General features: G+C 33.0%; 8 protein-coding genes across 20 annotated transcripts; 6 read left to right on the top strand and 2 right to left on the bottom strand.

The window, feature by feature from the left end:
- Positions 1 to 2,776: 2,776 nt before the first annotated feature.
- On the top strand, positions 2,777 to 8,912 carry LOC128168182 (homeobox protein DBX1-like). The gene is made up of 4 exons (XM_052834339.1): positions 2,777 to 3,366; positions 3,658 to 3,843; positions 6,356 to 6,555; positions 8,085 to 8,912. Exons 1-4 carry the CDS (start codon positions 3,060 to 3,062, stop codon positions 8,415 to 8,417), a joined length of 1,026 nt encoding a protein of 341 aa, XP_052690299.1. The 5' UTR covers positions 2,777 to 3,059; the 3' UTR covers positions 8,418 to 8,912.
- A 10,331-nt stretch (positions 8,913 to 19,243) lies between these two features.
- Positions 19,244 to 26,186, top strand: LOC128168954 (uncharacterized). 3 transcript variants are annotated; one of them, XM_052835137.1, is made up of 4 exons: positions 19,244 to 19,368; positions 24,170 to 24,286; positions 24,924 to 25,065; positions 25,286 to 26,186. In XM_052835137.1, the coding sequence occupies exons 1-4, from the start codon at positions 19,340 to 19,342 to the stop codon at positions 25,799 to 25,801; spliced, it is 804 nt and encodes a 267-aa protein (XP_052691097.1). In that variant the 5' UTR covers positions 19,244 to 19,339; the 3' UTR covers positions 25,802 to 26,186. The 3 variants fall into 3 exon arrangements, with proteins under 3 accessions (XP_052691097.1, XP_052691083.1, XP_052691092.1); XM_052835123.1 differs by lacking the exon at positions 19,244 to 19,368 and adding an exon at positions 21,597 to 22,217; XM_052835132.1 differs by lacking the exon at positions 19,244 to 19,368 and adding an exon at positions 22,858 to 22,983.
- A 435-nt stretch (positions 26,187 to 26,621) lies between these two features.
- On the top strand, positions 26,622 to 30,384 carry LOC128168975 (uncharacterized). Its single transcript, XM_052835145.1, has 5 exons — positions 26,622 to 27,176; positions 28,133 to 28,304; positions 28,861 to 28,988; positions 29,354 to 29,431; positions 29,939 to 30,384. Exons 1-5 carry the CDS (start codon positions 27,125 to 27,127, stop codon positions 30,346 to 30,348), a joined length of 840 nt encoding a protein of 279 aa, XP_052691105.1. The 5' UTR covers positions 26,622 to 27,124; the 3' UTR covers positions 30,349 to 30,384.
- Positions 30,385 to 30,602: 218 nt separating this feature from the next.
- LOC128161106 (apoptosis regulator BAX-like) lies at positions 30,603 to 40,390 on the bottom strand. 3 transcript variants are annotated; one of them, XM_052824351.1, is made up of 6 exons: positions 40,330 to 40,390; positions 39,357 to 39,512; positions 39,013 to 39,097; positions 34,118 to 34,253; positions 33,826 to 33,924; positions 30,603 to 32,079 (listed from the first exon to the last, which is right to left on the bottom strand). In XM_052824351.1, exons 1-6 carry the CDS (start codon positions 40,361 to 40,363, stop codon positions 31,972 to 31,974), a joined length of 618 nt encoding a protein of 205 aa, XP_052680311.1. In that variant the 5' UTR covers positions 40,364 to 40,390; the 3' UTR covers positions 30,603 to 31,971. The 3 variants fall into 3 exon arrangements, with proteins under 3 accessions (XP_052680311.1, XP_052680308.1, XP_052680318.1); XM_052824348.1 differs by having other exon boundaries at positions 40,209 to 40,362; XM_052824358.1 differs by having other exon boundaries at positions 40,316 to 40,338.
- An 876-nt stretch (positions 40,391 to 41,266) lies between these two features.
- On the top strand, positions 41,267 to 46,444 carry LOC128156822 (cysteine-rich venom protein-like). The gene is made up of 9 exons (XM_052819129.1): positions 41,267 to 41,416; positions 42,937 to 43,023; positions 43,865 to 44,047; positions 44,334 to 44,482; positions 44,898 to 44,983; positions 45,108 to 45,193; positions 45,491 to 45,592; positions 45,706 to 45,822; positions 46,123 to 46,444. Exons 1-9 carry the CDS (start codon positions 41,368 to 41,370, stop codon positions 46,341 to 46,343), a joined length of 1,080 nt encoding a protein of 359 aa, XP_052675089.1. The 5' UTR covers positions 41,267 to 41,367; the 3' UTR covers positions 46,344 to 46,444.
- Positions 46,445 to 47,516: 1,072 nt separating this feature from the next.
- LOC128179261 (cell death-inducing p53-target protein 1-like) lies at positions 47,517 to 50,250 on the top strand. Its single transcript, XM_052846642.1, has 3 exons — positions 47,517 to 47,735; positions 48,797 to 48,974; positions 49,748 to 50,250. The coding sequence occupies exons 1-3, from the start codon at positions 47,648 to 47,650 to the stop codon at positions 49,854 to 49,856; spliced, it is 375 nt and encodes a 124-aa protein (XP_052702602.1). The 5' UTR covers positions 47,517 to 47,647; the 3' UTR covers positions 49,857 to 50,250.
- Positions 50,251 to 55,182: 4,932 nt separating this feature from the next.
- Positions 55,183 to 73,706, top strand: LOC128179276 (uncharacterized). The gene is made up of 15 exons (XM_052846664.1): positions 55,183 to 55,723; positions 58,382 to 58,559; positions 59,291 to 59,395; positions 63,454 to 63,479; positions 67,654 to 67,725; positions 69,581 to 69,798; positions 70,205 to 70,394; positions 70,518 to 70,649; positions 70,756 to 70,877; positions 70,968 to 71,141; positions 71,249 to 71,399; positions 71,589 to 71,740; positions 71,847 to 72,024; positions 72,115 to 72,334; positions 72,426 to 73,706. The coding sequence occupies exons 1-15, from the start codon at positions 55,633 to 55,635 to the stop codon at positions 73,651 to 73,653; spliced, it is 3,237 nt and encodes a 1,078-aa protein (XP_052702624.1). The 5' UTR covers positions 55,183 to 55,632; the 3' UTR covers positions 73,654 to 73,706.
- A 5,671-nt stretch (positions 73,707 to 79,377) lies between these two features.
- On the bottom strand, positions 79,378 to 100,450 carry LOC128180859 (ETS-related transcription factor Elf-3-like). Of its 9 annotated transcripts, none has more exons than XR_008243262.1 (8): positions 100,243 to 100,450; positions 86,065 to 86,110; positions 84,960 to 85,107; positions 82,552 to 82,755; positions 81,815 to 82,063; positions 81,146 to 81,344; positions 80,277 to 80,656; positions 79,378 to 80,246 (listed from the first exon to the last, which is right to left on the bottom strand). XR_008243262.1 is itself a non-coding variant. In XM_052849025.1 (7 exons), exons 1-7 carry the CDS (start codon positions 100,278 to 100,280, stop codon positions 80,542 to 80,544), a joined length of 999 nt encoding a protein of 332 aa, XP_052704985.1. In that variant the 5' UTR covers positions 100,281 to 100,450; the 3' UTR covers positions 79,378 to 80,541. The 9 variants fall into 9 exon arrangements, 5 of the variants coding, with proteins under 5 accessions (XP_052704985.1, XP_052705007.1, XP_052705015.1 ...); XR_008243263.1 differs by having other exon boundaries at positions 79,378 to 80,242; XR_008243264.1 differs by having other exon boundaries at positions 79,378 to 80,238.
- Positions 100,451 to 118,484: the final 18,034 nt, after the last annotated feature.

The raw sequence follows: 118,484 nt of genomic DNA, 5'->3' as shown, positions 1-118,484 counted from the left end.
TTGTAATGCACATAATTTATATGTAAATGTTGATCAGTTGATTTCATTCAACATCAAATATTTAAAGTCTTAAATACAGGTAGAGTAAAAATTAAATACATTTTGGTGGGATTATCTATCGAGTGACAACGGTTAGTTACCGAATCGAACAAGACTAAAACAATTTAAACCGGAAATCTAGCACGCTTCCAAATCTGAAATGCGATATGACATGACAATTGACACGTGATTCGGGCGCGGATTTCGTCATTTTGCATTTCAATGAGGCTTGTCGTGTGTTGCTAATTGCGAGAAATGGGATCATCTGAAATTAGCGTCAAAATAACCAGCCTGATGGAAAAACTGGAGCATTTATTCTTTATGATGAATGAAATGTTTTATTAAAACAAAGAATATTTTTAGAACTATTTTTAAGGTTGCCATTCCGTACAGACGGAACGCTCGTTAGTTTGCGCGATATGTTAAATAAAGGATTTAGTAAAATTTATTTCCAAAATATGCGCATGCTACACACATTTTTGTCTAATCCTTTTAAAGAAAAATAAACATAAAAGCCTTAAAATTTGTCCCTTTATTTAACAAAGTACTTGATTTAACAAGATCAGTCGTTCTTTACGATTGATCCACGTTATGATATTTAAATTTCAAATGCACTTATTTACCCGAGTCTTGCAGTCTCTCGCTATGTTGCTATTTAATTTATAAACTTAAAATATATGTGCATGTAATATTTCAAAATTTCTATACTTTCAACAACATTTATATATATTTAACTGTATTCTTTATACAGAGATGGTGCTAGATATTGTACTTCATTAATCAGAAATTTATATTGTGTAGTAAGTTAAAGTTTTTCGTGTTTTTTTTCTTTTCATTTTTGTAAATTCATTCCATTTATGATGACTTTAGCGCTGATAAACTTGTAAATCCCATTTATGTTTTTATTTCACGAATAAAAATATATTCAACGTTATTGGATATTTTTGTTAAAAAGGGGCATTATGTTTACCCATAACTATCGTTTTTTGATAAGGGAAAAACATTTCATTGGGTTTCAAAAAGGAATTTGCCAAGATGACACAGCTCAGAAATCACAAAACGATTAATAATTGATCACCCATCTGTCTCTGCAATGTAATTCCTCAAACTAACCGAAAGGAATAACCCCTTATGAGCACTGAAACTTTTCATTTTCATTTTTATTCCTGAAACACTTTTATCTTTTTTTTCGGGTCAAAAATCCGTATCTGTGCATCCAATATTGTACGGCGAGTTTGGTCTTTTCTGTTTGGCGTGTAACCGATTACCACCGCGCAATAGTCGGCGTGGCCGTCCAGCTGTGAGGAAACCCAATCTTAATTTCGTCAACCCATCCGTAATAAGAATCCCCCTATCTGAGGACAGTTTCCTTGGTCAGCGAGGGACCTACGTAACCTCCACGTTCCCCGCAAACGTTTGATGCATTATAAGTTTATTTATTAGTCTTCTGTAGAATGATTTGAACCGCATTTGTCATACGAGGGTCACATGCAATTAAACAGGTCAACGCCCATCCGTCTCGGGAGGGTCATTTCTTTCACCCCGCGAGCAGTTGGTCCATTCTGAGGGAAATGGTTCCCCTTCGATTTATGACCGATACAGCGAATTTTCAAATTACCCAAAAGACATTGTAGAGATCATTTCAGGGTGAAGAGAAGTCACTAAAATTAACGTGAAAATAATTGCAAATAATTATTTCATGCCCCACGAAGTGGACCAAATAATGATCAAGTTTCTAAGACTCTCTTTAAGTTTGTATTTACTATTCGGCACTTGACTCCCAATGAAGAGATTAAAAATCTTACAATGCGATTTAAGCGGACTGTCTCAAGTGACGCTATCTGAACCACAGAAATTTGAGAAACATTTATACCCCGAATTTAATTAAATATAATAAAAGTAAAGTCATGTCTAGGTAAAGTTAATCCACAAAACTGACAACATAAAGTGATGTTTGTAAATATCCATTTCTAGAATTGTATTATTTATCTCTCTCCCTGTTTATTTGTTATATAGTCTGATAGAAGTTTTTTCCCTTTAATTTGTTTTCTTTCATCTTTTTATGCATAGCGTGTGTATATCTTCTTGCCATGATGTGAAATTTACAATTTTGATTTCTTTTTATTAAAATTTTCCACTGTTAAATCAGTAGGAAGAAAAAAGTTTTTATTTTCAATTGCATTACAATATGCGAGATAATATTTCCAGCGTAACTTGCAAATTTCAATTAACTTTTCATATAACGCCAATCACTAACGTGATGGTCGGCAAGATGTCATGCATGTATTAGATATGGTACCGTCTGTTCACCAAATACGGCTGCAGACAGTGGTGTAATTTTGTATCACATGTTCTCTTTGATTGCCTATAAAAACAACGTATTGTTAATCGTTATCTATATCCCCTGTACAAACAAACCACGGGTCGGGGTCTTTGCGCCATTGATACTTTGGATTTGTGAGAATACTGGTAAACAGGATTTTTTTTTTATTTTACGTTGAATCCCTGTCTTCCGAATCTCTATCTTAACATTTAACTCGGTCATTAAAAAAACATTCTTAAATTCATACCCTAGAACCGTGAAATGCTTAACCATATTTAAATGCTTTCGATCCTATGTAAATTAGCGATATCATACTGTCCCTTAAATCGCTTCATTTGTTCGGTCCGAAGCCCCGCCCCTTTTGAACGAAGACGAGCAGAGAAAATATCAATAGTCTGGAAGCTGGGGACCGTTTACGCATTTGATTGGTTAGGGGCCACGTGTTTAGTATTTGTTGATATTATAATGTATAAAATAGCGCTTTTGCAAATTGTTTAGAATTAGAAGATAATCAAAGCGAATAAATTTTATCGTATCTGCTCATAAAAAAAATGACATAAAACAGGTTGTTCTCGAAAGTTACTTCATAAAGCTGCGACTGCTGAAAAGTGTGATTTTCTGAATGGTCCACAGATTATTTTGATATAATTTCCTTCTAACAAATTTTCCTGACAGAGGACTTTTTTATCTAGTGAAAATGTTTCCTAATGTGATATCGCCCTCGCAACTGTATCAGACTTACTTGCGCTCGGCAGCGAACTTGGACTGTACACAGGGGCTGGGTCAACCCGGACCCTCGCCCTCGTTCCTTGTGGAGAATTTACTGAGGGAGAGGAACCATTCATTGTTGTCCCGACAGTTCCCCCTCGGAAGACCAGTCTTACCACCTCAGCCAAAGTCCCCGGGGGAAGGGACACGACAGAATCCGTCAAACTCCCCCTTCCTCAAATTCGGAGTAAATGCAATTCTTGGATCTTCTGAAGAAGACGATGCACAAAAACAAGGTAAGTGTAATATTTTTTTTTCATATTTTGTAAATCGAAACAGCAAAATTAAAAAGATTCAAGTCTTCATGTACCTTCACGTTAACTCTTTGTCCATTTTTTAATAGTTCTCTGATTCAAAATAGGGTTACATTTCTAAAAGACGCTTGCATTTAGCTTATTTTATTTCGTTGGGTATTTTTTTTTCAAAATAAATCAAGTATACCTAAATGCAGATAAATTGTACATTCGAATATGACATTCTCTGTGATGCAGTAAATTTCAAAAAAGAATTTTTCTCGTTTTTTTCAGTGGAGGAACCGTGCACCTCTACCCTCACCACTCCTCCCTCGTCGCTCCCGGGACTCCCGGCCTCCTACCTGAAGGCCTGTGGGACAGGGCTAGGACAAGGATTGCCGCACCCTACTGCATTCCTCCCGCGGCATCCGTTCTACGACCCGCACCTGTCGGGAATGCTACGACACCCGTACTTCACAAGTAAGACTTCCCTGTTCATTTTCACTTTTTGATATCATTATGAAAGAAATGGGAACCATCTCGGTTGTATTATGTGGGGGAAATGGAATAACGTAAAAATTAACAGAAAATGTATCATACCAAAATGTCTACGTAATATAAATAACTGCGGGACATCACCTGTAATACTGAGGTACTACACTGTATATACTAGTACTTTTACTCCTGTTTCCGTGTTCATGTGATGAGTTCCCCATATTGATGTATCTATCAATTTAATGGCCGTGTTAACGAGTTTTTCTTTATCAATTGTTTATTTCACAAAAATGGATGTCACGGCGGCGCCAGCGACCGAGAGCCGAGTAGGCTCAGGGCGATATCTGGCTGTCCGGGGCCGTGAAACGAGATGGTCCGGGCGGTGTTTAATTGTTCCCTCAAAGATATTATCATGGGCAATAATTACATGATAAAAGCCAATTCACAATTAATATAATAAACTGCTGCAATCGAGTACTAATATTTGTGTGTGTGCTAATGGTCATCTTCGTTTTAAGAGTTCAATCAAAATATTTGCCATCCATACGCAAGATCGCGAAAATTCCCGGGGTGAACCTGGGCTAGGTACATTATCAAACACTAAATGTTATAAGCCTTGACGTTTAACATTTCCATTGCAATTCTATCTCTTGTCAAATGCCTCATTAAAGAGATTCCTCTGTTCATTAAAACGATTGGGTCCGTTTCTTCTTTTAAATCAAATCAAATGAATATTTGATGCTTGAAATGTATCACCCACTTACGAAACAAAAACGTTAGGACAAAAAGGACCTCTTCACTACAAACATTCTTCTAAATTGAGTTTCGAATAATTTTAATAGAAGCCTTTAATTTGCAAGGTACTTGACCTTAGAATAAAGATACATGAAAGACGCACACGTGTTTGCATGTTCTCCGGTGAGTCCCTTCAATACTTACGGGGTATGTAACGAGTCAGGGGGAAAGACAACCCGGAATTACCCGCGAGATTTACATGACGCGGTTAGCGGTGTCCCCCTTTGATTTGGGTGTTGTCTGACCTCGGGGAACCCTTTTTTCGTCATACCACCCACTGGTAACGTCGGATCCAGTATCAATTGCGCCTCTTACTGCGGGGGAAAATTAACAATAAATGCAAATGAGATTGTGATAACCATGGAAGAAAGAATAAATCTTGCCGGAACTTTAAAAATTAAAATAAATCTGGAATTTTCGAGTGACATTTATTTATTTGTTTCTATCATTGACAATTTATTTTAACATTCTGTTTAGAGTTTATAAATGTAAATATGTATTAAAACATGTATTAATAAACCACACTTGCTGCCAAAAAAGGTATAAATCCAACAACTGCTGCGCTAATAAAACTCGAAATTTATTTGCACACCATTTGCTGCAAATTTACAACTAAATGGTTATGAAATATTACACAAAGATAAATACTATTATACAAAGAAATAAAACATAAATTCAACGAAATCGCCTATCCAGATGTGAACATAACTCAATAAATCATTCAATAAATTTGCTTTTTATGCAAATACGACCCGAAATCTTTCTAATATCTTACGACCAATTCCCTTGATTATTTAATGCAAACTTAAGTAGAGGCGGATAACAGTGATAGAGAGAGATAGAGATGCAATGCTGGTTATCCTGTCCGGTATCTAGACGATAAGTAAAAATATACGTTATTTACACCTATATTGATCACAATTTGAGTGTGCAGCATATAATTATCGTCCATGAAATGAGTGCAACAGTTGGCGCTCTAAATCGCTCTTTTTCCCAATAAAACCCAATTGAAATTTATCGTGTAATATAATCACAATCGCCGGAGAGATCGTTTGACAAATGACTGCATCGCCCACAGATAAAACGTATATACAGTTAGGGTATAGCGAAAAGGAGGTGAAGATAGCCCGGATGTTGAGGGCCACCAGTGATAGTTGAATGATGGTAGAAATAATGAAGACACTCATCAATCAAGCCACGGTCCTTGGGTTTTATTTACGACTTGGTTTATTTGTGGGATCAATCGTTGTCAGTCTTTCAACTCCGTCGTATGATATACATATTTATTGTTAATTATAAAGAGCAAACAGTACACATTTATAGTTTTACCTTTGTTCAGTTGTATGGATTTCTTATCTTCTTAACAGGAGAATATATCCAAGATTGATTATACGTTCCTCAATCATTTGTTTAATTTGAATTACATTTTTAAAATTGTGTGTATCGATTTATTTTCTATTATTCATTTATTTATCTAAAAAATATAACTTGAACGAAAGTACACGAAACAAGATACCCAAAATACATGACATAAAATGCCCGCAAATTCAACTAACACTTTAGAAGTATAAGGAAAAGTTTAAAACAAAAAAAGAATAATAATAATAATAAAAACAACAACCCCCCCCCCCAAAAAAAAAAAATTGAAATTAAAAACTAAAAAATAACGACAACTGAATTTTCAAAATGCTTTTTGTTTCAGATTCCCCCTTACTTCCGGTTCCAAATGCGTTCACCTTCCTAAGCAGCATGCGGGGGAAGCCCCGGAGAGGAATGCTGAGACGGGCCGTGTTCTCAGACATGCAGAGAAAGGGTCTGGAGAAAATGTTCCAGAAACAAAAGTACATCAGTAAACCAGACAGGAAGAAATTAGCGGCAAAACTGGGCTTGAAAGATTCACAGGTATTAATTTCATACTGCATGCAAAATTTATTTCCTGAAACCCTTCCTTATATATATATACCAGGTAATTAACTTGTCTCCTACAATAATTTGTTTTCTTATAAAATCTAAATTCAATGTAAAATGTTAAATTTTTTTGGACATACAACTTTTAAAAAATCTTTTTAAAAAATATGATATTTCTGATGTTCGATTTTATCTGAAATAGAACATTGCAATTGAACTACATGTTAGTACGTGTATGAGGGAAATGCTTCGGGACTTTTCCCAACTGCGATTCATATGCATTTGATACATATCTTTATATGGATAAAATCTAATCATGCGATTATATACATAAATTGCTTTTGTAATTAGCAAAATGTGCGCGCATGAATAAGACTTCCCGTGGAGCAGCGACAATAACGAATAAAATTCGTGTCATCTCCAGACACTGTAGCGACTTTTATGAAATCTAAACGACTAATTAAGCACAAAATAGTCGCCCGCTTTTCCATTTATTTCTTATACAGTGTCCATTCCAGATGTTTCAATTACAATACAAAGTGCCTGCAACTTCTCCTGGGTTAGCCTTTTCTTTTGCAAATCGCCCCTAGAGCATGCGTGCTCGGGCGGATTCGGGCAATTGATACAAACCTTCTTAAGTTTGTCTTGCAGTACATCATATGCACGGGGAGATCTTCACAGTTAGCTAATAACGACAGAGTTTTTTTCTTTTCTCCTGACATCTAATCGATGTTGATGGAATCCGAGGGGCATTTTGAACAATTCCGAACAGCTGTTAGTGACGTACACAAATAAACAGTGGTTTAATGACCAATCACTGGTTTAATAATTTTTCCTCCTCTTGAACATCTTAGACGCGTGTTGCGCATGACGGAAGGACACCACCGCGAGTAATTTTAAGATGAACAATGCATCTCAAGTGTTTTCAAACATTTGCTATTCGAAATTTCGAATACACCCCCCTCCCTCCCCCTCCAATTTACCGGAAAAAGTAAACTGATTAATTTGAAGCGTAAAGGGAAATATTTGTCAGGCAGTTTTGCTAAAACATATTTACAAGTCGATGAATCACTAAACATTAAGTGAAAAAGTACATGTAACAGCAGGAGTGATTACATTAATACTCCACCATTATAAATGTCATATATTTCAGTTATTTATTACGGGATGAATTGTAAAGCAACATGTGTTTCAAAAAGCGTAGCAATAATTTTCATTTTGAAATGTGCCAAATTAATTCTCGTTTAACATATTGTGCATCTGAGATGTTACACTTTGTTTTCTTTATTCGAATGCCTTTTATATCCCCTGTAATAATGGGATGGTAAAAAATTGACATTTATTATAATGACATTATTGTTATGCGATAAACGTTCCCGAAATGTATTAAAAAAGTCTTCCGCCTTTAATTAAAATTGACATTCAATAAAAGGACGTAATTATTCTACGATAATCGTTCCAAAAATATCAATGCTTCAGCTTCAAATATACAGAATATCCCTATTTTTTCTTCAAATTTTCAGGTGAAGATATGGTTTCAGAACAGGAGAATGAAGTGGCGAAATTCAAAAGAAAGGGAGTTGCTTTCGGGAGGGGGGTCACGTGACGCGACATTGCCCAGCAAATCAAATCAGTGCGAGGACGAGGACGAGACTATCAGTAAACAAAGACATGAAGCTATCAACCTGTCCGAGTGTACACAGACTAAGCCAATGGACGATAATCTCAGTCCTTGTAAATCTAATTCCGTGCACCATTTACACGATCTTCCAGAAGTTGAATCTGATAACGAACATGTAATGGATGATGCAGAAACAACCAGCTCCGACAGCGAGGATGAAATTGACGTTTCATGATAGCGATGTCACTAATTATTTTTTTTTTGTACATATATTTCACGTGCAGTTGCTTTTTATTTACAAATATTTATACGCAAATGAACTGCAATATTATTATAAGACACAGTGACAATTCCTTTTGCTCTTACTATCTTTGTTTTAGCTGTAAAAATCAAATTTATTATAATTCTTTTGATTGTTCTTACACTAAATGAAATACATGTAATAAGAAATTAAAAATTAAAGCGAATGAACAAAGTTTGTATTGTAAAATGTGTGCTAAGATTTTATCGCATTAAGACTTTAATTTGTATCTTTTGAAAACAGAGAATTTAAGGATAACTAACAAATTAGATTATATTTTGAATTTGTACTTATCACTCTCAATAGAAATAGAAACTCAATATCTTACCAATTATTTATTTATACGTTTTTGTATCTATATGGGTGATTGCTAAGAACAGTTAATATTTAAGAAGGAAAATTCTCAAATAAAGTATCATTTAAAGTTTAGCTTTCTTTCTTTTTTTACAGGAAATAATGATAGCCTCGTAAATCTCTTTGACAAACATTTTCATCAGATGTTCAAGAAAAGGTATTCAGTCTTAAATAAATCTGCCCTAAAACGGCATTGTCCGAAACACGTGCGCCCTATAGAATGGTCAAAATGGGCAGCCCTTGGGTCCAGAGTGGGGGGATTAGTCTAAACCTGATAACATTGTGAAATTGGGCATAAAATAAACATTTGAGCCCGGAGTCGAACGAAGTGCGCCACTAGTTGCCTCTTGAGTAGGACCGCTGATCCCAATTGTCCTCTCAATATCTCATTAAATGACCAAGGTTCATTTATTTGATCTTTGTCAAACACTCCAAACCCCGGTAATGTTATTTGAACTTGAGTTTGCCTGCTCATTATTATTATTCTGAAAACTAGACTAAGTCTTACATGGGGCCACTGTTGTGGTGCTGAGTCAATACTACAACAATTACTACGTGTTTTACAACTACTTATACAAGTACTTGTAATAAAAATTAAAATTCTTCATTAAATTTCTATTGTTATGAGACCCCTCCACTTTTTTTGTCATTTATATTCAAAATCTTAAATAAAATATTTGAATTTCAAGCAAATTTAATTTCATTTACTAGGACGTAAATTAATTTATGAATTTATTACCTGCCAACCTGTTTGGATAATTTTTAAGTCAATGGATCAAATAAAAGTTTCAAAAAACTAGATAAGAGTTCAGCAGTATTTAAACAACTACAGAATGTACTAAGTATGTTAAGTCTCGGGTAAATAAAAATTGTAACTCTCGAGTAATGTTATTTTCATAAACTAAGTGTATTTATTAATTTTGAGCCTACCAGTTTCAATACTTTCTCAATGTTCTCAAACAAAACAACAAATTTGTCCCTAAAATCAGAATAGATTTTCACTTAAAGTATGTGTATTTTGATATTAAAGAGTATATAATTAACTGATTTATGCCCCCAGCGCGAAAAGGAGAGAGAGAGAGAGAGAGAGAGAGAGAGAGAGAGAGAGAGAGAGAGAGAGAGAGAGAGAGAGAGAGAGAGAGAGAGGAGTTACTACTAGTTATCAACAATACGATCGACCCATTTCCAATTTTCTTCTCAAACCCCCAAACTGCCCCCCACACCTCAGTCTAGCCCCTGAAAAAATGATAAAGTGAAATGAAAATTAGCCCCCCCCCCCAAAAAAAAAAAAAAAAAAAACGTAGAAAAAAAACAAATCTGCATGCGCAATAACCGACTACAATAGTATACTAACAATAACATCATTGTTCTCAGTATGCAGAAACCAGTCATTGTATCGCAGACATGCAAAGTAAAATCATATACATGCACATGAATTTATCGGACTAAAATTGGGAGTAATGTCAGTATAATTTTCATGCTGTCTGCCATGTTAATAAAGCTTATTGACTGAAAGGTGTTGTCCTGCAATTGAAAGTATCCTATCTGGCATATTCGGTAAAAAGAGAAAATCCAAATTAGTTTGGTACGGGGTAAAATAAATTGCTTGTAAAAAAGCCTGGTCGCAGTTGTAACATATATATGTACAATAGGAACAAACGTCTTCGTAAAGGCCAGTGGTATGCCAAACTACATACAGTGTATGTATATGTTTGAAACATGTAAACAAATGCACTCGAGGAAAACCATTTCTCAATGAAATTTTTAAAAAATGTTACAAATGCAAACCCATGTTTTCCTTTTCTTATAAAAAGAAACCCATACATGAGTTCAAACAAAATACTGGTATAACATTGCATCTAGTTAAACAAAAACAAAACAAAAACAAAAACAAAACCAAATTACTTTAGGTACGCTTTACATGTTTTATTTTCAAATATTATAAAAAGTAAATAGCATGCATAATAATCTACACAGTATGCCTTTACTAATGAATCCCATTTGTGAGTAAATACTTCAATAACACTATTTTTAACATTAAAAAATGTTTTTCTCTTTTTTACTGAGCGCAATGGTATTTGGTTACCATATGTATTTGAACGTTGGGATAATTTTGATCACGATAATTTCATATTATTCAATCAAACATTTCCATGTTTTCATACTGTTTTACGGAATCTCTACTTGGGGTCTACCAAAGACAGGGGACAAAATTACATTTTGTAATCTGGATATATAATATTGACAACATTGTCTTGAATACCCCTGGGAAAGTGGTCAATGTTGTTCTGAAATGACCAAAATCTCGAAAAAATCCCGTTCTTTCCCTTAATTTTTGCGTAACAATTGGTACTGTCCATTGTTGTATATTTGGTTAGATCCTTTAAAGTATGTAGGATCAATGGAAATAATGCTTTATTGGTGTAACTGGTTAATCGTGAAATGGAAACATCGTTTAAAAGTCAATCCCGTTCCAAAATCACTTACTAAAATAACTCTTTAAAAATCGTTTTAAATCCAATATACTTGTCTAGTCCCCGGGTGAAACTATTTATCTGTAATGATTGGGGTAAATTTACCAAAAGATGGATTATTTCGCACCACGTCCCTTTTATCGTCGGAAAACCCCAATCTCAAAGACGTGCATGTACAAACTGTCACGTATTCTTTGGCTCTATGAAATTATGCTTCATTTCATGCATACGAAATATTTTAAAGTTATTTCATAGATGATAACCTTTTTTGTTTTTAAATAAAAGCGAACTGAAACAACAAATTTTTTTTTCATTTTTACAAAGAGTCAACTCAAAATGCTTTTGTAAACGATCCAAGACGTACATTACAGTTATAGGTCTAGAATTCACTCATTCCAATATTGGGTTTTACAGTTAATTAAAATATTGAAGAAAAATTGATGACAGGAAATCTAAAAAAGTCGTAGGTAACAGCTTATACTCTATATATCTGCCAAATTAAGACAGAACGGTATTTTCGTTAGTCCAATAAAACTACAGGATTCGCGATCGGCCCCTGACGAAAAGCCAAGTCTCTATCATTTCAATCATTCTCAAAAATGCTTGTTTACAGTGTACTCTTATATGACAGTTATATAGGTTTTAAATTCAAAACGTGCATAAGGACAATTTTGAAAGATGATTTGAATTTCTTATGTTTTTAGTGAAAAGTTAAGACATTGGGGTATATTTTGACTACCATTTGCATGTATCCCAAGACCATAAACTGAAAATTAATAGACTGTAGAAAAATATATTCATTCAGTTCGTTTTATACAATTTATTTTATAACAATTTGTTTGACATTTGGACATGAAAATTCAGATTAGAAATGCAATTCAAGTACTGAAAAGTATATAAAAAAAAAACAAACAAACAAACAAAACAAAAAAAACCATGATATCAAATTTTTATAAAAGTACTAGTATATTCTCAGTTTTTAGTCTTGGGCCCTGAAATTTTTATCATGTTGCTTTTATTTCTTTGTTTTGCAGAGTGTGCATGGCAGTGAATAATGTTTGCTGTGTTTTTAACAAAAGTCAAAAGGGTCTCATATTTGCATCTAACAAAAATGTCATCATAGTGTAAAAAATTTCAACAAAATTTGAAACTTAATCTCACCAAAATAAGAGTTAATTCTCATTGTAAGGTACGTATACTTCTTTATGAACTTTGCATAGCAACAGCATTATGGCTCTTATGAATGAAAATAGCCCTTGAAATTAGCATTAATAATACAATTCAAATCTAACGAAACAACAATAATGGTAATATCAAACCGCAATAAGAAAGAAACGGCAACAGCAAATCTAATTTAATAGCAGCAAAATATAGCGGGGCTATTATCAATTGTAGCAAAATCTGAGTAATGTCATAATGGAAAAAGCAACAGTGTCAAAGTTTTACACAAAAATTATAACTTTTCATTATGAATATTTCCGCATTATCCTGATATTGATAATCTATTTTATTTTTAGTAATTTCTAGCAATGTTTTTAAAGTCACAATTTGTCCTACATTACGATGTGATCCTATCATATTGAATCTGTAGCTCGACCCCCAGAAAAAGCTTCTATTCAGATAAATTAAACACTTCATGTTCATAATGTCAACATTTGCATTTAGCCTTGAGAAGAAAGTTGTTAAAATTCCTCCATTTGATTAAAAATTTACGTTTTGAAAAGGTTTATGTACCTTATAAATAACTGGGCCCTTCACCGGATTCTCGACTTGAGGTAAAAACGTATCATTTGAATGCCTTCTTCTGTATTCAAATCAAACTTTTATACAAATATTTTATTTTTCTACGTTTTTAAAAGTCCTAATAAAAATCAGATGAGTAGCGGAGCGATTTGCAGGCATCTCTTTCGGCTGTTGACATAAAGTGAAAAACATTTCTCTTTAAAAAACAAACATTCAAAGTTTACGGAACTCCTACTTTTAAAAGAAAATGAACAAATTTATTGACAGGATTTAATCGCTATTATTTGTTTTTTGAAATTGATTGCAAAGTCTCATTCAAAAGCCTGAATCTGGTGAGTTTACATTAAGGATCCATAAAGTTTTAAAACCAATAGGAGACGGATAATTCCCTCATGATGTCTGTTTTATTAGTTACCCAAGAATAAAAGAGCGAAGCACTCGAAAACTCGAAGCTCTACCCCCATCTTTGTCTACCATTTGTTCGTTTATCTTCGACTCAATGGCGAAGGATAAACTATTAATTCCTAAAGTAACCGCCGAAGGCTATATTCAATGGCTACAAGTTACTTAAATAAAAATGCTGCTTAATTTAATGAGCAGAATAAACACTTAGAAAGGAGTCTTTTGAAAGCGCGTGTTGAAATCAGTCCGCGTCCTTGGTGCAAAGCACACACTTCAGAATAAATACATCTTAGTCAAATCAAATTAGACCATTCACACGTGCAAATCAGGTGCGGGATGTTTTCAATATTTTTGTTGAAGTCTTAAATAAAATGTTGCTTTTCTGTTAAAATAACTCTTTATTTTGAATTGCGTTAAAAACGTAACTTTCTTGTTTTTGAAATCGCCTTTCATGACAGGGCTTGCACGTTTCGAAGAATATATTCTTAAAATGATACTATATTCTGTACTAAAAGTGTTGTATTGAAATTTATTTTTTAAAAAATGATGTTTCCATTTTCTGTTCTGAAAAAAAAATGTTGAAATAAAAACGAATTTGTAGTCATATTTTATTTTAGCAGTATTACCAGATGTATGAAACACACGGAAGATGAACGTACACCGAAGTGTAACGAACATAAATCATTATTATTATAAAAAAAAAACCTCGAAACCAGCCATCAAATCGATCATCATATTTCATACAAAATGCATTGGTCGTGAATTTATTATTTTGCGTGTAGAAGATAATTGAATGCGCATTGGCGCATCGATAAAACATGTTACATTCGGCTTGAATTAATCTTTTCCTCCAGTATTGAATATGTATTGAATGTCGAGAAGCTTTAAGTAGGCAAATATATACATGATCGGTCTAATAATTATAATCAAATAATAGAGTTTTATAAGAATTCAATTGGACATATGAAGAGACCGAAGTTAGTGCTATTCAGCATGGTCAGCTGTCGTCAAGCTGATACTACTTTAAGAAACACATATGGTCCTCAATATCCCAAAAGTTACTTAATACCCGATCGTTCCCATTTATCAGTAATTGTAAAGAACTAACTTGGTTGCGTGGGCCTAAATGAAAAGCTCTTCATATACCCAAGTTTCATCAATAGAAAATTACACCATGCATTATGCATACATAATGAAAACAGTAACTAGCGTCGATATGACCGTCTCTGTTTCAAATTGGGTAAGATTATATCGGCAATCAGTCAACTTTAAAAGTATATGTATATATATTTGTCATATAGCGTGGGAGGGGTTCATTTGTTCACTGAGTAAGTTAAGTATCGTATATCAATATGCTACATGTAGAAACCTCCTAGTTTGTCCGTGTAGTATAGTTATGAGCTAAATCCTTTTTCACCGACAGTATCTTACATGTATCTGTTCAAATAAGGTGCGACCCAACAAAATGAGGAACTTCCCATTGTGTTATGTTCATTTGATGAAACTGACCATTTACAGTAAAAACTTCGAGAGAAAAATCCAGAAATTCTATTTCATACAAAATGATACATATAATCATCTCCCAGTGTCCCATACTATCGCATTACAATTCCTAATCGATGAATAAGTATGTTCATGGCTAATTGTTTCAAGTCAAGAAAAATGCTGATTTAAATCGAGTTTCTGGTGTATCGAATAACACGTCTTTATGCAGAAACGACACTTGAAACGTTGTCTTTCGAAAATCATAATGATTCAGTTACTGTACTGTATGTTACATATATTTGATCTTATATGTCGATTTGTTCTTGTTATTTTTCACAAAGTTCAATAAAGTGTATCAAAGAATTGTTAGGCACATTCCTGAATTGAGTAAAATATTATTGTAAAAATAAGAAAAGAATAGCGAGAAGCACATGGGAATATATATCCGTCGTTTTGCAGTATTCTTATTTAAAATTACTATGATAATGTGATAGATTCAAAAATAAATAAATAGATAAATAAATAAAATAAATAAATAAATAAATAAATATATGCATTTCTTGATAGATTTTAAAAATATTTGTTCATAATTTTCTGAGTTTAGTTTCCTCAAAAGAAAATCCAGCCATCGATTAAATCGGATCAATGTGACAGACATGACGATCAGAATGAACCACAACATTGATGAAGTAGTTTCTGTATGTCCTTTCTGACATATTTTATTTCTTAGATAAAATTTGCAACCTGACTACTTTTGTCATGTATAAATTATGATTCCCAATAATTTTAATTCTTGTAAAAGGACATATACCAAGAGTTCTACTCGTACATGTACATGAAATACACGATAACGTTGGTAGCGTGCGATGCCCCAGTCCCCAGGCCAATTGAAACTATGTCCAGCGGATAAAAATCGTCGACAAAATATCATACGTTCGTAACGACGACTGGTAGTTGTCCGGTTGTGACACAGAAATCTTCTCAAAAGTTTTGCCGACTCACGGAAAGGTCCGAGAAGTTGCGATTTTGGCTCCGGACCATAGGACATCAAAGAAAATCAACGGAATCAGATCGGTCAAGTATAGGAGTTTCGTACAAAACGCAATCAGGCAAATAACTGCCCTACTTTAAGCGAACACCTTAGTCCGTTAATGTCCAAGTTTTGAAAACTCGACCAGACACAACGAACTTTATTGAACATTTGATCGTATTAGATCAACCGAGTGAGGAAAGTACGACAAACAGGGAAACATAAACTGAAGAATCTTGAATTTTGCCATTGGTCCGTTAGTTTGATCAATGAGATGAAACTTGGGCTTTACATAGAGCTGATGTGTAGTTGTTATCAAACAATAAGTAATTTATATTTAGATATCCCCATCTCTCTGGACTTATTCTTATATGGGACAGTAGTTTGCCTTATAACAAAAATGTTGCTATATTTAAGATTGTACATGATTATGTATTAGCTACCAAAAGATTTAAGTTTTAATGCATTATTCACAGTGTCATTCAAACAGATGAACTGCTAGCTTTCTACAACTATTTTTCATTTTGTACATAAACAATACCCGGTACCAAGCATCTTAATTCCACTTATTTTTCCTTTGTTTTTCTTAACTATATTCGATTGTTGTATATTGTACCATCAATGTTTGTCAAATTGAGTGTTAAAGGAGAGGGCTCAAATAGGCAGATTGCCTGCTGCCCAATCCTATTAGGTAATATTTTTTTTACATGATAAAATATTGTTTAAATACAAATATCTACCATATTTACCTGCATCAAGAAATTTTTCGGGGGGGGGGGGGGGGGGGGTATTTTTTGTTAATCGTTTAGAGGAGGGGGATCGATGCTTATTTTTTTTAACTTTACTACATAATGTATATTAATTTTATAATTTTGAAATTTGGGGAGGGGGGGGGGCGGGGGGGGCTTAGAACCATCCCCTCTAGATCCGTGCCTGGTATACATCATAGGTTAACAGAAAAGTAAAGGTACATACACTCTGAACTATGCATCTTGTATCGCATTACATACATCAAACAATACTCTCATAACATATGTGACTTTCAGTCACTTCATAAAAATGCTCTCGGTATTTGACAGTAAAATTAAACCCTCACTAGCTATAGTTGCTTCTTTTTTATTCTAATTGCCGGATGTCCAAGGAAAATAAAATGAAGCTTTTGAAGAGTGGGTCGTTTATTCAGGAGCGGTAACTCTTACAAATAAAATGAAAATTAGCACTGCTTCCTAGTTGCATGTATTTTGATTTCGCTTAATGCTGCACATTGTTATCAATAATTTTTCTAAATATTTTCATTCTCAGATAATTAAATATTGTACTTTTTTACTTTATATGTATATGTGACCTACTTTTGTGATTATGTTCGAGCTTGTGAGAACCGCACGAGACATTCAAATATTCATTTGTTTTATCACAAGGTATTAATAGTGCATTATGAAAATGTGTACTAGAATATTATAAAATTCACATAATTTGTATCTGAGGATTCCTGAACCTTAACCACATCCCAGATTCTTAGCTGCAATATGACGAAAATGTGATGCTTATCGATGTAATAATAAAGGAGTAAGAAAGATAACTCTCTTCAAATCTTAGGAAATCGTGTCGCTTTGTGTCCTCGGGCGAGTTACATGGCTTATCGATGTTATATCGCGATAGCATACGGTTACCTACTGGCTAGCATACTACATGTAGTATTTTGTGTACTCTGTACACATAGATTTGGTTTTAGATTCACGGTTGACTTAATTAAGGTTGTTCCTCTTTTCATTAATTTAATATTTGAATCTCAACATGTAATGAAAAGCATGAATAAAAATATCAAAGACAAAGACATTTTACTACAAACGTTAAGTGTGGATATTCCAAACTAGAGCGAGCATTTATTCATTCTTATATATAAAACAGCATAACTAGTTTAAAAACAACAACAACGACAACAACAACCAAACAACAACAACAACAGTTAACAACACAGTTATTGGTACTAAACTTTATGTTTAGATCTAGATCTATTTTTCAAAAAAATATTTAACTAACAGACCTCGCATTCCTTTCTGGTACAAATTTGCAGCAAAATTCATCTCAAATTAGCCATATAGATGATGACTTTCTCATGGCTTGCATAATTTGTTTGCACAACGTCTTCTTTCAGTTGGTAAATGTTGATTACAAGTTTGAAATATAGGGGAAAACGATTGAGTTTTTAAGTATAAATAAACTTTAAATCCGAAAAAATATTGCATATTCTAAAATCTTCATTGATACTGAGTAGAAGACAAGATGACAAGTTTGTAGAAATTGTTTTACCAGTTTATACTTTGTATTATGAAACAGTCGTTGTATTTCCTGTCCACCGAAGTTCATTCATTTTCGTGGTCTGATCGTGCAGCTAAAGCTGACCTTTACAATTACTATATGCAATTTGCCGGATATCTCACAATTTTCTTTTAGACTAGGCATTTTAATCATTCAATCCCCAGTTTCTTACCACAAGGTAATCTAATAAGTTATTCGTCATAGTAAAAAAAAATTGCAGTACATTGTCCTCTTATTTTTGAAAAATGAGTTTAATCAAATTGTGATTCTTCGGCCAAACTTTTAAATGTCAGATCGCGCGCAGTGTACAGGTATAAGGAATCCTTACTGAAGGCGTTTCTGTTCATTGGAAAGATTTTATTACACCTTCTTGGTTTACACATAATCGTCTTCAGTCATAAATTGACGGGACCATGCTCGTATATTTCTATGAACTAGGATTTCTTGTAATATACATGCATGCATAAACGTCAAGTTTATATCTATTTGAAAATAAAACCTGAATATACAGCGAGAAAGGGAAAATATAGCATTATGAAGCTTACATGACATGCTAAGGAGATAACGCAATAAAAATGCATTTCCGTGATGTCACCATGATAACATTTTATTGAATTAATGACGTCCTTTTCTGAGAAAATTCCCTCAAGACTGAACGCAAATAACTTTCTGAATACTAAATAATATAAACTAATTTCATCATGTGATGATATGATTAAAGAAAATAATTATTTTTCTTCTAAATAAGTAAAAGTAAACTTAAATCGTGATTTTATTATTTTTGAGATTTTTTTTCAAAGTGTGAAATATGGATGAAGATTATCAACACACGTGTACGTTTTTAAGTAATTTGCCGTAGTTGTGTTACCTGCTCCAATTTTCGTGCCATAGTTTGTAAATGTTGCTTCACAGGAGACGGGTTTATGGCGGGATGTGACAATTTGATCTAATTAGGTGTCAAAGGATCGGCTAAATGGTGTCCACTGCTACATGTATCTGTAAATCAGTGTGCATTAACAATACCGGGGGCAGGTCAGAGGACTTAAAGAATGTCCATGTATAGGAGGAAACTGCTCGTGTGAGTTTTTTTAATGTATAATTCTCTTAAAGTTTCCCTTATATGTACTTACTTTACTAGTTTTATACATTGTACATGTATCTGTAAGGATATGGTTTTTTTTTTTTTTTAAATAATAGATCATTCATAACACAGCCGGTATGGCCAAAAAGCGGGCTCCGCCATCACCAACTTTGCTCTTCTTAATCCACAGCCTCAGATCTGAGTTTTTACCTCAAATATATGCACTGTTCTTCTAATGATTTGAGTTAAGGATTGAGTTGAGTAATTGGTGACGACAGGGCCAGAACTTTACCGCTTTTATTATTATAAAAATGAGTTTTACTTACAACACTGAAACGGTACATGTACATAATTGTACATTATTATTTTTTTCTCCAAAAAGTTCACAGTTGCAATTTACATGTGTGCCTGGCCTTTGTTTAAGTTGTTTAAGTTAGAACGGATGTATTGTTAATAGAAGCGTAAGGAATGACGATTTACTGTTACATGTACTGATGTTTAAGAAATTATTTTTTGAGTATTATGACGTGATGATTTCGGTCGAGGTGTGATCAAATCCAATAAAGCCCGAAGGGCTTTTAATGATATTAGGGCGTTATGATAGATTTGATCGCGCCCCGACCGAAATTATCACCTCATAATATTCAAAGAATGATTCCTCATTACTTATATTCATATGATTTTCGGCAATTGTACGATAAATATTTGAATATAGATAAGCAAACCCCGCCTGCGCCCCAACTACACGTCATTTGATTTTATTGGACTGTTTAGTACAGAATCGACACTTGTGTTATCACAGGCAGAAACACTTTTTAAAAAAATGTAAATATACATGTATAAATACACAATTTGTACTGGCTGTCAAAATAAATAGAGAAAACCATTGGATTAAAGATGCTACATGTATATATAATGGGCAATTACTAATAACTGGAAACATTTTTGTTATTTCTGTTAGATTCACTCTGACCCTTCAATGTTACTAAGGCTGTCCAAAGTTAATTCTATGTTAAACGTAACCAGCGCACGTAGATTTAGTAGAAATTAAGTTTTAAAAGCACAGACAAACCCGTCTTTTAATTTGATATTTTCCAGTCTGATTTTACTAAAATACTGTAATTTGTAGAAATTTGAAATGTTTAGAGAACAAAATATATGGATTCTGAATCTGATACTCGATGGGATTGTCAGGAAAGGCCATTACGTGTAACCTACATGTATATGTAGTTTGATAACGTACTGTATTTGTATCAATATACGTGAAAAGAAATCATTTGTTTGGTATTTTGAAGTGACGTTAAACGTAAAATTAACTTTGGGCGGTCTAATCAAACAGGGATGAAAATAAATATTTGAAGTCTCTTTTTACCTGTTATGCCCAGGCACATAGCAGGTTGGGGGGGGGGGGGGGCAGACTCATCCAAAAAATCATGACAAGAAAAGAAAAATTTAATTCCAAAATCCTCCCCCCCCCCCCTCTGCTCTGCCCCCCCCCCCCCCCCCTCCCAATTGTAGCCTTTTTAAACATGTAATACAATCAAGTGAGAGAGTTATAGAGTGACAATATATGTACTTTTAAATAATGGTTAAAAACGTATTTGAAAAGTCATTGCTCAAAAGATTTAGGATGACCAAGGATAAACAAAATAGTATGGACTGCCTGTTTAAGGGGAAAAATCCAAGTTCTGTAAATATATAGTGTATGTGGGGTTTTTTTTGTTTTGTTTGTTTGTTTGTTTTTTGGGTTTTTTTTTTTAAGTTTTAAAAAAAGCAGACAAACTATATTATGATTAAGGACATGAACACTCATAAACGACCCCCCCCCCTTCTATTTTTGTCTTTTTTTTTTACTAAATAACAATTCTTAATTGTTAATGAGTCCATGACTAATTAAAAATTGTTAATTAGTAAGAGACATTATTGCAAATTTAACAACAAAAATAACCACACAATGCATTGCATCTCGTTGATGTACGTATATGTAAAATTCATTGTAGTGTATCGACATGTTAGTGAATGGGTTAATTACTTATGAAGACACCTGAACCATCGCAATATGACTCGACGTCTGTGAAGCATGTAATGCATTATAGATAGTCTCCCTTTCACACCTTCACACTGAGGGGGCCCATGACTACCTGTATCTCCGATATCACCTACACAGGACTAACAACAATGTTATACCTGGTCAAAACCCCCTACTTCTATCTTCTTCCATGCTTTTATCGATTTTTGCAGCGAAAAACACAGCTGTCGATCTGATTGCAATTTTCATATCTTTAGCGTAAAAACACGTTGGGGATTGTTTAACTACAATATAGGGCGTCTTTAGGGATAATCCTACGAGATTTGTGACATCCAGATAAAAACAATACTACATTTCTGTAACATACGTGGATTTTCATTGCCTGTGTCGGAAAATTGAAATCGTCGATTTCCTGTGTATTTTTTCCATTTCACTTAAGACTTACAGTGGATGATCTGGGGAATTCAAACTATCTTGAAGTAGGACAGGGGAATCAATATGATTACCTGACATTAAATTTCGAGGTGTCTGATAAACCTTTGGCAAGACAAGGCTTGCTGAAAACTTAAGGGGGTCATAAATGTTAATATTATATACATTCAGGGTGGTGTGTTGCTCGGCGCAATAATTCACCATTCATTGAAGAATTTGTATGTGTCTCGGATGACCCCACTGTTCAACAGCGTTTTCCGGATGAACTTAAATTAACGTGGTCCATGATTCTGAAAAATAAAAGGAAGATTCCGTTTTATTTTCGCATGGGCTTCGGTATAAGCAAACAGGTGACGATTAGCGTACCTCAGAAAGAGAAATATAGGTAAGTGATGTAATCTGGCGTTTAAATATATATCAGAAAAAAAAATATATAATATATATTTTTAAAATCAAAACCATAGTAGATAAATATAACCAGTACAAATGTTTCTTTTCATGACCAAACGGTACGCCATTCTACAGTCATTAGCAATGTGCCACGCCCATTGTGGTAGAATACTAAAGGCGCATCAAGTTTTCATCATAAAACCCCAATCAATTACCCTAGCAAATCGGTGCATGAATCATATCAGCTGTTGCTTTGGGACGATCTTTGTTAGTCTCCTTCCTCTATTGATTAACCATTTCACAAGCCATCTTCTAGTCCTCGGGTTGTAAAAATAGTGTATACTGATCCAAGGCCGTATACCTTGATTTACCCAATGCAGTTGCAGAATCTATCTTTATAGTGTATAATACATAGATTGCCAAAGAGTAGGCCAAATTTTAATGAATACTTTATCATCTCTGATCGACCATTTAATGCCAAACTACGCATAGGGAATTTACCCTTAGATAGGAGTATTTACCCGGGCTTAAATTTCAGAATAAAATTTTGGCAAGTGAATTGAATATTGGTTCCTCTTGTTCTTATCTCTTATTTGTTCTCCCGCTGTTTGATGATAAAAAGGTCTTGGAAAAGGTTAATTGAAAGTTTTGACGACAATTTTGATGGCGTACCTCTCTCTTGAATGTGGTTCTTGTAAAGGTGCAGTTCCAATTCGTCATTATTCTGTGAATTATATGCGGAAAATCGATAAGAAAGTCAGGTGAGATTGCAATGCATTTACTGCAAGTTTATTGAAGGTTTATTTCTACTTAACGGAGGAATCTCTGCAACTGTTAAATTAGCCATTCTCAGTAACTCTCTCTCTCTCTCTCTCTCTCTCTCTCTCTCTCTCTCTCTGAATAATTCTTCATATCCATCATATAATACATTGGAATATATTCCTCATTCCTGTACGGGTTACTGCTTGAGAAGTCAGCATCTCCGCCTGATATTTGTTTAACTCCTTTAGAATGTAAAATGTTAAAAACTTATCTTTCATAAATCCCTTAGATCTCTTAAAAGACAGCCTACATAAAAAATCTAATACTGGGATCAATACGCCATTTCATTAAATACCCTTTATCTACTTTTCTAAACAAAGTTTTAATAATACATGTCATTTATCATAGTGTGACCACTTAATCAGTAATTCACTGCGTTTTAAGGACCCGGGCCTGGCGACATGCACGGGTTTCATTCACCATTCAGACAGTACCAGCCAGAGTCAAGGGGGATTCTGACTGGGAATATATTATCAAGAATACATTATCACATTAAATTAAGTTGTCCGGATTCACATAACGCTCATTTTTTTTTCAAATAGCGGTCTTTTCAAGAAAATGTAAGGATGTGGTTTCTTGAGAAAGTGATGACGAAATCCTCCACCTCAATCACTATCCACCTGTAAAACTTCACTTGCCTTAAAAATATTTCTTTGTGTTTTGAAAAGTCATAATCTACGGGCGGTGTCACTGTTTACTATATTTACATTTACGTGTACGTGTACAAAAACATACGTGTAAGAAACCATATACATGTAGCTAATGAGAATTATGCGACTTGATCTTGTCTTTAGAATTACCTTTTCATATAAAAGGGTCATTTTATAGAAAACAATACAAATATATTCATTTACAGAATAAACGCACAGAGATTGTCGATTATATCTAGGTGTTTGTAAGTTCTATTGTTGGTAAGCAGTTACATGTAAATTTTCTTCACAACCTTTTATACAACGCAAAATTTACTCCAAAGTCAATTCTTCTACATGTATGTGGCCTCTCAGTAAAAGGATACTTTCGCTATAGTGTATCAATATTTGTGTCAAATTCATGTTGCCAGTTGATAATATTAAGAAAAACTGTTAACTTCTTGCAATATTTTTAGGAGTATCCTTTATTTTGTAGGTCATCGGCCATTCTGTTTAGCCGGGTGGACGCTGAGGGTGTGTTGAAGTTTGAGCTGGCAGGGACCTACCTCCTGTACAGGGACTTCAACACCGACCACCTGTACCTCTCCGTCAGGTACTGTAACCACAGAGGCTCTAATACTAATTATCTTCTATGTATACATAATCTGGTTTGCATCACTTAGGATATTGCTCATCTACCTTTATGGTCTACAAAGCTCAATCAATTACAGTATTTCAAAACATCAAGTACAACATCCTTCTGAAAATCCCATTGTATTTTTGTGACTGAACACCAAGTATAATTTGTCCTCGGTTTTCATTTCCGTCACTTTCTGTCTTATATATAGGCATATCTCAGTAAAGAAGAACTGAAATATTTATTGGTCAGGGAAAAATTTAGACTTCTTCTATGACAATTCATGTTCATGTTACTGATTTTTTATTACCTTAATTTCTAAATAATATTATCGAATAATTTTACGTTTTGGTGTATTTCTTACCAATTATTCAGCTGTCTTTGGATATAAACCTGAAACTTGCAATCAAGTAGCGAGTAGGTTCTGGTTATTTAATCAACATGTAATACTCAGTATGCAACCTAATATTAAAGGACCTATGAGCTTGGTAATAAGAACTCTATTATTTGAATAGTAAATAATTGACTTTTCAGTTACATATATACTTGAAAGGTGTAATGCACAAGGTTTTGTAGCTTTGTGTAAAGACATGATATCTTCCCATTTTCACAGATCCAATGATTTTGTTGAGCACCATCGAATCAATTATGAAGACAATCTGTATTACATGGACAACCAGCCATACCCCTACCTAGATTCCATCATCCTTTATCACCAACGACACAAGCTGAATGGAATCAAGCTTACATATCACGTATGTTATCGTCTATGAAAAGGGTTTGTCTATAACTTGATGAATGCTCTATTTTGCCTGCTTCACTCAGTTTTTCCAATGCAATGTTTTGATCAAATTTTATTATTTACTTGATCTAAATCCAATGTAAGCACAGACGTACCATCTTTAGTTAGAACTGGAGATTTGAAATTCAGAAAAGAAACCAATAAATATAAAAACTTGAAAATTATATTTCCAGGCCCATTTGAGTGCTCGTACTGTTAAAGCATTCACTACCAAAGTGATGCGTCACAACGGCAATGTGTCACATACAGACAATGAGGAACCACACGATATACACCACAGTTCTCAGCACATCGCCAGCATAGAACACACCAATGATGACGTCATCACTAACCGGATCTCAAAATCCAGCGGTAGACTGTGGATTTCTGGAACAATGCAACAGTCTCTAAAACGTATATCCATGCCGATCCCGGAAGTGTACCATCACATTGGAGACACAGACACCAGATTGACACAAAGCTACAGAGGAAGTGGAAATCTTTTGTCACATGCTGACAGTTTTAGTGATTTAAATGGAGATATTTTTGACACAACAAAACATTCCAATAGGAAACACTCTGAGGATGCTGACAGTGAGTGTAGTTCTGTGACTGGAGAGCACGATCTCGTGCACGATGATGACGTTGTTGGCAGAGATCCAAATCATGAACAGGATGACGACATGTCAGTTTATGACACACATTTATGATACCCATGCAGAAATGTTCTACTTTAGCACTTTACTACATGTATATTGTATTTGGAATTTCTTATTCCTTACCAGTCTATTACATTATTGTCACTATATGGTTTCTTAAAATATTAAGGTATTTGTTGATGACTTACATGAATGTATGCTATAAATACTTATGTCACAAAATATTAAGAAATGAAAAGAAGTGAAATATTTGTTCTTATATTGAGTAACCTAGTACGTCGTGTACAATGGAACAAAGGAACATAGTTCTGCTTTTGTTCGAGATATATATTTTATAAGAAATCCATTTGTAATCAAATAAGATTGTATCTTAATGATTATATAAATATATTTAAAAATGTGTAGTCATTATGATAAAGTTTTGTTTCTTTTTAAATGAACTCATGCATGACGGGTGGGTCAACTTGTACTTTTAAACAGTAGGTTCTTAAATCGCTTCAGAAAGCAGCAACGAGTTTGACTACTTTGCTCATATGTATTTCAGCACTTAAACTTTTTATGGTAGTTCATAGGAGGTATATAGGGTCCAAATATTGCATTTTATTTTTTAATTTATGGCCCTGTGAACAACCAAAAGGCAGTTTTTTGTACAATGAATGTACCATCGATAATGCTTGTACAATATAATCAGAAACAACAAATATTCTGCAGCTGTTGCTTGAGTTTTTCAATAAGTCTGAAATCATCGTCAAAAACAAGGGTCAGTCTCATAAGTACTAACTGTGGGCCAACCATCTCAATTTTTTTTTCGTTCTCATGCATAATTCATGCCATTTTCCGATTGGCTTAATCACACTTTCATGATGGAATTCTCTCCAATCACATGAATGCAATCACGTGCACATATCTAAAGTTTATGAAATGGATTTTTTAAAGAAAAAAATTAGCAAAACGGTCAGCAAGCGTATATATAAATAATTTGGCTGAGTTTCTCCAACATGTGTAAAATCAAACGTATTCCTGGTGTCGGGACAGACCCTGAATTGTGAATGCCAATTAAGTTCAGGTGGGAAGCGCTTTCAACACGCTTTATACATGTATTTACATATATATTGGACTACTAAGAATGAGTATGGTAATTCTATATGACAATCTATTGTATTCTTGAGTATGGTAATTCTATACGATAGTCTATTGTATTCTTGGTGTCAATGATTTGCAACAAGATCGGTATACCAAACATTGATACGGCAATGAAGAAGGTTTAATAACAGATAAAGACGATGGAACTCGCATAAAACAGTAATATAAAATCAGAAATTGAGTTCTGTGGACGCTTAACAACACATTCATTGTCAATATAGAGAAGGAAAAATGAACGTAAGCATTCTTCTGTTGTATGTGATTTCTTCGAATATTTTGGTCGGTAAGTTGCACTTGTTCGTTAGATATGAAAAATATTGCTTTTTGTAACAAATTTCATTTCTCAACTTTATTATTAGAGATATCAAATACATGTATATGCATGTTTGACTAGTAACTACTAGAAATATAAAAAAAACCCCGAAATATAAAGTGTTTACATTGATTTAAGAACTCAGAAATATGAAATTCGGATTGAAAGTCGTATTAGTGGGTTTTTTTTTCCTTTTTCACGCAAAATCAAAAAAAAAAAAAACAAACAAAACAAAAAAAAAAAACAACAAAACAAAACAAAAAAAAGAGTATTTGTAAGGAATTAATAGTTATTTGACCACGTACCTACACGCGAAAACAATAATCCTAAGCCTTGACATTTGGAAAATGGAATACATGTAAATGCGCCTAAATTGGTAAATAATAGTGATAAAAAGCGAAACGTTGCTGTGTCAGCTTTTTGCAATTACCGAACTATCAATGTAAAAATATACCTGTCTAGAAATTGATATCATTTGTGTCACAAATTCAAAGAAAATGTTGATAATCGTATATCTTTGACAGTTAATATACTTCAGTATATAGATTATTTTTCGTGAAAACAAAAGTTGTGCGTAATACACTTGTAAATTAAAATGTATTTTACTACATACATTTTTATAAATCATATACTTACATGTAAATTCAGTTGTCAAAACTAAAGAAGGTACGTAGTAAGTACATGTAATTGAAATAAAAAAAAATAATCTGATTTTAAATTTACTCAAGTGTGGTCGATAAGTCTCGACATAATTATTTATAAAACATAATTTTCATGTTATTAAATTTAAAAATTTTTTTTTTTAATAATATATTAAGTTATTTATTATTTTTCAAATCACTAGTAGTGAGGAAATGTTCCTTGTATACGCCAATACACAAGGATGATGTACCCGTTTAGTTGATTTGTGATTAACATTATTACAGTCAACCGTTCGTCTCCTGCAACATGGCTATGTCAGGAGAACTTCTGCTACTCGCTGTTCACAGAGTATGGCGGAGTCTCTTTCAGAGCTGCAAATGAAAAGTGTCAAGAGAGCAACTCACATTTGGTTAGCATTCATAGCGAGCAGGAGAGCCAGCTGGTGGAAAATATAAGGTAGGCCCGATATAAATGTGATGTAAGACTATGAAATAAAATTCGAATATAAGGCAATTCTAAAAATTTTAAGTTATTTCTTTAGAAGTAGAGCTTCATATAGAGATATAGGAATTAAATATTCCAATTTTAAAGCTCAGATATTGAGAATTTTTCTTTACTGATTAATACTAGTAGCTTATGGCCAAATAAATCAATTTTAAAAATGTGAAGTTAGATCTTACGATTTATTTGTTGATCCTACAGCCTCCGTAAGAACTGTTACAGTAGTCTTTTAGATTTTGAATTCAATAAATTTTAAATCGACTACTGTATACCAGGTTATTTTCGCCCGTGATTTTTCGCCCTTCTTCACTTACAAACGATTTCGCCCCGTCTTGAATTCGCCCAGAAGTAGTTGTGTTTAAAAAGAGACAATTTGATACATTGGAATTTGCACAGTCATAAATTCGCCCGCAGACAACGAGGTCGAAAGGTGGCAAAAATAAAACGGGGGCGAATATTTCCTTGTATACCGTTAATATTGTTGATTTTTTTTTCCTTTTGTGACACACAGGACAGAGGTGGTGGGAATGCCCGTCTGGCTGGGGATGGAGAGGTTCCTGAATCAGCAGACCTGGGTCGATGGGACCCCCGTGGATTTCCTCCCCAGTGAGTGGGACTACCACTCCGCCCAAAACCCCTGTATGTGGTACCCAATGTACAGAGATTCTGATTTTGTCTCCGTATTTTTGTATTAGGCATACACCTGTGCGTAAAGTTTATATTTTAATTCATGCTGACTGATCTTCATAACAAGATGTGTTTTTGTATAACAGAATGCTCTTGACGATAGTGTTTGCTGCTCTTTGCAAACAATTTTGATTTTAACCTTTAAGTTTGTATCACTTCAATTTCTGTCCTTTCCGTTGACCAAATACATAGAAAAATCAAACGTTAAATAAAAGAAATGAAAAGATAACTAAAAAGGTGGCTTTGCATCAAAATAGAGGATGCAGAATGAGAGAACCAACAAGCAATATGGATTCAGTTCTTTATTTTGTTTTTAGACACGTGTATCTATAGCAGTGGCGACTGGTACGAGGGAAAGTGTGACAACAACTTGTACTTTATTTGTAAACGGAAAGGTGAGGATGAATGGATTTGTCCATTATGTTAACAGCTAGACATATACTTTTTAAGACACTACGTCACAAGATGGCGATTAATATGTTTTTCTAACACTGTATCAATCAATTTGGTTGCATATCGTAATTAAAGCTCAGTGGTTAAAGTATCGGACTTGTAAAACGCAAATCAGGAGTTAGAATCCACTTGGACTAAATTAAATTTTGAATATATAATATTTCATCCAAAATTGCACACTTTTTGGTCTTTTTTGACATATAATACATGTACTTCTTGTATCTATAATGCTTTATATCATAATCAAGTAATTTTCTGCTGATTTGAGAAATATTTCAAGGTGTAGTGAGCCTCCTTAACAACGAGTTCTTTTCTTATTTCTTATATTTAAATGTAATAGTTACAAAATATGTGATAATGAAATTATGATAATGATATATACATGTAATATATTTGTTTAATGAGATTTTCTTTTAAAAATCACTTCACGGTTGTCTTGTATATTCAAGTTAAAATGGTGACAGAAATATCGGATGTCTGGAGTACCACTGACATTGTAGCGTTATCAAAGTCCGATAATACCATTCAGTCTTCGCACACTTCCTGGGATGACGACAAAACCAAATTGCCAGATATGACATCAACACTTGGTACCTCAGTAGACCCATTCACTTCATCACAAGGCAGTAGTTATCTAGATCAGCAGTACGTTACACGAGAGTTTGAGGAAAAGCTAAAAGGTTTAAGGATCAAAAAGAGGAAGATCAGTACCAAAGAGGCGCCTGGAGGCCAGGCTATTGGGGCGGTCGCCATTTTGATTTTGTCGCTGATGTTTGCTGGTGTCATTTTGCTGGATTTGAACACATTTCAGCAGAACTGGAGGATGTTCCGAATTAATGTGTCTCAAATGCGAGATTAATAGCTAGAGTTACTACATGTAGAAAGTACAACGCTCAAAATAGATGGTTTGTTATATCTTTCAATTTCAAATATATTTCATCTGTTCAATTACAAGGAGAATCTCTAAAGAATTTCTCTTTGTTTTTTATTTTTGGGGTTTTTTTGGGGGGGGGGGTTTATAGAAAAAAATGTCTTACAAAGAAAATTTTGTTGTTGTGAAAAAAGTACTCCAGACCTATTTCTGGTACACATATTAAAACAAATGATCATAAATTGTACGTTCAGGTGACCTTTATTGATTTAATACCACATTAATGTGTCCCATTCGAACACCTATCTCATTCATAAAGCAGAACATAATGTTAAATATTACAACAAATGTTTAAAAATAGTAATACAATAATGTATTGTACAAAATGTAATGTAATACAAAATGTTCCCTCCTAGCAGTCAAAATCCAACACATTCAACCATTTATCCTGTCATCCTATGGAATAAGCTACAGTGTATATATTATATTGCAAAACACCTGATCTTTGTAATACAATCACTGCATAACAAACCATATCATCTCTTTCAATATACCAACCCTGAAATCCTAATGAGTCAAAAAGAGTACACAAAACATGTTATTCTCTGAGAAAATTGAGCATTTCATAAAGTTTCTCCAACAAGTCTTTTACTTCACATAATTTATAGGTACTACATGTAGCATACTGATTCAAAGAGCAATCACTTATCTTCACCATTGTGAGGGGCATGGCAATAAGGTCCGACACTGAAGTTTTGCCCAAACTACCTTGAATTTAGCATTTATAGTACATGCAGACTTGTATTATGCTCTCAAAACACTTAAAGGATATCCATGTATTATAAAATTTTCAAGTTTTAAGGTACATGTATAATTTTTATTTTACAAGAGAGATAATTCTCAAAACTTTAGACAAAAGAACTGCTTGATTAATTTTAAAAAATAGCACAATATCTATAAAGACACAAAGTTTGGTTACTAGCTGGTCACTGCCACCCTTTTCCCTGAAAAATTTTGGTTTTTTTTTAATGATACATTCATATGTCTATTTACCAAAGCAAAAAAAAATATATGTGTATTTAAATAGTAACACTCTCTACATCAACGTCTCCACAATGTATTAAATACAAGCAACAATACAGCACTTCCAGAGTAAAAGACCAAACACTTTTAAATCTCATTGAATCTTCTTAAGGTACATGTTTATCAGGAAACAGTGCAAATCGTATCAGATGGCGAATAATAAGCTTCAAGTCATTTATCATAACAGAGTTGAATAATAACACAATCATAAGTCAATTATATTGACAACAGTCATTACAACTAATGAGAAATGTAAAAAAGAATTATAAATGATGACATTGGCCAATAATACATATTTTTTTAAAACAATTTTTTTCTTTTTTTGCAATTATTAATAAAAGTTCACAAAATCCACACAATAAAGCTCTACAAAATGTTAATATAAACTTTGAATTCAAGTATGTGTATAATCATACTTAAAAACTTACAGCAATATTTTTTTTTTTCAATTTCAAAATATTGATTACAAAATGTGTAAATTGCAAACTTCATAATTTGAAATGGAATTTATAATGTTCTAAGTCAGTTTTATTTGAGTGCCTTCCAAAGGTAAAGGCCAGCACAAACTGTTATTCCTAAGCCGACGACTCCAAAAAACTGATTCTGTGGGGTCCCAAAGTATTCTATGATGGCATCCTATAGAATAAATAATGTTCAATGAAGATTTGTTTGACATTATGTCCTTTACCATAGCCATAAAAGATTGCAAGGAATCTAAATATGTATTATTTAAATATTAAAATCACAGAAAGCTAGACCATAAATAAATTTGGAAGGAAAAACATTGCAATACAAGCTAAAGAAGGTTATTCATGGTGCTAAAATTTGAAACAAAATATAGAAAAAGTTTAGAAGCTATATTACTTATTTTCAAAAACCATGTTAAAGGTTGCAATAGCTAGTAATTTGAGTATGCAAATTTAAACTCTGTTCATTTGATAACTTTCAAATTGATAAATAACCTTGCCATTATAAATATGTATTTCAATGTAAACAAAAGATGTTTGTAAAACACTTATGCCCCCCTCCCTTGGAAACATCCACAAAAAAAAATGAACGTAAACTGCAAATAACTGAAATTTTTCTAAGTCCAAGGGGAATAACTCTGTCGAATAGAGCTCTATCATACCCAAAATCAAACTTGACATATATTATTTAGATAAATCTGTATACCAAATTTCATATCAATATGTGCACCTTCTGCGAAGAAAATGAGCCGAAACTACAAATAACTGGAATTTTTCTACGTCCAAGGGCCATAACTCTGTCGAAAATTGCTCGATCATATCCAATATTGAACTTGACCTAGATATATCATGATAAACGTGTATACCAAATTTCATTCCAATATGTTCATCCTCTGTGAAGAAAATGAGCGGAAACTGTAAATAACTGGAATTTTTCTACGTCCAAGGGCCTTAACACTGTCTAAAACTACTCGATCCTACCTAATATCAAACGTGACCTAGATAGTATCATGATTAACCTGTATACCAAATTTTATATCAATGTGTGCACCCTCTGCGAAGAAAATGAGTGGAAACTGCAAATAAGAAATTATTCTACTTCCAAGGGCCATAACTCTGTCAAAAACTGCTTGATCGTACCCAATATCAAACTTGACCTAGATATTATCATGATAAACCTGTATACAACATTTCATTTCAAGATGTTCATCCTCTGTGAAGAAAATGAATGGAAACTGTTGGTAGACCAACCGACAGACCGACTGACAGACCAACAGACAGCAGCAAAGCAATATGCCCACCCTTTTTCGAAGGGGGCATAACATAGAATATAGTGAGCAAGCTCACATACCCTATGCTCCTTTATAACTTGACAATGCTACACAAAATAAAAAGCAGGGTAGAGTTTGAATACACAGAATAATTAAATAAAGGGGCATGACTCCTAAAATTGGAGAAAAATCATCACATTAAAACTTCCTGCAAATATGCACATCTAAACTTTTGTCTTTAACAACAGAATTCTAAATTCAACAGGGTCCAACTTCCCAGAAAAATGAAGGAATAGGAATTTCTTCATCTGCACATTGTGCCTAAATACACATACCTACAGAGTTTATGCAATTCTGTGCAGCTGTTTAAGTGGAGTTGCGCAGATAAAAAAAACCCCAGGACATACTGACTGACTTGATGGGTCAAAAAACATCAACAAAAACATGTTGTGTGGGGTATAATAAACCTGAACAATAATACACAAATTCTAAAATGGTCGAAGATAAGTTGAGTTTAGCAGTACATGTATTTATTATATTATTATAATTAAATGCTTTTAAAACTTCTTTTTTTTTTAGCCGCAGATTGCATTGACTAATCTGACAGAGTTAGCTCCCTTTTTCACGGTGAAACACACACTTACCCATCCCCCTCGATCTATGATCCAGCCGGCCACGTAGTCTGTGATAAAGTTCACCACCCAGTTCACTATAGATCTGATCAAATTAATTTTACTCAAGGCCTGAAATTTAAAGAACAATTGAAATTAAAAGTCATGAACTTGTTAATATGATGTTATGAAAGTAGCGAGTGCTGTGAATTAACTACATAAACTGCTGGTGGGTAATGTAAAATTTTTCTAAATCGGAAATTGTAGAAAATTCTCAATGGATGGAAATATTAAATAAGTGAATATGACTCAAACATCTCAATACCTTTACTGCCATTTTGTAGGCAAAGTAGAATAAACATCCCACTCTGCCCCAGTTGTAAACACCATCAGAAAAGAAACTGTTGGCCACATTGAAGAAAGTTTCATGGTTTGCACTTGGGGTTACTTGGTCAACCAGGCTGAAAGGACAAATATTTTTATATCAACATTTACTGATTCAATGTGTAAAAATAAGACAATCGGTAAAATTTAACATTTTGATATTCATTTTCTATCATTTAGAAATTTACACCCATATATTATCAACAATAAAAATTTCCTAGGGAGTGTAAATAACACATAATGCACAAAAATGATGTGTTAAAATATTTTGTATAACAATTGACAGTATTTTGTTGCAGAATTTGGTGAAAAAGTCTTTGATACTTATAAAGGGAATTACAATTTTAGAAACTGTATTTTAACCAAAAGGCCCACAGGCAATAAACAGACCTGTAAAGGAATCTCATATATGCATTTAAGCTTCATTCTGGAGGGAAAAAAATCTAAAATAGCGTAATACAACCCTCCCTTACCTGAAATCTTGCAACGAGGTCTATGAACTTTATAATTTTGGTGAAAAACTTTAAGATAATAAGAGAGCATGACTGCATATTGAAAAGGTACAAGACTTTAATGATAGGAAATAATTTCCCATAATTTGTTCACAGTCAAGATTGCTTTTATAGTTTCATTGATAAACTAAAAATGGCTTGTATAAATTTTTCACCTAAACAACACCCCCTAAATCCCCCAAGGACCAGACAGTATTTCTTCCCAAGGGAATTAAAATAAATTTTAAAAAATGGTAGACAGCCTTAATATTTTCTCAGCATATCTACTGTCAAGTTTTTAAAACATAATATAATACAGCTTACTCCACTTATATTGAAATCGCTTATTTTGAAATTCCGTTTATTTTGAAAAAGAAATAAATCCCCAGTTTTTGCCTCTCATTTTCTTTGCATTGATTTAACGGATATAATGAAATCGGCTATTTTGAAATATCACTTATATTGAAGCCACTGATTGGTCCCCATAGGTGATATTAGATGTTTTCATAACGGTTATATTGAAGTACTCCCAGGCGGATGTCGTCACGGTTGGTGACAGTAATTATGCCCGGTTAATGATATACAAAGGTGTTAATTGATAAGTGCTCATCATGTGTGTTTTTATACTTCTTTTAAAAAGTAAAATTTATTCACTGTTGAATTTTTTGTTTTTACATATACGGATGTATTGAGGCTAGACGTAATATGGAAACCCCACGGAAAAGAAAAACCTTATCTTCGGACACTAAATACAAACTACATGTAGTTATGGCTATTGATAAAAGGACAAAGCCTAAATTCAAAATAGCTAAGGATTTTGAGATTATCGCGAGTACACTTACGATGATATACAAGCAGCGTTCAGCAGAGTTTTAAGCGTTTAAGTCTAGTGATTTTTCTCTTAAATGTAAAAGAATGCAATCGGAGATTATGACGAGGTTTAAGATAGTAACAAAATAAAACTTACAAAACTTACGGATATAATTTTAATCAAACTTTCAAGGACTAATATTTCATGTAATCTGTTCACTGTGATAGATAAATGATGACCAAATAATTTGTTCGGGTTTGGTTTTCTATGCTTACATCGGCACTGAACTTTCATAAATGGCGGCTTCACGTCAGTCAATATTGCTTATTTTGAAATACGGATACATTGAAATAATTTTGCATGGTCCTCTGAATTTCAATATATTCGGAGTAGGCTGTATACTAATACCACCCCCCAAGACTTAAATATAGGTGCCAGGAAATTAAGTAGACAGCTTTATTGTCGTTCTTAATATGCAGTCAGTTTTTAGTGTTAAACAGTAAGTAGAAGTGAACAAGAGAATTCTAGAACTTTAATATACATCACAGGATGAATGACCATCTTTAAGTTCTCCTTAAAGATAGCTTAAAGATGCTTAAAGGTAGCTTAAAGACTATCTTTAAGCCACCTTTAAGCTACCTTTAAGCTATATGTGTTGCTTAAAGATGGCTTAAAGAAAGCGTAAAGATGGCTTAAAGGCAGCTTAAAGACTATCTTTAAGCCACCTTTAAGCCACCTTTAAGGACAACTTATAGGTCCTTAATGTCCAAACTTCTTTAAGCCACCTTTAAGCCACCTTTAAGCTACCTTTAAGCCACCTTTAAGCCATTAAAAAAATTTTATTTCAATATTGTGCTTAATTTCCAACAAAATGTATTAACTTTATGAAAGAAAAGGTATTAAAACGGTTTTTGTTCTAGAAAGAAAAATGACAAAAAAAAACACAAAAAAAAAACCGGCCACGGCGAGAATTGAACCCGGGATCCTTAGTTTACTAGCATCACCACACTTCCTCTGTGCCACGGCAACTTACATATATTTGATCGTTTTTATATCCTATATATCAGTGGATATTGAATCACTGTATTGAATGTGTTTACTTGAAAAGATTTTGACAAACCATTCAGTTTGTAACAATCAATTATATCTAATTCATAAATTACATGCATGCGTGTATTTAGAATGAAATACGGAACTTGGTCTTCAGTGAACAAAAATATATTATACCTAAATGAAAACCGTTAGGTTCACTATAGTAGGCTTTCTTAGTTAATAAATTTAAACCGAGTAGATATACGTTCATCTAATTTATAGCTATAAAAATGTAAGAAAGAAAATGAAATCATTTCTTTTATGAAATGCATTGATACTATTAGGGTATTTGTTCAATTTCCCGCAATTTCCCGGTTTTCATGATCGCGGCGCCGTTCCAATATGTTTAAATATTTACATGTAATTGTATGTACATGATTTTTAAACTATCAATTCTATAACAAACAAAATTACCAATTACCGGTGACGTATTTACTGCATGTGGCAATTGCAAATGACTTGTATATACAATTGTATGATGTGCCAAGCCGGGTATATTTGACATATTTACCCTTATACATATATTGAAATAATCAACCCCTATTTATGATCACCGGTACATTAATTAATTAGCCTCAAGATTTTACTCTTACATACATGTATCGTTAATTTGTAGACGTAACATCTTTGAAACGCAGAGCTAGGAAATAATACTTTGAAAATGAATTACAAATGTAAATTAACTTTTATTCACTAGACTTATCGTATACTAGTACATACTAAGATTCAACGCCTTTAGAAACCCTGACGTGCACCTGGGCACACGACACACCTGTTGTGTATATCTTGTATATTCTGTGTTAGTTCCAGGGGTTTTCTTAAGTTGGACAAACAATAGACTTTAATTAGATATACACAAACGAACAAAACTATGTCTAGACAAACAAAGCAGTAATATCCTGCCCAATAAAACAAAGGCAGTTGAGAGTCTTTTCATCTTTAACATGTATCTAGCAGATCTAGAGTTAGAAATAATGAAAATTGAAAAAAAAATACAAACCTTAAACCGATTATTAAATTAAATCATGCATTTTTGGTTCATTATCTTTATTTTGTTTAATAACCGGAGGAACGAGAGAGAGAGAGAGAGAGAGAGAGAGAGAGAGAGAGAGAGAGAGAGATATTTTTCACCGATTAATTTATAATAGGAAACAAACATACATGTACTTTAATTAGTTTTATGCACATATTAAGATACAGAGACTGCGCTCATCCCTACAATAATTTTGAAACCCCCCAAAAATTATAAAGAATTTTATAACGGCAATCTGTGTCCATCGGAGCGGGGCTGATGATAGCGATCTGTGTTTAATGGAGCGACGATTAAAACCGCCTGGAACACACCCCCCCTTCCTTGGAAATTATATTATCACTCGGATGACCCCCTCCCATCTCTATAAAAGAGATTTTGCATTTAATATATGTTTTTATTGTTCAGCTTGATCAATATTGACTTAAAGGCCACTTAAAGACAGTGTAAAGGCAGTGTAAAGAGAGCGTAAATGCCACTTAAAGATGCTTAAAGATGGCTTAAAGGTGGCTTAAAGGTGGCTTAAAGAAGTTTGGACATTAAGGACCTATAAGCACTTGCTTAAAGGTGACTTAAAGGCGGCTTAAAGGTTGTATAGCCTTTAAGCTCCTTTAAGTCACCTTTAAGCCACCTTTAAGGACTTGCTTAAAGATGGTTTTTCGCCCTGTGCATGTCTACATTAACACTATATGACAATTTTGGCCACATCCTTCAGTAAAACCCCATACCCTGGGCGTTATAAAATAAAAAATTTTTGGTAGAGAGCTTTATATTCTTTCTAAATATCCAGTCAGTTTCAATTCAGTTTCATGCAGTAAAGAAGAAGATTTTTAAACATTACCGTAAATGCATTGACACTTTATGACCATTTTGGTCCTGCCCTAGAGACAACCCCTACCACCTACCCCGGGGGCCATGAAATTTACAATTTTGGTAAAAGGCATCATAGCCTTTTTAAATGTGGAGTCAGTTTTATTTAGTATCAGCAGAAATAAAAAAAGATTTTTAAACATAATACACATTAACACAACATGACCATTTTGACCTCACCCTCGAGTCAAAACACTCACTCCAGGGGACATAAAATTTAAATTGTTGGTAAAGGGCTTCTTGGTCTATATAACTATAAATTCATTTTTATTTTCAATGTGTGGGAGTAGAGAAAAAGATTTTTTTTAAATGGTCAAATTTTGACCATTTTTGCCCTGTCCCTAGGGCCCCTGTGGGGGCAAGAGTTATGAAATTGATAATTTACAGTGTATGTTCTCCTTACCACAAAAATGCATAATACAAAATTTAAAAAGAATTGGCCTAGTGTTTTTCAAGAAGAAGTTAAAAATGTTCATGACAACATACAAAAATTTCATTGCATAAGGTCACCTGAGTGACTCAGGTGATCTAAAAATACTTACTTCTGAATTTGTTCATTTCTATCTAGCTCATCTCCTATGCAACGTAAAGCTCTGCCAATTTCTCGAACATATTCCAGTGGAGGACCTGAAATATCATCGAAATAATTTCCCAAGTGTAATAAATTCACAAGAATTACCCATTAGCTTGAAAGTACACATGTAAAATGATCAAGATTGTAAGTATGCTCCCAATTTCATCTTCCTTTCAAGAAAAAAACCATTTCAGAAGTTTGTCAAAATCAAGTTCATTTACAGCTATTCGCAGATAGAATTTATATCCTTATTGAAAATGTAATCATAAGTAATAGGGATTTACAACCTGAGATTTTTCAAGGAAAGCTGACCTGTGGGTGTGCCGGGGTCTTGTAAATCCTCCATATGCAACACTTGCTCTTCACTTTGCTCAGTGGCCAGTCTGTCCTGTATGAACTGGTTGAGGAGAACTCGAGCCTGTTGCCCCACCTCATCCTTACTGAGCTGCCGGGTCACACCTGAGGGTTCTTTGTTGAGAAGCAAACAAAAAGACAAACAGTGTATAAATGTGTTTTGGTAAGGTCTTAGATAAAGTGAGATATAAATCTATATATAACATTGCAAAATAATATTACATTTATTTCTGTAGATTTTAAAACAAACAAATAAGCCCTTCATTTTTCTTCATTTCTTTGTGTGCACATTTAAGTGAGAAATATAAACATTAGGCTACATTAATGCACTAAATTACTGTAGCAATGAAAATGGTCATATGCATCATACAAGGCCTTCAAGCATGTTAAGTGGTCAAATATATTTATCAAGACAACATTTATTCAGGAAATGTGCGTGCAGTTGGTAAATTAAAAGAACTTCTAAAATGAGATAAATGAAATACTGCATAGTGTATATGCATTTTAAATGAATATCATTTGAATCACTATCGCAAAAAACTATCAAATGGGAGCACCATACATGTACATGGATATGACAAGTGGCATGAGTTTAAAAGTTAGGTCATAATCGAAAGTATTATCATAATAGCAGTAAACAAAGTTGGCTTCACATTATTTGATGAAATTCAATCAGAAACTATGTTCTGAAGCACATTGTTATCACTTAAATGAGTAAAAGATTTCAAGAAAACAAACATAAATTTTTCCATCAGAAACTAGGAAGACTTGATCAGACAACAACTTTGACAACATTCAAGAAGTACCAACTTTTCACGAATGGTCGAAAGCTGTCAGACGATGTCATGCTATGGTTTTAAGGTGTTAAAACGTTAGAAAGATGATTATAATGGGATTACTAGCTATCTAATCTAAACCTCTTTCATTCAACCTTTCTGGATCTCCATTTCCGGTTTAAAAGACATTTGACAACTCGTACTGAAAATTGTAGTCTTTCGAGCCCGACTGATAATATCTTAATAAAGAGAATACGTATGAATATGAGATGCTAGATGTAACTCTGAAAGGTTTAAGTTTGGATGATGAATTGAAAATACCTTTGGATGGTTGTCCTAATTTCACATAAAAAATTAAACTTTAATATGTGTTAAGTTGTTGTACACTGTAAATTGTGAATTTCAATGACTCTTTTATAGTTTTTAACGCCTCGATCCGTGTTTCTGACGATTACCGTAATCCTGAAAATTTTAATCTTTCTGACCTTGACTGAAAGTTATGAATCATATTACATTACATGTATAGGTCATGGTCATATTTTTTTATTTCGATAATATTCCATGATGTTGTTGGCAATTGTCTGAAATAAATTAGATATTACGTTTTTAATTAATAATTATACATGACTGTATGTATTTGTATAAATTTTTAGTTATTTAATTTGGACAATGTGCAAGTATAACTCTCATTTTTTGTTGTTGTTTTTTTTCGCTTTTTAGATGGGTATGTCCTAACAATAATTCTATATATAGTTAATTACTCCAATTACTAGCCCCGTTAGCAAATAGAAATAGAAAAAGAGATAATACAAACAATGTAAATTATGTTACACTAATGAATATCAAATAAATTCAAAGAAAGAAATATCTTATGACATGAGGTTTTTATATTGCCGTGTGTTTAATTTTAAAGACAAAAAATAGACAACTCGATCGCGGTATCGTGATTTGGTTAGAACTACTGGACGTGTATTTGTTAACCTTAATCTCCACCCCGGTGTTACAGGCATAAGTTTCTGGTTACAAAGCAACCTTATCATTAGAAGACGCATGCGCTACATTAAAATGAATTGGTATATGAATGAAAGGGATATATTAGAATTTTATTCTTTCGATAACATTCCCTTAAAAGTCAGAATTAAAAGGGAGAGCAACTGGACCATTCACAAACCTAATTGTGTTACAGATCAAAGATGAAGTTTAGCTTTCTTTATGTTCTTATCGGAGTGAGCCTTTGGTGGGGTATGTGAATATCTCTCTCTCTCTCTCTCTCTCTCTCTCTCTCTCTCTCTCTCTCTCTCTCTCTCTCTCTCTCTCTCTCTCTCTCTCTCTCTCTCTCTCTCTCTCTTCTGGATATAAAAATATCTGATTTTTATATTCTTTCCTTAATATATTCAATCACAGTCTTATGATTGCATTTTTATCATAAGATTGCTATCAATTTCAGGTACTATATTTACATATTTATCAAACTTTTATCTTACAAAGACAAAATCAAATGCCCAAAAAAAAAAATTAAAAAAAATAGGTGGATAAATACTTGTACATATCCATCAATGGTCGATTTATCATTGTTATTCTTTATGATAAAAGATTTTTATGAACAAATACTTTTGTAAAACATGTTACACCGGCAATAAAATAAAAAGACGATCAAACATAAAAAGATAAAATTATAAAAGTTTGTTAGATGATTTAAAAAAAAAAATTTTTTATGTGATTCCTGAAATAATTTGAAAAATCATTGGTCAATTAACGAATGAATTTTACTTTTTTTATTTTTTTTTATTTTTTAAGTATATTTAATTGCAAGATGAATTACTTGGCGGCTGTAGCCCAGTATGTGGTTTTGCATTGTCAAACTGATGAGCAAGCAAATAAGCAGTCACTGATCATCAATTGTGGTTTACTGATTGAGTGCAGGAGTTCCGCAAAGTTCATGAAACTGTGAATAATTTTATTAATCTACCGGGTAGATCCGAACTTTAAATATTTAAAAAAAATTTTTTTTAAAGTTTTCTTTTTTAAATCAAAAACTTTCAATGCATACAACATTCTAAACGTACATGTGTCTCCAACAGTATATAAGTATTCCCTTTTTTCCACGGAAAGTTGAAATATATCATTGTCTTTAGCTTTCTTGCGTTTAACATGCCATTGATCATTATTTAATGCGAAAGTCATCAATACATGTTTCAATCAGTTTATTAATTTGACAGAGAAAAATACTAAGGTCCTCATTTATCATTTGTCGCCGTAGCTTCGTCGACACCTCAAATAATTGGTCAGAGACTTTGTAAATAACACGACAGGAATTCATGTTCATATCCATTGTGTCAGTATAACGTGTAGATATTTGACAAACTTTAATTGACTCAGTATGTATATATCAGGCACGTAGCATCAGGGGGGGCCGGGGGGGGGGGGGGGGGCTGCCCTCCCCCCACTTTTTCTCGCAGGAACAAATTTTTTAAAATTTACATATATAAAAGTGAATTATCATGGAGTTGGCCCCCCCCCCCCCCACTTTTTTGGAAGTATGTAAAAAAATTAATATGAAAATAAGGAAATGAAGAGTGAAATTGAAGTGACATTTTTTTTTAAATTGAAATGATATCATTTAATTAGAGTTCGCCATTTGTAGAATGACGATTATCACTTATTTTTAGAATAATTTGATTTATCGAAGTCCTTCACAATTTTTATTCGGTATTTTGTGTCTGACCAATGATATTAAATCCGCATTCGTTTGTATATTTCAGACTTTACGGAGTCGGCCTGTGATGATAAATTTAAGGTGTACCCCCACCACACCGCGTGTCTTCCCCGTGCTCCGAATTCTAGCCCAGGTAAGAGAGATAATCCGGGTCTTTGATGTCCGTTGATGTGTGTTAATTCCCCGGGCTTTGTAGCACAAATGATTCGCAACCTCGCGCCATTATCATGATTTCTGACACTTGAGCGTTGCCATCGGACACCGATTATTGTCATCGGGTCAACACTTGTCACCCGATAGATGACTTCATCAGGTAGACTGAAAATGGTTTAATGAATTCATACATAAAGTATTTCTAAAAATGTTAAATGGAAAGAGGAAATTGGTGGTTGGTAGTATTGGAGAGGTTGGAAATATGTAATCAAATTGGATAAAATTGTGTTGCCCTTTGAAAAAAAAAAAGCGCATACTAAATGATACCTTTGTGATCATGTGTAGTTTTCTTTTTTAGCTAATTGACTGAAAGATGAACTTCCTAGAAATAGATTAAGCTAACAAATTTTATTCGCTACTTCCATCATTACAGTTTGCAAAAAGTTCGCAAATATGTCCCAGGCCTATAAGCTGAATTTTATAGAGGAGAAAAAGATTACATGTACCTTTATATGAAATATTTACATTGCAAGATGTTATGATAATATTTATGACAGCGTTTTGAAAACTTCACGCCCAATGAAAATAAAAGGTAAATAAATTTGAAAATCTAATGAATAAACCCTCTTCCAAGAACAAAGTGAAGTAATGGGAATCTAGCTTGAACAGGATAATTATTTTACAATAAAATAGGTGTACAGAGACATACATGTAAAAAGTTAGGCTAAGTGAAAAACTGAATAATGAGGAATCTTATTTTTCAACATACGAGTCATTTTAGAAATTTAAACAGAAATTAGTAGCTATTTTCATTTGTTAAGGAATCGTGAGTTCGCAGGAAGCGCTTGCCGCCCACAACAAATACCGAGGAATGGCAGTATCTAAGAACGGCGTACAAAACATGCTTAAGATGGTCTGGGACCCGGAAGTGGCAAAGATTGCGCAAAGATGGGCGGAAAACTGTAAAACGGAACATGACGGAAACCGAGAACGGTTTATTCCAGGTGAATTTAAACTTACTTGAAATTCAGGACACTCATATATTGCAGAATTTTTAAATTAATCATTATACATCTATAGATACTGAATTAGTTCCGTTTCGATAAAAATAGAGACCTCGATAAAATCAGTTTTGAAGGCAGTTTATAAAAAGAGTATTGTGACAAAGATCAAATCAATCAAATTCAAATTTATTAGCAGAAATCTTTTATTTTGAATATAAATTATTATATTAAGCGTCATAACGTTTACAAATTCAAAGATATCGTGCACTCCAATCATATTCTTAAGGTCGATTCACGCTGGGACAGAACCTTGCCTACAACCATTTTGGTTCTATGACGTGGGACGCCGTGGTCAAACTTTGGTACGACGAGGAAAAAGATTTCGTGTATGGTGGAAACACAAACGACTATATGAAAATTGGCCATTATACCCAGGTAATGCCGCGATGTCAAAATGTAACGAATAGGCGTCGGAACCCGGGAGGGGGTGCGCTACATGTAGGTGGGGCTACATCCCCTAACTTTTTTTTTTATAAGTTATACATAATCATAACGATAACCATTTAACCATTTTTTTTAAACTTATTAAAAATGTCTGATACACTGTAAGTCTAGCCCCCACTTCCAATTTGCTTCCGACGCCACTGCCATGTACATGTATCTTGAAATTGCAGCATGATCTTTTCCAAGCAAAGTTGTGCCGATGCATATTATACATATATATTAATTACATGTTTTTGATTTTATTGTGGGGCACTCAATGATACTTGCAATGAATATCGATAGATTCAGCTCCTATATATATATATATATATATATATATCTGCCTGAAATTTTGATATTTTTTCAGTTGGTCTGGGCGGAATCTTACGTTCTCGGCTGTGGCTACAGTGTTTGCAATGGTACCCACTTCTACGTCTGTAACTACGGTCCGGCGTAAGTATACTTGGTCAACCCTCACTGGCTTCTCTCTTCTGTAAAAACCTCAAACATATATCTTATTAAACTAGTGTGTATATGATAGTATGTACACTACACATGACCTGTTTTCATTGCAAAGAGGCAACAGCCCCTCTAGCCGACTGGGAACCCCCTACGAGAAGCATGGCGCACCTTGTAAGTCCAGCGACGGAAACGGTTTATGTGGTGCGTCAACAATTTTCAAAATATGATGTTTGAAACGAATATTCAATCACGTTTGAAATTAAAAACTATGATTCATTTTTTGTGGTAACTTTCCTAAGCTCGTGGTTCTTACGTCATGCAGAAGTTGTACGTGTTATTCGATGTTACGAAATTGGCAGCTAATTATTACGTTGTTCCCCATTGCATTTGTTTGTGCGAGATCACACTTAAAAACGTGATCCGAATCTTGAATTAACTACACATTGTAAAATAATAAAGTTTTTAATTTTAGTGGTTAAACTCCCACTTACATTTCAGAATGCGGTACAACGATTTGTGAAGCAAATGCCAAGAAGAATCACACTACCTGTGAATGCTCCTGTCCAGGTACAAATGTCTATACGGGCAAAAAGTGCGAACGTAAGTCATCATGGAGCACAGTAAACAATGAAGCAAAAAAAAAATGTTGGTACCAAAAATAATATAGTAGTAATTGCAATGACATGTACATGTATCATGATATAATATTTCAGTGACTTGCAGTGGACATCAGGACCCCTCTTACTGTGCTTTGTCCTACACCAAGGACAAATGTATTCGGCTCAGTAACGTGGCGTTTGATTGTCCGGTTCTGTGCAACGTTTGTCCTTGTAAGTACTTCTTGTTGCGTACCAAAATAAATGTCTTCGAACCCCCCCCCCCCCCCCCCACACACACTTCCCAAATAGTCTTTATAGCTTACGGTCATCTGAAATGCAAATTAATGCATCTTTAAGTTCATTTCTAATTTATATTTACAGTACAGACAACGCAAATTATATATTGAACCCCCCTCCCGCAATTCACCCCCGCGGTAAAATAATCGCGTATATAGCAATGAGGTACAAACTATACTTTCTTAGTTGAAACCATACTAGATGCATCATCATCATCATCGTCTTTTTTTCTAGATGCAGAGAAATCATACAAAGAGGGAAGTACAGTTCCAAAGTGCGTGAAAATTGGCGGATGTGCCAGTAACTCCAACGGATCTAATGGGAGCGGAAGTTCTAATACTGGAAGCGGATCAAATGGGAGCGGATCAAATGGAAATGATGGCGCACGACTTGAATCGCATAATGTACTTATGTTTGTTACACTGTTGTTTACATTTTTCGTGGCATACAACTGAAAAACATCTATTATTAAACTGTCAATAGATATTAATATTGTTACTGTTTTTGAATCCTTTATACAGTTTTATCTTTCATGCAATAAATAGTGATACCCGTACTGCTTAATATCTTCTTATATTTTGCCTGATCTAATTTTACCACAAGCATATTTTACTTGAAGATATGTATAAGCGAAACTAAATTATGAGGAATAAATTTGTGCAACTGATATGGAAACAAGGAAATGTATAGAAGGTAATCCGACCCCCGAAATAATTCACAAAAACGGACCAAAGTAGATTTCAGATTTTTACATATTATTCATAGAGAAATGATTGTCCCAACCTATTCATGTGAAACCCCTGGTACTGTCCTTGAATTTTTGTTGTTGTACATGTACGTACGATATTAACTGTGGATAATTATACCTGCAGTACCATTATACATGTACATGTACGTAGTAAATATATATATATATATTTATATTAATTCAAAAAGAGTGAAAGGTGATATCACACCTTATAAATAATCAAAAAAAGAAAATGAACAGTTCCAAAGTTTCTATTCACTTTGGAACTGTTCATTTTCTTTTTTTGATTCTAGTTTCTATTCACTTTGGAACTGTTCATTTTCTTTTTTTGATTCTATCTATCTATCTATCTATCTATCTATCTATCTATCTATCTATCTATCTATCTATCTATCTATCTAATTTTATATACTGTGGATAATTACCCGTAGTATATGTGTACTATAATACATGTACATGTTATAGCAAGACACGCAGCGGTCTCCTTTTTTAAATTTTTATACAGACTCATCTACAACAATTTTCTGTCCAAAATTCTTGCAAAATCAAAAGTTACAAATCTTTACAAATCCTTTTGCCACTTCCTAAAATAACTTCTATGCATAAATGTGTGTACCAGCCTTCTGCATTGAAAATACGTCATTTCGTTTATCAAAATTCATTTTTCACACAGTCTCCTGCTTCCCATTTCTATGAAATTTTGTTTTGGCGTATTTTGAATCTCGCGAAACAATGTGTAAATAAGATTCTTAAGTATAATAGTGTTTAGCTATTATATAACGTATATGCAAGTGTTGCTGAGGTGAGCTATATGGCCTATGGGTCTGTTGTAATTAGTGTAAATACGTGTTGCTGTTTTCACAATTATTACGTATACATTTTAGTAAAAGTTTTATGAAGTGAAATTAAATCCACCAAATCTTTCCAATTCGAGGTAAACACCTTTTAAAGATTAGTCATCATAAATGTTTACCGTAGTGGAAACCAGGAAGACATGTATGAGTGACAATAATGGATGTAACGACAAAAGAGGAAATCTGGTATACAAAAGATCAAAACGTGTGCAACACAGCTCCAAGTGTCGTTGATTGTGATAAAGGTAAACAACTGTCAATTATGTTAAAATTGTATAGTTTACATATAACATGTACTAACTGCAATCGTTTGAATGGCCAGCCATCCTTTATTGAGTTATTATTGATGACGTAGATTTATACTGCATATGCATATGTTGTTTATGCTTATAAGTGATATATTCTTTTTTGTTTATAACTGACTGATTTAGTCTGTATTATGATAATGGATGATAATAATTAAATACACATTCATTTTTCGACCTGTAACGGGCACAGGTGAGAAAAGAAAAAAAAATATGGCGGCATGTTCCAGTCTAAAACTATTAAAGTTGAGTCAGCATTTAAAGGTTTCACTAAATAAAATTTTGACCCCATGAAAACTAAATGATTGAATTCAGAGTTGATATCTACAAATCACAATCTAACAGTCAAAAAGTTTAATTTGCATTAATTTTACAATAATTATATGTATTAAATTAAATTTCTGAATAGACTTGCCACGGAGATACCTGCATACATTTGTAGTATACTAGTAGAACTTCCATTTGAATATGACATTTCTGCAAAGATATATCCATTGTCTTTATTGATAAGAAATGGTAAACCAATGTTTCTTTCAAACCATGCATGATATCTTTAAAAATGATTAATACCGTTTTTGATGCATGCGCAAAGTGCTATTTTCATACAGATACTGTTCAATATGACAGATGATGAACAGGAATACCATTCAATGAGAAATGGTTGATACAATTACTATTCAATGAAACATTCTTAACATAAACACTATTCAAAACGACAAATGGTAACAAAAACACTTAAGCTATTCAAAATGATATGGTTAACACAAACACTTTTCAATGAGATATGGTTTTATTATTCAATCACTATTCAATAACAAATGGTTGACATAAACACTCTTCAGTTATGACAAATGGTTCACATATACACTTTTTCAATATGACAAATGGTTAACACAAACATTATTCGATGAAAAATGGTTGATGAAAACCTTATTGAATAAAAATGGTTAACACATACACTGATCAAATAATTAATGTTTTGTCTTAATTCTTACTTGTAGATGTCCCTGTTATCATCGCAAAGGAGAGTAACGAAGGCGACCCCTTGATATTTGTTGATGATTATTACCACCCGGATGAGACAATATGCCCTCACTGTAAAAACTGTGTCCAGCCTGTAGTCGACTATAGAATGGGGTTCTTACCATTTCTTGTGATGTGCTTCATGATAATGACGTGGTGAGCATTATATAGGCAATGACGTAGTACAAAAAAAATTAAGAATAACATTAATACGAGATTACACATCGATTGGCAAACAAGGAGAAAAAATAACCTTATTTTATTATTTATCTTCTAGATATTACACCACAGTCATACTAGTAAAAAGAAATTGTGATAGTGTTCATTTCAATACAGTACATATATCAGGTATTATGCAAAAAAATGTCATCAAAAATTAATGTTAATTCGCAAATATTATATATCATATATAAACTTAAGTCGTAATTATGTTTTTAATTCATATAACGCTTTGGTTTGAAAAAGAGTAAGCCAAAACACGTATTGCATAACGCAACCATGGACTACCATTTTAACAATCAAGTATAGTAAAAAATATGTATTAAGGTGGCCCACTACACCTTGAAATATTTTCTCAAATCAGCAGAAAATTACTTGATTATGATAGATATCATAATGGATAAGAATTATTTAAGTCAAATAGGGAAAAATTAGCAATTTTGGATGAAAAATTACATTTCCGAAAATTTAATTCAGTAAACATGAACAAAGGATTCCAGGCGGATTCGAACTCACGATCTGCGGTTCAGAAGCCCAATACTGAGCTACGATGATATACAACCAAATCGAATGATATAAACAGTTTAACAAAACATTTAAATCGCCATCTTGTGACGTAGTGTCTTAAAAAGTATAAGTCTAGGTGTAGTGAGGTACCTTAAGTTCAGTGACAAACGTGGCTAAATCATTAATGTAACTCTTTTTGACAGCACCTTTGCCCTCCTGTCGTGGCTACCGCTGATAGACAAGAGAGTTAAGACGGTCATACACTACTGTCCCTCTTGTAACCGCGAGATCTGGAGGCTCATCCGGATGTGATTCTCGTGTGGCCTTAACTTAGACTGACCTTACAGGCAGACTGAAGGCCGGTATATCTTGATGCATGAAGAATAAAATGTGATATTTTTAAAGAAGCAAAGTCTAGCTTCTAGCTCAGAAAAAAATCCCTTATATGTAAATGTCCTGGAGAATTTGGGAAATATCATAAAATATTTATCAAGCATATCGTTTATCGCTTTATTGAACTCATAACGTTTATCGCTTTATTGGAGTGATGTGTAATAGCGAATTAAGTGCTACATGTAACATGCTACATATGTGCACATAATTGCTAGGATCATTTTCATTTGTATATTATTTTTACCAATTTTTCTATTTCAATCCTTAGATATTCTTTGTATTAAGTTTCTTTATATAAATTTTCTACCTGTAATTCCATTTTGTGTGTTTATTTGCAGTGTCAATGAACCTCACTGTATCCCGATGTTTAAAGATGCATGGTCACGATTTTTGTCAAAAAATATATTTTCGATTTTAATGTTTACAATGCTTTATTGAGGTACTTTTAATAAGCAACAAAAATTTAAGAGTCATTTGTTGAGGTATAAGCGAGTTACAGAGCTTACAATTCTTTGCTATGTAAACAAAGCTTTTGTTTACATTTTGAATGTTGAAAATTCCAGGTTTAGACCTAAAATGAATGTGTTAAAAGTTAGGAACAGTTTATTTATGCTTAAAATGAATGAGACGATAGCAAAATCAGCTTGAAAAAGATTTTTTTTTACTGTTAATTGAACCTAACAAAACAAAACAAAAACAAAACAAAAACAAGGGCACAAGCTTTGTTTACATGACAAAGAATTGTGAGCCTTATCTTGCTTATAACTCTACGACTGACTCTCAAATTTCATATGATCATTAGATATGCATTCCTAAGGCATGGTAAACAATAAAAACAAAATTTGACTAAAATTGTGACAATGCCTCTTTATTCAAAATGCATGAAATTCCAATATTGCCTCATCACAGTGTAATTATTTTGCATATTGGTGCAATTCAATTTTAAATTCAATTGCAGACATGTGATAAATTTTCGGTACAATATATCATTATTCAGTGTTCATAAAATAGATAAAATACATAAAACCCTCTAAAAAAATTAAGAAAGAAAAAAATGTAGTTTCTTTTTTGTTTTAGTTTTTTGTAGTTTTGGTAGTTTGTTTCCTATTAAGATCCAAAGTCTTATTGATATCATACCGTAGTATTTAATTAATATAACATTGTTTTATTTGCCAATGTACATATGAATCATTTTCACCATATTTTATCTCATGAATTACAAGATTACAATGCATACCGTGTCCGCCCCATGGCTTATATAAGTGCATTTTTACATTATTGTACTCAGTATTCTGAAATTAATCCAAATATACAATTGTATATGTACGAGGGTTGTTCGGAAATTATTGAGACAACTCGAATACTTTCTTTTCTAAGTGACGAATTTTGGTGAAAATTGGCATAGACACTGAAGAAACGCCAACAAATAATAAAACAAAGTAATATAAAAAGAATATTTAATATTTTGTTTACGACGGTAGATAAACACGTCGGTGGTTGGGGTACCCGGCGCAGCCATGAACTCGGAGATTTAACAACTTCAACATCTACTTTATAAGTGTCCGTAAAAATACAGTTAATGATAAAAGAAATCAAATTAAATATGTTCATTTTGCTATTCTTTGCGACTTACTTTTGATTAAGTTTCACTGATGTTCGAGTTGAAATACGGATATGGTACACAACTATTTACCAAACAATAGAAATCTGACACCGACTTTACATTGAATTTTGACGTCAAGGCGGCGCATTGAAAACCGTCAAACTGGTAGAAATCTCAGAAGAAGACCTTTTAAGGCCATACAATCGCTTTAAACACTATACGATTACAAGACAAGGTATAGAGCTTCATCTCATCATATTTTTTTTACTGATTGTTTAACTAGAATTAGGCCAAAGGGATTAATTATCAAGTACTTAAGACACTCTAACTGTTGTCAACTGTTTTAAAATATAAAACCAAATGACTGCAGGAGATATTCACAGTAATTAGACTTTCGGGTAAAAATAACTCGATTATTTTCCCCCAAAAAACCAAGAATGAGAGTAAATGTAAATGAAGACATCTTGAAATGAAAACAAAAGATGAGAAATAAAGAATAATTCTTATTTCCGTTCGTTTGTAAGGTGTTTAAAACACAGGAGCAATAAGAAGCGTTAAAATGACGTTGCGAAAAGTTTGCGGTTGCGCCGGGTCGCTGGACGAAGGCACGTTGGTCAGCTTACCAGGAATTATCTATTCATGCCATGGACAAGAAACTTTTCACATTGATAAACTCTATCCTGATTTACGTTTTGGTGAAATTTCAAGAGTTTATCTTTTTTACTAAAAGAATAAGAGAAAATGTCTCAATAATTTCTGAACAACCCTCGTACATGTTAGTATGAAGACCTACATGAACATGTACGAGTTTTATATAATTATATGATGAGGAATCATGCTGTTTCAAAGGAAAATGTTATGAAAATAACACAAATTACATCATCCAATTTACTCATCCCTTTGTAAGAAAATTACATTCAATTATTTTCAATTGAAAGTAATTCCTCATTGAAAAAAGGTACATTTTTAAGAATGCTACAATTTAAGCCAACAAAAAGTATTCATACACTGTAGGTACTGTATACATGGTTATTATAGCCCTGTCTTTAATTTGTTAGCCCTTTTACACTTACAAACGGTTTTGCCATATCATGATGTATTTAGAGACTCTCTTTAATTAACTCAGTAACTTAAAAAAATGTTTTCATTTGTCCAGTCTTATATTCGCCATGTGACAAAGCGGGCGAAAGGGGCGAACATAAAACAGGGACGACTATTTTCTTGTATGCAGTATGTGTTCTAAACGTTTAATCATATTTATAGGTTGTAAACAAACGATCTTTAAAAGTATCCATATTTAGTTGATACTATTCATGCAAGTAAGTGCAGTAGAAAAGAAACCACAAAAATTGTTATCATGAAATATGAGAAAAATAATGGAGTTATATTTACGAACAGATAAACCCTTAGTAATTTATGTTGTTTGTTTAAAATCTTGAAATACTCATAAATGACCTGAAGGTCGGTTTTCTTAATTAAATGTTGTGTTGCAGGTTAGTTTTATTTTAAAACCATTTATTCAATGCTTTTTATCATTTACTGAAAACATTGACAGTTGATGGGTTTTATGAATAGATTCTATTGTTGTAACGTAGAAATAAACTGTATATTTAGACATTGTAGTCGTATCAATCACAAAGGTTCTGTCTTCCCATAAATGGTTAATTAACAATAAACATTTGGTGTTAAGACTAATTTTAGCCATAACATTAAATTTTATCTTTAAATAAATATTTGTGGAAAGACAGTACTTACATTTCTTTGATTTCTTTAAGTCACAGGTTACATGATAATCGAAATGTTGTGCAGGTAATTAAGGAGTGTAAGTTTCCAAGAAATATATCTGCATATATTTACATTTTCCAGTGTAATTGCCTGTGATAACACTACGTATCGATTTTGTACTATAAAACCCATAACTACAAATTGGGGCGCCAGTGGGGTTTGCTTATTTATATTTAAATAGTTAATCGTACAATGGCTTAAAACTATATAAATATAAGAAATAAGGAATCATTCTTTGAATATTATGAGATGATAAATCCAGTTGGGGCGTGATCAAATCTATCATAAAACCCTTCGGGCTTTATCGGATTTGATCACGCCCCGACCGAAATTATCACCTCATAATACTCAAAGAATGACTCCTTATTCCTTATTTAATATGTACGTCATTTTCTGTATGAAGACATCATTTTCACGAACTTAAACGTCCCCTAATTGTAAAATCCAACATCTTAACAAAGTTTGAAGGTTGATCATGACGCAATATGACTGAACTGTAATTTTAAGATTCAGAGTATTGTTTATATTTAGAAAAGATTCCCTTGAACTATGTTATCAAACTTTGTCCTACACCAAGGACAAATGTATTCGGCTCAGTAACGTGGCGTTTGATTGTCCGGTTCTGTGCAACGTTTGTCCTTGTAGGTATTTCTTGTTGCGTACCAAAATAAATGTCTTCAACACCCCCCCCCCCCTCCCCCAACACACACTTCCCAAATAGTCTTTATAGCTTACGTTCATCTGAAATGCAAATGCATCTTTAAGTTCATTTCTAATTTATATTTACAGTACAGACAACGCGAATTATATATTGAACCCCCTCCCGCAATTTACCCCCCGCGGTAAAATAATCGCGTGTATAGCAATGTGGTACAAACTATACTTTCTTACCATACTAGATGCATCATCATCATCATCATCATCATCATCATCATCATCATCATCTTTTTTTCTAGACGCAGTGAAATCATACAAAGAGGGAAGTACAGTTCCAAAGTGCGCGAAAATTGGCGGATGTGCCAGTAACTCCAACGGATCTAATGGGAGCGGAAGTTCTAATACTGGAAGCGGATCAAATGGGAGCGGATCAAATGGATATGATGGCGCACGACTTGAATCGCATAATGTACTTATGTTCGTTACACTGTTGTTTACATTTTTCGTGGCATACAACTGAAAAACATTTATTATTACACTGTCAATATATGGCATTACTGTTTTTGATTCCTTTATACAGTTATATCTTTCATGCAATAAATAGTGATACCCGGACTTCTTCCTATCTTCATAAATTTTCCATGATCTAATTTCAACACAAGCATATTTTACTTGAAGACGTGTATAAGCAAACTAAATAATGACGATTAAAATTTGTGCAACTGATATGGAAACGGGGAAATGTATAGAAGGTAACCCTACCCCCGAAATAATTCACAAAAACGGGCCAAAGTAGATTGCAGATTTTTACATATAATTCATCGAGAAATGATTGTCCCAACATATTCATGTGAAACCCCAGGTACTGTAGTTAAATATTTCTTGAATTGTGTTCGTGCGATAACTGGATAATTATACCTGTAGTAATGATACATGTACGTACGTACGTGTGTGTGTGTGTGCGTGTGTGTGTCTATATATATATATATATATATAATTTTATAGACTGTGGATAATTACCCGTAGTATATGTGTACTATAATACATGTACATGTTATAGCAAGGCATGCAGCGGTCTCCTTATTTAAATTTTTATACAGACTCATCTATTCTACAACAGTTTTCTGCCCAAAATTCTTGTAAAATGAAATGGTACAAAGCTTGAAAAATCTTTTTGCCACTTCATACAATAACTTTTATGCATATTAAATGTGTGCACCACCCTTTTTCATTGATACGTCATTCAGTTTATATCAAAATTCATGCTTCAGACAAAATCAGTCTCCTGCTTCCCATTACAATTAAATTTTATTTTGGCGTACTGTGAATCTCGCGAAACAATGTGTAAATAAAATTCTTAAGTATAATAGTGTTTTAAAGCTTTTATATTTATATAATGTATAATTATGCATGTGGCTCAACGTTGGATATTGTTGCTTAGGTGAGCTATGTGACCTATGGGTATGTTTTAATTAGTGTAAATACGTGTTGCTGTTTTCAAAATTGGTACATTTTAATAAAAGTTTTATGAAGTGAAATTAAATCCACCAAATCTTCCCAATTCGAGGTAAACACATTTTAAAGATTAGTCATCATAAAAGTTTACCGTAGTGGCAACGTTAACCAGGAAGGCGTGTATGAGTGAAAATAATGGATGTAACGACAAAGGAGGAAATCGCGTATACAAAAGAAGATCAAAACGTGTGCAACACAGCTCCAAGTGTCGTTGATTGTGATAAAGGTAAACAACTGTCAGTTATGTTAGTTTAGATATAACATGTACTAACTGCAATCGTTTGAATGGCCAGCCATCCTTTATTGAGTTGTTATTGATGACGTAGATTTATACTGCATATGCATATGCTGTCTATACTTATAAATGATTGTATAATATTGACGTTGATTGCTCTATATTCTGTTTTGTTTATAACTGACTGATTTAGTCTGTATTATAATAATGGATGATAATAATTAAATACATAATTACAAGTACAGGTGAGAAAAGAAAAAAATATGGCGGCATGTTCCAGTCTAAAACCTATCAAAGTTGAGTCAGCATTTAAAAGTTTCACTAAATACAATTTTGACCCCATGAAAACTAAATGATTGAATTCAGAGTTGATATCTACAAATCAAAGTTTAACAGTCAAAAAGTTTAATTTGCATTAATTTTACAATAATTATATTTGTTTTCCCTTGGACTGAAATGTCACATTTTCATTGGTTTAAACATAGCACGTGATTGCCTCATATATCTCTATATTTGTTCTGTGAGAAATAATATTAGGCAATATGGCCGTCATTGGTCGACGCCTCGCTTATTCATTTCGACATTTCATATTATTTTATACATAAACTGCATGCCGTAAGTTCTTAAAGTATTTGGAGTAGTTGCCCTTTGAATTTTTTTTAAAATTAGAGTAGTTGCCCTTAGAATATTGACGTCACATTGTTTTGTCTGGAGCAGAACAAAATGGCAGCGTCGAAATTTGCTCAAATCTCTACAGAGGAAAGGGAGAAAACATTTAAAATTGAATAGCAACAAAACATTGTAAGTAAACATGGGTGAAGCAAAGATTTTGAAAGAGTATTTGAAAGGTGAAATTGAAAATTTTGAAGAGTTTAAATGATGATCGAGTTAAATTGGACGAGATGTTAGGCATCTTATACATGGCTTTGCTTAGATCATCGCTATTTGTGAATAAATATGTCGCTTGATAGTCCTCGAGAAAACAAAACACTTATTAGGTTAGTTACTGACTCACTACGGAAATATATTGGGTTGATCAATCTCATAGAAGGCTCGGCTTCGCCTCGCCATCTATGAGATTGATCAACCCAATATATTTCCGTAGTGAGTCAGTAACTAACCTAATAAGTAATAGTATTGAATTAAAGAGGTATATTGCACACTTAATATACGATTTGGCCTCAGATATACATGTAGCCTTTTGCAAGACATCAGACATTTTCAATATTATACAATATTTAGGTTTAAATGTATTCAAAGAAACGCAAATTACACAATCATCATGCTCTAAGAGTCTTAATTATCTTACACGACATCATTAGAATATTTAGGTTTTGTTAGGGATATGTAGGAAAGTAGTTAGTATACGATAAAAAATTGGATATTTGACTATTTGAACCACTCTAAACCAAAGACATTCGATTAAAATTATGTTATACAGGTATTGTAGTACACGTTTAGTTTGAATTAGGTTTGGTTTAACGTGGTCTTCGTACTGAAAATTAGACAAATATTTCAATTAGTGTCTTTTCTAAAACAATCATGTATATAGCCATATATATTGAAAATGCATCTTCTGAATTTGTTAGATGCGTGGCCTAGTGGTAACGTGGAGGTCTTTTTGATCTTGTGGTTGCTGGATCGAATTCACTAAGTAGTATTTTTTTTCACTTAAATTGAAACATAAACAGAATAGAGAGGTTATGTTACATAAATCTATTCTTCTGGGTTTTTTTTTAAAAAATTATCTTCTTTAATTCAGTCTGAGTATGAGCACACTCAATACATTAACACCATACATGTACTCTATTTATACTTAATAGATCCATTACATTTTGCTTGAACTTATCACGGTTCAGAATATCAACTACTATTATACACAGAGTTTTCCCGAATTTATGACAAATCAGTTGTTACAGACAGCATTATAAAATCAGTACAGTGTATCCAGGTTTTGAAAATCATATTGCGATTGCTAGGTACCTGAAGCTATTTTTAGTAACTGTTACTTTCCGTCCAAACACAGGTGTAGGCGAAATGATGGGAAAAGGCGCTATACCTCTTTCTGAATAGACTTATTGCCACGGATATACCTGCATATATTTGTAGTATACTAGAACTTCCATTTGAATATGACATTTCTACAAAGATATATCCATTGTCTTTATTGATGTGAAATGGAAAATCAATGTTTCTTTCAAACCATGCATGATATCTTTAAAAATGATTAATACCGTTATTGATGCATGCACAAAGTGCTATTTTCATACAGATACTGTTCAATATGACAGATGATGAACAGGAATACCATTCAATGAGAAATGGTTGATATAATTACTATTCAATGAAACATTCTTAACATAACCACTATTCAATACGACAAATGGTAACAAAAACACTTATGTTATTCAAAATGACATGGTTAACACAAACACTTTTCAATGAGATATGGTTTATTCAATCACAATTCAATAACAAATGGTTGTCAAAAACACTCTTCAGTTATGAAAAATGGTTAACATATACACTTTTCAATATGAAAAATGGTTAACACAAACAGTAGTCGATGAAAAATGGTTGATTGAATAAAAGTGGTTAACACATACACTGATCAAATAATTAATGTCTAGTCTTAATTCCTACTTGTAGATGTCCCTGTTATCATCGCAAAGGAGAGTAACGAAGCCGACCCCTTGATATTTGTTGATGATTATTACCACCCGGATGAGACAATATGCCCTCACTGTAAAAACTGTGTCCAGCCTGTAGTCAACTATAGAATGGGGTTCTTGCCATTTCTTGTGATGTGCTTCATGATAATGACGTGGTGAGTATTATATAGGCAATGACATAGTACACAGAAATTAAGAGTAACATTAATACGACACAGGATTAGCAAACAAGGAGAAAAATAACCTTATTTTATTATTTATATTCTAGATATTACACCAAAGTCATACAAGTAAAAAGAATGTTATGTTACAAATATTAGTGCGTTCATATATAAACTTAAGTCATATGTTTTTAATTCATATAACGCTTTGGTTTAAAAAAAAAAAGAGACACAACACGTATTGCATAATCCAACAATGAACTACCATTTAAACAATCAAGTATAGTATATAAATAGTGCCTGTTTGGGAGGGTAACAGTTGAAATTGACACCCCGAGAAAACCATTGTCAACCGACGCGAAGCGGAGGTTGACAATGGTTTTCGAGGGGTGTCAATTTCAACTGTTATCCTCCCAAACAGGCACTATTTATTTTGTTATACTGAATGTCTTTTTAAAAATTTTTAAGAAAATTTTACTGCTTTTATATAGGAATAACGTGAATTCTACAGCGAACCGTACGCGCATAATTTTCGCGCATGTAATATTTTTTAATATTACCCGTTGCCAAGTGCGTTGCTAACGCTGAGGGTAATAGTAAATATTATTAACTGCGTCTTAACCAATCAGATTTCAGTATTTAACATGAAAGTATAACAATATAAAATATGTATTAAGTTCAGTGACAAACGTGCTTAAATTATTAATGTAACCTCTTTTTATTAGCATCTTTGGCCTCCTGTCGTGGCTACCGCTGATAGACAAGAGACTTAAGACGGTCATACACTACTGTCCCTCCTGTAACCGCGAAATCTGGAGGCTCACCCGGATGTGATTCTCGTGTGGCCTTAACTTAGACTGACCTTACATGCAGACCGATGGCTGATCTTGATGCATGAGGAAAAAATGTGATACCCAGTATTTTTAAAGAATTAAATTCTAGTTTCTAGCTCAGGAAAAAATCCCTTATATGTAAATGTGCAGGGGAATTGGGGACATGTTATAAAATATTTCTCAGTAAAAGTATATCGTTTATATCTTTATTGGAGTGATATCGTTTATCGCTTTACTGGAATGATATCGTTTATCGCTTTAGTGTAGTGATGTGGAATAGCGAATTATGTGCACATAAATGCAACGATCATTTTTATTTGTATATTATTTTTACCAAGTAGTGTTTTTTCTATTTCAATCCTGAGATATTCTTTGTATTAAGTGTGTTTATATCAGTTTTCTACCTATAAATCCATTTTGTGTGTTTATTTGCAGTGTTAATGAACCCCACTGCATCTCGATGTTTAAAGGGGCATGGTCACGATTTTTGTCAATTTTTGTTTTCGATTTTAATGTTTACAATGCTTTATTGAGGTACTTTTAATAAGCAACTAAAATTTAAGAGTCATTTGTTGAGTTATAAGCGAGTTACAGAGCTTACAATTCTTTGCTATGTAAACAAAGCTTTTGTTTACATTTTGAATGTTGAAAAAATTCCAGTTTTAGACCTAAAATGAAAGTGTTAAAAGTTAGGAACAGTTTATATATGCTTAAAATGAATGAGAAGGTAGACAAATCAGCTTGAAAAAGATTTTTTTACGGTTATTTGAACCTAACAAAACAAAACAAAAACAAGGGCACAAGCCTTGTTTACAAGACAAAGAATTGTGAGCCCTATTTTGCTTATAACTCTACGACTGACTCTCAAATTTCATATGATCATTAGATATGCATTCCTAAGGCATAGTTAAAAATAAAAATATAAAAACAAAACTTGACTAAAATTGTGACAATGCCTCTTTATTCAAAATGCATAAAATTCCAATATTGCCTCATCACAGTGTAATTTTTTTGCATATTGGTGCAATTCAATTTTAATTCAATTGCAGACATGTGATAATTTTTCGATACAATATATCATTATTCAGTGTTCATAAAATAGTAATACATAAAACCCTCTAAAAAAAAATCAGGAATGAAAAAAATGTAGTTTCTTTTTTGTTTTTAATTACTTTTTTGTAGTTTTGGTAGTTTGTTTCCTATTAAGATCCAAAGTCTAAATTGATACCATACTATAGTATTATATCACCTTGTTGTATTTGCCAATCTACATTTGAAGTCATTGTTACCATATTTTATCTCATGAATTACAAGATTATAATACATACCGTGTCCGCCCCAAGGCTTATATAACTGCATTTTTACATTATTGTACTCAGTATTCTGAAGTAAATACAGATATACAATTGTATAATTATGTACATGTTAGTATGAAGACCTATATGTACATGTACATGTACGAGTTTATAGAAGTATATGATGAGTAATAATGCTATTTCATAGGAAAATGTTTTGAAAATAACACAAATTACATTATCCAATTTACTACTCCCTTTGTAAGAAAATTACATTCAATTATATATTGATTCTACTGTATAGATATATATACTGTTGAACTTCGATAACTCGAACACTGATACTGTAACATGTATCTCGAATACAATGGATATGCCAAAATGATTTGTAAGCTCCAACCACTTATTTTTAAAGTATTTTACCCTCGATTTCTCAAATACTCTGATATCTCGAAGTTTTCAAACAGTCCCATCTAGGCCTAGTTCGAGATAACGAAGTTTTATATAAGGCTCTATTTTGACTCATTTAAAACTTTACATCCCAATGTATTTTTTGCATCAAGTAGCATTTATAAAAATCCTCACAGATCTGAAGTACTAAACACGAACTGTTTTCAATTATATTTATCAATAAATATCAGTACTTTGTTAATAAAAGTAAATGAGGTAAATGAGTGAAAGTAACTAGAACATCTCATAAATCTTATAGCGCTAGCATAACAATATCAAAACAGGTATCTGTTGTATCTTGAAATAAAAACCGTACTTAACAAAATAGTAAATATTTTTGTTAGGTAAAGTAGTCCAAATGAGGAAAACAATTTCGATATATTTTATGTATTTTGAAACAGAACTCAATAGAGTTTTGTTTATTTGGAAAACAAACGATCTTTAAAAGTATCCATATTTAGTTGATAATATTCATGCAAGTAAGTGCAGTAGGAAAGAAACCACAAAAATTGTTATCATGAAATATGAAAACAATCATGGAGTTATATTCAGGAACAGATAAACCCTTAGTTATTTATGTTGTTTGTTTAAAATCTTGAAATACTCATAAATGACCTGAAGGTCGGGTTTCTTAATTAAATGTTGTGTTGCAGGTTAGTTTTATTTAAAAACCATTTATTCAATGCTTTTTATCATTTACTGAAAACATTGACAGTTGATGGGTTTTATGAATAGATTCTATTGTTGTAACGTAGAAATAAACTGCATATTTAGACATTGTAGTCGTTTAAATCACAAAGGTTCTGTCTTCCCACAAACGGTTAATTAACAGTAAAAATTTGGTGTCATGACTAGTTTTAGCCATAACACTAAATTTTATCTTTAAATAAATATTTGTGGAAAGACAGTACTTACATTTCTTTGATTTTTTTTAATCACAGGTTACATGATAATCGAAATGTTGTGAAGGTAAGGAGTGTAAGTTTCCAAGAAATATATCTTCATATATTTACATTTTCCAGTGTCTTTGCCTGTGATAACACTATGTATCGATTTTGTACTATAAAACCCATAACTACAAATTGGGGCGCCAGTGGGGTTTGCTTATTTATATTTATATTATATTATATTTATTTAAAACTATATAGATATAAGTAATAAGGAATAATTCTTTGAATATTATGAGATGATAATTCCAGTCGGGGCGTGATCAAATCTATCATAAAGCCCTTCGGGCTTTATTGGATTTGATCACGCCCCGACCGAAATTATCACCTCATAATACTCAAAGAATGACTCCTTATTCCTTATTTAATATGTACGTCATTTTCTGTATGAAGACATCATTTTCACGAACTTAAACGTCCTCTAATTGTAAAATCCAACATCTTAACAAAGTTTGAAGGTTGATCATGACGCAATATGACTGAACTGTAATTTTAAGATTCAGAGTATTGTTTATATTTAGAAAAGATTCCCTTGAATTATGTTATCAAACTTGATTTTAAAAATAGGGACTTTAATGAATATTTTATTAGTCTTGCGTATCATTTAAAATTTTATGATTTGGACTGTGTGCGTAGAATAATTTCAGCAACATGTAGCAGCATGTTTACAAATCCTAGCAAATCTATAGTACTGTACACAAATTGAGATATTTTCACTTTTTTAAATCAATACATATCATGACTCTGCTTCTTTTTAATACATTACTAAAAGGAAATGAAATTTAAGCATACACTTATCGATATACATACATGTATTTGTTTGTTTAAAATTATATGTGTTCATGATTGCTTTTAAAGAAATGAATGTTTATGGGCTTTTCTTATATCATACTTAATAGGTAATGAAAAAATTTTACAATTCAAACGCAGCTGAAAGTATCGAAGATATCATTCTTTTGGTTTAGAAAATAAATAATGTTACATGTGTAAAGAATTTATCTTTAGTTGAAAACCCTCACTAGGTTAGTGCAGTTGAAAAGGAACCACAAACAATGTTATCTCATAATATATCAAAACAATACTGGTTTTTTTCTTATATTTACAGAAAGTCTAAGGCTTACTTGGTTAAGTTGTTTAATAAATCCTTGGAACTGAATGTTAAGATTTCTTAAACGCTTGTTTGCAGGTTGATTTATTTTTAACACCAATCATAAAATGTCCCTTATATTTTACAGCTGAAAACATTGACAGATGATGGAACAAAATCTTTTGTTGAACGTAAAAACAATATGCATTGTTATAATACTTTACAACATTCTCAGTATGAAGGACTTTTTACATTAATTTCTTTATCTTCTTTTAGGTTACATGATTATCGAAGTGATACTAGTATTTTCCAGAAACATATTTTTGCAGCAAAACTACACATGTTGTTTTCTGTACTGAAACTCATTACATTACAAACTTTATATGATAAATTTTCTCTGATTATCAAAAAAACAAATTTTGAATCTTTACAGACTTAAAGGAAATCCCCCCAAAAGCTGACCATAATAATGGAAACTTTTAAGATTTAAGTTTTAAACTACATGTATTTCAAAACTTTAAACACGTCCAGTATCTGTTGGTTACTTGTACCGTCTCAATCAACATGACAAAAAAATAATAATACGGCAATCTAATTCCTCTAATCTAATCTCAACTAATCTAATCGCATCCGGAGACTTCGAATTCTTACACACACGATGGCACAAGGAGATCGAGTGGGACCACTACAAAGCGACTAATTCAACACCTACCGTGATGGTTAGGGCGAGTGCTGTTCCCACTCCTTACACGTGTCAACTCTTAGTTATATAGGCAAGTGAATCATAGTTATTTTTATAAATCATACAAGACTTCATTTTTTTAACACAAAAAATGATTGAAAGTACTCGGTCGATGACTCAACCATTGATATTATAATACAATTTGCATTCTATATATACAGCTTTAAAGAAATCTTGTAATGGGCACAAAACAACGAAATTAAAATATTCAAGTAGAGTTACATGCATGCGATGCTTTAAGTAAATTAGCGTTCATCAAAATTTTAAAAATAAGTATTTGTCAAATATCTTTTGAACTTTTTTTTGTATGCAAGGCATTCTCGGTATAATAAATGACGTACCGTTCATCGCAGCATAGAAACAGTCTGAGAACGTCTGCATTTTGTAAGAAAAAAATTGATGCTCATAAGTTAAGTTTATTCAGGTTGGTTTTGTGTTTGAAGAGTTTAAGGGGACATGGTCACGATTTTGCTCAAATTCTACATTTCTTTTTTATTATGTACAATGCTTTAAAATGATTTTCTAATGATCAATTGGAATATTTGAGAGTCAGTCGTAGGGTTATAAGCAAGCTACATGGTTCTTTATTCTTTTTCATGTAAACACGGCTCGTGCCCTGATTTTGTTTACATAGGTTCAATATACTAGTAAAATATGATAGGTGATGTGTCTATCTTCTTATTCATTTTAAGCATAGATAAACAGTACCTAACGTTTAACGCATTCATTTTAGGTCTAAAACTGGTATTTTCAATTCAACATTCCAAATGTAAACAAAAGCTTTCTATTTTAAGCTCTGTAACTCGCTTAAAACTCAATAAACGACACTCAAACTTTAGTTGCCTATTCAAAAAGCCTCACTGGATCGGAGCATTGTAAACACTAACATCAGAAAAATAATTTTGCCGAAATCGGGACCATGCCCTTTTCATGTAACACATTTTGTTAAAAAGTTTATTGTATACACAAGCACTGTATTTGAGCTAACTCACGAATCCATAAAAGATAAATTTTTAAGTTAATAAAATCCATTTATTTCTTATGATAATTTCTGTATTTTAATGTATTGGATTATCAAATATATTATTTAGTTTTTATAAAACACTTAAGCTTAAGGTAAGGTTTATTTATTGTTTCGTAAAAGTCAGGATTGATAAATAATGACTTGATGTACTTGATATTTAAATTACAGAAGCCAAATGCCGCAACACAAAAATAAATGACAGTTTCATTTGGCTAATCAGTCCGACATCGTTGAAAAACATTTCCGAGGACATTTCTGACAGTCGATCAGAAAATATTCGTTCATTTACTTCAATTTTCGTTTTCTAAATTTGAACAATTTATGCAATTTATGGCGGGAATTAATGCAGGTTAAACTTAAGATTTTAACAAACCTCGTTATTGTGCCACTTCACGAACGGGTCAAGATAGATAAACCTCAATGTTTCCTAAGGTGTCAAACAAATTCAACAGGTGAAGAAGAGGTTAATAGTAGGAAACATTCAGCATATTTTTTGATTGTTAGCTAATTTTACAAGTTTCGATTCAAAAGGGACTGATTATTATATCTAAAGAAAATATTTCAAGTATGAAAATGAAAACAAATTCATATGACAACAGACAATTAGCTTTAAATTAGGAACATTTATTTTAGAAATGGACATACGATAAAACCGCGAAAATAAAACTCTGAGGTCAACATTTTCTTTTATTATAGAAATGAGTGAACACAACGAACAATTAAACTTAAAAATTCTTGAGTTGGACATAAAATGAATGTCGCAAAAAATTATGAACTTATGATAGAGCTTTTAGATAAAAAATATGTCAAATGAATACATGTACGTATCACAACAATACACTATGTAAATGAAAGTAATGATTATCATGTATTGCTCCCCATCAATGGTTTTTCTACATTGTACATACATAAAATACTCTTATATATTTATTTTGTAAAGTGTTTAAGCAATCTTATTAATTCGTGGCGGTTTTACAAGTCAAATTTTAATTAGAATGAGTTTATATTTGTCTATATGTTGTCTATTGTATTTGTAGAGATTTTTAATGATAATAAAATGTTTTGCAATTCACGTTTTATTGAAAGCTTTTTTAAAATTTACTATGGACAGTTCTTTTATCAACGTTTATGTTTTTTATTGATTAATTATACCTTACATACATGTACAATCCTTTCTTATTTCCTCTTTTTATGACATATTTATTTCCTTGGTCTACACATGTATCTTAAATATACTTGTATACATTGTACGTTGATGTACATAGGCTTAAAGGGTCATGGTCACGATTTTGGTCAAATTTTATTTTTTTGTTTTTATTATTTACAATGCTGAAGGAATGCATTTCCAATGACCAAATGAATTTTGAGAGTCAATCGTAGAGTTAGGAGCAAGATATAGGGTTCACAACTCTTTTTAATGCAAACAATCTTTTTCAAACTAAATTGTTTATCTTCTTATTCATTATAAGCATAAAAAACAGTTTCTAACGTTTAACACATTATTTTTGGTCTAAAACTGTAATTTTCACTTCAACTTTCAAAATGTAAATAAAGGCTTTGTTTACATAGCAAAGAATTGAAAGCACTGTAACTTGCTTATAACTCAACAAATGACACTAAAATTTCGGTTGCATATTAAAAATGCCTTACTGAAGCATTGTAAACAGTAAAATCGGAGAAATAATTTTTGACCAAAATCGTGATCATGCCTCTTTAAAGTGAAATTGAATTAGCAGTTTTAAATCACAATACAAATGGTCAAATTCCAAATTTTAAAAGTTTTTATTTTATATGGATTATTATTTAGTTAATTTTTCTGGGTTGTTTTTCTTCAAGAAATATGTCATACATTATGTTATTTTTTTTTAATTCAAATTAAAAGTACTTATTTTTTCATTCAAATTAAAAGTGCTCTAAAAATTAATTGTTTAATGACAACACAGATATTAACCCTGTTTCAATCTGCACAATTGTGATTGAGACATGCTTAATGCTAAACATTCTATTTCTAGATTGCTATGCAAATAATATTCTTCAAAAAGTTGAAATAGTTCATAATAATTTTTTGATCTTTGACTCAGTAGTAAAATGACTCAGTGATTTAGATTTACACATCGACAATTATTCTTTATATTTTTGAAGCCATTTCTTATCATGCTTGTACTTTCTGATATTACATTAACGTATTCTAAAGATTATACAAACGTAATGCTATATGGTACTGACCAACCAAACAATAATTTTGATTATTTGTTTCTTGATTTTCTGAGAGTAAATACGTCATCCACTGGGATGTTTTAGGTCGAACATCCGCTAGTTTGTGGTTGTCGTAAATCATTCATTTTTTCTATTAGCATGCATTAGAATTCAATGAGTGAAATGAAACATAAGGTGACTATTGAAAAGAACAAACCAGCAACTAGGTATGCAAATCATTCTCGAAGGCATGACTATTGCAGTCAATCATTCAAGCCCAAACCATTGATGTTTCTGATGAGTTTATATATATATAAATATTCGGCGGTCTACCTTCATATATAACTGTGGTAGTTTAAAAGTTAATTTCATTAAGAGCTTTCACCATAAAGAAGAGAGGGCATTAAAGAAGGCTCAGTTCACAGGGGTCTGCCAAATTACCTAAAAAGTCTGAAGAAAAAGAAATTTCGAAGAAATATGTCCTTTCCAAGAATCTGTTTGTTTATTCTGTCAGTCGTTTCCGGTGTAATAGATGCACAGCTGGATTGCAGCATAGTTTTGCATGGGACATACGATTACATAGTTGGTAAGTTCTTTGATATATAGGAGGCATTCTAACTCTTAACAAGAATGTCTTATAAAAGATGTATTCAGTTATATGAACAGAGGATATACAGTATCTTTAACGCATTCATATTTATCTCACAATATTACTTCAAGTTGTAAGACTTTCAAAAAAGATAATTACAATAGAGCATCAATAATTATTTTATAATTATTTTAATGAAATATTATCAAATAAAATCAAGCCTTAATATATTAGTTTGCAACTTATATAAATGTTCTTAAACGCATGTACATGTAGCATAAATACGTAACCTTAGTGTTTCTTTAATTACGAAATTGACGCAAATTAAATACGTGCAAAAAAGGGTATACTTTCTATAGGGCGAACCCTGAAGACTTTAGTTTGATGTATTGCAGAACAAAAAACAGAAAAGCAATTGAGTAGGTGGGGATGAAAGAAGTAATTATCAAAGCCCTTACTACTGATGCAATATGCATTTATATGAAGGAAATAGATGAACAGAAAGCTTTCTGTTCATATTGTTCCGTCTGATTTATGAGTTGCATTTCCGTATCTTGAAATAAATGGGTTATTTTTTTATCCATATCTCAAATAAATCAATCAGAAACGAAATACATGTAATGCCAAGAAAATGTTACGATTAATAAGAATTATTTTAATTGTCTTTTTTAATGGTTGAAGATAATGGTTAAAAAAATATCACCATTCAGACATATGAAAATTATCTACGAAAATAAAAATTATAAAGAAATAGACTTAGATATTGATGGTGGTGATGAGGATGGAATTTTATAAGCTAATTCTGGATGACATAATGCGTTAATATATTAGACACACGGTTTAACCGATACCTTTCATATTTCAATTAACTGTATCAATTAGAATTAATATGTAGACGAGTACAGATCCTGATTGGTGATCGATCAAACCCCCTGACAATCACTTCTAAAACAATAGGCAGCTAATCATGATTTTTAGAAGTCAAACCAGTGTATATGAATCTACATATGGCATTCATCTACACTTTTTACAAAAAGCCAGCTTTTTAATGGGGTCCTGTCACAATACCTCACTGTTTAATTAATTGATATTATCATCAAAGATGACACCTTGGGTCATTGAAGTTACATCGTTGACAACAATGCTTCATTTGAAATCCATAATTAGCTTTTCAAAGACATTGTAAACAAATTCATTATTTTAATCTGAAACCAGAGATGGCACAAAATTTCTCGTTAAGCCATTAGGAACACGTGTGGATTTAAAGCAATTACAACAGTGTTCATCTTTACATGTAAAGGGGCAAAATGACGTTTAGATTTTTTTTTAATAATAGCTGTATGAAAAATTAACAATGGTGACATTCACTTTGATGAAAACTATAAACTTAAGTTAAACATTTGTATCCTGCTTTGCATAAATTAAAGCATAATTTTTTTCTAAATAGAGGTCATTTTAAGCTTTGAATGAATCACTTTTTTTGTATGTATTCAACACAATAAACCCCACAAAACCAAACGTATTATGGTTTGCGTTTGAAATATCAGTCATATGAGCTTCGAATTTACCAGGTGTTCAATAATACCTAGAATCTGCATATTTTCCAAGGAAAAAAAACAAACGTGCATGAAATATGCTATTTGGTAAATGTTCTTAAACAGTCGCAAGCATATCGTTACTTTTAAATTTGTACGAAGAAAAATTCAGAACATACGTTTCGTAATAAAGTTTCATTTGGCCACATCAGTTTTTTTTTTCAAAAACATCAAAAATCTTTTTTATCCATATGTTTACATACTTCAGAACCAGGCCCATATATTTCCAATAAAAGACATGTTCTGTTTTCTTGTAGTGGGCGGAGGTACGTCTGGATCAGTTATTGCATCAAGGCTATCCGAGGATCCAGACATCCGGGTCTTGTTATTAGAGGCGGGAAAAGCAGACGATGATATTTTTGAAAGTCACGTGATAGACACGCCTGGTCTAGCATACAGTCTGGTGGGTAGTAGCGTGGACTGGAAGTATGAAACTGAACCTCAACAGTTCTGCTGCGGCGGCCTCAAAGAACAGGTACTTATAGCCACAGAAATCTCAAGAATTTGACTACATATGCATACCAAGACACCAATCTAATTAAAATTAGACCTTTCATCTCGCTCTCTGTTATATATGGATACCGCTCCTTTCACGAGCGGTATCCATATATAACAGAGAGCGAGATGAAAGGTCTAATTTTAATTAGATTGACCAAGACACATGCACTGACACGTGCTGTTTATGCATTATTACTTATCAATATGTTTCTCTGAAAAAAAAATCTGCAAATGTTTGAGTTTTGCAGTTAGTATGCATAAAAGCTTCGACGAATTTTGGCGGCTACATAATTCTTTAAACGTTTTCAAAAATAATTAATAATAACACATAATGATTTTCTTCACCACTCATACATATACATTGTTTATGTCTTAATCAACAGAAAGTTCGACTTTCACGAGGAATGGTACTTGGAGGTACCTCGGCCATTGATTCAATGGAACACATCAGAGGAAGCCAGCACGTTTTTAACGAATGGGAACAATCCGGTGCTACGGGCTGGAATTTTACCAACGTGAAAGATTTTTTCAAGATGGCAGAAGATGTCAACATCAAACGGGTCCCACTGACAAGTACGTGGTTTAAGAGAGCGGCCTTTTTTTAATGCAGTCCACTCAGAGAATATTTAGTGTTTGATCGAAAGGTTAATTTATTTATTATACATGTGGTATACATGTTTGAATGATTAATTGCAGATCACCGTGGACAATGCGGCCCTCTACATATCACGGAACAGACGGACGATTCACTCAGATACTCTATGTTTAAAGCTGGAACTACTGAAATGGGCTGGCCAGTGATAGAATGTAACATAGGCGAGAACATTGGTAAAAACCTTTCATTGTTTACAATGGCCTCAGTTATGGTTAACATTACCATGATAGGTGAAATAGATAGTCCATGTATTACTTTAATACGTCATTCCATGTTTAGGTCTCTGTCGAAGCCAACTCACTATAAAGCAGGGAAATCGAATTAGCTCAGCTAAAGCATACCTAAATCCTGTCAAACGAAGAGTAAATCTAGACATCCAAACCGAGGCAAAAGTGGTGAAGGTTGGTAGTTTTTATCAGGTACTTCTAATTGTATTTCCTTTATATCAAACCTCTTTGAACGTCCTTTCATAAAAAATCTCTCTTTTGCAGATAAATATCAATGAGTACAATCTGAAAGCAACCGGAGTCAATTTTTTCTACCGAGGAAAGAACTATACCATCAATGTGCGCCATGACGTCATACTTGCAGCAGGTCCCATCGAAACACCAAAACTTCTTATGCTCTCTGGCATTGGCAAGCCCGAACACTTAGCAGCTTTAAATGTAATTTCTTGAACAGAAATGATACAAGCACATATTTCATTAACAGTTACAATTCACATATCAAAATAAATCTCTTCATGAAATAAAATATGTCTTTATTTTTATAGATAACAGTTCTAGAAGACTTACCGGTGGGTAACAATTTACAAGACGGCTTCTCTGTACCATTACGAATGTACGTTAATGTACCAACCTACCGGCCGGACAAACCCATGGAGAACGTACAACGCTGGAGAGATTACATCTACCTTAGACGAGGTGCGTATAACTTTAACTTGTAGGATTAATAGAATTTTCCCGGTGGCCGAAGGCAAAGTATTGAATATAAGTTACCCCGAGAGCCAATAGTATGACTTTAAAGCATCATACTGATTCCCGATCCACACATTCCATTTACCTTTGTTGCAGTATATTTTTTTGGCATTAAGCTATTTTTTTTCTTAACAGGCGAGCTTGCCGATGGACTTACCGATGCCCATTTCTTTCTACGAACGCTGCCGAGTAAACCGTCTAAGTATGCAGACATAGCAATAACCGTCATCAACATGTTACCAGATAACGACCACTCGCTCCTGATGAAGATGAATGTTGAAAAACAGGTACGCAGTAGCGATTTACACCGAAAGTTCATTCATGTCTCAGCTATGTCTGCAAAGACGTTTTCCCGTATTTCTGTTTTAAAATGTCTGTTACGTCTTTTGCTAGGTGCGTGACACTTGGTACAAACAAGGACGAGGCAAAAACGGCGTTTTGCTGGAGATTACGTTGATGCATGCTGAAAGCCGGGGTACTGTCCGATTAAGAAGTGCCGACCCAAACGATCCACCGATTATTGACCCAAACTACTTGAAGGAATCTGTAGATGTTGAAGATTTACGTAAAGGTAACATTATTTGACTTGGAAATGAGTTTCAAAGTCTTTAATCATATGAAAGATTCATAGACTAATGCAGACAATTTAATTTCTTTTCAGGTGTTGAATTCGTTCAAAGACTTGCAAAGACTGTTGCCTTTCAATCTGTCAGTGCGGAATTGGAGCAAGATCTAAAAGAATGCGAAATTCACCCAACCAATTCCCAAGACTATTGGAGATGCTATATCCGATATTTAGGATACAGCTCAAACCAGATAGTTGGAACTGCTAAAATGGGAAGACTAGATGATAACACAACTGTAGTTGATAGTTCTTTAAGGTTAGTTTCACAAATACTAAGCATTATGATATAATTAAGGATCATGATATTTTATTACAGACGTCTAAAATTGTGATATAACGTTTTGCAGGGTTAAAGGAATCAAAGGATTAAGAGTTGCTGATGCATCAATAATGCCCCAAAGTACAGGATTAACTCGCGCATCGGTTATCATGATTGGCGAAAAAGCGGCGGATATAATCAAGAAAGATTTGGAAGAACACAGAGCTAATCGTAACAACCCCCAAACCTTCATAAATGCAGTCAAAACTGCAGAGCCCAAAAATCTGGATCCTTTAACGTCCAGCGTATATGACACAAATTCATCAGTTGTTAAACTTGAAAACACGGAACCGATTGATCCCGTGACTGCACCGCTAAATTCAGCATCAGAAACAGATCTCTTGAGTATCTTTGAACAACTGATAATGGATCCTGTTGCGGACCCACTGCCACCTGTTGCACCGGAAGCTGGTAGCTTGGCTGGACCCGTGGATTTGGCCACAGGAACTGGTATTCTGGACAGATCGGGTAGACTAACAGAGGATGCCTTACTAAAACTTGTTGGCGCAGCCTCAGGGCCCAAAGAATTGACCATTGAAAATCCAGCTAAAAGCCAACTTACTAAACCTCTTGATATCGCCAAAGCTGCAAGAAACACGGTTAAGCACACACAGGAAAAACCAACAATGGGCATTGCCAATGCAGACGTTTTCTCTGAAATCCAGAATCTTTCATTAAATCAGCAGGGCATAAAACTTGATGCAACGCAACGACCACCTTCAAGTAATTCAAATTCATTAAAAGTTGAAAGAAGTCGTGTAACTTTAGGATCAACTGCCAGATCTCGTGCAGAAAATACAGGTGCAACTCGACAGCAATCCATCAAAAACGTAATGAATCCTATGAAAAATGAAATATCCGCCCTAAAACGTCACCAAGTAATTGATATGCATTCGCTACTACATGACCGGACTGTATCAAACCCAACGAACAAAGTTGTTGATATGCACTCTCTTTTAAATCGCCAACCACCCTCCTTAGAACCAAAGAACTCGATCTTACCTGAATCTCTAGGGTTAGAAAGAAATGCAAACCAAAACATGGGTAAAGTAGGAGCCTTGCGCCGTTTGTCTGATTCTTTGCAGAGAAGCCGTGTGTCCTCTATTGGTATAGAGTCATCTTTCGACCAACATAGAGATGCGTTCCCGAGCACGGAGCCTGATGTTTTGAATTTTGCTGGAAATGCTGGTTCATTGTCATCTAACAACTTAGGAAATAGAAATTTAAACCTCAGAAGAAATCCGAAGTTTTCATAACAGTTTCATGTCATTCTGAAACGTGCTAGTATACATAAACAAGCAAACTGTATATATATGGTTTGACAATTTGCTTTATTGGAATGGTTTTACCGGAGATAGACATTGTCTTCTGATCCACCTCAGAGATTCTGTATACACTCCCGGCCATCTGCAAAAACGTCAGACACCCATGATACGTTGTCATATTTAATGAATGCCATTAATTTATCATGAGCTAGACAGTTTAGGCACAAAGAAAAACTTAATTCAATTGTGCAAATTAGCAATTAAAAACTAGTAGATGTGGTTTATATGGAACATCGCCCTGGCTTACCTATGTGCTGGTTTTTGAAATCATTTTCATTCTTGGCAATTAGCTGGCACAATTTACAACAGTGCTTTTTATAGTGTTTGCAGAACGTTTGTGGGTCATTCGTGTACAGGCATCGTTGTATGAGCCGACAGAACGCAATATCATGCTGTTCCCTTTCATCACAACCATCGACATTGAACGGAACTGCAGAAAGTACTACAAATATAGAAATGATCTTGATAGGAGTCAAGAAAATCAGATAATAAAGCCACTAAAGTTGTTGACACATGAATAACTATATCCTGAAAAAACCATATACTTTTTTCATTCCCAAATTGCTTTTTTTTTGTCGAAAGCAGAACTACTTATTTATGTACACTGGTCGGTACAGCGAGTTACAACCAGTTACCTCTAAAGAATGTAACGTGTACACTCACGAAGGTTATAATGTGAAAACTATTTGATTTACATTACATGTACCACTATATTTGTGTTTAATCATATATCTCCTATTTATTTCCCATTTAATTTGTATTGATAGATGGATGAAAGTTTACATATAAATGAATGGTTTGCGATGTTTATTTTCAAATGCATTTTTGTACACATCTGTCGTTTAGTTTAACTGATGAATTAATTTTGATTTTGTTATACAGTACTGTAGTCCGCATAAGGCTTTACAAATTAAGCTATATCATTACAAAGTACCAAAACGGTCAGCGATTTTTATTATGTCATATTTAAAAAAGATGTGCATATGAATCAAATTAGAAACCATAATAACACTGTATTTGTGTACTTATAAATAAAGTTAAAAAAAGATGTTTTCTGTACAGCAATCTTATAAATGCATATTTTTAATTTCAATTTTTTATCGGATAATAATTTTATTGTTAAATACAAAGATAGATTTTATTACAGCTTGTATAATTATATAAGATTTATAATAAATATGATTTGTTAAATATTATATTCACCTCGTTTTTTTTCATATATGAACAGAGAGAGAGAGAGAGAGAGAGAGAGAGAGAGAGAATCTCACCTGCGATTGTCATACACATAATACATATCCCCATGTTTGTAAGAGAAGCCATTTTACACAGTGATGCGTAGACATGCAAGTGACTCAAATAATCGATTTTATTTTATTTCCTCACATCCTATTCATCTCTGATGTTAAAGCTGTCAAGATAATTCTGTGAAATTCATCATCTTATTCTGATGTTATTTTTCTCTTTGGACTGATTAATAAATGATACTGCGACAAGATTTTAAATTATAAGTCAAAGAAATTGTAAATTCTGGACTGTCCTACTGTGTTGACTTTTAATTAGTCCGAAATATCTGACGTTGTCCAGGCTTTTTAACGATCTTGATATTTTACTTGCCTTGAAAACGACACTATAAACAAAAAAAGATGACCAAAATGAATTTTAATAATCTTTAGAAAGACACGCATATGTACAACTGTACACTCAAATGTGTTAAGACTCATGCGAATGTTAAAACGTCCGTTCCTTCTCCCCCGGACGTTTTCCTGGCCAGTTGAATATTAATTTGTTAAAAAACCCAGGTAAACGTAAATTATTTCGTACTAACTTTTAATGTGTTAAGTGAGCTTAAATTTAGCAAAGATTCATTTGTCGAACCGCCTATAATAGAGACATATGTTCATCTAAATAGAAGTAATGAATGAATTGATATTGATTTGTCGATGGAAAAAGGTAAATTTTGATTTATATCTGTCAAAAAGACATTTTCAGTATTTCAGTTAGTTAGAAAGATAGTTTTACATTAATGTTACTGTTTTAACAATTAGTGAAAACTAATTTTTATTCCTTGGCTTCTCTGAACTGCTAAACTGGAAAGGATCGTCCAGGGTTAGAAAAATGCACTTATTCGGGTTTTCCTTAGCAAAAATGCGGTTATTGAAATGGTGAAAATGGCGGGCGGTATAGGAAGGTTTTTGCTTTGCAGATAAGTTGTACATATATCGGAGATGTGCATAATACATGCACTTTAATATCTGATATAACACGAAATAACATGAGAAAAATATCAGCTGTTGAGCTTAGCCATTTTTAACAAAATGTTGCTTAAAGGCTACCTATAGTTTTTTAGATAGGCATTTTTTTTGTTTTGCAGTTCAATTGTGTGTGTGTGTGTGTCTACCTGAATTGTGAAATTCATTACCCCTGGGACAGGGATTTAGGCCCTAGGGCGAGGTCAATATAGCTATATGGTGAAAATGTATTAAATCTTAGAAAATCTTCTTTACTCCCACAAATGTGAGAAAAAAGCTGAATGCATGGTTATGATGTCCGCGAACTCCTCTACCTAAATTGTGAAATTCATGGCCCCTGGGTCAGGGGTTCAGGCTGTAAGGGAGGGATATGGCCATATAGTGTTAATGCATATAATCTTTAAAAATCTTCTCTACTCTCATACATCTGTAAGAAAAACTGACTTCATAATTATGTTAACCAGGAAGTCCTCCATTAAAATTGTAAATTTTATGGTCCCTAGAATATGGGTGTATACTCTAGGGCGGGGCCAAAATGGATGTATAGTGTTAATGCATATAATGTTCAAAATTTAAAAATTATCATCTCTACTCCCACCGGCCGTACAGAAAATTGAATTCATAATTTTGTAGACCAGAAAGGCCTCTACCAAAATTTTAAATTTCATAATTTCATGTCTCCCAAGGTAGGGGTTCTGACACTAACGGGGGGGGGGGGGGGGACAAAACACTCTTGTGGGATTCTTAGAATTCATTTAGTGTTATTGTATAGAGAATGTTTAAAAAAGGTCTACTGGCACAGAATAAAAACTGACTGCATATTTTGATAAACATTAAGCTGACGTCTTTAATAATATGGCTGGGAGGGAGGGTATATTTGTGTTATTATTTTGTTCTGCTCAGGAATTTCAATGAAAGTAATGAGATTATTCACATATATGTGTATTTAGAAAAGAGAAAGAATGAAGCTGTGTATAAGTTAAGATATTGTGAAAGCTAATTGAGTTATCTTTCCTTGCTTCTTCATAATGGAGTTGTTAATCATTAAATATCATGTAATTAAGAAGTTATATGATCAAAAAACTATGCAAGTATTTTATTTATTGAAACAAAAACAGTTTTTGAAGTCTTTAAATAAACAAATAGACTCATTAATTGGAAAGTAATAATTGACTTTAACCAAAATCACTGATAAACAGTACGTGTAAAATGATTTTGGTATAATTACCAAGAAGTATTTTTAAACTGATACATATAGAAATTTCAGTTGTTGGTCCAGAAGCGACGAAACATTTATTGTGCAACAATTTTTTTAAAGCTGTTCTCTTTTATGTTTTTTGTTTAAATGCCCACTGGGGGAGTTTCTATCTGCCTCTGGGGATGGGGGATGGGAGGTTGTTTTAAATAAAATATGTCTACTAGCCACCTTGTTTTAGTTTATCTATGAAAACATATACACATAAAACCTATCTTGAAAGTTAACAAATATGGAAAATTTATTTTCGACTATTTTATTTTACCTTTTTAATATCAGGTCATGCACTCTATTATGATCTTTATAATTTAATTCTGGTTGTAAAACGCTTTCTGATTTGTTGAAAAATTTATTTTATATCGTATAAAGAATGTTGCCTACGTCATAGTGAGACTAACGCCATAAATGTAGCAATCCGCCTGACGTTACGTTTGAATTTTGTACAATTTGATGTCATTTTATAGATCAAATGACTGTTTTTATCAATAATTGATAGCCAAAAATTAAATTATAAGGAATGAATTTAATATTTATTACTTTTATACGATATAAAATGGTTTGGAACAGTTTACGCTTATAAAACTGATAAAAATTGAATTCATTCCTTAAAAAAGTTTTTCGCTAAATTATAGGTCTCATAGTCCTTTTTGAAAGATTTCAGGCAGGAAGGTGGTCGTCATTACAATATATTATAATTTGTTTTCTCCAGAATGAAACTTAATCAAATGCATACATGTATATACGAAACTGCTCGACAAGTTTGTGCATGGGCTATATATGGTACACAGGTGACCGTTAAGGCCTATTGGCCTCTTGTTTTGATCGACAACTGGATTAAGGATACTGCTCAGACGAAAGAAAACCCGGATTGTTTTCACACTGACAGCTTTTATTGTTTCATCTTCACATAAAAATGATAATCTATCTCAGGGCTCATCTAATGAATATCACTCTGATGTTAGATTCTGGACCTGTAAAATGACGGGTGTTTTTATGCTACCTTACAAATATCTAAACGTGACCCCCTTACCGTAATTCTTCTTCAATTATACTAAGCTAAGTAGTTTTATACCTGATGTTTACAGCGTTTAGAATTTTTATCCTAAAACTAATTTTTTTTATAGATATAAACCCCTTATATTTCCTTGAGACTCTTCGGACATGTTTGTCAAGCGGTGCGTTGGATACGATTGCTCTCATATATAACCGACATGATTCTCCATGTAACGTGTGTTATGGTAAAACTTCCTCTCGGTCAGTTGTAAAAGACGTCACTGTAAGAAAATCAGGACGGGTGGGGGGGGGATGTTTCCTGGCAACAGACTTTTCCAATTCGAGGAAAGTTGCTATAAATTATTCACGTGTACCACAGGCACCTGACGTTATGAATTTAGGTAGAAGGTTTTGTAGGTAGAAGGTTTTGTAGGTAGAAGGTATTTATTTTCATTATTAGAAAAAATTATTAAGTCAAGTACTAGTGCCTATGACATATACATCCAGGAAATCGCTGCAGCACGTAGACACATTTGAAATTGTAGAAGGTGATAAAATGTCTTGCATGTGAAAGTGTGCATGAAAGAAATACACGTAAATAAGTTATATGCAATACCTGGTATAATGTCGTGAAAATCGTTTGAAATGAAGTTAATTTTACGTTTTAGATCTGGCTCTTTGCACAACGCACATTCTCTTGCTAGCAATCAACAATCTGCTTGCTGTAACAGTTGCACTATTTATACGTTTCTATAACCCTCCATACGTTTCTATAATTTCTGCGACATACATGTACATGAAGTGAATACATGATTCACCATGGTGTTGATTAGATCGCATCTGTTGCAAAATGCCGTGAGATGGAATGAATTAAATAACTTAATATATTGTATGATGTTATATTACTAATATATTTTTGATATGTATGTGTTTACAATCTCTGGAAAGAGGAAATAAAGAATGAATGAATGAATAAAAATCAAAGCATGCAATTGTTAATGCTTAATTTCGCATACAGTAAAACTACATGAGTTTTCAAATCATAAATTAGTTGGCAACTGTTAACTATTTTTTCTCGAAGAATTAATTGTTCCTTAGGTAAAAATGGAAGTATACAACGGAGACATTACACGAAATAAAAAATTCATAACTGTGTCAAAAACCATATTTAACCATTTATTTCACTCGAGTGACACTAACATAGGATTAGAATAAGTAAAACGAGACTGAGAAAAATTACAATTTTAAGGTCAAATAGGTGTGTTGGGACAAATTAAGTTAAATATAAACATTTTATAATAGTATTTAAATTCGCGGCAAACTTAACATACAAAATTTTAATGCAAACGTAAATAGAACCATTTTTAGATCTTGTAATATATTGGAAGATTTTTAGTAAATAAACGATTAAAGGATTTTGTGTATAGTTCGTAATTTTATTTGATTTCATGCTTTTATGGCAAAAATAACATTTCATCTATGTTAAACTATACCAACAACTTTTAACAGCAGCTGAAGTATATCTAAACAGATCAGATGGATTTACAAAGGCTATCATTGATATGGCTACAAATGTAGTCCATAAATTGCATAAATATACATAACTGTGTCAGTACAAAGTTGAATTTTTTTTACAAAAATCAATATCATATATGACCATTTTCTACCGTGGGATATTGTTAATATATGTCGCCGGTAGAGTTTCTACCATAAGAACACTGAATATGCAGCCATGGCCGACTGGTCGAACACTAATCTACTGTAACATCAACCATACCGATCACATATTAATGCACCGGTATGTACTTACTCCGGTACATGTGCTGGTTCTAGCAACCATTATCATACCTTACAAGCACTTTTAAATCTATTTACAATTCCAAAAAAAATGAAATATAGAAATGAAAACTAAAAAAAAACAATAAACTCCACCATTTAACGTCTTCGAATCCCGACGATGTGAATGATCAGTTACAAGTTTACCTCTCTCTCTCTCTCTCTCTCTCTCTCTCTCTCTCTCTCTCTCTCTCTCTCTCTCTCTCTCTCTCTCTCTCTACCTCTCTCTCTCTCTCTCTCTGGGATGCAGAATGTCAGACACCGGCCGTTAGTACGTGTATGTACAGGTATTTGTGGTGTGAGAAGAAGATATATATATACACGCATATAACAATAGGGTCAGCTGTGAACATGAATGAGATTAAAGAAATCGGGGTCACTCAGCAGCTTCTCTCGCACGGAAGTCTCATTTTGCTGCCAGATGTTGCACTTAATCAGTGCAACAGTTGCTGTATTATTCAGCCTCTGAAATATCAACTCAGATCACTACAGTGAGTTCTTATGCCAGCCGTGTGCTTTTGGTCCAAATTTAAAACACAGTTTCTTTGGCAGGCCTCTGTCTTTTGGAATATCTGCAAAGTAGCCTTCTTTTCTTGAATATCTGCAAAGACAAAATATTTACTTAATATTCCTTATAACACATTTTCATCAAGAAGAATGATTTATTATATTGTCAAAATCTGCATTCATTTTACCCAAATTGTCATAAACGTGAATGGCAAACTGAATAAAAACCCACTTGACAGTTGCAAATGACTTCACCATGCAAATCAAAGCTATCCTTAATTTCTTTGATATACATGTGCTTGACAATTGATTAATTATGTTTGATATGTCGGCCAAATTGAATTGTGTTGTGGCGTTTTGTTGTGGTTTCGGTTTATCAAAATTAATTTAACATTTATACCTTCATGTAAATTGATTTTATGCAATTATAACTCACTGTCTTACAAAATGCTCTAAAAGGCTTATTCTTCAGCTTAATTCTTGCGTCGTTTAAAAATAAAAGGAAAGTAACTCCAGTGTATGTTTCAAAAAAGAAGTTAAAGAAGTTGTCTTTCCTTGATACATTGGTTAGGGGGGAGCTCACCTGAGTGAACGACTGAGTTTTTCGTAGGTCATTTTGGACCGGTTGTTTTTCTTGCTGCCCCATTGTTTGGCCACTTCATCCGACTTGACGACCCGGAAAATCCCTTCCTCTTCCGATTCCCATTTTATAATCCGCGGACAGTACCGCTCGTCGTGCAAAAGATCGCGGATAAACTCCCACAGATGATAGACACTGGACGCTGAAAATTAAAATGTACACTTGAAAAAATCATTTGAATTACAGTAATAAAAACCGAAAAACAACTCGAAAAAGTAAATATATTCGTTAAGTAAATATTTCGCGCCTATTTATAAATTGTATATCGAGGAAATTATATTTATCATTTTGTATTTCTACTCGATTTGTTATTGTTTTTTATCTGTGTAATAATATATATCATCTTATCATCATGTTGTTTTAAATTTATATAATTATTGTTAGATTATACATAATTTTTCGGAAGGTATTTGGGTTAAACTTGGTGTACCAATATTTAAAGAACTATGGGCAAATACATGTAGCTTTCGCCAGACCAACAAGCCTTTACTACATTCTAAAGGGGAGGGTAATTCGAAGAAAAATAAAATTAAAACTACTCCAGGTTTTATATAATCTAAATGATACACTATGAGGCACTTATTACATGAAGCAGCTTAAGTTAAAACTTACTTTGTCCCTTCTTCCGTCCAGGGCGCTTCTTTTTCTCCGAACTACTGGAATGTTCGTCACTGTCCGTCTCACTCATGACGTCATCTTCATCTTCATAGTACTTGGACGGCAAGATTGATGGATCCGGAAGACCCGTGTTGGGTTCGGATTTTACTTCTATTTCTGATAGGGCGGGGTCGCGATGAGAGTGGCCCATGCGCTGAAGAGCAATCATTCCTTGTCGATGATTCAAATCGGCGCCAGAAGAATCTGAAAGACAAGATGCGCGGTTGTACTTTCTTGGCAATAGAAAGTATAACACTTTACCAAATTTAACCTGATAACCGGAAAATAAAATCACTATTATATAATACACCTCCTTAATTATGGAGGTATGGAACATGTATTGAGCTTTGTGACGTATTTTCTTTGAAAAAAAACAAAACTATAACCTTAAAATATTTTTTTCGTCACCATATTTTAAACGTTAGCTACTAAACTGCAAGAACGAAAGCTGTGACTTTAATCGTTTGTATCAAATTTACAGAATTGTAATTGAGAATATTTAAAATGTAGTTTACAGTTCAAAATTTTAAAACAGTTCATATTACAAAAAAATAAAATAAATGAGGTTTGTACACGCATTGTGTTCACACCAGAATATAGGTATAATTTACACAAGTCTGTCAGCAAAATATTTACAAAGTAAGAACATAATTTTTTTTTAAAAATATAAAAGAACGTCATGAACGGCATACCTGAGCTATAGTCCGAGTGATCTCCCGTTGATCCGGGGCTGTGGGGGTATGACGTCAGTGACCCGTCGGTCGGTACCTCTACTTCGTACTGAACTTGTCCGAGTTCATTGGTGCCGTCACAATTCACGAGGGGCTGGGAGACTGACCACATAGGGAAGTGGACCAGAAGGTCGGAGGGCTGTGACAGCTCGTATATACTGGAGTCTGCAAAAAACACAACACACACGTTAAATCCGCTACTGACTGCTAGCGAGAAAGCCCGGGGCAGCCCGAAAACGAGGAGATTTTATAGAGATTGCATGGCAGATCAAAAAACACACTTGTTTAAGGGGTGAAAACTTAAAGTCGCTGAAGTAGCGTTATGTGCATTTTAACTTCCTCGTCCGGGTCTTTAAGGAAAACTAGCAAAAAATGTCAAGAGCTTTTCAATGGACATATAGACACTTTTATTTCTTTTCCATCAAATTCCGTTTGTACACTTATGAACGAATACAAAGATGCATTTGTTAATTCCGCTGTAAAATATTGCAACCTAATTCAATTATTTAAGATATCATAAAAATTTACATTAAATGCAAGAAATGTTCATAAAATTATATGCATTCTGTATAGCCACCATGGACGTTTTCCAAATCTCTTCTTTCTCTCTTAGATTAGTTTCAACTTTTCATAAGTCATTTCTAACGTTGAAAAATAAATATTTGTGTATCTGTGTGATAAAAAGCCATCCATATGCTACTAAGACGTACTTTATAAAATAAAAACAAATACCGGGTTATATAAATAATCGCCGACGGTGTGTACGAGACTTTATCTTTTATCCGGTTTGATTTACTTCCATATACGAAAATTGAAAATCTTTGCACTGATATGCCTGGTACAGATAAGTTTAACTATTGGACATTATAAATAGATCACGAGAATTCTGAATGCCAAGTATTAAATTTCTCATGTATGCAGGTATATACAAGCATTGTTCATACATGTACAACAGTAGGAGAACTGTCAATTGGAATTACATGTAAAACGTTTCTTTTTATTTGTAGATATCCTCTATTTGTAGATATCCTTTATTTGTCGATATCCTTTATTTGTAGATATCCTTTATTTGTAGATATCCTTTATTTACATGTAATTTAAGAGTTTGGGGAAATAAGTTCGTTGATGCATCGCTGATTCATGAAACGAAACTAGAGAAGACATGGAAGTACTGAATGAATGGCTCCTTGCTGAGCATTTAAACATTACATATCACCGACCATTATTGAGATATTTAAATAGCCGTGAGCGCAGAGACAATGGAATCCCTGAATTCTGGGAACTACCCAGCATTCACCGGAATCCAAGGTCGTTTGCAGCTCGCAAGGGATTCCCCATGAGTTGTATAAGGTGCATTGTACCCAAAGTAAACTATGTTGTTCAAGTTTCTTTCAGTTTCACAACTTATGAAAATATCAACTTTTCAGGAAATTATACCATGTTCAAATGTTTAAAGCTCAAATTGGTATTGTACTTGAGGGTACGCTTTTTGATATACACATAACCTTTTTTTTTTAAAATAAAATTTACTTTCGATTTACATGTATACCACAAATATAAACTTTGCACTTCTTCCCTATTATACAAATCAGTACGAAGTAACCATTGCTGGACACAATGACTTTGTGTATAAATGTAGAAGATTAAACATTATTTATGTAAACACAAAGATAATTTATCAGTAATATAAGAGAGAGAGAGAGAGAGAGAGAGAGAGAGAGAGAGAGAGAGAGAGAGAGAGAGAGAGAGAGAGACCTACTGTATGGATCCCTGCTTATCGATTCAATCTGACACACCATACATGCACATGTAATACTTGTACACGCCTTTCAAAAATACCCACATTTTAACTTCCGTTCCTAATATGACCCAGGTAGGTCCAGTTATTTGTAATATTGATTACGTAAAAAGCTATTTATGCTTGGACTTTTTCGATGGAGGTATGGTATAAAAGAAAGTCTATGAAGACAAATAAGTCCAAGTTACAATGCATCTATAGTGTAAAAAGAGACGTTCTTTATGTTTCAAACTACAGATACGTGAACGTAAAAAACATTTTTTTTTTGGTAAAATTTATCTCTGTCTCAAACGATAAATCTAAAGTAGCAATAGAAGTCCATTAACGTAAAATGATACAAAATAAATGAAGCGTATGCTAAAGTGTTTACAATGACCAGGGGCAATCAGCAGAAATTTAGAAGGAAATAAAAACAAGTAAATAAAAAGCAGGTAGTTGTTTCACCTGAACATGCAACGCAGCATTGTCAAAATAAAAAAAAACGCGATTGGATCAAAATAGGGAAATATTCACCACGCAATTTCTACTTTCGCTTTGAGCTGCTATCAGCCCTGCATTTTTTCCCTCTTACCTTCAGGATCGGAGAGTGCTGAAGGATTGAGGAAGTCACTCTCGTCCAAACCGCGCCCGTCAGAGCCAGTGCCCGCCATATTGCCTAAGGACAGGTCCAGGGGTCCAAAATCTTCGGCTGTCAGCGAGTCCGTTAACACATCGGCGAGCTGCAAAATCGTCCCAGACCAGGAAGTTAAATTTCTCGGTAAACAGTAGTGATCTGGGTCGCAATATTTATCAATACAGCGCACGTCAACCTTACCTGCCTGGGTTTTTAAATGACCTTTTTTCTGGATAGGTACAAGGCATTCTACCCTGACAAAGCTGTTTAGTATATTAATAGAAATATGCACCAAAGGTGATTCCCCCCTGAATAATTATTTTCTATTTGATACTTTGGGGGGGGGGGGGGGATATGTTAAGATTTGGGCAACATGACAACTCGACCGTGTTTCTTATACTATTGTGGTCAGATATGACATACCCCCCTTCCCCAATAAAAAAAACGAGAAAGATAATAAAATTGCAAAACATAGTAACGTTATGTTGGTACCTATTAAAATCTGTGAAAGAGCATACAAACAGTTCATACATGTCACTGTCGATTTTGTTTTTGCAACACAATGACCATTAAAAAACAAACATCAATTGAATTGTTTAGCAGGCATGAATATGTATCTTCAAAATACCGGTATTAGTACTAGTTGCAATAATGTAGCCCTCTCCGATTTTTTTTCACTGACACCCCCCCCCCCCCCCCCCCCCCAGGCTCTGTAATTGTAACTACCAAAGACCTACAAGCCACTGTACTGTATCAGTGATGCATGCCCGCATATCACTTCAAAAGATGTTCAATTCAACGTTCAATTGACACATTGACTGGACATGAGAAAAATAAACGTATTCCTTTAGTATTGAAAAACAATGTAAATGGGCCTTGATGTCTGCAAAGTCATGTCGATAGTGTGCATTAATAAATATATTCTTATAAAGTGAAAATTAAATAGTCAAGACTATCTATAATAAAATAAATTTCTAAAAATTAAAAATTGGATAACATTTATTGTTATTAGTTTTTTTTAATGATAAATTTAAAATAAAACAATTTCATATCATGAACTTACCGACGGAAAAATGTGGGCCGCCATAATCCCGTTGAAGACATCGGCCCTGTCATAAAGAAATAAAAAGTATATTTATACATGGTTATATCGATAAAATGTCAATGCCCCCAAATCGTTCAAATACATGGAGTGGGCTTTTTTTTTTTAAAGTTGACATACACATGTAGCTGTCTGTGTTTTAAGAATCAAACCCTCGAAGTCTAGAAAAAAATCTTATTTCTTTTCATTTTATCTATTCTCATATTGTATAAAACAACACAGAGAAAATATACAATACATACAATATTATATAAAAAGCAAGAGTGTATACTGTACACATCAACCTGGAGAGTTGACTCTCTCATTTCTAATGTTGATAAATTTACATTGGTTATTAATAACAGCCAATTTTTTACATGAAAATAATTCAAAAAAGTTGAAAGCATTCGGTCGTCAAAAATACAATGTTGGTAAATAGGCTTTTCTATATTCTTTCAAATCTGGATATATCATGATATAGTGATATTCATCGCCAATGAATAAATTATAAAATCGGTGATTTCTAGGTACGTTATTCCATCTGCCTGTCTCAATTGGTAGTTTATGATAGCTTGTTCTAAATCTAAGTAATGCAGTAATATTATTTATAGAAACACTAGAGTTTATGTAATTTCTAGGTACAAAATATTAGTAAACAAATTACAGATCAATCCTTTACTAGAGGCGTTACAGTCAGAGACCCATTTACAACGATAGAATTTTGACTGTAAACGAAAATTCAAATTAGGGGGAAAATGATTTAATAAAATCTGAAATTTTCGAAGCATTTAAACTCTAGCCGTACAAACATGTACACATTACAAAAGATTTGCAAATGTAAAATATCAACTTCTTTCATAACACGTTCATTATATACGTAAAAACTAAAAATGTTTGATAGTGAGCGGCTATCAAGTGTACAACGGTTATTACTTATCGACCGAAACGAGGAAATAAATTTAAAGAAATATATTGGTTAAAAAGGACACTTTTACTTAGTATGTAAACAGATGTGACCCACATTTGCAAGTTTAAGTTCCTGTTTTTCGCAAAACAAGGAAGAAAAAATATTGACAACACTGCAAACTGAATCATTATACTTGTGTGAATATACCAAGGCTAACAACTGAGCAACGGTTTATTTACTGCATGCATAAAAAATCAGCCTCAGTTTGTGACCAAGGGTAAGGTTCAACAAGCAGCACAACAAATATTTAATATCCAGACTGAGCATGCCATTGTATTAATTATCTACTGTTCATATACATGTAGATTGTATAACAAATTACATAACTGCATGTATTTACATGTACCATGATAAATATAAATGTACAAAAAGTAAATGGACAACGGGGCAAATGAAATGTAGGGAGAATTCAAATTCAAAATAAGATCAAACTTAAGACTGTATGCAAATAATATACTAAAAGTCCAATATTAACAAAGTATACTTCTCCGATTTATCATTAACTCTGATTTCTAGCTGTAACAGTCTCTCTCTCTCTCTCTCTCTCTCTCTCTCTCTCTCTCTCTCTCTCTCTCTCTCTCTCTCTCTCTCTCTCTCTCTCTCTCTCTCTGAAAGGTTGAGGTTATACGTACATGATTAAGATGACAAAAATGTCAATTATTCTATTACTAAATATTTGTCTTTCATACATCGATTCCTTCATATTAATAAAACTTTGTTAAACTCACTAAAATTTAAATCTAAAATTTTATTAAATCTACTGACAATAAACGGAATGAATTTATTGGAAAAATTTGATCTCCGGATCAAGATTTTTCTGCACAGACAGTTAGATAAAACTTCTACTTTAAATAAAACTTATCAGGACACATTTTAAGAAATGATTTTAGGTCATGATGATCGATCACAAAGTACAATATTATTGTTATTTTACGGCATATTTAATGCATTGTTCAATAGTTAAATTTTGCATGACGTTAAACAAATAACCAAGGCATGATAATTAAAACGCATAATTTACTGCGTTAACTGTTAATGTAAATAATTAAGGATTATCTACAATCAATACAAAGGGTAAGAGATACCGACTCACCCCACCCTAAGCCCCGGTCCTCCCCCAAATATAGCCTCACCTCATCGGAAATCACTGCTTACTCCGTGCTGTGATGAATATTACTGACCCTGTCGACGAGAGGGGATATACCGACTTTGTTGAATGTTTAAAAACATCCCCAGATACTTTCGTTTTAGCTACGTTAGCTGTAATATGAGACCGGGTTTTTTCTTTATTCACGCTCCGGGGCCAATAGTAGACATCCTATTATCCCCGCCCTGATCCGTGATTTTGTACAACATCGGCAGGTAAAATATTCCCACACTCCTCGCCCTTACGTCTAACATCAGGGTACAAAGTGATAATAGAGCTGCAGAACAATTTATGTTGTCAATCGTCCAACACAAAATGGACCCCAACTATTGTTACTTTGTACTTGTAGAGCCGTGTGGTCACTCCTTAGCCAAGGAATTTCTAAGTGCGTTGTAACAACGCTAAGATAAAGAGCTCTAAATGGTTGAATTTTTTCTCAAAGCTTTTCGATTCAAATAGATGAGTGCAATGTATCTTTTGCCTTTAAGTGCCTCATAATTCGATGAAAGTCAATTTGTCAACATTTACACTCATTTGAGACGCCTCTTACTTTTAAATGTTTCCTTATTTATTCTTTACTTATTTTATTTTTTAAAAAGAACACAGAGATGAAAAAAAACTACAACGACAAACAAACGCAAAAACGATTAAGAAAGAATATACACTCAAAACATATTTACTCGAAAAATATTTGGATTCTATTTCTAATTGAATGCGAAACAACCCCGTTGCCCTGGTTCATTGCCACATACAGCCAATTAATTGTCCCTATTATATTTCATATTCTGCAAAACTGTAATTGTAAAGCATTCCTTATGACACTTATAACTTAATTCTACAGTACGCGTGTACCAAAAATTACATTCTAAGGATTGCATGTAATCTGATTCTTTCTCATGTTTTTACCATATTACTCAGTAACTAACTCCTGTACGTGCTATTTAAAGAATTGAATATGCCGACAAGACTTCCAATCTTGTAAACAGATTGATTATTGACAATTTTTGTCTGCATTCTGATGACACAGCTCAGTGCGTATAGCACCCACCCCTCTCACTACACAATAGCTCGCGACATCAGAAAAACAAAAATATCTGTTCCAGGTAAGAACTCACAAGTAGAAAGGTGTTTTAATGTGTATATTGCATGCATGGTTTTTCTTTACTACCAGAAGACAGATACCTTTGTAACCAAAGAAAGGTTAGATTTCGTTGAATTTTCTAATCTAATTATAATACATACATCACAATATTTCATTCATAAGACTATGAAGTACATACATAATAGAAATAAAGATTATTATGATAAAAAAGGTAAAATAAAAACCCGAAAACAAAAGTATAAACTAACCTGTACTGCATTGAGCTAAGGTAACTTAGCCACAGGTCGATCAGAAAAGGAGGAGAACACAGTCATCCAAAAGAAAGAAAATAATACCCTCAAGTCTGCTCAGATAACAGTAGACCTGTCCATGCTTACAGAGGCAAGAACAAACTTTAAAAAAAAAATCAAAAACACAAGTCTTCCGGGTTCTTTTGACGAGGACACATTTACCGTTGATACGTAGTCAACGTATCAAATTGTCTGAAAAAGTGTCCATTCGGGACCATAAAGGAAGAAAATAGGATTAAAGTGGCTGACACGATTTTTTTTCTTTCTCAGAAGTTTACCTTTTACAACCACGACTTACCTGCAGAGTTAAAATACCTCTGTTTGGGTAAATATAAATGCATTATCAAGTTTTGCACATTGTGTTTGCCATTAGCTTAGAGTGCACTTTTCTTATCTCCCTTTGCGCAATGTGGATATCGGAATAAAATACGAAGGCAAGGATTTATCACTCATAACTGAAACTCGTAAGAACATGTTCCCCTTCAGAAACTTCACTCCAGCAAAGCACCCGAAAGCCTAAAGGATCTAAGAAAAAAAATGTAGCAACTCTTGTGAATTTGATTCAAAGCTTTTTGAAGTGAAGATAAACGCAAAATGGTCAAATTATAAGCAATATGCGAGTTCCATAACTTTGCAAGCACACGTACGATGGAGCAGAATGTCTAATTCAGCATCCTCGTATTCAAAGCATTAATTTTACGTATATATTTAATGATATTCATGTATTGTTAAGCTATTAATCCTGGTTGGGAGATATCAATTGAATAGAAGTGAGTAAGTTAAAATTATCTCTTTATGGAATACACACAAACATTTGACATAAACAACATAGGGAACCAGATTTTCTGTATCATGTTATTAGTGTAAAATTTCTAAGACATCCGTGGATAGCATATAGGAAGACTGAAATTTAAAGTCATCTTTATGGAGAAATTTTCCTTAATCTAACCAGATATACAAATAGGTCACTGCGATAATATCAGCATACACATTCTACATACCGCTCTCTTTATTTTATCAAAAGTTTCGGAGTACTTCAAATAAAAACACGGGTAGATAAGCTTTAATATTTCCAAAACCTCCCCTTGATATCTGGAGCGGATTTAGCTTAATCTGATTTGCATGCGTTCGTTATCAAATCTGTGGACATTTTATAGCTATGAGACAAAAACTCGACCCAGACAAGAATTAAAAGCATTTGCATATGTATATATCAATTAAAATCCATTAAATATATTCTTTAAATTTTGAAATCAAGATTACTGTTTCATTAGTTCAGTAGTAATCATACGGTTGTATTTGAATCTAATGAGTATTTTCTGCCTTATTTCTGATGAAATTCGATCGTTTTGATACAACCACTGACGAAGCCAATCTCGTATTGTCCGCCTACACCACTTTTACAAAGGCTTTGTTTAGCAGTGACAACGTTTATTCAAATTCCTATCATAAATGATATCAATATTTCCACTGGCATCAAAGACTGTATTTATTAGCTGCAGGTACATGTAGCTCCCAGTCTGAAAAAAAAACCGGATGGACGTACCAGGTCATTCATCCGAATTTTTTTCAGACCGGAAACTACAGACCTGCATTTAAGACTATATATGCAATGTTTTGTTTATAACAGGTAATCAAAAAGGGAAACATGTCAAAAACATTAGCGTAATGTTTTCAAAGTTACAATTGTTGTAATATGTGTACAGAACTTCTATCTATTATTTGATTATGGAGTGTGTAAATGTCAGAACCAATCAAAACCAGTTACACTCTACACCCCCCCCCCCCCCCACCGGATTTGAGTTTTGATTCAACTATACTTGGCCGTGGAGTTAAGCAACAAATCTACATGGTTTAAATCTCAATACATGCATTAAAAATCAACAAATGTTAAAACCTTTTACAAAAGAAACAAGAGAAAAGCTGTCTGACAGCAGACCGAGTTTTCTTTTGAACAGTATCCATAATCCATTAGTCAACCTGAATTGATAAACACTACCTATCCATAGAAATGGGGTACTCTATATGCAATATTTTGCCAAAAACTAATAAAAGTTCTCCAGGCGGATTTATTTTACGAAAAATATCATAAATCAGAAACCTAGTAATATGCACATCTCTGATATATGTACAACTGATCTGCATAACAACAACTTCCTATCTTGAAAACTGTAGGAGGAGTTATCAGTACGATAAGAGTATCCTATATGCAATATTATGCGAAAAAATGAGAAAGTTCATCAGCTGGTACTTTTTTGACAAAATCGAAACCCAAGTAATATGCACATCTTTGATATACATGTACATTGTATGTAAAACTTATCTGCAAAACAATAACTTCCTAACTTGAAAACTGTAGAAAGAGCTATCGGTACAATAAGGGTACCTTATACGCAAAAATATGCGAAAAAATAACTAAGTTAAACAGGTGTTTTTATTCCATATATCAAAAATAAAAATCCTAATAATATGCACATCTGCAAACCAACAACTGTAAGAGGAGCCATCCGTTTAATAGGGGTATCCTTTAACTATGCAACAGTATGCGAGAAAGTGGCTGGCAACAGCTGGTATTTTTTTCATAAATACTCAATCATCAAAATCCATTTAATATGCACATATCTGATATATGTACAATTGATCTGCAAAATAAAAACTTCATATCTTGAAAACTGCAGAAGAAGTTCTTCGTATAATAGGGATACCCTTTATGCAATATTATGCGAAAAAATGACTAAGTTCAACTGCTGGTATTTTTTCATTAATGCTCAAAAATCAAAATCAAATTAAAACGCATATCTGATATATGCACAATTGATCCGCAAAACAACAACGTCCTATCTTGAAAACTGTCGGAGAAGTAATCCGTACAATAGGGATACCCTTTTGACAGCCACTAACCCGCCCGCCATATTCACCATTTCCATAACAGAATTTTTCCTTTGGCTGATAAAATTTATAAATGGTGCTTTATCATCTCTTCAAAATTATCATTTCCAACTTCAAAAGATGAATTCAAACATAATGAGCTATAAATATTCCGACTTTTGTTTTGTCTGTTTTGTCAACTACCAAGAGGGTGCATTCGAAATGAATATGGATTAACTTGGGGCTAGCTGCAAAACTGTAGCACATCGGGAAATTTGGGATGACGGATCTAAGAGCTACGGTTCCATCAATACAAAAAAAATTGTGTATGTATTGCGCACAAAAAGTTGTGTCTTTTACAAAAATTAAGATTTTCGGGACCGATAATGTAAATTTTTGTAAAGAACAAATAATTTATATTGTAGGAATACAATGATATTGATGTAAGGATAATAAATATAACATATCTGTTGTTCACTCAGTTGTAAGTCAAAACATCGGTCGAAACCGTCACGTTTTTCATAATCAAAATACAGTACAGGTATAGGGTATCGCGGAGAAGTGGATAAAGGTTGCATGCCTTTTCACTTGTTTGAAAAGACTGGTGTTTATCATGTGTCCATAGAATTAACCCAGTTATAAAGGGTATCCACGAATTATCAAGACTATATAGTTTACAACCCACAATACAATAAAAAAGAAAATCAACAACTCAACAGGTTTCATGCTATAACGTGGATTTTCCAAAACAGAAAAAATGACAAAAAAAATTGACAAAAATGTTTAAATAAGCGGATAAGAAACCCTGGACGTTGCTTTATGATGACTTCATTATTTTGAAATCGGGATTCATAAATCAAATCAATACTGATATATTTTTTATAAAATTACAAAAAATTGAGAATCTAACAGTCTCAATACAAGAGAGACAACTCATTGTCTGATTTAGACTTACTTGAGGTCTTTTTGTAATCGAATTATTCTAGTAAGGAAATTGTATTCCGGGGTATGATGTATAAATTATCATATGCATTTTAGTAAGAAAAACAATCTATCGTTCGATTAGAAAAGCAACTTTTGTACTGTTTCAAAAACATTAAGTTTAATGTAGAATTAATTTTCTATATAGCATTGTAAAAATACATACATGTATTACAAGCATACATGTACGTGCTTCACATCTAATCTAGAGAAAATTAATCAACATCCGTTTTAAATTGATTAGTTTATATTTTTCATCTATTCGTTATCTTCTATAGAAAGAAAAACCCATCAATAGATTAAAACAATAATTTCTAACAATACACATTTTGTGAAGGACATTTACATCCAACATTCATAGTTTCTTTACACTAATGTATTGTTTTCGCGCGTGTTTACCTAAGTGTACTACGATTTTTAAATTATATCGAATCTTTAGTCAACACAAACCACTCACTCGTTGTGAAATAAATGTTTTGCTCTTATGCCGAAGTTAGAATGTCATCGTCAATCCTTGCTTTGGCAGTCACTTATATATATATATATATATATATATATATATATATATATATATATATATATATATATATATATATATATATATATATATATATATATATATATATATAGATAGAGCAATAAACATATTCATGTCATGGCTGTCGGTAGCAAATTGAAAGTGTGTGTGTGTGGGGGGGGGGGGGGGGGCTAATTTAATGATCTTATTAAAATATCTAAAAAAAATCTTGAAAACAAAAAAGAAAAAAAGATTATGGTTACAGTTATGTCATTTAAGCTCGTGAACCGAGACCCAACGTTATAAGGACGATAACTCGTACAGTTTTTGTATTTAAAATGTCCAAGGTAGAAAATGATCAAATAGAGGATACATGCTCCCTGATCTGAATATGAATTTTTCTTAACTTATCATTGATATCAACCAGAGTTCCACAGAACTATGAATTCTTATACACTTTATGTATCGGTAAATAGCTGAGTTATTGAATACAACGCCTGTACAAACACAGTTTACCCAGAATCGAGAAAGGTCAGGAAACTGTGAAAAAATGAGGAAATAAAATCTAAGAGATCCCCGGTGGATTATAAGTGGTTATAAATGTGCGTAATAAAACGAGAGAAGAAAACATAGAAAAACGCACACGTACATGTACATGTGTATACACATGCGTATTATTCGAGGTTGTGAAGATAACTAGTTGTACACACATTAGTATCCAGGATGTGCTACGACGATGAACACAAGATAAACATAGCAACAATGCCGAGGTACTTCGGCATCGTGCTCAGATTTCGCTATCATAGCGGGCCACACTTCCTTATAAACACTACACAGATATTTAGCCGCAGGCGTGTACATGTACAATATAAAGTTTAAGGCCGTGTAGATACATGTATGGGCGTAGGATTTAGTTCATATATAAAGATTTAAACAATTTTTGATTTAACACGAAAGGGTTTAAATGACCACTAAACCTAAATTGGAGCAGATCAGAGCCTGTCTTAGACGAGTCAGTAATCCATTTCGGACGAAGAAAAAAAATCAATATTGAGTATTTCACAACCATCGCTCTCTAAAACAAGAAATATATCAAGGATAGTCAAACAGGAAATGATATATACAACAAAAACTGACACAACTGTGAAACTGAATAATGTGTATATTTCTTTGGCGGGAATAAAATCCTGATTTTACCTGCCGTCTACGATGGCCACCCATAGCATAATCTCCAGCAAGCAATTCTACTTCCTCCTTTCGTGTTCAAATCATTGGGAGTCGATACATACAGCGGTAGCGGCCTCGTGCCTTTTTATCACCATGAATTTACTTCCTCGTCATATCTAGCTGGCTTGTGCATGTAAACGCCAGTAACTAAGATAATAAATCAACACCGTAAGTAGAAATCACAAGTATATCGTCTTTACTTTCCACGAGAATCCATGTTTTAGTCCATCACACATAGTCAATGGCGACTAACACTCAATTAAACATCCTTGTGTAACACGCCGATGTTATGCCACGTTAGTACAAGCCAGGGAACGTTTTGACCTTCAAACAGGACACATTCATACCATATCTCTTTTTTCTGTTGCTCTTTTCCTTATCCGGGATTTGTACGAGTTACAGATCGGCATTTAATTTATGTGTACACTCTTACGTTCGATACTCATGCTCTCGGAAGGTCAAATACGGGGTCATTCACCGACACAAACAAACACACCTTCACTTATAATTGAAAAAAAACTATTGACCCCATTTTTTTTTTAAATTGATAAATATAAAATCCTAATTTACATAACAGAAAACCACTCTCTCCTTCTCCCTGTGTTTCTGTGAGAGGCTAGTATCGTTGTTCCGAATTACTCGCGCATGTAAACAAAGCCTATGATTATCATAGGCGGATCTACAAGTTTGTGATAATGAAGGTGAGTTATACGCCCCTGACAGTGAAGCAAATTACAAAGTATAATTTACTTCCGCCTTTATAAATGTCAGGCGCAATATGGAAATAGTATACACATTTTTAAGGTGTTGTTTTTTAAATGCACACTGTTGAATAATCGGTCACTTGTAAAATGTTACAATAATCTACCTTTTCAACTTAAAACCATATCTTAAGTATGACAGCTAGACTCTAGCTGTTTATAACCGGGGTATATTATCTAGGATATAATGGAATATGACGATCTGATTTGGGGTGTGGACATGATGTTAATGTATTCTACAATCATTCTGATCCAATTTATAGTTTCATTGCTCCTCGTTTTTCGAGGCCTCCGAAAATTTTTTTTACCTTCAACCGTCATTTAAAATGTAAAATTTAACAAACAGCGCAAAAAAAAAAAAACAAAACAAAAAAAAAAAACTTGATCTGTATCTTTTTACTTAAGAACACGTGTTTGTACTGTGGGTCTGAAGGAAATATTTACCTAGGTGAACGTTGAACAATAATACTTACATGTAAATACTTGCAACATTCTGATTCTTTTTAAAATCCACATTACAAATTGAATTGTTCTGTTTTTGACAGATTTTTTTTCTGAATTTTGAGACTGACTTGTCGATACACATTACTCTTCTCAAGGAATATTGACTATTTTCTATGATACTGTTTAATCTTATTTTTCAAATCGCGTTATTGTGCATATTGTGACGATAAATTAAAAAAAAAAGAATTACCTGGTATTTGTTAAGAAACTTCAGCCCGTCAAAATCAAGGTAAAGCGTCGAATGTTTATTTGCTGAAATTCACTTTTAATTAATTTAAACAATAATTGTGTTGCCACACTTCATCGCTATTGAAAAATGTATTATACATATTAGGATCAAAATATATCAAGGAACGCGTGTTACATGTACCGACCAAGTATAAGTTTGCTTGAGGACAACTTGTATACTTTGTTCGTGTACTTTAAACTCAAACAGGTTTTTGCATCTTAGAATAAAACAAAATCCTTTTCAATTATTTTTATTTTTATGAAAACTCCTAATCATGTCTATTTATGATGTCGTTGTGTTGATGATGATGAAAGTGGGGTTGGGGGCTAGACTAATCATCAGAAATCTTCACAAGCAAAACAAAAAAAAAATAGGGGGTGGGGGGAGGATTACCATTTCTTTTTTAGAAATCCTAATCCGTAAATTTAGGAACAATTATGTTTGCTGCGCAAAAAAGTGAGGGTCTGGTCCGTCCCTGATGCTACATGTATGTGTCTGATGGTTAGGTCTAACTTTCTAACTTTGCAAAAAAAAGGTGCCCCCCCCCCTGGTTCCGACGCCTATGATAAGCTTAACGGTATTTATATAATAATGCGATGTATAAAAATGACGACGACAATGATATTTCATAAACATAATGATAATGATTAAATCAAATTTTAGATTATGATGAAGATAAGTTAGATGAAAGATCACTAAACGGCGTAGCTACATGTATGTCATTTAATCACCTCTAAATTACATTTCAGTCAGATTTCATGCAGTGGGCTGAATGACAGAGCTTTATCCTTTGGGTGACAATGAAAGTTTCACAGATAATGAGCAATATTTACATTTACTTTCTTTCCCTCTATTAAATTGCATTGGTTGATTCGCGTGATATTTACACATAACACAGAAGACCCAATCACCAAATCTGGTGCGTATGAATACATTCAGTATTCCTTCAGTATTTCTCGAAGAACAGGAAATGACTCTTCTCGCGACTTCAAACCGGATCATGACCTGATATTATACTTACGTTGATTATTATTTGATGTAAATATGTCTTGACAGTTAAATGAATTCAATTGATTAATTACTTAGCATACCAAAAGTAAATATGACAAATTACAGAAAGAGAAATAAAATTGTGTTTTTCGAATTTTAAACGCTGAGCACTATTTTTGTCAGCATAATTCGGCTGTTCTAATGCCTCTTCCGTTAATTTCGCATTACTCGTTGAATAAGGCGGAGCTTTTAAAAAATAAATCATATTTGCAGGAAGGTAATAAATGTTTAAAAACGTAAATATAAGCATTAAATCATTATTTTTTGAAAGATGTGGTCTCATAACTGCAACGGTGTGTGCAAACAAATTATCATAACGCGCTAGCGCGCGTTATTCAATTTGTATGCACACACCGTTGCAGTTATGAGACTACATCTTTCAAAAATAATGATTCAATGCTTAATAAAAGCTATATATGATGATGATGATGATGATGATGATAATCGGCCAAGTATTTTTTTTTATAGCCATTAAAAATTTTCAGTAATGTTAATGTGTTTATTCAGTAATATTTGCTCGGCTTTTACATGTAATACGTGTTTCTAGCTTTAATTTATTTTTTTTAGCTTCTTGTATGCGATAGCTTTAAACGATGTGTCAGCAAGTTGAAGTTGACACGTAATCAGTGCTGACATTGAAAAGAAAAAAATAAATGATGGAATGCGTTTGCTTGTATAAACACAGATGGCGTCTACTTTTTGATCATTGGGTCATGTAACATCAACCCAGATAATTACTTACCTTAGCTAATAAATATTTTATTTTTTAAAGTTTCTATCCAATGAAACCCGACCACCTTAGAATTTAGTGATTTTGACTCCCAAAAATTAGACTAGCTACATGCGTGATCAACTACCCTATAGAACAACAAGTCAAATTTTCTGGGTAGAACAAACGCTGCTTTAAAATTGTTTTAAAGTTTTGTCATGTTGTAAATTTTGAATTTACTGGGTGGGTATAAAGTTGTCATGTTGTAAATTTTGTATTTAAAATTCAAAATATACAACATGACATTTTACATGAAAAACATCCTTTTTAAGAAACCAAACATAGTCAGACAAAATGAGAAGATTATCTAACGACTTAAACAGGAGAAGAAGCAACTATAAAAGATGCCTGTCCAAATTCGGAGAAGAATGTGGTTGTTGAGAATTAAACAAAACATAGCACTGTCCTTGCACAAACAGTTGATATTGTTAGGACGACAATATCTCAGTTGTTTTCGCAAACAACACTTAGTAAACAACATATATGAGAGAAAACATTCAAAGCTAAGAAGTGTGATCACATTTGATACCTCCTTCTATATGCCTGAAATGAATGTTATGTAACTACATTGTATATATGAGTGGGTCATCTTAAAAACAGCTAAATTATGTGTTTTATTATTTTAAGGTGAACGATCATCTGATCTGAATGTTTGAAAGTTGCAAAAAATAATTCAAACAAAGGAAATTAAACATGGTTAATGTGAATGATTGATGCATCTTACCAACTAAAATGATTGTCTTTGCAATGTATGAGCGAATGTAATGGTGATGTATGCACCCATGCACATGCATGGAAATGAATGCATGTGCGTTTCAAAGTGTCGGTGACACAATTTAGATATATAGAAGTAGACAAGGATTTTACATGTTCCTCCCGAGTATTTTGAGTCGGATCGTTACTGTAAGTTGATGTACTCTGTGCCACTTCAGAGTAAAGAGGATAGCGAATACAAACTGGTGTTCGAAAAGGGCGCGCTTAATTATGGTTGAGAAATTGTGACTATAAATGTTCTTGGTTTATTTAAGATGTATGTACAATAACGGTATGTTCGCATTTCATGACAATGTACATAATTATATGTATATTCAATCTAGATAGTATAGACAATCTTCATTTTTATTCAGTTATTTTTTATATGATCACGAACAAGTGCTGTTAGGATTCCTCGATTCCTAATAACGGTTATACCATACCAACCAACTAAGCAGCAATCCCACCGAGACTATTGACTTAATATGTGTATATACAATGCTCAGAGTCATGCAGAGAAAGTGCAGTCGATCTTGCATAAAATTGGAGGACAAAGTGATTCACACAGAATTTTAAAAAGAAGAATAAAAACACACGAAGCTGTTTATATATAATATATTCACAATTTCAGTTCAAAATCGGGTTTTCAAACCAATATATACATGTATTTAATGATTTATTGCCCAAAAATAAAATAAAAACTTTCAAAATATATACTATTGAAAATATATTTTTGGACATTTCCAAAAACGGGGTCCTTAACATAATTTACCTATATTAAAGATACAATATTTCAAAGACAAATTTGAATACAAATCAGATGCTTATGAAAATATTTTAGTATTACAGACAAATGCAGACTATGCATAGCGAAAGAAGAAATGCATGTGTTATTTGTTCATCATGATAAATACTGTAGTAAAATATTTGAAGCGTAATAATTTCATTCATCGAAAATAGCAATGAACCAGGAAGATTATCTAAAAATAACTCACCGAGCGTTGCAGTATTTCGTATAAGGATGGAGAAACATACTTTTTGGAATGAACAATATTCCGGTACCCCTAGAAGATTAAAACCTCCCGCTGACGTTGACTTCAATATTTCAAATAATTGATGAATCGACTGGCACACAAATCACATTATGAACGAAGCAAAGAGCAATATTTTTTAGACCGGCAACGGCTTAGTTTGACGAAATAATATTTTCCGCTGCGCGACACATGAACAGATAGGAAAAACACAAGTGCATCCGGATTTTCGGGAAACTCGCACTCGAGTTTTCTCGCCCGACCCTTGACGATTATCAGAGGAGGGTTTCACGAATCTGAGTCAGTTTGTTGGCTGCGCGGCTTAGGCCCAAACTGTTATGTCACTTTAAATATACAACATCCCTTGTGTCTCTTACCCCCTTTTTTACACCACAACAATTTTAACATGTACTAAACCACTTATTTCAACATGCCTTCATCGTTAGAGCGAAAGAAAAATGAATGAAAGATATTAACCGGTAAATGGATAGATGAAAAAAATGCTTACACTTACCAGCTGATGGGTTTGAGAATTGACTCATTATACAGACAGTGATTAAAGTTTACTACGACAATTAAAAGACCAAAACAAAAAAAACAAAACAAAGCGACCACGTGACTGATGTCCTCATTATCATCAATCAAGGACCTGTATAATTTGCATATTATGCCTGCATTTTCAGAAAATAGAAGCACTGTACAATAGTTATGCAATTTGAAAAGACAATGTCGGATTTTTGTGTTTTATATTTAGCATCGCCCATGAGCTAGCGGGAAAATCCAGAAAGGGGAATTTATTGAGAAGAGTCATATTTTTCATATTTTATGTTAATCATTCATCAAATGATAACTATGAGTTAGAAAAAATCATGCCTGTCTGGTCTAAAAATGAGAAATGCATTTTTCTGTTGTTCTTGCAATTCATAACTAAGGAAATGATGAAAACTTTAATATATATGAAGTTTGTCTATAAATATGGACGGTGCATAAGCTTTTATATCGTCTGCATCATACTTAAATTTGTAAACCTCAACTCTTTGAAATCGCACAGGTCTTTACACATAAATAAATATAATCATGTACCTAACACCTGTCATGACAGCATTTAAAAGAAGAAATAGATTAATATATACATGTACCGGCGAAGCTGAAAGAAAGCGATGGAATTCGAGTTACGAAAAATTACCTAATGTGAACTATGCATTTCACCACCTCTTGAGCTATCTGTTTACAAGTGAGTAACTTTACATGCTAAGCGAGTTATTCATTAAATCAACGGCATTCTTGGAAAGTACACATCCCAATGCATTAAAAAATAGTTGCTTATTTTCTCTGATAATCCCCCTTTATTCCTCCTCCCAAACCCTTTTGACTCTATCTAAAAAAAAAACATGATCATATGGACTATCGAAATCATAATAATTTGAAAAGTTAACTGCATTTAAACAATGACAAGCGCATTGAATATAATGAAAGTAGCAATGAATTTAACTAAACAAAATATGAATAACGATCACTTGTCTTTGTTTCATGCAAATCTGCCTATCCCCTTTATTTTGGAGCGTGAGAGAAAGTATTCGAAATGCATTCTTATACAGCTATAACCTAGAACCAAAACACTATTTTGTAAATAACCATATTGAAAGTTATTAGAAAATAAAGAACCCCCCTTTTAAAGTCTTTGTTTCGAGTTTCTCTCTCTCTCTCTCTCTCTCTCTCTCTCTCTCTCTCTCTCTCTCTCTCTCTCTCTCTCTCAATTTTTCTCTCGATTGACAGTAACTGATTTCGAAAAAAAAACCTGATCCAATGTGTCAGTATTTGCTAAAAGGTCCGGTTTTAGGCTTCTATGCATTTTGCTGTTTTTAACTAAGAAGTTCACGATTATAAAACATTCCATACTTTAAAGAAGTACATGTATTTGCATTCAAATTCTCCAAAGCCCTAATTTAGGCCTCCACCCCCACCTCCCCCCCCCCCCCCACACACACACACATACACACACAAACAACAATAACAACACAAAACGATAAAAACAACAATGTTAAATATGTAGGATGATAAAATATACAAATTATAGAATGAAATATTAAAAGATACCTAACGTTGCAATATCAAATTAGTATCAAAATACGTGTAACAAGCATGAAACAAATAACTATTCGACAAACGTAGTTAGTTTCTAAAGAAACGTGGTAGATCTATAAATTCTGAACAGTTAAAAACTTAATTAAGTTGAGGTAAACTGGAAACAGTAGTTTATTGCATGCATTACAAACTCAATGTTCTCAATGAAAGTTGCCCCTTATTGTACTTATTTCATCCCAATCAAATCCAGCTAAATAATTATTATGGTTTCAATCATTTTTTTTTTCACAACGACGCATATTCTTCCGTGGACTCTTAAAGTAGGAAAAAATTGAATGTCTTTATCATTTACATGTATATAATTACTTTTTTTCTACGAATGTTTAAACATAAACTCCCCTCAGATCTTCAGCATGTACATGTACATTGTGTATACATTGTATAATACATACTGTATTTCAACTAATTTTTTTCAGCAATGATTGTAAATTTTCCGATAGAAATTTTGCTAAATCTAATTTCAATTTAATATTTTTTACTTTAAATAAAAAAATAAAGATTACAATCTTGAATGCGAAAAATAGGTCCGAGGTATTGGGAAATGACATGACGCTGGCTAAACATACTCAACAAATGTAAATTAAAAATTGCACGTTTGTGAATTCATTCAGAATTGTGTTTACATATAATGTTTGTGACAATTGTTTTGCAAACATTTCCCTTTAAAAATAACATTTGCAAACGTACTGGACTTGCAAACATAATCTTATCGGATATATTTTAAAATAAGATGTATTCTGTTGAAAAAAAATATTTCTCTGTTTTTTTTCCAAAAAAGGGGGGGGGGGTAGATTTGGTTTGCATTTCTCTTAAAATCAAAAGAATTCTAAATTGAAACCCCAAAAGCATTTGTATATAGTAGAGAATTAAGTCCAAACCATCCGTTATAAAATTTAAAATCTATACGGTTTGTGATAAGGCTTTTGCTTAAAACTTTGATAAAGTTGATAAATTCCATAGATGAAGCACGGTACAAACTTGCTGTACTTATATGTATAAATGTATTATTGCATGCAAAATTGTAAAATGACTAATTAAAATGGAAGTACATGCCTATGGACATAACAAATATTTCGGAATTTTACCACATGTTTTGTCAAAACAATTGCAAAATTAAAAAAATAAGTACATTTGTATCAAGGTATATTTTCCTACTATGCTGCAACACCATGCATATGCATATTTCAAAATCTAGAAAATATATTTTAAAAAAAAGAGTAAAGTACTTACTCCAACCAGTCCGGTAACTCGTCAAGCTCCAAAAGCATTTTGAAAATTCAACGCGGAACAGGTAAGTGAAAGTAAAACAAAAGATCGACCAGGTGTAAATATCTTTATATAGAAACGGAATCGCATCGTCACACAAATAGGATCCAAATTAATTAAATACAAGAGCACGTGATAGCTGTAGAAATCTCCACGTGCAGGGATTTCCCAGTCAATGCCGGCCTCCAGAGCTTGTGATCTACCAGGAATGCCCAATTGCAATACCTGCCCTTTTTTATCACCCATTATGTATTATCAGGTATGATTATGTATGTTTTTTCTTCGTAAACAAAGAGAATTCAATCAAACCTAGAGTGATATAGTTTTTTCCGGGTTAAATGCGTCACGATTTGTCTTTTAGATCGCTAAAATCTTCGCGCTTTCTGCACGAAGGTTAACAAAATTTTACTACAGCTGGTACTACTAATGCAAGCTAATTGTCATCACCACCAATGCAATAAATACTACTTCCATCAGATTTTCTTTCGTGAATGTTGCTTAAACTGAAATTTACAACAATTTAATTAATATGAGTTCATTAACTGCATGTTAACTAAATAAATTACGTTATAAGAATAGCATAAACAATAACAAAGAGAACAACAAAAAGCAGTCACAAATAACAAATATTTTGCAACTAAATATTGTAATACTTCCTAAGAGTTTGACCATATTAAGCTTTGTTTATTCATACTCTGCAACTGTTGCAACTGCGTTTAAGAATTAAAAAAAAATGTACATGTATATAAATAGATATGTGTATTAATTTCCTAAAAATGGAAGTGAAGCAAAAATATACATGTAATACCGCAGATATACGGTAAAGAGTACACATTTTCCCTCTATCAAAATATACAAAAATTATTTGGATTAGGTTTTACTGAGAGATAAAACAATAAACAGTTAATATGATGTGAGGAAAATGTTTGTTTAGTTAAAAAACGAATACAATTTTGATCATGACATTGTTCATTTCACAACTCATTCCAGTATTCACATTAGACCCTTAAAGATAACTAAATAATCTTGCTACATACGTTTTTAGGAAGCATATATGGACAAAATATTAAATAGTTTTGGTTCATATCGATACTTCGTATAACCTTTGTCACAGCAAGTGTGGAAGTTTACGCATTTTTGTACTATAATATTAGGAAAAGTAAATAAACAGTTTGCAAAATTATATTGTAATTTGCAAAAGATCGTACTTATTAAATAGAATGAATACATTTTATGCGTTTTTACATTTATGAGACTAATAAATATCTAAAGTGAAATAGATATTTTCAAGAATTGGAACAACAGTCCTAAAACATATGAGTAATTAATTTCAGTTATATGAAAAACACTAATTAAAGCAGTATTTCACCTAGAAATTTTACCCATCAGAATTATATGTTAGGAAAAAAAAAATAAATTATATGAAACTTGATACTATCAAAACTGAAAAAAAAATTATGATGCCGAGCATAAAATGTAACCATGCATTTAAGAGCCATTCTTGTAATTGTATATTACATATGTCAGAGAAAATAAATGATGAATTTATGAAGAAAATAACTTGAAAATATATGTAAAAGTACAAAAAGATATTTATTAACTGTTAAAACTTAATATTGCATGAGATGTACAACACAGTGTTAATAAACGAGAATGAAAGTAAAATTGAAGGAAAAAAACTACGCACAAATAAACGCCTAAACACCAAAACAAAGACACTGCAAAATAAAGGTATGAAAAAAGCAGTATTCATATTACTGTGAGTTTGAAATATTTTTTAAGGCGATGAACTGTATGGTTTACAGAAAATATGAACAGGGTTTTTCTAATTTCGGATTAATTTGTGTGTACACATCTCTAATTGATGTGGCCTCGCCTACTTATTTTAGTTGTATGAGACCACGAAATGGATCTAAGCCGATCTCGACAGAGATGAGGTGTCAAAAATCCGTATATACTGTAAACAATCTATTCAGACCTACTCGTTGGCGGATGAACAAAGAGTTTGCTCTAAAAAATGGAACGATTGTATGGCGAGAGCTTGTACGTGATCGATTTTAATATATGGGGCATCAATCTGATTCAAAATCTAATTGCTATCCATGTGAATTTTCTTTCAAAGAACCCAACAAATATTGAGGTACACAACAACGAGTCATACTGATTGTTACTTTGATAGAATAATTAAGTTGCACAACTTTCACTTTCATTGATTTTTAAGAGATTCCCTACACTTTTTTTCCACAATCTACGCCTACAAAATTTTTTTAGTACTCACAAAAGGCGTAAAACACGGTTGAATGAAGTTTGATACATGTAAGTAGATACTAAAAACTTACAAAATCCACACATATTGCACATACAAGTCACGAAAGTTCACCGTCTTAAAAATTGAGTCTATCTTAATTTTAAGTTCTAATATTAATTCTAGACAAAACTTGCCCCTTATTGCCTAATCAAATTCAGCAAGACAAACAGTACATAAAGTGGCATACTATTTTCAATATTTCTAGTGGTTCTATTGGGAAAGAAAATATTTCACATTTGTTCAAGTCATAATAGGTTGCATATATATACATGTATATTGTAAATTTGATTATCGACAGGTTTTTCTTGCATCAAAGTTATTTAAAAATATGTTTATCTAAGAAAAATGTTAAATATTTAAAGAAGAATGTAATTTAATCTTAAAGGTCAGTCTCGCGACTTCTTGAGATCACTAATGATCAGCCGTTGTCCGTCTTTTTTCTGTCATCACCCATCGTCTATAAACATAGACATTAATATTTGTAAAATATATTTATTCTCTTCATTATCAGTAAAATGTTTTATTAAGTCTTGGAAAAGAGACGACAAAATCTTCATTTGTAATATCCCATTCCGTCTGATGCCAATCATTTTTGGGGAAAAAATCAAAACATACATTTAATCCATTAATCTCTACTCCTGGACTTCTGACAAAATCAATACATAGTCATAGGAATAAAATTTGCCTTGACCTTTATCAACATTTAAAAATGATAGACTCATGATTTAAAAGGAACGGTGCAAGCAGAAGCTTGATTCATACTAAAGTCTTACTCTTCACCAGCGAGATGACGCAGATTTTTTTTAAATTGAACATAACAACAACAGAAAATAATTGATGAGACCACTAAACTATTAACTGTAGTTTCAAAGTGCTTATATTGTCCAAGTTATATAAGGTTAATATCTAAACTTCATATATGCCTTGGGTATTTATTGGCTACAAGGTTTCTTATTACATGAAGTATTGTTATACATTTATAGTTATTATCACAAACAATAAAAAAAATAATTGGCTCACGGGTCAGAACTGAAGTTTTAATATTTTAGTGCTGCCAACATTATTTTATGGAATTTTCCTGATTTGTAATAATTTGTTTTGTATATCACAAACAATAAAAATAAAATAAAATTGGCTCACGGGTCAGAACTGAAGTTTTAACATTTTAGTGCTGCCAACATTATCTTATGGAATTTTCCTGTTTTGTAATAATTTGTTTTGTGTTTAAGCATATAAGAAAAAGTTTTGTCGCTATTCATTTATTTAATAGTTGTTTTAAAATTTAAGTTTACAATTTTGCTTTATAATAATCCGACATTGACGCCCGAAACTCTTCATACCTCATCCATAGAACATAAAAGTACCCTATAACTGTAATGATACAGTATCCATTTATGATATGCAGTTGCTTAAGCGGTCAGAGGATCGACCAATTATGATATAATTTTATCATAAACGCACTTCCTAGCCGTTACATGATGTAATTTTAAAATCATATCGTTAATCATCAAAATGCAAATGATTAATGATATATAAAATTAATGACTACCGACGATATAATTATATTTTATCGCATTAGTGGACGGACTTCAACTATTGATGACATTGTAACAATTTTAAATAAAATGATATCTAGGCTTTAAAACACATAATTTTTGCCTGTCCCTCTGTTGGCTTTAAGTAGTATATCATTGCATGAATAGCTCCCAATGCAGATGAAGCCACACTTATAGTAATTAAAAAATATCAAAATAAGAAATTGTCTATTTCATCTTAAAGATTTTACATTTAAAGAAATACTTGTTTGCGTAAACTGTTTATTCGATTTTTTGTCTAAGTTTTAATTCAACAGTTAATGATATATTCTCTATATATACTGAACGGTTAAGGAATGTGTTAAGAATATACATTTACATCATTAATGGTCAGTATTCTGTCCACTGATGCAACTTTATACTTTCAAAAATTATCAACAATTTTTTTCCTCGGTATCAAATGACACTGCCATAAAATAAAACACAGAACGTGAGCGTCCTCTAAATGAGTGGAAAATTTAATCGCCGACATGGTGGACGAAACGTCTTTTTTATTTCATTTCTTCATATAAATTTAATTATTAATTTACAGAAAATTTCCTCGCAAAAAACTTCTTATTAGGTTTGTTAATGTCTGTACATGTACCTACCATTTGTCCAGTATTTTGTTGCTCATGACTATCGGCGAAAAAGATTGTTGAATTCTAAAAGTAAAATTTTATAAATTAAGTGGTTCTTTATCAAAATTTGTAACAGCTTAGATAATTACATATATGAAAATATCAGAAGTAAAAATCAATTTAGTTTAATAAGTATTTAATCTTCTGTTCTATATTATTTATAAAATAAAGTTTGAATACTGAAAACAGCATAAAGTAAGTACATATCAAATCTGTAATCAGATAACTAATAAAATTGTTATTTTTTTATTTGAAATTGCAAAACAGCAATTTACTGCTTCAACAAAATACAAAAAGTGAAGTACATGTACCTTTTTGAAAAGATAAAAAAGCCTTATCCAAATTATTTTATTCCAGTAATATGCAAGAATGGATTATATCCAGGAAATGTTTTTGAATTTGAAATTACCTTAATTTTTCGCAGTGAAATAATTTTATATCGTATACCGTCCCCTTAATTTATTCAAAGGAAGCAAATTGCCTTTATACCCATGCAGTTAGCTAACAAAGGTAAATTATATTTAAATTTTTATTGTTCATGATTATTTTTTAGGTGGTTTCCATACTAAGGAGGAAGGAAGATTAGGGATATCCACAAATTTTTGTCGGGAAGAAATTAATGCCAAGTAAAGATGGAATACACTAATCAACAGCAGTCATTGGATGAAATCTTATCGTGTTTTTATCTATGAAAGATCGTCAGGAGGAATTAAATGAACCTCACTGCTACCAACGCCCTATCATTTGTCTATTGCACTTTAATTAATTATGCATTACTATATCATTATGCACACCGGTCATTGTACAATATTTACATTTGCAGATGTTTCTTTATGTAAACCAGCAAAAACGTTCATTTATTTGTGTACTTTATAACAGGTCAAGATGTCATATTTTTGACGTCACAATGATCACCAAAACCGCATTTGGTTTGGCAACTGCAATTTTATAAATAAATACACCCTGATATAAATGATTTAATTTGAAAACCATATATATATGTTATTGTAAAAAATAATCTAACTGTTTATGCTTTAAACGATTTGCTTAACATGTATCAAAACAATATTTCTATGATCGGATTATATATATATATATATATATATATATATATATATATATATATATATATATATATATATATATATATATATATACATTGTTATCAAAGAGGCCGACAAAGGAGGCGGAGTTGTTGTAATGATTAAGGCATATTATGAAGTTAAAATATTAGATATGCTTATTGACCCAGAATATTATAAACACGTTGAAGAAAATCAGGAGAAAAAAACTCTGTCAAAAATAAAACAATTTGTGAATGAAAATTTGTCAAATATCACTACAAAGGAGAGAGACTATCTTATTAACTTTGATGCCCGAGAAAGTCAATTCTACGGATTACCATAAGTGCATAAATCATTACAAATAAAAAATGCTGTAGAAACCCAGACTGGAGAATATATTTGCTGCCTAAATCCAGAAGACCTCTCTTTTAGACCTATAGTAGGAGGACCTAATTCATCCACCCAAAGATTAAGTCATTTGATTGATATTTTACTAAAACCCTCCCAGTTTTATTAAGGATGATGTGAATTTTATAAACCAATTGCCTGAAAGTGTTCAACATACCGCAAAACTTGTGTCATTTGACGTGGTCAGTTTATATTCTAATATACCAACAGAGCTTGGAATAAAAGCGGTGAGCTATTGGATCAACAAGCATCCTGAAATTCTACAAGATCGCTTTACAAAAGAATTTATACTCGAAGGATTACATATAATACTTCAAAACAACACCTTTGCATTCGGAAAAAATCATTATTTACAAGTGAAAGGTACAGCAATGGGGACAAAGGTGGCACCAACATACGCCACTCTTACTCTTGGATACCTTGAAGAAAAGCTTCACGAACAAATACTTTCACTCTGGGGAGAAGAAGAAGCCAGATCTATTAAATCTAGTTGCTTTATTTTATGGAATAATAGTGACGAAAATTTAAAGATATTTCATCAACTTGTGAACAACCTTGATCCCAACATCTAATTTACTTTAGAAAGTAGTGACGCCAAATTACCATTTTTGGACGTTCTGGTTATAAAGAAGAATTCAAAACTTTTTACTGATATATACTACAAAACAACTGACACACATCAATATCTTCATTTTAATTCGTGTCACCCTCATCATACAAAAACTGCTATTTCATATAATTTAGCTCGACGTATTTGTACCATTGTGAGCGATGAAAACACCCAAGACATACGCCTCGGGGAACTCAAACATTACCTCACTAACCAAGGTTATCCCGAAGGTCTCATTGACGACGGAATTCGTAGAGCCAGGACGTATGATAGATCGGAATTATTAGACAGAAAACATCCGGAAAAAAACCATTGATATTATTCCATTTGTACATACTTTTAATCCAAGAAATATGAACATTACGCCAATAATTCATCAGTTTAATAATATCCTCATCAACGACCAATCCACGAAAGAAATTTACAAAGATGTGAACTTCATTAACAGCAGACGTCAGCCTAAAAATATAAAACGAATATTGTGCACTTCCCATGTTGATACTAAACACACAGTTACTAAGTGTAGAAACCCACGATGCGGGACCTGTGACCATATTACAGAGGGATCTAAGTACGACTTCAGCGGAAAAGAATTCATCGTAAAGACGGACATGTCATGTGACACTAAGAATGTATTATATGTTATAACATGTCCAGGCTTCAACGAGTACTATATTGGGGAAACAAGCAATCCACTTCGGGCCCGTGTGCGTGTACACAAACAACACATAAACACCCCGGGATATCGACAGATACCGTTAAGTGAGCATTTGGACACTTGCGGCAATAAACAGTTTAAAATATTTCCATTTTACAAACTGTTGAGTGACAGTAATGTACAAAGAAGAGAAAAAGAAAAACATTTCATCCGTATTTTTAAACCCAAATTGAACTGTTTGTAATAATAATGTATTGAATTGTTTGTTATCTGCTATGTTGCAAATTATATTTTTTTCCGCTAAATCTAGCTATGACGTCATAATAGACATTGCCGTTCAACGTTCAAGTTTTTTGACGTCACGTTACTATGTTACCATTATATAGCTTCTGAAGATTTTAAAATGAAAGCGCTTAAGGGTGTTATTTACTCAGGGTTTGAGTTCTCAAATTTCGATTGATAAAAAGTTAAATGTAATGAGTAAAATTTGTTCTAAACACAAAAATTATTTATGAAATAAATTATTATTGACAAAACATTCAATAGTTTTACTTTATTATGGAATTATGCTCAAACAAAAATTAACTTTTAGCCAAACAGAGGAAATTCGGACTAAATTTTGCAGATTTTGTTTTCTGCTAAAAGTTTTTTGGCAGTAGTCTAATATTTAAAGTTAGGATTTTATATTTAAGTTTATGTAATTTTGCATATTTTCCGTTGGTTTTACCTCCTTTATTCATTAAAATAATCTCATGGCACGAATAATAAATATATTGAAAAATGCTTAAAAACGATAAAAGTCATCATATCTCAAAATTTTGATCATTGACCTCATATAAATTTTATGCCAACAGAATGAGGTCAATATAAGTAGTTCAATATTATAAATGTTTTTGTATTATCATCATTCAATTTTTTGTAAAATTGAATCAAAAATGGGTAGTGATTTGAAAACTGATAGAGGAAATTCGGACTGAATTATAGTTTGAAATTGATGCTGAAATCTTAATGTTGTGTACTTATTTAGTGCTACTACCATTCATAAACTGTATCTTATTTTTTAAAGTGTTTAATTATTTGTAATATTTTTATAATTAGGAAAATCTCAATCGTAGTGTAAAATTTTATGGGATTTTTCTTGATTTTTCAATAAATATTCAATGGCCGTTAACTCAAAAAGTAGGTCATTGACCTACTTTTCTGAAAGTGAAAAATAACAATACAAGCAAAGGTCTATAACACACAATAGATGGTTTTTCATTATCATCAGTGGATTATTTTTTCATTCTGAGTAAACGTCATCCTTAAGCTATATTGAACGTTTTTCGTGTTTTCTTATTTAATTTTTAAGAAATGAACTCAATGTCTACCCAAGTTATACTCGTATAACCTGGGTTGGGGCAATTTACGCTTTATAATCCGCGAAGCGGATTATAAAAAAGCGTAAATTGCTCCAACCCAGGTTATACGAGTATAACTTGGGTAGACATTGAGTTCATTCCTTATAATTTAATTTTCTGGAATTTGCTGTACAAATTGAGTCCGTTTTACTTTTAAAAATGATATAAATCTGTTCAAAATTCAAACGTAACGTCAAGTGAATTAGTACGTTGGTGCATTGTGACGTGTCTTGTGACGTACAAACCAGGTTATACAAATTTAACTAAATTTTACTATCCAATCAAATGCCGCGTTACAACCAGAATTAAATTATTTATCTATAACTCGCCGACCACTGTGGATTTTATTGTGTTTCAATATATATATATATATATATATATATATATATATATATATATATATATATATATATATATATATATATATATATATGATTGACGATTGCAATATTGTAAACGTAAAATACATTGTTATATTAATTACAATAAAGAGTTGCCATTCTCAAAAGTAAAAATAAATAATATAATAAAAAGCAATTTTAAAAAGTTCACTGGGATATAAACTTGATTGGTACTTGATCAAATTTTCTGAGAAGCCCTTTGGCTTTACAGAATCTGGTCACGTTACCAACCAGGTTTATTAAATAAATAAACGGCAAATTAAAAAAAAGTTCACTGGGACATGAACTTGGTTGGTAACGTGACAAGATCTGTGATCCACTCACCAGATGTTACCAATATTTTCAAAGAAAACTGGTTTATTAGTACAGAACATCAACCAAAACAAGCTAAAATGACACAAAAGTCGTCACTACATTGCATTATACTACTTATTCCATCAATGGTTCTCGCGGTGTTGTGGTCAAAAGCTTTGGTCATGCAGACAAATGCTAGATACTTGTATGTTCTGAATTCTGTCAAAACTTAGAGCACGAAACTGTCTATCCATCTGTTTTGAGTTATTAGCCTTATTTTGTATAAGGAGGAAATACAAGGATTTCTCATTGATAAATCACCTGTTCTCACCCGGATAAACTCACAAAAACGAAAACAAATTTCTTTTTGAGATTTATATTGGGATATGTATACATCTTTCTCCATTTGGCAATGCTTGTGTCACATCGCAAACTTTATCATCCGGATACTTTTCATGTCGTTTTCAAAGCAAAATCTCCGTAAACCTTTTAGAAGTTTGAGGAGTAAGTAATGAACGCACCTGCAGAAGCAGAAACACTTATTCTCACCAAACTGAAATCAGCCATGAAAACACCACAATAATTCATTTGTACGATGATAATTGCACAAACACGAAAAGATCCTTATAAATAACTGGCTGTATTAATTTTAGAATCAGTCCGATGGAGAGTTTATGAGAAAAATAACATTACATTCCTTAAATACATCTCGAATGTAAACCAAGTTATTTTCATTTTTTTCAGCTACAACTTTATTCTATCCCCTTTTCTTTTGAGACACATGATGAATCTTAGTATGCATATCACAGGGTTTACTTATGTATTGACAGTTTAATATTTTCAATTTTATTCACCAGGTAGTTATTTATCAGTGTTGTTTCTAGATTTGCTTGTTCAACCCATTTCCCAAGTTATTCTACATGTAAGTATGTTGAAACCATTGAATTTGCAAGAAAGAAGTGTGAAGGGGGGACCAATGCGTCAAACATCAATTACTAGTATAAACATATACAATTGCACGTATTTCAGCTTAACTGTATTTTTACAATCATTAAATTTACATAGTATTATACATATATAATTTACTTTTTTTTTTTTACTGAGCATTGTTGGCATTTCGGATATATATTTTGATAACGGTTGATAATCCGTTTTTTCATTGTCCCGTCCTTCAGCTTCAGTGTAGTTGTTAAAAGTTGATGAAGATAACGTTTTATTCCCTCCCAAACCCTACCCATTTTGTTAATATAATATTGGCAAAAATTCTGCTAGCACAGGTTATGGATTCATTATCCGACTTGGTTTGGTGAAAGAGTTCTGAAATCGTCACCTTCAATTTTCAAGTTTGGACTACGATTGTTGACGTTGAATGTTGATATGTTGAAAGGTTATTGTTAGTTTGATATAACATAGAACCTCAATTCTTTAATAAATATCAATTTATTAACATAAGTTAATGTAAAGATTTAATAGCCATTAGGTGAATTCAAAGTTTATTGTTGGTAATATGTTGCCAGCATGATTCCGGTTTTACCCAGCATACAACTTGCCCGTCAGGAACAATTAACACATGAAAATGTTGTAATTAGGGGCGAGCCAGTTGTTCGGCAGTCCCACTGTTGTATATATGATGTTGCAATATTATAAGAATCACTGTAGCCAATTTCGCCATCACTTATTAATTACTGGTACTGGTACTGTACCAGTTATCGGCTAAGACCAGTTATCGGCTAAACTGAGGGTTCGGGTGTACAGCACGCGATTATCCGAGATTTTTTAATTCAGTCATCTGTTTCTAATAAAGAAAAGTAAGTTTGCTTGAAAACTTTCTTCAATATGTTTTAAACATGAGCTTTAACGATCATTGCCTACCGCTGATTTACATCTTTGCACTTTCAGCTGTGGGGGAAGTGACGTAATAAGTTAAAAATATAATATGACCTCTTTGTGATACGTAATTATATCCCTTCTTTGATTTGACATATAATATCAATACATATAACATTTATAAAGAAAAGGAACTCACTAAATTCCGAGAGATTCATGGCGCAGTTGAACGCCCGATTGCATAATTATGCATTGATTAGCGTACGATTGTGTGTATTACCGTATGATGATAAAAGAATTTTTATGAGTTTAATTTTATGTATAATAACCCCTACGACCTATAGGCTGACCCCGCAAAGGGACATAATTCAATCAACACTTTGCAGAATATAAAAACAACATGTACAAGGATTTTGCTATGTTATTATCACAAAGCCGATAACTGGTACAGTAAATCATAAAACCTAGGCAAATTCGGGGCTTGCTAAAAAGCACAGAAACAATATGTTTTGGGTTCTAAATGATGATATAATCTAACTGATGGATAAATAAGGAGTTCACAATTTAAAGTATGAAAAGTTTTATTCCAATATATCAAGAAATAAGGAAACACGAAAAGATAACGTAAAATTATAGCCGATAACTGGTACAGTGCCAGTATTGTATTTTATGTTATTTAACATTTTCAGTAGTCTTTTGATAACTTGCGGATAAAAATTTTCATTTCTTTCATGATGGGGTTCGTTGGTCTAAAACTCGCTGTGACGTGTTGTTTAGTAATCAAGTTTATAAACAATGTTATGAAGAAATACTCCGCTTTCTTTCGTGCACTTTTTCTCAATCTGACATTTTATTTCCTGTCCTAATAAATTTTGGCTTTTTTTAAAAACCAAATTCCATAAATGCATGCGCGAACATTTTTTGAACGTACGTGATTTTTGACTGGGGATAAAATGGCGGAAGGGTATGATTCGTTCTCGGCAGGGGCGGACCTCGAGTGAAGAGTGGCATGTGTCTCCCGCGGGGTAAAAGAGCTAAGCCGGCTGGCTTAGCTGGGGCCCAAGGGAGTCACATGGGTGCTAGGGGGGGGGGGGGTGGGGGGTGGGGGCTGTACCTGAGAGATTCGACCAGCTCTTTGGGTTTGTCACACCATTTAGGCCACCAGTTTACAGCACTCCCCACGCCCGGGCAATGGATGATATTATACTGTGGTAGGGGAGGTAGACATGTCCTTTACCCAGGGGGCGAGTGGGAATGGGTCACGGAAAAAGGGGGTGTGTCAAGAACAAAAGGACCTGGCCAATCACGGGCCATCGGATCTGCCGGGGGGGGGGGGGGGGGCAAGGTGTGTCGGAGTTGCAGGCACGGGTGGAAACTAGATGACTTTAAACAAGCAATCGTTAAGCCGCTTCTTAAGAAACCGTCGCTCGATAAAGAGTGTCTGAAAAACCATAGGCCAGTTTCAAACCTATCGTTCATTTCTAAAATCATCGAGAAAGTTGTTGCAAAGACTTAAGAGGATCGAAGATCACATCAGTTCAAACACTCTACATGATAATCTGCTATCTGCTTATCGCGCGGCTCATTCCACAGAAACTGCCCTTCTAAGAGTCCATCACGACATTGCGGTTTCCCTTGACAAAGGATGTTGTGCTGTGCTACTGATGCTTGATTTATCTGCGGCATTCGATGTCATTGACTACGATATACTTTTTCGTTGACTCGAGTACTCTTACGGAATAGCTGGCTCAGCCCTCCGGTGGCTACAGTCGTATCTGGGTGATAGGTCACAACGCGTCTCGATTGGTTCAACTTTATCGGAACCAAAGTTTCTCAGGATTGGTGTTCCCCAGGGTTCGGTACTCGGCCCAAGATCTACTGTATACACGTATGCGAAACCAATCGGTGAAATTTGTCACAGAAACAACATGAACTATCATTGCTTTTTTTTTTTAACTTCTGTTGTTTTTCTAGTCGGAATTGGGACATTCCTCCACCAAATAGGGATTGTGTGTAGTGTATTGGGGGGGGGGGGGTAACTTCCGCAATATTGTTATCGGGCTCACGTGCACGTCCTTTTCGCAAGCTCTGCTTTTTTTTCCCGGGATCTCGACAGAGGAGCCACGAGAAGGTCTGCTCGTGATTGTCTTTGCTATTTGTGGTCATTATCTAAATAATATACCTTGTTTTATACATAAGTGATTGTTTGCTTATTTATTGACCGCGGAAATCACCCTTAGTAAAAAGTTAAAAAACATGTTCAGTATAATTATGATCATATTTGTCCCCCCCCCCCCCCCCCACCGATAGAAAATCTCAAGTTCTGCATCAAGGCCTTGGGCGGCGAATTTCTAAACTTCTGCCTCCTGGCCTAATTTCTCTAACAGAATATTTTGAACATAATAACAAAGCATGATTTTGAAGTATAGAATAAATATTCAATCAAAATTTTTTTAATTTATGACCATATTGACCCCGCCCTAGGGTCTGAACCCTAAGTCCAGGGACCATCCTTTTTTTCAATATAGGTCGAGAACTTCGTTGACATCATAACCATGCATTTAGTTTTTCTCCAATACATGTATATATGGAAGCAGGAAAAAAAAATGATTTTTTTAAGATTAAAAAATTTATGATCATACAGCCATATTGTCCCCGCCTTAGGGCCTGAACCAGGGACTTTCACAATATAGGAGGACTTCGTGTACATATATAATAATCATGCATTTGGGCTTTTTACACAATTTTTTTTCTAAGATTTAATACATTTTCACTACATGTACATGGTCATATATAAAGCCTGAACCCCTGTCTCAGCGGTCATGAATTTTACAATTTGTTAGAGGGGTTCATGGACATCACAACCATTTAGTTTCTTCAAATATAATTATATGGATGAAGACTGGGGGATTATATATGATGAAAGACATTAATTCTTTATGGCCATAATGGCCCCACCCTAGAGTGTGAACTCCTAACCCAGGGTCCATTTATTTGACAGTTTTGGTAGAAGGAATAGTAATGTATTTAGTTTTTCCTTCACATGTGAGGGAATAAAAACGAAGATTTTTAAAAATTTTGCCTTTTTGTATATTATATATGGCCCCACCTAAAGCCGAAAGTCACTTTCTTTCTACGAAAACATCTGCAATGTCTTGATTACAGTTTCCGCTGCAAATCTTTCCCAGATGTACTTACTTTAGAACTTCAAGATGATACAGTTTGTAACACATTTAAAGAAACGGCCATGAAAATGGGACTTCTTCAAAATGATGACGAGGAATAGATTAAATGTATGAGTAAAGCAGCGGCATCTGGATCTCCCAGTCAGTTGCATTTACTTTCTGTAACGATCTTGTTTTGAACCAGCTGAACCTGTGAAATTATGGAATCAGTTCTAGTCTCAACATTCTAAAGACTTCAGAACAAATAAAGCTAATATCAAACACTGATGAAGGCACATTTTACAAAACATTGCTTCTGACTGAAGATCAGTTTAAAGCACACGGAAAAACATTCAAACATTTACCAGAGAAGGCCGAATTGTTTGCTACAGTTACAACACGCATACATATACCATTCCAAATATCATAGAAAAGGAATATCTTAT

This window comes from Crassostrea angulata, chromosome 1 (genome assembly GCF_025612915.1).
Source record: "Crassostrea angulata isolate pt1a10 chromosome 1, ASM2561291v2, whole genome shotgun sequence".
NCBI lineage: Eukaryota > Metazoa > Mollusca > Bivalvia > Ostreida > Ostreidae > Magallana > Magallana angulata.
Note: the sequence above shows the minus strand (reverse complement) of the source record. Positions and strands in the feature narration are given on the sequence as shown.

What these genes read in the sequence shown, in the direction of transcription:
- LOC128168182 (XM_052834339.1), top strand. Translation starts at nt 3,060, where the DNA reads ATGTTTCCTAATGTGATATCGCCCTCGCAACTGTATCAGACTTACTTG. An exon ending in AGACGATGCACAAAAACAAG is followed by an intron (nt 3,367 to 3,657) that starts GTAAGTGTAATA and finishes CGTTTTTTTCAG; the next exon opens with TGGAGGAACCGTGCACCTCT. An exon ending in TGGGCTTGAAAGATTCACAG is followed by an intron (nt 6,556 to 8,084) that starts GTATTAATTTCA and finishes TCAAATTTTCAG; the next exon opens with GTGAAGATATGGTTTCAGAA.
- LOC128168954 (XM_052835123.1), top strand. Translation starts at nt 22,117, where the DNA reads ATGATTCTGAAAAATAAAAGGAAGATTCCGTTTTATTTTCGCATGGGC. An exon ending in CCTCAGAAAGAGAAATATAG is followed by an intron (nt 22,218 to 24,169) that starts GTAAGTGATGTA and finishes TTTATTTTGTAG; the next exon opens with GTCATCGGCCATTCTGTTTA. An exon ending in GAATCAAGCTTACATATCAC is followed by an intron (nt 25,066 to 25,285) that starts GTATGTTATCGT and finishes TTATATTTCCAG; the next exon opens with GCCCATTTGAGTGCTCGTAC.
- LOC128168975 (XM_052835145.1), top strand. Translation starts at nt 27,125, where the DNA reads ATGAACGTAAGCATTCTTCTGTTGTATGTGATTTCTTCGAATATTTTG. An exon ending in CAGCTGGTGGAAAATATAAG is followed by an intron (nt 28,305 to 28,860) that starts GTAGGCCCGATA and finishes TGTGACACACAG; the next exon opens with GACAGAGGTGGTGGGAATGC. An exon ending in CTTTATTTGTAAACGGAAAG is followed by an intron (nt 29,432 to 29,938) that starts GTGAGGATGAAT and finishes TGTATATTCAAG; the next exon opens with TTAAAATGGTGACAGAAATA.
- LOC128161106 (XM_052824348.1), bottom strand. Translation starts at nt 40,245, where the DNA reads ATGACATCGTCTGACAGCTTTCGACCATTCGTGAAAA. An exon ending in AGACCCCGGCACACCCACAG is followed by an intron (nt 39,098 to 39,356) that starts GTCAGCTTTCCT and finishes ATGATATTTCAG; the next exon opens with GTCCTCCACTGGAATATGTT. An exon ending in TCATAGATCGAGGGGGATGG is followed by an intron (nt 32,080 to 33,825) that starts GTAAGTGTGTGT and finishes TTTATTCTATAG; the next exon opens with GATGCCATCATAGAATACTT.
- LOC128156822 (XM_052819129.1), top strand. Translation starts at nt 41,368, where the DNA reads ATGAAGTTTAGCTTTCTTTATGTTCTTATCGGAGTGAGCCTTTGGTGG. An exon ending in CGACGGAAACGGTTTATGTG is followed by an intron (nt 45,194 to 45,490) that starts GTGCGTCAACAA and finishes CTTACATTTCAG; the next exon opens with AATGCGGTACAACGATTTGT. An exon ending in TACGGGCAAAAAGTGCGAAC is followed by an intron (nt 45,593 to 45,705) that starts GTAAGTCATCAT and finishes ATAATATTTCAG; the next exon opens with TGACTTGCAGTGGACATCAG.
- LOC128179261 (XM_052846642.1), top strand. Translation starts at nt 47,648, where the DNA reads ATGGATGTAACGACAAAAGAGGAAATCTGGTATACAAAAGATCAAAAC. An exon ending in TGTCGTTGATTGTGATAAAG is followed by an intron (nt 47,736 to 48,796) that starts GTAAACAACTGT and finishes TCTTACTTGTAG; the next exon opens with ATGTCCCTGTTATCATCGCA. An exon ending in TGCTTCATGATAATGACGTG is followed by an intron (nt 48,975 to 49,747) that starts GTGAGCATTATA and finishes TCTTTTTGACAG; the next exon opens with CACCTTTGCCCTCCTGTCGT.
- LOC128179276 (XM_052846664.1), top strand. Translation starts at nt 55,633, where the DNA reads ATGGATGTAACGACAAAGGAGGAAATCGCGTATACAAAAGAAGATCAA. An exon ending in GCGGCGGCCTCAAAGAACAG is followed by an intron (nt 69,799 to 70,204) that starts GTACTTATAGCC and finishes CTTAATCAACAG; the next exon opens with AAAGTTCGACTTTCACGAGG. An exon ending in TGTTGAAGATTTACGTAAAG is followed by an intron (nt 72,025 to 72,114) that starts GTAACATTATTT and finishes ATTTCTTTTCAG; the next exon opens with GTGTTGAATTCGTTCAAAGA.
- LOC128180859 (XM_052849025.1), bottom strand. Translation starts at nt 100,280, where the DNA reads ATGTTTCTCCATCCTTATACGAAATACTGCAACGCTCG. An exon ending in TGGACGGAAGAAGGGACAAA is followed by an intron (nt 81,345 to 81,814) that starts GTAAGTTTTAAC and finishes TTTAATTTTCAG; the next exon opens with CGTCCAGTGTCTATCATCTG. An exon ending in AAACTCAGTCGTTCACTCAG is followed by an intron (nt 80,657 to 81,145) that starts GTGAGCTCCCCC and finishes TTGTCTTTGCAG; the next exon opens with ATATTCAAGAAAAGAAGGCT.